Source organism: Desmodus rotundus, chromosome 4 (genome assembly GCF_022682495.2).
Source record: "Desmodus rotundus isolate HL8 chromosome 4, HLdesRot8A.1, whole genome shotgun sequence".
NCBI classification, from domain to species: domain Eukaryota; kingdom Metazoa; phylum Chordata; class Mammalia; order Chiroptera; family Phyllostomidae; genus Desmodus; species Desmodus rotundus.
In genome coordinates, this window is record NC_071390.1 from 85378613 (window position 1) to 85522791 (window position 144179).

At 37.7% G+C, this 144179-nt stretch overlaps 1 protein-coding gene across 2 annotated transcripts; it reads left to right on the forward strand.

Annotated features, from left to right (window-relative positions):
- The first annotated feature begins 3871 nt into the window (after positions 1-3871).
- MMRN1 (multimerin 1) lies at positions 3872-72192 on the forward strand. 2 transcript variants are annotated; one of them, XM_045183795.2, is made up of 10 exons: positions 4336-4435; positions 5478-5545; positions 9107-9930; positions 29324-29443; positions 34620-34726; positions 46378-46488; positions 47709-47882; positions 51696-53675; positions 69426-69572; positions 70704-72192. In XM_045183795.2, the coding sequence occupies exons 3-10, from the start codon at positions 9353-9355 to the stop codon at positions 71123-71125; spliced, it is 3639 nt and encodes a 1212-aa protein (XP_045039730.2). In that variant the 5' UTR covers positions 4336-4435; positions 5478-5545; positions 9107-9352; the 3' UTR covers positions 71126-72192. The 2 variants fall into 2 exon arrangements, with proteins under 2 accessions (XP_045039731.2, XP_045039730.2); XM_045183796.3 differs by lacking the exons at positions 4336-4435; positions 5478-5545 and adding an exon at positions 3872-3995.
- The last annotated feature ends 71987 nt before the right edge of the window (positions 72193-144179 follow it).

The window sequence follows — 144179 nt, forward strand, 5'->3', positions numbered from 1 at the left end:
TCACCCAACATATTGACTTTGAGATTTATTAATATCACTCTTATTCTCTTTTATTACAAAAACAGTGCTTCATTTATATCTTGGTGAACATCTGAGTTGTTTCTTTCTTAGGGCTCCTAGTAGGAATAAAGCTGTTATGAATAATCTTGTAGGAGCCTTTTTTATAAACATGCTTTTATATTTCGTGGGCAACTATATCAGTGTAAAATTCCTTTATCAGGGGTGAGATGTATGTTCAACTTCATATTACCACACAATTCTCCAAAATGATGGTACCTTTTTACACATCTATGGGGAATACCTGAGTTCTCATTGACACCTGGTGTTGTGAGTCTTTTTTAATTTTAGTACTTCTAATGGTTGTGAAGTGGTACGTAATTACAGGTGCTTTTTGACTTATGTCCTAATAAGCCCATTCTCAGTATTGAAAATGTCCTGTTGAGAATGCATTTAATATACCTAACATGCCAAACATCATGGCTGAGACTAGCCAACCGTAAATGTACTCAGAACACCTACATTATTATCCTACCGTTGAGCAAAATCTGCTAGCACACTGAATGCACTGCAGAGAATCAGTTGTTTGCCCATATCGTCCCGTGGCTGGCTGGGGCTAAGCTCGCTGCCGCTGCCCAGCAACTCAAGTAAACATCTACCCCATGCTGCTAGCCCAGGAAAAGATCAAAATTCAAAGTATGGTTTCTACTGGATGCAAATCAGATGCAAATCATACCATTGGAGAGTAAAAAACCATAAGTCAAACCATCAAAAATAAAACCCCAACCATCTCTAGTCGGGATGATCTACACAGTTTGAATTGCTTTGTTTTCTATGCTAAGCACCACATGTACATTGGTTCTTTGTGTATCATCTGTTGTTATGTGTCTGCTCAAGGCTTTTTCCAATTTATTTCATTTAATCTTTTGTCGATTTATAGGAATTCATTTTATATTCTGGATGAGTAATTTGTTCAAATATCTAAATTTTTACTCTTTTTCTTCAAGAGGAGGTTTTGCTGTTCATTTTATTAATTGTGGGCTCTGATGAGCTGAAGTTTTTCATTTGGAAAAAATTCATTATATCAATTATTTTTATGGTGCATGTTTTCTGTGTCTTATGAAAGAAATCTTTTCTACATCAAGATCACGAAGATATTATTTTACGTTTGTTTCTTGAAGGTCATAGGTTTTTGTATTGTTTATAATCTATCTTAAATTAATTTTGGTATTGGAATGCATTACAGGTGGAGATAGTCCTTTAATTTACATATTTATTTGTTTAGTATCTTTTATTAAAAAGTTGTTTTTTTTTAAATTATTGAGTTAACCTGGTGCTTTTGCCCAGAATCACTGTGCACTGATATCTGGGTTTACTATTTTCTTTTAGAGTTCTATTTTTAGAGAACACTTTCTTAGCCTTACATTATTAGGAACACCGATATTACACTGTTCTTATTACTGTAGATTAAGTCTTGAAATCATGTACTGTGAACCACTCAACTTAGTTCTTTTTGGAAATTGCTAGACTACTGTAGATCCATTGTAGTATCATGAACTGCATACCTTGATTTCTGAATGTAAACCAACCTTGAATTCTTGTAATAACCCCATGTGGGCCTGGCTAGAGTGGCTTAGTGGATTGAGCCCTGGCCTGAAAACCAAAGGGTCACCTGTTCAATTCCCAGTCTAGGGCACATGCCTGGGTTGTGGGCCAGGTACCCATAGGGGGTGCCTGAGAAGCAACCACACACTGATGTTTCTCTTCCTCTCTTTCTCCCTTCTTTCCTCTCTTTAAAAATAAATAAATAAAAATCTTAAAAAAAAACAGCCCACGTGGTCATGATATAGTAGCCTTTTACATAGTGCTATTATTTAGTTACAGTATTTTTGTTTTCATGTCCATGAAGGATATTAGCCTGTGGTTTTGTTTTTTCTGGAAGTATTTGGTTTTGTAATATTTGGTATTAGTATTTTTCTAGTCTCAAAAATTAAGTCAGGATGTATTGTCTTTTCTATTTTTGAAAAGAGTCCATGAAGACATGTGATATTGCTTCCTTAAATGTTTGATACAATTTACTAGTAAAGTCATTTGAGCCTGGAGCTTTCTTTGTTAGTAAGTTTTATTATAAACGTGGTTTTTAGATGTCTTTGTGTGTTTTTCTATCAATTTTAGTTTTTTTAAAGAATATATCCATTTCATTTAAATTGTCAAATATATTGGCATGTGGGTCTTCTGGAGACAAATTCAGGTTTTGTTTATTAAGATGTTTTTATATCCTCTTTACCTTGAAGGATATTTTTAGTAGATATAGAATTTTAAATTAACAAGTTATTTTTTTTCTTTGAGTACTTCAAAGATGTCATTTTGCTGTCTTCTTTTATTATTGTATTTCGTGGAAAGTCAGTCATAATTTTTGTACACTTTATGTAATGTGGCTTCTTTTTAATTGGGTGGTTTCAATATTTTCTCTTTATTTTTGTGTTTTAAGATTTCACCTATGCAATATACCCAAGCATAATTTTCTTCTTGGGTTTTTTTGAACTTTTTGAGTGTTTGATAAGTTTCATCAATCTGGAAAAATTTTTATCTACTGTCTTTAAAAATATGTCTTTTATCCTAATCTCCCTGTTTTCTCTTTTATTTTTCTTTGTTGTTTACTCCAATTATATGTACGTTAACTAAACCATTTGAAAGTGTCCCACAGATCTCAGACACTTTTCCTTTTGTGTACACATTTATCTTCTGTTTCCATTTGGATAATTTCTTTTGATCTGAAATCATATTAACTGATAATGTTTTAAAAATTTCCTGTGTGCTACTAAGCTTATCGAATATATTTTTATTTCTTATTTTTTATTTCTAGTATTTCCATTTGATATTTTATTATAGTTTTTGTCTCTGCTGAAATTCCCTTTGTATTCAAGACATGTTGCCCATGTTTACCCCACTCTACCATACTTATTTTATTTTACTTATTTTTAAAATTGTATCTTATTTATTATGCTATTAAAGTTGTCCCAGCTTTTCCCCTTTCCATCCAACAATTCCCACTCCCCTAGGCAGTCTCCCCACCATTGTTCATGTCCATGGGTCATGTGTATATGTTCTTTGGCTTCTCCATTTCCTATACTGTACTTTACATCCCCATGGCAATTCTGTAACTACCTATTTGTACTTCTTAATCCCATCACCTCTTGATACTTCTAATATTTGGACCTTTTCTAGATATTTTTCTATTGATGTTTTTTTGACTGTGAGTTACATTTTTAAAAGTTTCTTCATTTGTCTCATAATTTTTATTGTTTTTACTATATGAGAGGCATTATGTGTAAAAGATCTTTAGTAAATAACATTTACCTCAGAGAAGGGCCTACCTCTTCTCTGGTCAGGCCCCCACTGTGGGGACTGAGTCATACCAATCTGTGATAGAGCGAGGTCTCTTCTAAACTAAAGTTATTGTAGCCTTAATTAGTTTTAACTCAGCACAGTTGTTAAACACTTTGAGAGCATGATCAGGTTTTTCCCTTCAACTAGACTTAACATTTAGGCAAGGCAATCAATCCTCCAGAGAATTCTTTATTCTTTACAATAGGGGGAAAAAACTTTTTGATCTTTGAGTGGTATAAGGACTAAAATTAAGATGCAATGCTATGTGCTGCCTGACAAGAAATTGGGGGGGCCCGGATGGCCTTAACCACAAGTTCCCTTCCCCACTCTGCTCCAGAGGATAAGGTCCCCTAGACAAAGATTCTTCCTTATCAAGGGGACCAGGCACAGTTTCTGCTTATTCATGAGTAGTGGGTTTCAGTTCCCTTCCAGTCTGCAGAACTTTTTAAACAAGCCAATCACATAATCTGGTGGGAGCCAGTGATCGACCCACACTCCTGATATTAGGAAGCCTACCTCCTACAGGCCCTGGTTGTTCACTCTGTTCCTGAGTACAGCTGCTGTGTGGTGTGTGGTGTTCTACTGCCCCCCGCCCCCACCCCGAGGCTGTGAGTATATGCATCAACTGCTGTCCATCGCCTGCATCCGGTGTCGGGTTTCATGTGTTCAGTCATCCCTATAACCAAGGGTGGAATTTCCCCCTTAACGGGGGTGGGGGGCGAAGAGGAGATGAAAATCCTGTGGGAGATCTCGTGGCCAGTTCTTTTTTTCCCCTAAGATCCACCGTTGTATTTCTACACCATGGATAGTAGTACCTCTCCAGCCTCTTCCTTATTTCCAGTCTTCAAGGGACCTTGAATATTCATTGATGAAAGTCTGGCACACCTGAAAAGTAGTTTTTTCTTTTAGTTCTCTTGCTCTTTACCTGGCCTTTGGAGGGCTATGGCAGTGACTAAGTGGAGCCTTCTTAAGGATGAAATTTCTGGCATCTCTGACACTGCCCCAGGGAAGGGATGAAAGCCCAGATACCTTGTAACAACTTTGTAAGGTGGGAAAATCTAAGCTATTCATTCAACCTTTGCTGGTAGGGGTTGGGGTGGGACCACAGTTTTTTTGTGTTCTGTTTTTTGTTGTTTTATTTTTTAAGAGTTGTTAAGTGGGACTAGACCAGTTATTGGCAATTATTGCCTAAAAAGTTTTCTGTCTCTGTAAGCTGATCATTTTCTGGTCCTTGGCTTTTCTTTGGGGCTCTCAGTGTTTGTTCCGTTGATGTTTCTAGAATGCCAAATTTTCTAGTACCCAGTCTGGGAGACCAGAGGCAAAAAGAAAATCCAGAGAACTCAGTGCGGTGTTGTTCCTTGGGTCTGCTAGCCAGCCTGCTTTGTTTTCTCCACCTTTCAGAGTCTTCTTATATTTATCTTACATATGGTGTCCAGGATTTTTAGATGTAGCAAGAAGAATAAAAAAATGTATGTCTGTTCCCTAGCTCCTGTTGCAGAATCATAAATGACAATCTCTTCCTGGCCAGACATAAATTTTCATTAAGAAATTAAAATACCATTATTTCTAAAATGTTTAAAAGAAATTAGTTTCAAAAACTTTTAAAATTAACTCTTTTATTCCAAGTGTATTGTTCTACTTAAAGAAAAAATATAAAATAAGCAATAGTCTTGCGACCTACCAATATACACATTTTCTTATGAGGGATATTTGGTCGTTTTTTATCAGTGTGTTCTTTATATTCTTAATTATAAAGTTGAATTTTTAATATTAGGACAAAATAGGTGTTTCTGACAACCTATTTGACAAACTAACATGCTTCTCTCACTTAATATTAAGAATTATATTCATTATAGTTTCATAATTCCCTTTACTACCAGTCCACTCAGGCCCAAATTTTATTTTTAATTTTAATCTATTTGTATATCTTAGATTGTTCTGGAATTACTACTGCTTAGTTATCCTTTATTATATGGTTCTGAGTTTTTCCTTTATGATTCTCATCTGTCTGTGATGGTTTCAAAATAAACGATCTCATTTATTTTGAAAACAGATGAAATAGAACAATGGGCTTTTTAAATTTTGTTTAGAAAGGACTAACAAGAGGCAATCTGATCAAAAGAGTACCGTAGGAGACTTTTTAAACCGTATTCATGAGGTGAGTACATATTTATTTAGATTGCTTTTTTCTTCTGTGTGGGTGCATTTGTGGAAGTAGCGCATCTCCCCTAACTCCCTGGCAGATGCTGTTACTGTGTATAGAAGTGCATTCACAGTTTTATTTATTTATCTATTTAACAAACACTTACTGAATGCCTACCTAACACTGCTCTAGAGGCCGGCAATATAGCAGTCTTCCTTTCTCCTGGAGGTTCTGGTCTGGCAAGGGAGAGGGGTATGTTCTCTGCACCGCCCTGGCTGAGGTGGTGTCATCCATTACAATGTTGCCCAGGAACTGAAAGGGTGCCCAACAAAAGTTAAACACTGAAAAGTTTGGGCTAAAACCAAACTTATAAAAACACAAATTTTTCCCTTTAATTTCATGAATTCAGACTAATAACAATCAGATTATTAGCCATATCTCAATAAATATTTTGAGAGAGAACTGGGATCTATCAATTACCAGTATTACCCTAGGAAGTTATTTACCTTCTTTAAGCTTAATTTTCTAACAGTAAGAAGAGAGTGGATTACTTACTTAGCTTGATTGGGATAGTTAAAAAATATGCCAAATTTAACTCACCTAGCACACTGGCTCCCAAAATCACATGTAAATCTGTTTCTTTTCTTCCCCCCTGTCCTTTTACTGAGTGCTTATAAACCCCCTTGTCAACACATACATTTAACAAGTTTTTAATACTCTTCCACCAACATAAAATTGAAAAAAACTTAGAATTTTGTATTTTTTAAGATTTTATTTATTTATTTTTAGACAGAGGGAAAGGGTAGGAGAAAGAGAGGGAAAGAAACATCAATGTGTGGTTGGCTCTTGCACGCCCCCTACTGGGGACCTGACCTGAAACCCAGGCTTGTGCCCTCACTGGGAATCTAACCTGTGACCCTTTGGTTCACAGGCCAGTGCTCAATCCACTGAGCCACACCTGCCAGGGCTAGAGTAATAATTCTTAGAGCCACTAAATGACTTTAAATAATATGTAACACAATATGCAAACTCCTCAATCTAAGATTCTCTTTCAACTCACATATTTTATGTCAACTTAATAATCATTCCTGCTTTTTCTTGTGATTAGAAAATTGATTTGAATTTATCATAAGGGAAAAAGAAAATAAAAATGTTATCTCATCACCTAGGGAGAACCCATTTTGCAATATATATTCCATCCTGTTTATGCTACAATGAAAAATGACATAAAAACCTCTTGATATCATAATATGAGTTTCATAGTTTCTGTCTTATAAAATTAGTAAAGGTAAATAAGTGGCAACAGGGTGAAACACAATTAAATATAAACAATCTTGTAGGCGACGGGTATACAGCAGAATGATGGGGTGCAGGTATATAGAACTCTGATGGTGTAATTTAATCCAAAGATAGTATTTACAGTAGCTAGAAGAATGGATTAAGTGTTCTTCAGGCTGTAATCCCAGAAATATTATTTCTCTTAATTGTTATTTGATGATTATCAACGAGTTTCAGAAAGCGGAATGTAAGATTAGGCCTTGGAGCGCATCTGGAGTACTGACAGTTTATGTCTTCAATTAAGGGGTGATCCGTGCAGCTGAAACCATCAAATGAGCAGGGATTCTCTGGAGAGTTACAGCGCAAGATGGCTGAGTGGACTGATGATGCGATACAGTGCCTTTAACCTTTTGATCACAAGGTCTTTGTAAGCTAGTATGAGGGTAACCAAAAGTCTTTATTGGTCAATACCTTGTAAGAGGCAAAATGAATTACTTAGTTCAATTTAGTTTTTATTACCACTGAGAGCTGTTTGTGATCAGTTGCAGATCCACAGTGACCCTTTGCCAGTAAAGTTCACTTGTCCTCAACAGGACCAAGATATTTTTCTTTAAGACATATATGTGCCATTATTATGTTTGCTTTGTAAACTTTCTGGATAGTCTATTCATCTACTTTTACTAAATCTCAGGAAATGGACTTAAGATGTACACCATTAAATAGAAAAATTTGACTTGGGTTTTTCCCAATTACTATTCTGCTCTAAGTTAAAGGTAGTTGCCTGTGTCTTTTCCAGATAAAGAAACTGTAATGTCTTTTTCTCCGTACTAAAAACTACATTTGTGCTTTGAAAATTGTGCAGTTTATTTGCTCTTTTTAGTTACGAATTGCTGCCTGGATTGTCTTTCCTGGATGTTTTCACTCTCTTACTAACGAGAGGTTTGTGAATTGGTCTGTGGGATATCTGAGAAGCACATGCTTTGTTCTCCATATCAAATTCAATTGCAGTTGCTTCTGATTAATGTGTCTTAGTTTTAATAACCCTATATAACATACTCTAATGTGTCGACAATGTATTCATAGAAATGAATGGGGAAGATTAAGAAGAAAAAAAGGCCTATGACCAAGTAGTTAGCAATTCATAAAAAAATAAGGCCTTATTGCATATCCTGGTGTCCTGTAGGCAGGATTAGGAACAAAAGTTCAATACATGTCGGCGATAACGCATAACCAAACAGGTACTAGGTTTCACGTTTTCCAGTTCTGAACGCAAATGTTACGTGACTGAATATTTAGCAAGTGTCTAACACCTGGCACAGAGGTTGACAGGAAGATTAATTAGATATGGATTTAGTTTGCAGATAACATATAATAGAACATAAGCAAATTGAAAGCCAAGAATATTCTCACTTTCCTTCATAATCTTAGTACCCAAGACAGTGCCTTGATGAAGCCAACTTAGGGTTTAGAATTTTTTATGGATGAGAGAGTTCAAATGAAGTCTGAGAATCAGTGATTTGCTAAAGTAGTGAAATCAGAAATCCCATAAAGCATGTCTACTAGAAAAACAGCCTTAGAAAAGCATTTGATCAATTTAGTTTTCCATTACTGAGAGCTAGTACACTTTTGTACTGCAGTAAAAGCACAAAAGCATTATATATAATCCCATTTTAATGTATTTTCATGGGACTTCACATTTTTTTCATATATTCTTAGTGGTAAAAATACTAATTACCCCCAACCACTAGAAGATCAGAATTAGAAAACAGAAGAAGTAAAATTCTGATTATTCATTCCATTGATTAGTTATGGTAAAAGTTCTGAGAGCAAATTTAAAGTGAATTTCTTGTATACCTGTATAATTCAATTATTTATGCTCTTCCTTTTTATTACTTATGATCGAGATTAACTTTAAGTAGCACTATAGCTGAAGTATATTTATAAAAATAGGTTTTAATATTTTTTCAGTAATTCAGCCTGTGCTATGAGAAAGGGCAGCGACACTGCAAATGAGTTTTGTCTATGTGTGTGCATGCGTACAAGCACTTGAATACAATGTGGCTCTGTTAATGGGGCACAGTGGAAAAGAAGTGTCACAATTTATTTTTCTTAATTTCCTTGTGTAGCAGAACAAAATGTTAAACTCTTTCATTCAGTTCATCCAAACAAATTCCATACTCCCCATCATTGATATGAAGTTCCTCTTCCATGAGTGTACCCAGGAAAGCAAGATTTCTTCATGTTTTTCTCATGGGTTTTCCTGATAACAATCACCTGTGTTTTTCCATTTACCCTCAGCGTCGTCAGAGACCCTTCAGCACTTCCATAGATCCATCCTACCAGAGGTCACAGATCACAACAAACCTACAGAAACAGGAAATCGGGTTTCCTGAGTCCACTGCAAAACACAGAAACCTGTTTCCTTTACACATCTCATTGGCAGAGCTCTGTCTTAGCACATTCAGTGTGGAAGCAGCTGTTGAAAACGCTAGAAGGACTTAAACCCCCAATTTTACATGAGTTTTCTTGCTTCAAACTACTGAGATGAAGGGAGCAGGGCTATTTGTCCTGCTTTCTAGTATATGGAGTGGGGGCTTTGGGCTTAGTGACACTACACAGGCTTGGACTACATCTGAGGGTGAAAACTCCCAGAAGAATGGGACCTCTGCTTCAGCTCTTTTAAATGAAACACAAAGTCTCCAAATGCTTCCAACCACTCAGATCACCTCAGCTGAGCCGGCCACCAAGGCAAGAACCACCGAAGAGAGTCTTTTACAATCATCACTGTTTCCTTCAGAGACAAGTGCCTCTCCCGGTGTGAGAAGCCCACCCCTCACACCCACACAGAAGACGGAAAGGGTGTTGAAGCTACAAACTCTACCCTCCCAATCCAAATCTAGCATCAAATTCAGTCCGGGAGCACAGTCAGTGGTCCTTTCCAACTCCACGCTGAAATTTCTTCAGAGCTTTGCCAGAAAGTCAAATCAACAAGTGATTTCTCCAAACTCAGTTGGCAGTTTGGGAAATCGATCCCCTCGGGAAACGTATCTCAGCAGAGGTGATAGCAGCGAAAGCCAGAGAACCAACTATCAAAAGTCAAGCTTTGAAACAACTAGAGGAAAGTAAGAAACATTCTTTTCTTCTTTTTCTCCCTAACTATAAGATCTATAAGATTACAAGCTAACAGTTAAACTGTCTCACTCCCAGAAAAATGATTTTTATGTTCAAGGTGAAATTAAACCATATTCCAGTGAAGATAGGTTATTTTATCTAATGGGGAAGAGATGAACAAACAAAATGCAGCAATTCTATTTTTTATTTGTTATTATATTTTATTGATTTTGCTGCTACAGCTGTCACAATTTTTCCCTTTTGTGCCCCTCCACTCAGCCCCCCGCCCCTCAGGCAATTCCCCACCATAGTTCATGTCCATGGGTCATATGTGTAAGTTCTTTGGCTACTCCATTTCCTATACTGTACTTTACATCTCCTGGCTATTCCGTAACTACCTATTTGTACTTCTTAATCCCCTCACCTCCTCACCCATTCCTCTACATCCCCCTCCCATCTGGCCACCGCCAAAATGTTCTCCATATCCATGATTCTGTCTCTGTTCTTCTTATTTTCTTAGTTTGTTTTTTAGATTCACTTGTTGACAGGTATGTATTTATTGAAATTTTATTCTTCGTAGTTTTGATATTATTTTCTTAAATAAGTTCCTTCAACATTTCATATAATAATGGTTAGGTATGATGAACTCCTTTAGTTTTTTTCTTGTCTGGGGAGCTCATTACCTGCCCTTCTATTCTAAATGATAGCTTTGCTGGATACAGCAATCTTGGCTATAGGTCCCCGCTTTTCATGACTTTGAGTATTTCTTGCCAATCCCTTCTAGCCTGCAAAGTTGCTTTTGAGAAGCCAGCTGATAGTCTTATGGGGACTCCCCTGCAGGTAACTAACTTCTTTTCTCTTGCTGCTTTGAAGATTCTCTGTTTAACTTTTGGCATTTTAATTATGATGTGTCTTGGAGTGGGCCTCTTTACATCCATCTTGTTTGGGATCCTCTCTGATTCTTGGACTTGCATGTCTATTTCCTTCACGAATTTAGGGATGTTTTCTTTCATTATTTTTTTCAAATTGATTTTCAATATCCTGCTCATTCTCTTCTCCTTCTGGCACCCCAATGATGCAAATGTTGGAATGCTTGAAGTTGTCCCAGAGGCTCCTTACACTATCCTCATTTTTTGGGGATTCTTTTTTTCTTCTCGTTGTCCTGATTGGTTGTGTTTTGCATTCTTATGTTCCAAATCATAGATCTGATTCTCAAGTTTATTCACTCTACTGTTGTTTCCCTATAAATTGTTCATTATTTCAATTAGTGTATCCTTCACTTCTGACTAGATCTTTTTTATGCTGTTTTGGTCCTCACTAAGTTCCTTGAGCCTCCTTACAACCAATATTTTAAACTCTGCTCTTATAGATTGCTGATCTCCATTTTGTTTAGTTATTTTTCTGGAGTTTTGATCTGTTCTTTCATTTGGGCCATGTTTCTTTGTCTCCTCATTTTGGCAGATCCCTGTGTTTGTTTCTATGTATTAGGTAGAGCTACTACGACTCCCTGTCTTCCTAGAGTGGCCCAAGCGGGTTCTCGAGGTGTGCCCTTTGTTTGGGCTGAGTATACTCTCTTCTTGTAGTTGAGCCTTCATTGCTGTTGGCAGGTCTATGGGAGGGATTTACCCAGGCCAGTCAGTTGCAAGGATTGGTGTGACTATTGACCACCAACCTCTATCCTCTGTGGAGGATCAGCTGTGCAGAGGCAGGGTGGTGGTGCTCTGACATGTTCTGTAGCTGTCCACTTGGTACACGGGCCCTGGCATTTCCCACATGCTGCAGGCCAAGGTCAGCCCTCCTGTGTTTTGTGGGGGGTCACCCTGCCTGAGGTATTAAGCCATCTGAGATAACTGCTGCTTGTGCTGGGCTTGGAGATTCCCAGGTGAAGCCAAGCTGTGAATCTAGGCTGGCTACTGCTAGTGTCATGCCTTGGGCCACTTAGCAAAATGTACAGGAGTTGGGGGCTCACTGAGGCCAGCTGTTGATTGTTTGAAAGGATTTAGGAAGTTGTGAAGCTTGAGCCAAGACCAGCCGTTCATATGGAAAAGCAACTGTTTACAGCTGTAAATTGGGTGGGATTGAAACTCAGATATGGCACCTGCCTGCTAGCTCTTGGCTCTGCCCACATTTCTGTCTGGGAGAAAGCTGTCCCCCAGTTCCCACCTTGATGCCAGACATTTCTTGTGTGCCACTAGTGCCTTTCAAGCTGCTACCCCATGCTGGAGCTCAAAGGGAGTGAGTCTGAGTAAGTTTGTGTGTGGGATCTTTGAAAGGAACTGCTTGGGACTCCAGAAGTTTCTTCCAGTGTCTCAATCCCTGCTGGATTTTGCAGCCAGAAGATATGAGGATTTATTTTCCTGGCACTGGTACCCTGGGATTGGGGCCGGTATGTGGCTGGGACTCCTTGCTCCTGAGATATCCCTTCTGAATTTTCATCTACCACATATGGATGTGAGACCAGCCTGTTCTGTGTCTCTGCTCCTCCTACCAGTCTGGATGGATGTGGTTTCTTTAATTCCGTAGTTGTCAGACTTCCATTCAACTCATTTTCTGCCAGTTCTGAGTGATGTTTGTCCTATAATTTAGTTGTAATTTTGATGTGGTTGTGCGAGGAGGCAAGCTGTGTTTACCTTGCCACCATCTTAACTGGAAGTCAGCAATTCTATGTTAATTGAAGTTGTCAGAGTCACTTGCAGAGGTGCTTTTAGTTGGAATAGCTCCTAACAAAGAATGTAACAGCACAGTGACTGTTAGTGTAGTTAGTTCAACTCAAGGGTATGTTGATTTGCTGAGAACCACACCCACAACATGAAATAAAAAATATCAATGTAGTTGGGATGTAAACAGATATAAAAATTGAAACAACCTGGTGGTGTGGAAAATATACTGTTATCAAAATCAGGCCACGTAGTCCTGGGTTGGAATCCTGGCTCCAGTACTATCTAGATCCTCAACTTTGAGCAAGTCAATTGATCTTCCAGAACTTCAGTTTCTTCATATGGAAAATACAGATATGGTGTCAGGAGTACAAGTAAAAAAATATAACTTTGCAGGCTAATCATGCAAGGTTCAAATTAATGGACTATGCTTAGATGCGTTCCTCTCACAGAGAGGTGCTGGACAGACCCTACCTTACCAGTGCTGGGATGCTGACCTATGCCATCATCATGAATGTGAGGGATAGAAAAGCCAATTGTTCCAATTGATTGTGATTTAAAGTTAGAGCAATAAATTGAATTATTGAAGTGAACTTATAAAACAAAACTTAGAAGAGTATCATTAAAGACTTTCAAAAGGACAAAAAAAAGCCTGTGAAAAATGAAGGTCAATATTTTACTCTTTTAATATTCATCTAATTTATCTGTATATTTGGAACACTAAGAGTTTAGTGTTATGAAACTAAACTTTCAAATACCTTTTACCTATAATAAAATAATTTCACGATACCAAATAATGCTTTAGGAGTTTAAGTGAGTTAAGCCACTTATTAACTATAACACATAACTCCAGCTAATCATAGTGGCTCACACCTGCTATGTGAAAGACATTATGTCCAGGCTGCTGTCGGTCTAATGATGGAGAAACACTGTGAGAAAACGCAAGCTGATCGATTCATATTTATGTATTTTTCATTCATTGTATTTCAATGCTTATAGAAAATTTGAAAATATTTAAGTAAATCTGATTTTAACTAAAACATATAGTTGGTGGAATTTGGAAAAATCCCAATTTACGGTAGAACAAATGTTACAAATTATAAAATGTTCAACTTGGGATGAGTAGCTTTTGTCTATAATAGATGTTTTAACAGATATAAATTAAACTTTCTCATGTTTAGTGATGAGAGAATGTGATCTATTAAATAATACTGTTACTTGTGGAGAGCCATTTCTAAGTCACTTACATGATCATCTCTATTAACTATATTTTGTTAAACTCTATAATATAATTTTTTAAACCAATCATATAGAATTCTTAGGCACTCAGGAAATTATTAGAAAATTTTTAGAGCTGTTGTCTTCAATGGATTTTTCAATTGAACAGGAAATATAATCAAAAGATGATTCAGATTAAAATATCATTAAAATTTATTTAGCCTATAGAAAGTCACATATAGTTGTTTCATAATTAAAACTAATTGATAATTAAAATAATACTAGTTTTTTTATTTTTCTTGTCTTTCTTTTTTCTTTTAGTTTTTCTTGTTGCCACCCTTACAGATGTCCCCCATTTTATCCTCTTTTGCCCCCCTCCACGTCAGTTCCAGTCCCTCCACCCTCCGCAGCTGCCACAGCATAGTCGTCTGCTTCCACGGGCTATGCATATATGCGTATTGCTCTTTGGCTAATCTCTTCCAGGCTCCCCATCCCCTCCCCCTGAAGATCTGTCAGTCTGTTCCATGAATCCATGCCTTTGTTTTATCTAAACAATACTAGTATTAAGTAAATTCTAGTCATTTAATTCAAAAACCTCACTTTTAAAGTTTATGAAGTGAAACCTTATTTATTTGATTATTATTTACACATTGCCTGCTATATGCCTAACACTGTGCTAGTCTCTGGCGATACATAGAATTTTAAAAATAAGAATAATTCCTGTCTTCAAGGAATATGTCATATAAAGGTAAGCACCAACATATGAATCATATTTTAAAAAATGTAGTGTTAGGAGAAAACAAATTATTAAAGATGTAACCTACTGAACAATACTTTATTCCATGGATTTTTCCATGAGGTTCTTTCTTTCCTTCTTTCTTCCTTCCTCCCTTCTTCTTCTCCTTCTTCTCCTTCTTTTCCTCCTTCTCCTGCTCCTCTTTCTTCTTCTTCTTCTTCTTCTTCTTCTTCTTCTTTTCTCTCTCTCTCTCTCTCTCTCTCTCTCTCTTTCTTTCTTGACAGAAGGGGAGAGAGATATCAATGTGTGCTTGCTTCTCATGCACCCCCTAGTGGGGACCTGGCTCACAACCCAGGCATGTGCCCTGACTGGGAATCTAACCAGCAACCCTTTGGTTCATAGGCCTGCATTCAATCCATTGAGCTACACCAGCCAGGGCAGGCCTGAGGTTTTCTTTTGGTAATCATTTCCATGAGGTTCAAGTCTTCAAGACTTCTTGCTAATTAGACCATGCAATTAATAATAATATTATAGAGAACTTCAGTCTCTTTTATGGACACAGTGTTGATGCAAAGAAGCCTTTTAAGGTCAAAAGGCTTCATATTTTCATTTGATTAGCAAATAATAATAACAAAAGCAACCACTTTGCAGAATTTGTTCCTAGTTCTGTTCTGAAAAAAATATTTATGTATATATGTAATCTGACTGGAAATTGAACCAGAGACCCTTTGGTTCGCAGTCCCTTGTTCAATCCACTGAGCCACAACAGCCAGGTACTTCTTTACAGAGAGGTTAAGTAACTTAACTAAGGTCACTAAGTCCATTTCAGACAAAGATTCAAATCCAGGCTAGCTGGTTTAAGAGACATAGCTTGCAATCCCTATATTATACTCCTTTAGCAAGTACAGTATTTTAACCCAACTGGAAAAATAAGATGACTAGTTTATGCCCCTGCTTATGAGCCTTTAGAAGCCATTTTTTTTCTCCAGAATTAAGGCCAGATTCCTTACCCTGTTAGTCATACAATGTCATCCTTTTCTGGTTCCTGCTTACCTCCTCAGCCTCATCTTCCATGACTTTCTGGTCATTAAAATTTGTTGTTCTCTGGTCCACTATATGAAGTTTATTAGACCTACTTTTGTGCCCTCTTTGGTCTTCTCCCATCACCTACATTTTTTGTACCTTATAATAATAACTCCAGGAGCCTTCTCAGGCTGTTAGGTGACCCTTCTAACTATTCATATAGCTCTCTTTGAATTCTTCTATGACCGCACTACAAAAGTGTATTATAATGAACCTGTGATCTTCTTGAGTACAGGGACATATGTTCAATGCTAGTGCAGTCTCTGGCTTATAGGTATACAATATTTAACAAACTGAATGTAAAATTTATAGATCAATATGTGAATGTAAAGAGTAATCCTTCCAAAAGAAATATTTTTATTTCTCTAGGATAAAGCCTAGTTAATTTGAGTTAGCTTATTTGTGATAATTTGAGATTTAAAAAATAACGTTTTTTTTTTCCTGCTGCTCTTGAAATTTTATAGTGATTCTAAATAACAGTGATATAGTGATTCTAAGTAAATACTTTTTTCTATAGGTTTTTTTCTGGCATATTTTGGCTCATCTTGTATTCTTTCTCATCTTAGCACTGTAGTAACTCCTGGCTATACCATAGATGTGGTTTTCTGTCTAGCAGGGTTTTTGTCAGTAACCAAACACTTTGAAATAAGCATGATAAAAAAAAGAATTTAGGATTAATGCATTTATGCATTTAACAAGTATTTGCTGAGGACCTAATCTGTCTCCAGCACTGTGCTTGTGCTAAAGGTGAAACAATGAACAAAAACTCCAAGTGTTCTGCTCTCATGGAATCTACAGACCAGTGGGAAGGACATGGGGAGGAAAAACAGTAACAACAAATGCTGATGCTGAATGAAGCTCATGAGAGTATATAACAAGGTACACGGCCTACACTGGAGGGAAGTAAGCCTTCCTTGAGAGGATAATAGGTAAAATGAGGTATTGGTACACATCAGCTGCTAACTTAACTTCTCCCCCAACCCCAACCCTTGCACACACATGACTTGGATTTGAATCTTCACCATCTCAGTGAATGGATAGTTTCATAACTAGAAACCTTGGATATATTCTTGACATTTTTCTTTCCCTTCCAGCCTTGATCTGTTTCATCAGGAATTATTCGTGGTACCCTTTCCAATGTATTCCAGATTCCTCAGCTGTTCTCCACCGTCACTACACCATCCTATTCCTAGTCTCCATCATTTACCACTAGTCTCCTAATGTGTCCACATTTCTACTCTTACCTTCTGTAATACATGCTCCACTCCACCTAAGAGATCTTTTCATTATTTTATTAATGCATTTCATTGGGTGTAGGACTTGTCTAATTTTTTTAACCCTCACCTGAGGATATATTTATTGATTTGAGAGAGAGAGAGAGAGAGAGAGACATTGGTGTAAGAGAGAATCATGGATCAGTTGCCTCCAGTATGTACTGAGACTGGGGATAGAACTTTCAACCTAAGTATATGCTGTGACCAAAACTGACCTGCAGCCTTTTGATGTATAGGATGATGCTCCAACCAACTGAGCCACCTGGCCAGGGCCATACTTATCTATTGTGACAGGTGATATTACATGCTAATAAGAAAGGGAAGTATGACATCATTATTTCTTGGAATTTTTAGATTTACTTATCTCTTAGACTTAGGGATTCTTTTTACTATGTATCACTTTTTTGCATATTCAAAATGAAAATGTAAAGGAAATTGACTATACTGACTGAAAGATACCATTGATTTCAAGATATATTTTTGATTTCAAAGATGTGTGTCTTAAGATCTGTGGAATTTTGTGTTTTACTCACATACTCAAAATCACTCAGTAGCTTTCTATTACATTTAGAATAAAATGCTGAATCCTCACCATGGCCCACAGGTCTTGCTTGACATGAGCCCACTTACCTTTATGATCTCCTCTTCCATTACCATCCAAGCTCACTCTGGTTCACTTCCTCCAGCCACCCTAGCCTTCCATCTGGTTACTGACCAGGTCAAGTTAACACGCATCTCAAAGAAACTTTCTTTTCGCTCTTGCTAGAATGCTCTTCCTTCAGTGTTTAGAATGAGGTACTTCATTTCCTCATGAAATTGCAACTTGAATGTCCCTCCTCTGACTACTCGGTGTAAAGTTGCCGTCCTTATCTTATCCCCCTTATTTTTCTTCATGAAACTATTTGAAATTATTAGGTCTCTTTATGTAAACAGTTGTGTGTTTTATGTCTTTCAATAGCAGAACATACATTTCATGAAAATAAGAACCTTACTTTCCTTATATACTATTCTATCACTGCTTACAACATTGCCAGGCCACAGAAAGGGCTCATGTGGATGGATTTGGAGTTTAGAGTAGAGATCAACTGGAGATACAAATCTGGGCAATATAGAAATATGCATACTCCTGAGGAGGTGTTATTGTTTTGTGTTTCTTTTCCTTTTCCTTTTTAATAAAAGGGAGAAGTGAGATAGGGCAAAAACCAGAGGTAGTCCAAAGAGGTTTCCAATTTTTAATTTTATACACAGAATCTTCATAAATGTGGTAAAAAGTTGATGAAAAGGGCCAGAAGGAAAATAAAGGTTGGATAAGAAACAACATAAATATTTTATTTGCTGAGTTTAGTAATTTGGTTTCTGTTAGAATTTCATTTGTTTATTCTTTTTCTATAAGCTACCTGTTTTGCTGTATCTACAAGTAATGGCTTAAGTTAAATGAACTGTGACTTCTAATATAATATGCAAAATTGTAAGTTCTATAAGTCTTTATTAGACTATATGTAAATAGAAAAACTTTAAATATCAGACTTTTAAAATTAATGTTTGAAAATTATAAAAACCTTAAATTAATTCTGCTATCATACTATGCACTTTTCTGCTTATTTCTGTGAATTATGAGTAGATTTTAAATATTAAAAATCTGATCAATAAAATTTATTTGTTGTCTTAGTTCATTCAGGCTGCTGTAACAAAATAACACAGACTGGGTGGCTTGTGAACAACAGAAACTTATTTCTCACAGTCTGGAACCTGGAAGTCTGAGATCAGGTTGCCAGCATCGAGGGGTGACGGCCTTTGCCAGGTCCCAAGCTTCCCTAGCCTCATATGGTGGAAGAGGTGAGGGGAATCTCCAGGGCCTCTTTTATGAGGGCACTTAATCCCATCGTGCGGGCATGCTCTCATGACCCAGTCGTGCCCGAGCACCCACTTCTAAATACTATCACACTGGGCATTTACACTTCAACACATGAACTGGGTGGGGGCACAAATATTCAATCTATAGCAGGTGTAGTTTGCAAAGTTATTGTCAGGCCGACTGGCATCCAAAGGGAATTATTCTCACATGTTCTAAAATTCTGAAGAGAACCATACCATTAAAGAGTCTTTCTTTTTTATCTCCTTGGAAAATAAATGCATCCACTGTATTACTGCAGTGAAAACTAATACTACATAGAGTATATTATGTATCTCAATGTTTTTCAGTTTCCTTTTATTTTATTTCTTTGATATTTCTGCTCAATAAATTACTACTGAATATATAAGTACATATTGTATTATACAAGCTAGAATTTAACAAGTATTTAGTCCAGGTAATGACATGAGAAATTTTTGTATTTCCATACCTTATGTTTTTTTTAATATAAAAGTATTATTTAAAAATGTATAACTTAGGGGAAAATGCTGAAAAATTCAATTTTCAGGAAAAACTGGATTATGTACAGAATTAAGCATCACAGCCTCTTGTTAGCCTGACTTTCCTGAAACTTCATGGTCTGCACATTGGGAAGGCTCAACACCTGCTGGAGCAAACAATTCACTTTTATCCCTGAATATGTGGAAGTCACAGTGTGGGGGAAAGAAGCAACAGAGAGAGAGGAAGGGAGAGAGAAGGAAAAAGAGGGAGAGAGAGAGAGGGAAGAAGGAAGAAAGAAAACTAGGAAAAATAAGACAAATTTGTGAGAAAGATTGTATTGAAGTAACTTTAAAAATTATTACCTATAAAAATATATATGTTATACCTATCTAATTTAATGTACCTCTTAAAATGTACTATTATTGGCTTTAACTTGGAAAATAGGTTGGATCCCAAAAAGGAAACTTTATGCACACCCTGGGATGGGGATGCCTCAGCTCATTCTCCTACAGTTTCACACTGAGATATGGTACATGCACAGGAATTTGTGGTTCTGAGGCACTGTACAGTCATCTATCATCAAAAACACAATTATATTCATCATACTGTGCCTACTATGGAAGACTAATTAATGAGGGCTGACAAAAGACTTTAATTGCAAAAGCTGGTATATAAAAAGAGGTTTCTTCTTAAAACCTTAGTTAACCAGCAAACTAAAGTATCAAAATTTCCCATAGTCTGAGCTTTGCATGATTGCCTTTCAAAATGTTTCAAATATTTATTTACATGATTATTTTATAAAACTAATTAGTTTCAAATATTTATTTATGTGATTTAAAATAAACATAATGTAGAATTTTGAAAAAAGATGGCTGTATAAGCGTACCTAACACTAAAGTAAAATAAATTACAAACATGATTTTTTGTTTGCAAATAGTTAATTTTCTTATGGAGATTAATATTCATAAAAACTTATCTTTTAGACTATTAGCCAAAAATGAATATAAACAAATCTAATACTTTATTGATGTGTTATTTACATATCCAGATTCTTTTTACTAAATCTAAATACTTATTTCTGATGTTTATTATTTCATATTATATATATTTTCTTTGGACTACTTTCTCATTTATTACTAGTGAACTACATGTAAATTCTAGACTCTCAAATTAATGCTTTGATAAAGGTCTTTCCTTTTTAGTTAAATTGAAATTCTTATAAAATAAAGATTTTATAACATTTGGGAAATATTTATGTTTGTAACTTCTTAAGACTATAGAGATATTTTGAATATATTTCTTCTGAGAGGTAAGCTTCATCATATGAATTGAATATAAATGATTGTAACTATCTTCTCGAATCATTTTCTGGAAATTTTTATTGATGATACATACACACACACACAGTTTTGGTTAAGACAAATTTATCATGTTATAAAAGAAGTCAAAATGGAACCATCTCTCTGAGGTGAAAATTGGGGAGATATATACATAAATTCTCTTTATTAAAGATCCTACTGAACCCTCTGAATTTTTAAATATTACCAGCCTCCCAGGCTTTTACCTAACACTCAACTATGCCTCTCTGACTTAAAAAAGTATAAGCTCTCTATAAGAAATAACCATTTCTTTTCCTTGTACCTAAAAATAACTGCAGGCTACAAATCCAACAATCTATACATGCTTTAATAAACTGATAAATGCCTAAGGGAAAGGACTAAGTTTCCCATGGAATTTAATTTAAAGAGAAAAATACTTAATCCCTCATAGAATAATTAATTTATGTTGTCACTAATTTATCTTATGAGGAACACTATTTTGTAATCATAAGGCTATACAGGCTTGGAAATACATTAAACAACAACAAAACCCTACCTGACCATTACTAACAGCAAAATTATGAAACTTCAGTGTAGCACATAATTTTGTGCTAAACCCCATACACAGCAATTAAATTCCCACATATTCAATGATGGTGAGATAAACAAGATCTGAACTTCTCAAAGGTGGTCGTGTTTTTAATAAGCTTTTACTTCTTTTGTAAATCCAATTTCCAAGAGAAAATTATGTACCATTAACTAGTTTATGTTGGAATTTTGGTGGTTTACTGAGATTTCTAGTAAGTGTCCTCAGAACCTAGTATTTTTATGCCGTTGTGTCAATTCAAGCCACAGGTTATCTATCAAAGTTTAAATGTTCAGCCTTGTACCAACAGGACGACAAGCAGTTTATTAATCTCAGTTGTAAGGACTAGTATAAATGAACAGTGTAAGTTGGAGTATTGTCTTTTTATCTTAAGGAAAATATTTGTTGTGGCCATTACTTAAATGAAGTTTTTGTTGCTTTGGTGGGCCCTCTGCTGAGGATGAGAATGGACATCGCGGAGCCATAGTGAGATCAGGGTACATTTCATGTGGCAAATGACCCATTTATGAAATTTTCTTTTAAATTTAATCTTTTCACTACCTCCCTGGAAGATGGGGTTTCTAAAATGTGTCAATCAAAAGTAGAGTAGATTATGTATTTACAATCCCCCTCTTAGTTCATTCCCACAAGATTTCAAGCAGTATAAGTCAGATGAGAATCCTTTCTCTACCTTGTTTTGTGTGTTCTGCAAGCTCAAGTTTGTAAATAACCAAGAATTTCTGCTTTTCCCTAGAGCAGCAATTTTCAACTGGTGTGCTGCAAGAATTCTTAAAACACGCAATACCTGAGTACTCAGTCAGAGGCACCGATTTCTTTCCCCTTAGACTGTCAATAAAAAAAATGACAACAGCCGGCACAACAGTAGCTGTTCCTAGTTTTTTGGCAGATGACAAAAAATATTTTTTGTGTGCCGCAAAACTTTAGTAATTAGTTGATGTGTGCCATGAGATGAAAAAGGTTGAAAATCACTGCCCGAGGAGAAACCTTTCACCCATTGACTTGTCAAACCAAAGAATCAATACAAGCTTTTTCGGTACATGTGGCTGCACCGAAGCAACAGTGCTATTACCCTCAGAGAGACTCCCCGCTGCGGTCTGCTGCTGGAGGGCTGCCACCCCAGGAGACCTAACCACTGCAAAGCAACTGCTCGCCATCCACCGCAATCAGATTGGAAAACTACAAAGGATTTCTAGATTTAAGCACACTGCTCGTCTGGATCTTTACATTTGTCTTTATACTGCCTGTCGCCATTTTACCACGCCTGATTTTCTATTTTTAAACTTTTATCTTTGGATAATTTGATTTTAAAATTGTATTTACATGTTTAACATCCCTTAATGAGCTTACTGCATCATAGCATAAATCTAATTACAAGTCACACCAGCGGCTCTTTGGCTGCGGATAGTTCTCCCATTTTACACTGGATCAAAGGTCGCTGGGCCACGAGCAACCTGATGATGGGTTTTTTGCTTACTCTACTGTTTGAGGCTTGAGATGATTTTACTCCTCAGGATTTTAAAAGATCTCTGAAGATGACCCTGTTATTTATTCTCACAAACATTATCTATACATATGTAATGTATGTATGCCTGCCTGCCTGTTTATATATGTGCATCTATCTATTTCTTTTTCAAAACCCAGCACATGTAGGGAGGGTGCTACTGCTCATTTTCCTGCCTCACCTTTCACCCCCCATAGTCATTCAGCCAATGTCCATGTGACATACAGTGTAACTATGCTTCGCGCGAAGTTAGTCATTCACTGTCATTGGGATAATCAGTGCATTTGCACCAAGAATCTAATTATGTTTAAAAATATTTCTTTATGTAGTCTTCTTACCTTCAAATCTTTGTTATTTTTATCTCTTGCTTTTCCCAGTTGTTTCCATTACTTTTGCAAGTACCACCATGCTTTAACAAAATGTGCCAAAGGGTCTTTTCATGTCTTCATGGAACTGAATTGTTAAACTTTTAATTCAAAAGAACCTTGCACAATAAGAGATGGTGCCCAATTTTCCTGTCTTAGAGGGATGAATGACTCATTCAGCTTTATTTGTAGAAGAACATTGGGTTCTAACAAGCCTAACTATCCCAAAGCAGCTCATCTCTAGCTTTAGTGGCTCTGCCCTGGTGTGTTCGCTCTTTGGTCTTAAACACTCAGGTTGATTTTTGCATCATTTGAATTATTATTTTTACTTTTAAGCAGAGTGGTTTTCTTACATTCTACTGATTCAGAGACATACATTTCACACTGATGTGGACTTGTAGTGGTTTGATTTCAGTCACATAACTCTTCTTTTAGTACTATGTTCTGCAAATCACCTCTGCTCCCCAGGTTGTGGGGGTGGGAGGATCTGTCATAGATGAGAGGAAAAAATATAAATTAAATGTAACAAGATATGTATTCACAATGGAAAAATAATCATAGAACTAGAAAAGGAGAAGAAAAGCCCCATGTATATCCAATCATTCACTCAAACTATAGTTATTGAGGCCTTTCTCCAGCTCAGTATAGGATATTTCATGATGAAATACCTGGTATTGCAACCAGGAATGAGGCTGCTCCTTCTTTTCCTAAGGAGTGTCTATGTATTCTACTGTCTGCCTTGAGTTAGAGCAATAACTTAGATCACATATTACAAGCACAGTACAAAATTTTTCCATACTCCCAACACCACAAGGTTTCATCCATTTGTGTTTGATAATTTCCATTCTTATATGATTTATATTTAATATTTTTATGCAATAGCAAAAAAAAGTGCTCTGTGTTGGCACATATTTAATAGTTAACATTAATTCCCTCTTCATTCCCTACAGCTCTATGTGTAGCATTAATACGTATTTTCAATGTAAACGTTCTTAAGAGGAGGAATATCTGTAAATATATCCTTTTGCATGTCTTCCACCAAAATATCATTTAAAAACAGGTGCCCTGATAAAGGCTTTTTTGTCTGATCATGACATTCTTGTGGCAAATGATGTTGCTGCTCTTAAAATTTCTCAACTTCTTTGGAATGTGGTCAAATCATATTCCTACACCACCTTACATGTTGAAGAGAATGAACATTCATGAATAAATATAAACAAACTTTTTCAGAAATTGGTTTGAGAAAGTTATGGATACAATATGGTTTAATTGATAAAAAATTGGGATCAGAACAGCAAATCAGCTGAATCATAAGGCAGGATTTGTTATTCTTATATTTTAAACTGTTGTATTTGATACACACAAAGTAGATGCATTGTTAAATAGAATTTTACCATTTACAGATATACCACTAAACAACATATCATTAACTTTTTAGCTTTATTATTTAGTTTTATATAAAACAGCATCATACTGTATTTTCTCTGTAACTTGCTTGTATCACACAAGTTTGTTATAAGTTTGGGTTACTGGGTAATGCTACAGTTTATTCTTTTATACTGGTGAATAATACCCATTGCATAAGCATTACAGAATATCTTTCTCCATTCTACGGTAAATAAACACTTGAGTTACTTTCAGTTCTGTTAATGATGAATAATGCTTTCTGCTACATTCAGGTTCATGATTCCAGGTATACAAGTGCAATAGTAAGTATGTATCTAGAAGTGCAACCACGGGGTCGAAAGTATACGGATGTTTATTTTTACATGATATAAACAAATTGCTTTTCCAGAGTGGTTGTACCACTTTATACTTCCAGCAATAGTATATAAGAAATTCCAATTCTGCATATCCTCTGTCCAAATGAGATTGTCAAATTCTCAGTGTTTGCTTGTGTTGAGGTATATATAACACATTATTCTGTTGTGATCTTAATTTGCATTTCCTTGATACTAACAAAATCGACCTTATTTTTATGTTTTTTATGGCTATTGGTGTTTCCTTGTGTAAAATGCTTGTTCAAATAGGTCGTCCATTTTTCTGTTCTATTTTTTCTTATCTTTATCTTAATTACTGACAGGAATTTGGTACATATTTTCGTGTGTGCTAAATATCTTCTCCAGATATATGGCCTCTCTTTTCAAATTGCTCCTGGTGTCTTCACATAAACAAAAATGTCAACTTTACATATTCAAGTATTTTAGTTACTACTTAAAAAAGCAATTGATTTTTTTATATTAGACTTATATCTTAAAACCTTGCTGATTCAACTCATTACCTCCAATAGTTTTCGCTGTATATTATGATCTTCCTCATAAAGCTCATGTTTTCTGCAAGTAAATATAATTTTGCCTCTTAATTTTCAGTCTGCATGACTTCATGGCTCTTGTCTTATTACACTGACATTTATTTGCTATTGAATTTATTGGGATGACATTGGTTAATAAAATTACATATGATCCAGGTATACAATTGTATAATACATCATCTGTATATTGTATTGTGTGTTCACCACCCCAAGTCAAGTCTCCTTCCATCACCATTTAGCCCCCTTTACCCTCATCTACCTCCTCCCACTCCCCATTCCCTCTGGCAATCACCATATTGTGTGTGTATCCATGATTTCTTCTTAGAGCTTGACAGTTTTAGCTCTTACTTGCAAGTCTTTGATCCATTTTCGAGTTAATGTTTATATCTGGTATGGGATAGGGGTCCAACTTCATTTGTTTGCATGTAGCTATCCATTTGTCATGCCATTACTTGTTGAAAATAATTCTTTCCCCATTGAATATCTTGGCACCCTTGACAAAAGACAATTAACCATAAACATAAAGTTTTATTTCTGAACCCTAAATTCTATCCCATTGATTGCATCTTTATCCTTATGCAGATAAAATACAGTCTTCATTACCATAGCTTTGCAGTAAGATTTGAAATTAGACAATGCAAGTAGTGAGTCCTTTTTTTTCAATACTGCTTTGACTATTCTGAGTTCCTTTCATTTCCATATAAATTTTCAGAAAAATATTAAATTTTTTCAAAAAAAAGGGAGCTGGGATTTTGATCTGAATTATGTTGAAGCTGTAGATTAGTTTGGGAAGTATTGCCATCTTAACAATATTGTCTTCTAATTAATGAAAACTTTCTACTTATTTAGACTGCCTTTAAATTCTTTCAAAGATATTTAATAATTTTTTCATTTCTTGAGGTGAATAGTGAGGGCTCTTCAGTAAGAACTCTGCTCCTTGGCTGGTCAGAATTTTCCACTACTTAGTCATATCTGAGATCTCAGTTCAGCTCATGCAGCTCCCCCAAATGTTCTCTGCCAGCCTTGCAAAGGCTACTCTTTGCAAGCGCAGTATTCAGCCCAAGATGTAAGGAACACCAACGTTGTCTTTTCAAATGACCTGCCCCTTGTTTCACTTAACTTTCGCCACATATTCTTACCACCTCAGCAGGCCCAAACTCAGATCTCTGTTTTCTTCACCCAGCATTCTCTCTCTTCGGGGATCTACCCAAAGATGCAACTTGAAAATTGTTCCCAGGCAGAAGATTAGATTGAATACAGAGTTCAAATCCTGCATGTGTGTGTCCCTTCTCGCAATGATCACATCACTGCATTGCCTGTTGTCTAATCTCTGAACACTGGTGCTTTATATACCTTGTCCAGCTTTATAATCTTTACCAAAGGGAGGTAAATCTGGTACTTTCTTATGTCCAGAGCCAGAAATTTCCGGAATTTATGTTTTTAGTTTAGTCCACATAAAATTGTAAAATAAGCTTATTAAACTTGTATCAGACTAAGGCTGATTAAAAGTGCATTGACTTAGCATAACAGTCTCCAATTCCAGCCATGCTGTTGTACAATGTAGGAACTCCCTCCTTCTTTTGGCTGCTTAGTATGCCACTGTGTAAATGTACCGCAGATTTTTAAACCACTCATCTACTGATGGGCACTTAGGCTGTTTCCAGCACTTGGCTACTGCAAATAGCACTGCTATGAACATATGGGTGCTTAAGTTCTTTTGAATTAGTATGGGAGGTTTTTAGGTTCTATTCCCAGCAGTGGAATTGCTGGGTCAAAGGTGGTTCCATTTTTAATTTTTTGAGAAAAGTTTCACTGTTTTCCACAATGGCTGCGCCAGTCTGCATTCCCACCAACAGTGCACTAGGGTTCCCTTTTCTCCACAACCTCACCAGCACTTGTTTGTTGGTTTGTTAATGATGGCCATTCTGACAGGAGTGAATTGATAATTCACTGTGGTTTTAATTTGCATCTCTCTGATGTCTAGTGATGTTGAGCATCCTTTCATGTGTCTCTGGACTCTCTGTATGTCCTCCCTGAAGAAATGTCTATTCAGGTCTTTTGTCCATTTTTGAATTGGATTGTTTGTCTTTCTGGTGTTGAGTCATATGAGTTCTTTCCATATTTTGGAGATTAAATCCTCATCTGGTGTATCTGTGGCAAACACGTTCTCCCATATAGTCGGCTCTCTTTTCATTTTGATGATGGTTTCTTTAGCTGTGCAGAAGCTTTTTAATTTGATGTAGCCCCATTTGTTTATTTTTTCCTTTATTTCCCTTGCCCTGGGAGATTTATTGGCAAAAATATTGCTATGTGGGGTATCTGAAATTTTCCTGCCTATGTTTTCTGCTAGAGCTTTTATGGTATCACGACCTATTTTTAAGTCTTTTGTCTGCTTTGAGTTTATTTTGATGTATGGTGTAAGTTGGTGGTCTACATTCATTTTTTTTTTTTTTTGCATGTACTGATCCAGGTCTTCTAACACCATTTACTGAAGAGACTGTCTTTACTCCATTTTATGCTCATGCCCCCTTTGTCAAATATTAATTGGTCATAGAGACCTGGGTTTATTTCTGGGTTTTCTATTCTGTTCCGTTGATCTAAATAAGCCAGTCAATGAAAGACAAATACCATATGATCTCCCTTGTAAGAGGAATCTAATGAACAAAATAAACTAATGAGCAAAATAGAACCAGAAACATGGAAACACGGAATAGACTGACAGCTGTGAGAGGGGTGGGGGAGGGGGGATGGTGGAAAGAAGGGGAAGGGACTGGACAAAGAACGTGTACAAATGACCCCTGAACATGGACCACAGTGTGAGGTGTGACTGTGGGAGCGGGGTGGGGCTGGGTGGAGGAGGGCAAAGGGGGAAACATCAAGACAACTATAATATAATAAACCATAATAAAAAAGAAAAAGAAAAGTTAAATTAAAAATAAAAATAAAAGTGCATTGAATCTATGGATTAAATTTAGGAGAATTGATATCTTTACATTGGATTGTCCTATAAATGAACATAAGGAATTGGGTATTTTTTGGCTTTTCAATAAAGGTTAAAATTTTCATATATTATATCTTATAATTTTTGGTGGATTTAACGAGATAATGTTTTTGCTATTGTAAACATTTTTTTAAATTTCTTGTTCGTACATGGAACTGTAACTGATCTTAAAGATGTGGCTAAGTTTTTTATTAGTTATAAAAGTTTTTATATTATCTTACCTACATTGCTGAACTCTCTTATCCATTAAAATCATTTGTATGTAGACTATTTCATATTTTCTTTTTTCATCATCATATCATCTGCTGCTAAAAACACTTATTTTTTCCTCATTTTGGTCCTTATACCATTTATTTCTTTATTTCTCCCTTACTACATACAATGTGTTATTATATAGAAGTAATGAACTTACATCTGAATCATCAATCGCAGTCCTAATACTGGTATTTTCCATAGGGGCAATCTTGGATTTTGACTTAGTTTCAGCTAAACCACACAAGTTCTGATTTTATTTCTGAGTTATTCTTTTTTTTCAAATCCTCTTCCAAGGATTTTTTAAATTGATTTTAGAGAACCAGGAAAGGAGACAAAGAGAGAGAGAGATTGATCAGTTGCCTCCTGTACATTCCCCAATCAGGGATTGGACGCCTAACTTAGCAATGTGCCCTGACTGGGAATTGAACCCACAACCTTCTGGTGTATGGGAGAATGATCCAACAAACTGAGCTGCCCAGCCAGGGATGATTTATTTTTAATTTACTTTGATCTCGCAGTCTTTCTTTACTTTTCATGAGTACAGCAATGTAGTAACAAATGTGTTTTTTCTCATCTCTAGATATTTTTAAAGCTATTTTATCAATATTTCAAGGTATCTGATCTGTAGTACTCGCAGTAATAGATATAGTCCTGTGAAAAGAATTTTGATAAAAAGAATTCTTTGACAATTATTTTTTTGTAACAAAAATGTTCTCTTCCTTAGGAACTGGTGTGCTTATGTACATACCAGATTGTCTCCCACAGTGATACTGGACAACCGAGTTACTTATGTTCCAAGTGCGAGAGGGCCTTGTGGCTGGAACAGGGGCTTCTGTCCCCAGAGGTATGTCATGGTTTTTGAAAATGGTAATTTCTTATATCATAATCATGTATAGCCTGAAATATGTAGAGAAAGTTAATCATTCCAGATACATAGGTATAATAGGATCATCACATTAAACATTTACTTGAATAAGTAAAATATAGATACTAATAATATTTGCCTACTATGCATGTTTTTAGAATATGTGAAATAATGCAAGGATATGCTTATACTAGTACCTGGTATTTTGTAAGTCTTCAATAAATGTCAACTCTCGTGCTTGTTTCTATTTTTACTGCTACTATTACCTTTACTCAATAACTCTATCAACAATCATATCCTTTATTTCCTTTGAAATTCATACAGTTTTAAAGCTTTGTTCCTGATTTCCCTTTCATTCTACATTCAAATAAGACCACAACCTGGAAAGCCACCAATTGCAAATATGTATAGCAAAGCAGCTCAGTGGGGCCTTTCTTCTTGTGTCTATTCTAATGACCCATGTTATTTAGTTTTCATTTGAATTTTTTCTCTAAATCTATGTAATTGTCCTAAAATGTGAGGCTGAGTAACCGATAAATTCTCCGAATTCATACAGTCACAGTGGCTCAGCTGGGCATATTTCAGAAGAACCTGCAATAAAAACTAAAATTGTTATTCAGCTCATGATGGCTAATGTTATGCAAATTGTCATACAAATAACTCAGGCAATGAATCTGACACATTGGCAATCTGGAACATTGTGCAGTAAGAATACATAAAATCAAGGTGTTTCTTAGTCCCTGGAGGAATGGCTACTACATACAGTTCATGGTCCAGAGAGCTAAGCACATCTTAGGGATTTGGGAGAGCTGAGCTCCAGTTCTGCTTTCAGCATTTAATCCCTTTGTGACAATTTCCTTGTCGAAAGGAGATACAAAGAGTGCCTCGCTCATTCTTTAGTAATGAAAATATTACCGCAGACACCTGTATCATACCACCCTTCTGAGTTCAAGGTGAGCTTTTTTTTTTTACCTCTTTAAACAAACCAGAACTCTTATCTTTCTCCATCTTTGAAGGCATCTCTGCATTTGCTCACTATTTCAGTGTGTGTGCAGTGTTTGTCACTTTCTTATCCATTATGTCTGAGCCACACACAGCAGATTTCTGCTTGCCAAAACAGCAACATTAACGCCAGCAATAATGCAACTAACTGCCTGAGTTTGCCCTTGTAAGCTCCAAAGAGTCCTTTCCCCAACTGCCTTACTTTGTATTTATCTATAGCTACAGGACTGGAGATGATACTTCACTGGACAAAGTTATTTACTGAATATACTTTACTGAAATAAGTAGCAATAAATGATTAGCCTACTTTTAGAGATGGAATGAATCTTAGAGCTCATATTTTTAAGTATATTTTATCAAATATGCTATTACAGTGGTCCCATTTTCCCATCTTTCTCCCACTCTCCCCTACACACCCCACCCTCCAGCATCCCCCCACTTAGTTTATGTCCATGGGTCATACATGTAAGTTCTTTGCTTCTCCATTTCCTATAGTGTTCTTAACCTCCCCCTGTCTATTTTGTGCCTACCAATTATGCTTCTTATTCCCTGCACCTTTTCCCCCATTATCCCCCACCACCCTTCCCACTGGTAACCCTCCATGTGATCTCTATTTCTGTGATCTGTTCCTGTTCTGATTGTTTGCTTTGTTTGTTTTTTGTTTTTGTTTTTTAGGTTCATTTGTTGATAGTTGTGAGTTTGTTGTCATTTTACTGTTCATATTTTTTATCTTATCTTCTTTTTCTTATATAAATCCCTTTAACATTTCATATAATAAGGGCTTGGTGATGATGAACTCCTTTAACTTGACCTTATCTAGGAAGTACTTTATCTGCCTTTCCAGTCTAACTGATAGCCTTGCTGGATAAAGTAATCTTGGCTGTAGGTCCTTGCCTTTCATGACTTGGAATACTTCTTTCCAGTCCCTTCTTGCCTGTAAGGTTTCTTTGGCAAAATCAGCTGACAGTCTTATGGGAATTCCTTTGTAGGTAACTGTCTCCTTTTTTATTGCTGCTTTTAAGATTCTCTCCTTAGCTTTAATCTTGGCTAATGTAGTTATGATGTGCCTTGGTGTGTGCTTCCCTGGGTCCAACCTCTTTGGGACTCTTTGAGCTTCCTGGACTTCCTGGGAGTCCATTTCCTTCACCAGATATGGGAAGTTCTCCTTCATTATGTTTTCAAATAAGTTTTCAATTTCTTCCTCTTCTTCTTCTCCTCCTTCTGGCACCCTCATGATTTGGATGTTGGAACATTTAAAGTTGCCCTGGAGGTTGCTAAGCCTCTCCTCATTTTTTTGAATTCCTGTTTCTTCATTCTGTTCTGGTTAAATATTTATTTCTTCCTTCTGCTCTTCCTTCCTCAGTCATTTCTGTGAGCATCCTGATTACCAATGTTTTGAACTCTGCGACTGATAGGTTGTCTATCTCCTCATCGCTTGGTTCTTTTTCTGGAGTTTTGAACTGTTCTTTCATTTGAGCCGTATTTCTTTGTCTCCACACATCTATTATAGTTAAGGGGTGGAGCCTTAATTATTTGCCAGGGCATGGCAACCCACCTCACTGCATGTGGCACTGTATGTGGGGGAGGGATCAGAGAGGGTCAATGCCACTTGCTCAGCTCTCACCCCACTTTCTGTCACTTCCCTCACTTCACACAAGCAGATTGTGCCCTTTTAGATGCTGATTCCTGGGTGGTTAGGTTTGTGTATGTTCTAGGACACTGTGGGTTTCTCCAACAGACTCACCTATGAGGCTGGGAGTTTCTCCTGCTGCCACAATCCCCACAGGTTTTTACAGCCAGAGGTTTTGAGGATTTATTTCCCCACTCTGGACCCCTGGGTTGCATGGTTTGTCTCGCTCCCCAATAGTTCCTCCCAGCTTATTTGCATGTGAGTGTGGGACTGTCTGGTCCACCAGCCCCAGCCTTGCCATGTATACTCTCTGCCCAGCTGCCTATCTCTGCCCCTTCTGCCAGTCTGGATGAGTGTTTCTTCTTTAACTCCTTGGTTGTTGGACTTCCATGCAGTTTGATTTTCTGGAAGTTCTGGTTGTTTTTTGTTTTTAAATTGGTTGTTATCCTCCTTTATGTTGTGCAAGGAAGCGAAGCGTATCTAACTACACCTCTCTCTTGCCCAGAACTTTAGGGTTCATCTTAAAATTACAGAATAACTTCACACATTTTGAATTATCCCTCAAGTTACAAGCAGAAATTAAAATTTTAGTCTCCTAAAGCAAAGCCAAGTCTGTTATAAAGCATTTCCTCCACAGAATAAAGGTTCACTTGGGAAAGTGGCAACAGTGTCTCCACATGTATATGACAAACTCTAGATCACACAGGGGAGACTAACCACACCACATGGATTAAAACCCCAGCTTGATCTCTTAGATATGGAACCTTAAGCAAATATTTCATTTCTCTTTCCCTCAGGTTCCTCATTAGCAAATCAGGGTAATAATAGTTTCTTAAGAACTCATATTAGCATTAACAAAATAATGTGTACCAATTTCATAGACTCACTGGATAAATATCAGCTAAATATTGAAGTCATAAGGATAAAAATATTTGCATTTATGTACATAGAGCCTGCAATTGAGTATCATTCAATATTTATGAGGGGAGACCCCCCAAAATGGAATTCATTTATAAAAATGTATGTATTTATTCTTACATGTTTAAACTTCAGTTACCTTCAAAGTACTCTCCATTTGATGCAATACACCTGTCGAGACTTTTTTTTCACTGCTCAAAACAGTTTTCAAACTCATTGATTTTGATGCCTTTTAGTGCTTTTGCCATTTTTTTCCTCACCTCTTCTACATCAGTAAAACATCTCCCTTTGAGGACTTTTTTCATCAGGGTAACAATAACAAAAAAAGTTGGTTGGGGTGAGACTGGGTCAATAGGGAGGGTGGGGCATGGAGGTCATGCCGTTTTTGTTCAAAACCTGCTGAACACTCAGCGTGGCATGAGCAGATGTGCTCGTAAGTTACCCAGTATGAAATGGACAAATGCTTTGAAAGAGTCTTCAAAAAAATCACTGAGACTGGATGTGGCTTCTCACAATGCCAGTTGGTACACTGACACAGATGGGTTCCTAGACTAATCACCTAGTGGGGGAAGCCTGTACTACAAGGGGCCCACCCTCCAGGACATAGTTCCAGATTTTTATGTGTGTCCCCTTTTGTACATTGCTAAAAAAAAAGTTATAGTTTCTTGATTTCCCTTTCATGGTTTCTTCTCAGAAATATTTTCTCATGTTAGATCTCTCTCTCTACCCCCCCATCTCTCTCGGTCCCTTGGTCTTTTTCTCTCTTTCCCTCCCACCTTCTCTCTCAGAGAGAAATGCTATATGAAGGAAATAACATATGGTATGATTTAAAAACTTGAGAAATGAGAAAGTTCAGGTTGAAAGTCATAGTGGGAATGATTATTTCAGTTAGATCACTAATATACAGTTTCTTGTAAGTTGTTTGATACTGATCAGGAGTAAAAAGGATCCTTTTAACTACAACAACATAAGAAATAATGAGAATTGAAATAAATTATCCCCACAAACTGTTTAAAAATTGAAATTAAAATAAATTTTAACATTAGTTTAATTAAAACCATTATCAAGGGAAAAGTTATCATATTTTTAGAATTATACAAACAAAATATAACCAGAGACCTTGAAGTTAAGAACAATCTAACAATAACCAGGGGGGAGTGGGGCGGGGACAGTGGGAAGAGGGGATTACAGGAACTACTATAAAGGACACATGGACAAAACCAAGGGGGAGGGTGGAGATGGGTGAGGGAGGTGGATTCGGCTGGGGTGGGGTGGAGGGACGGGGAGAAAAGGCATACAACTGTAATTGAATAACAATAAAAAAATAAAATAAAATAAAAAAGAAATATAATGGTAGGGTATAAGTTAAAAATGTCAAATAGTATGACTTTTAGTATATTTTGCAATGTGTTTAAAGAAACAAAAGTTTGAAAATAATATTGATAAATACAATAATAATAGGAATGATAATAACAACAGACAACACGGAGTGCTTATTATTGAATATATTTCAGAAACCATCCCAAACACTTTACATTTATTATTCCAGCTGGTAATTTAATGTGAGACAAATAATCCATTTCCTCCAATTACTCTCCTCTCTAGATCTCAGAGGACATCAAATCCTGTCTACAGGATGCAACATAAAATCGTTACTTCATTGGAATGGAAGTGTTGTCCTGGATTTAGTGGAGCAAACTGTCAGCTAAAAGGTATCGTCTAATATTAATTTTGTTATAACAATTAGAAGCATAAAACTTCTGAAGAATATGTAACTGATTCCAGTAGCACTGCATTTTCCCCTTTGAGCCAGTTAATTAATATCTAAACAAACTATTAGGACTGTTACCTTTTCAGAGCTTCCTAACTTAGTAGGTAATAGTCATACCCCCAAATTTCATAAGCTGTTCTTTAATACTCCCCCTTCATTTTTATGTTAGTTTTATATGATAAATAAATGGAGATCTGATGAAATATCTTACTTTTTGCTTAAGTATATGCTGTAGAAGCATGTCTTAGTAAAATACCAGAAATCTTAATTTTTAAACAAATTATCATTTGACATGACCCTCTTTATTTTATTTTTTATTTTTTAAGATTTTGTTTATTTTTAAAATATATTTTATTGATTATGCTATTACAGTTATACCATTCCCCTCCCTTTAATCTCCTCTGCCCTGCACAACCTTTCCCACCTGAATTCCCCCCTTTTAGTTCATGTCCATGGGTCATACATATAAGTTCTTTGACTTCTACATTTCCTATACTATTCTCAACTTCCTCCTGTCTATTTTCTGCCTACCATTTATACTTGACATTCTCTGTACCTTTTCCTCTTCTCTCCCCCTGTCACTCCCCCACTGATAACCCTCCATGTGATCTCCATTTCTGTGATTTTGTTCCTGTTCTGATTGTTTGCTTTGTTTGTTTTTGCTTTAGGTTCAGTTGTTAATAACTGTGAGTTTGTTGTCATTTTACTGTTCATAGTTGTGATCTTCTTTTTCTTAGATAAATCCCTTTAACATTTCATATAAGGGCTTGGTGATGATGAACTCCTTTAACTTGACTTTGTCTGGGAAGCACTTTATCTTCCCTTCCATTCTAAATGATAGCTTTGCTGGGTAGAGTAATCTTGGATGTAGGTCCTTGCCTTTCATGACATGGAATACTTTTTCTAGCCCCTTCTTTGCCTGCAAGGTTTCTTTTGAGAAATCAGCTGATAGTCTAATGGGAACTCCTTTGTAGGTAACTGTCTCCTTTTGTCTTGCTGCTTTTAAGATTCTCTCCTTATCTTTAATGTTGAATTAGCTTAATGATGATGTGCCTTGGTGTGTTTCTCCTTGGGTCCAACTTCTTTGGGACTCTCTGAGCTTCCTGGACATGCATGTTCACTTCCTTTGCCAGACTGGGGAAGTTCTCCTTCATTATTTTTCCAAATAAGTTTCAATTTCTTGCTCTTCCTCTTCTCCTTCTGGCATCCCTATAATTCAGATGTTGGAACATTTAAAGATGTCTTGGAGGTCCGTAAGCCTCTCCTCATTTTATTTAATTCTTGTTCCTTCATTCTATTCTGGTTGAATGTTTCTTTCTTCCTTCTGGTCCAAACCATTGATTTGAGTCCCAGTTTCCTTCCCATCACTGTTGGTTCCCTGTACATTTTCCTTTATTTCACTTAGCATAGCCTTCATTTTCTCATCTAATTTTTGACCATATTCAACCATTTCTGTGAGCATCCTGATCACCAGTGTTTTGAACTGTTCATCGGATAGGTTGGCTATCTCTTTGTCACTTGGTTGTATTTTTTCTGGAACTTTGGTCTGTTCTTTCATTTAGGCCATTTTTTTTTTTTTTGTCTCCAGGCCTGTTACATCCTAAGGGGTGGAGCCTTAATTATTCACCAGGGTGGGGCAAACCACCTCACTGCATTGTGGCACCATGTGCGGGGGAAAGGTTTGAGAGGGGGCCATGGCATTTGCTCTGTTCTCTGATGGTTTTTAGTCACTTCCCCCACTACCCACAATCAAATTGGGCCCTTCTGGTGCTGATTCCCGGGTGGGTGGGCTTGTATACATTCTAGGACCCTGTGGATCTCTCCAACGAACTCTCCTGTGAGACTGGGAGTTTCTCCTATTGACACCTCAACTCCCACAGGGGTTTTCAGTCAGAGGTTTGAAACTTTATTTCCCTGCACTGGAACCCTGGGTTGTGTGGTCTGTCTCACTCCCCAGTTGTTCCTCCAGGTTTATCTGCACACGAATGTGGGACCATCCACTCTGCCAGCTGCTGCCTCGCCAGGTCCACCAGCCACCCCCTTGCCAGGAGTCCTCTCTGCCCGGCTGCCTGTCTCCACCCCTCCTACCTGTCTGGATGAATGTTTCTTTTTTAACTCCTTGGTTGTTCGACTTCCATACAGTTTGATTTTCTGTCAACATGACCCTTTTCATTAATGAACTATAGAAATGATCCCTGAATGTATAGTCTTCAACATGACCCTTTAAAAAAAATAATAAAAAACTACCCTCTATTTTTCTTCCAGTTCAATTTTTTGAAATAATATTGTGTCTATAAATGAAATTCAGTTTTAAAGAATACATACAAATATGGTATGAATTATTCTGTTTTTTTAAAAAATCCTAATGAAGCCATTTTTCAACTGAGATTTTAAGGATTTTCTGGTGACAAGGCTAATAAAATACACGGTAATCTGCTGTGACCTAATATCCATGTGACTAGTATTTTACTTATGGCTTTAAACAAGTTCCCTTTGAAAAGTAATATATGGCATCATCATCCATACTTTAAATGGATGAATATTGCAACAAAGACCATTAACAATAGTAGGGAATTTAATCAGCTGTTTAGGAGACTGCGATGAACAATTAATGTAATTGTGGAGAAACCATTATGATTCATATTTTGAAAAAAGGAAGTTGTAATACAAAAGCAATAGGAACCCTACAGTTTAGTAGGGGTTATATATGGTTCTTCCAGCTCAATTCAATGAGAATCTAAAAATAAATTTCATTGCAATGCTTTTTGCTCTATGTCTAGCCTGATTTTCAGAGATGTTTAAAAAAATTAATACATTTTCAGAGTGTAGCATGAATATGTACTTCATTTACAATCAGGTAAAATAAACATTTAAACAAAATATTATCTATACCAAAAATATTTGGAAACAATATAATTTAGCATATTCTTAAAAAATCCAAGTTTCATACTATGTTCATAGAACTTTGGACTTCCATGAGATGCACAGATGTACTCACAGTGGTAAAACATATTTATTTATAGTCTCTATTTGACAGATGGCTAAAAGTTCTGGGCAGGACTTTGAATTATATTTCTAAAGCCTAAAATTAGTTTTTATATTTCTCTTCTCATATGAAGAAAGATTTCTTAGAAATATTAATTCCACCGTACTTTCTAGAGATTCAAGTCTTTGTTCACAGCGTGGTGTCTAGGGATTTAGAGTCATTACTCATCCCAGTTCAGAGGGAGGCTGAATGCAGATACGTGGCAGGGAGCAAAGGCTATGGCAAAGGACGTTGTAGGCTCTAGGGGTGGAGACTGCTGCTGCTTCAGGTTTCATTTTTTTTATACTTACTATAGTTGACCCCTGAATAATGCAGGGGTTTGGGGAGCTAACACCTTGCATAGGTGAAAATCCATGTATAACTTTTGACACCCCCCTAACTGAACTGGAGTCATCCCTCTTGTATGCAGGGGATTAGTCCCAGGACTCCCACAGAGATACTCAAACGCACAGATGCTTAAGTCCCCTATGTGAAGCAGAATAATACAATGCATGCAGTGGGCCCTCTGTGCCAGTCAAACATACTGTTTTCCACCTGAGTTGGTTGGAGACAGAGGATACAGAGGGCCAGCTATATACTTATTGAAAAAAAGCCACTTATGAGTGGACCTGCACCGTCCTTCAAGCCCGTGTTGTATAGGTGCCAACTCTAAGCGATTATCATCTCTATGGTAGAATATCTACACCAAGGAAAAAAAACAAATAAGAATTTCATCATTATAAATGCACACACAAGAAGCAAGACTGGTGGACAGTTTTGAATGTCTGTTATGTCCTGTCATTTCCCTTTTCTCACAGTATTATGTGAAATATTTAAATTGAATTCAAATAGTTTAGTTTTGACTGTTTAATGACATCTTGTTTTCTAAGTGGCAGCAATCTGTGGATATCTTTAACACTAGATTTATAAACTGTTACCTTGAATCCCCATTAACAATTATGTCCCAGACTGTGACCTTTGTTACAATACTGTAATTAGAATTTCAGATTCATGTATTTTTCTGATTAATCTGCTGTGGAAAGCTGTTTTTTTTTTCTATTGGAATCATTTTCTGATGGCAAGTATGCCCATTATATGATATTGTTATGCAATTAATTCTAATATCATGGCAATTCCAGAAGAACCTAGTTGCGCCCTACAATATTCTGAGCAGCCTGCTCTTCAGTTTTATTGCAGTACAAGCTGTTGAATTTTTCATTAGTGTGACTGATGCAGTGGCAGAATCAAGAACTACTGTGTCCCTTTGTCCCTTCAACAATTCTTTATTTTCTCATCTATTCCAGGGTTTTTTTTTGTTTCATTTTATTTTTTTGTACAACTTTCCCTTCTGATTCTCACCCAATTACATGTCAAGTCCACCCCCCTCTTTTTATATACTTTATACATGTGCCAACACTCTTTTATTCTTATACAGGAGAAAAAATTGTCAGGTTTCCTTGGACAACACTCTCCAGGCTGTCTCAAATGACAGGCGGCCCCACGTATGGCAAGAATAATCAGTGTAGCCGTTCCGTCTTTAAATCTCTTCAGAGCCCTCAAGGGTGTGGAATAGCCTGGCTATGTAACTACCGTGATACTTACTTCAGTGCTGGTCCTTCGCATCAAGACACTAGTTTATTCCAGAAAATTGTAAAGTACTAAAAAATTTCACAAATTTCTGCTTTCCCAACAAGTTTCCTCCTCACAAACAAAATAAATTAACAAAATAAAAATAATGATTCCCTTTAAAATTATATTGCAGAAGGAAGGTATTTTTTAACTATACAAAGGTGATTAATAGATAGAAATAAATTGGAGCTGCTAGCAACTATACTCTTTTACGTCTCTAGTCGGTACCCCTCTGTCTTTTTCTTTCTCCCTCTGCCTCTGTATGTCCATCCTGAACCTGTTAGGAAGGAATGTGGTAATTCAAAGTCCATGAGACAAAAAAAAAAAAAAGATTCCATGGGACAACTCCTCCTGTGTCTTACTCTACAATGTGCTGTTTATAATATTACTGAACTTCCACATATGGCCTTTTTGCTGTAACTCGGGAAGTCAAAATTCTTTTAATAAGTTCTAGATGAGCTTATTTAAAATATTAGGCATACTTTCAAGAGGAAACCAATTTTTAAAAAGTCTTAGTGAATAGAACTTTGTTGAAAGGAGGAACATCAATCTAATGGCAATGCAATAGTTTTGATGTATTTACATTTGTTATACTTTTTGAAAGTCAGATAGTTTGTCTTCAGAAAGGAATCTAATTTGGTGATATGATATCTGAGATTTTTTTTTTTTTTTGGAAATGTTAGTAACAACACACTTTTTAAACCAATCTTTATAAAATTTGCAATAATGTGCTTGCCCAGTAGGTGTCTCTATACTGTTCTGAAGTAGAACAAGGAAATGTGGCTTTTTCCAATGTCACGAAGAACAGAAATTTAAGCTCAAATAATGCTAGGTTAGAGAGGAGAAAGAAAGACTTCTTTGCAAATCTCAAAAAAAAAAAACTATGGCACATTTACACAATGGAATTCTACGCAGCAGGGAGAAAGAAGGAGCTTATACCCTTCGCAACAGCATGGATGGAACTAGAGAGCATTATGCTAAGTGATATAAGCCAGGCGGTGTGGGACAAATACCATATGATCTCAGCTTTAACTGGAACCTAGTCAACAAAAGAAAAAAGCAAACAAAATATAATGAGAGACATTGAAGTTAAGAGCAATCTAACAATAGCCAGAGGGGAGTGGAGAGGGGATAGTGGGGAGAGGGGTTTCCTGGAACTACTATAAAGGACACATGGACAAAACCAAGGGGGAGGGTGGAGGTGCAGGAGGGAGGTGGGTTTGTCTGGGGTGGGATAGGGGAGGGGAGAAAATGTAGACAACTGTAATTGAACAGCAATTTAAAAAAAAGTAAAAAAAATAATAATAATCCAGTCAGCTTTAGTCAGATCCTCTATATAGGAAAAAGTAAAAAAAAAAGTGGTATTTTATAAAATTATGCTTATATAAAGTCTGTCACAGATATTCTAAATGCTGAAAAATGTAATCATGCAGTTTTTGGAATAATTGATCCCTAACATATGTTACGAGTGTATGAAAACATTTCATTTCACAAATGCTGTAAAATAATTCAATAAATTATGTAACAACTATTTTAACTAACACTTTTAAAATGGGGCTTCTCCAATAAGATCATTTTAAAATATTACTTAAATTAATATGGAATGAAAGTTATAATATTTAGAACAGAAAAAAGACCTCTACTTTTTATATTTTTGCCTATTTGATTCTTCCAAGTGGTGATTAATGTTCTTTAAGAAAGAACATTACCTCCTATAAACACATTGCTCAATAAAATCACAACATTTCATAAAAAAAACCCCTTAAGTCTCAAGAGTTTTTTACCTTAAGTCTTTGTTGCTCCAAACTGCCTTATTCAATTTAACTACTAAATCTCAGTCAACATATGTGTACTGAACTCTGCCATGCAAGCATTCGCTTAATATTGCAGGACCAGCTGGAAAGCTCTCATTAAGTTACACAGGAACATTTCTGGTTCTAAGGGAGAGACAGCAAACTTCTTCATTACTGAGTTGCCATTAATGACTTCCTCCATTTGTCTAAAAGGTCTGGGGAAAAAAGCATTCACGAATAACACCCATATAATTAGGAAGGAAGGAAGGAGGGAGGGAAGGAAGGAAGAAAATTCACCTAATATGTAAGCTGCAGCTCTTGACGTTTGCCAACCTTGCTTTCTTCTCTAAGGCTATAGCGCAAGGAAAAGAGTAATTGTATTGGGAGAAGAGAAAAAAGCGATCCAACTTTTTAAATATATTGAATTATTTAAAAATCTGAAGTTCATAAGTAAATGCCTTTTTGTCTCAGCTCCTATTTCTTAGACAGGACCAGAAATCTATGCCCCATGGGACAAAGCAAAGGTCTGTGCTTAAGTGCACGAAGGATAGATTGCCTCGAAAACCTAGGATCTGTGGCAGTCCTTGTGGTAGAGAATACATTTGGGAAGACAGAAAGTTTGCTAAACGAAAAAGTAAGGAGCGTCGATCATCCAGGAACTTTATCACAGGAGAATAACTGACTCCACTGTCAGAGATTCTATCAGCACTTGTCCACCAGCTAAATCCCAAGCAGTAAATTGGGATAAATGCAAGCATTGAACTGAGGTCGACAAACAGAGCTAGAAAAAGATAACATAAACTATTGAATTTGTTAAACAGACATTTCAAGTTTTTAACAGCCTCGGCAGGGACCCCATCCAATGATTTCCAGAGAAAAGAGGTTCATAGGACAATTGAATCCCAAAGATCTTTGTGTGATGTTTACCACTTTTTTAAACTTAGGAGTACAAGTTCCACACCTATTTCCTCCTAAAACAATTAATTTAAACATAAGTATAGCTAAGAGCAAAGGGAAAGTTTAAGGCATGCATTAAATCACATTAGTTTTGTCACTCAATATTTGAAGTATTTTTCTAATTATATTTTATTTATTTTTTCTGATTATATTTTCTTTTAAATCAGTCTTTTCAAAACTTTACAACATTATGGAGAATTTTTAATTTCATATATATTATATATCCACATAATGAGGGGTGAATCACCAAAATTTAGTATCCAAAAAACCCAGAGACTTTCACTCAATACTTTTATGTATTATTCTTTATCCCTTTCAATTTCATTTTTTCTTTCTAAAGAAAATCACTTGTCCTAGATTTAATTTTTTTCTAATCTTTTTAGCTTTTATTTCTGATCTGATTTTCTCTATTATGTCACTTTCTTTTCCCTTGTTTGTAAAGAAATAGCATTTTTCCAGCTCACAAAATGAAATTTATTTTAAATTCTTTTGACTCTAATGTCATAGAAAATTAGGTTTTAACTCTTCAGTTACCTCCTTTCTATTCTTTTGTTTTTTTAACTGTCTATTCTTGACACTTGACCTGGAGCCCAGGTTTGTTTTCACTTCTTGTGCATGCAGGGTCTTATCTCAACTGGGCGGCACAGAGAGAAGTGTGAGGATGAAGTGCCCCCGCCCAAATATGACCCTAGAAGGCTTATAACACCCCCGCCTACTCCTGGGTGAGTGTGTGGTGTGGTTCCCTGCTTTTCCAGTCTTTCTCAAATGGAGAAGGAAACTAAATGAAATACAGTGTCATAATCTCCATGTTCAATGTACAACATGCCATAGTTTATAAAGAGTGAGATAAAGAGAACTGTTTTCATTAGAATATAATAATGCATTATAAAAATGCCTTATGATTTATACTAAAGTTTAGCAAAGTATTGTGAACCTCTAGAAATAAACTCTACTTAAAATGCTTGTGATTTTTATTGAGGTCCCTCCACTTCATTCAGGGTCATGAGCACCTCACCCACCTGTCTCTCGATTATAAGGGTGGGGTAGCAAGGCTCAGGGGCTGTATTCAAACACTGAACAACTAATTCAGTTGTTATTTTGTATATCAAAAGTTGTTCCATGCTAACTAGTTTTAATAATTTATTATAAATTCTCAAATGATATCTATGGAGCACCATGCACTGAAAACAATTAGTATGTAATAACAAGTAAACTAAAGTAAGCACCAAATAATTTGATGATTCTGCTAAAACATTGCATGTTTCATAAACCCTGTGTAGAGCCTGTCACGGGCCCAGCCCAGCAAACTGTAAGTTCTGAAAATACTTACTTCTCAGATATTTTTACAATAGGAATTCCGGTAATCATCTATTCTACAAGACATATCCTTTATTATGCATCCACAATTAACTAGCAATAAGTTAATTTTATATTTATAAATAATTTATCAGTTATCACACTTTATTATTACATCTTAGCCTACAGGTGTGGCTTCATTTTAATATTTTAATAATTGGTAGGCCACATTAGTGCATACTGACTAAATATGACCTTGGAGGTGAGGTATGTAGAATGTTGCTAGATGCGAGTGACGAGTAATAACCTAGGTTTTTCATGGAAAGGGCATTTTATTTCTGTGACATTCAGAGTTGTCAGTGGGCTCTGTTTGATTGCTGGGAAGGTGCTCAAACTCTCTTCACACATTTCCAGGCTAAGCAGTACATACTCAGGGATCCTGTGTCATAACAAGAGAGAGAATGGAATTGTCTGTATGAGCAAGTAATCATGGAACTGTGAAAAGCACCTTCCACCCCAGCCTACTTCGCCACCTACTTATAAAGGCTCACTTCACTATGAAGAGAGTGGTAGGAGACTCAGGTTTTCTTTCAGTGGAGTTAAAATAAATCCTCTCTTTAACATATGCTCTTGTTAACAACAAGTGTGTCTGGCTGTTTAAAAATCTATGAAGATCAATTGCTGGATTACAATTTTAATATAAAAATATCTGATATTTTAATCAAAGAATTTACTTATTAGAACTAGAACATTTTGCAAGTTATTCTAAATTGGTACTTCTTAAGCAAGGTCGTACTTCAAAATCACCTGTAAAGTTTTAAAATTATATATATATATATATATTTTTTTTTCCTATTCCGCAGAACTGATCTGAATCAGAATCTTCAAGTAGGGAATGGAAAGAACATTTGACACTTTTAGTGTTTCAAAGTTCACTGGTGCTTCTGACTTCCATAACTGATGAAAAACCACTATTGTAAAGAAATGTTAAAAAAAATCCATAACATGGTGAAAGTTAATAAAAGAAAAGGAAATCTTCCTCGGAAACTTGTTTGTACGCCACAAAACAATACAGTCTTTGTTTTTATTATAATTGTGTGTTGCTTCCTAACAAAGAACCTGCTCTCTGTTAAGTGATGGTACAACTTTTAAAGCACCAGCTCCTTTTGTATTCATGTGATCTAGGTAAGAACATGAAAAGAACATTCGTTCATCCTGATAAACCCACCTGTTCCTTTGCTGAAATATGTACTAGTCCGTGCCACGAACACTCCTTCACTGCTGAGGGAAACAGGGAAGGTAGGGAGGTGGGAAGTCGCTAAGGAAGATTAATCTTTACCCCCTCGTCCAGTGGTTCTCACACTTTAGTGTACACTGGGATCACACGGAGAGCTTGTTCAACCACAGATGCTGCCCCGCTTCAGTTTTTCAAATGAGCAGGTGTGGGGGTGGAGCCTAGAAGTTGCATATTGAAAAGTTCCCAGGTGATGCTGATATGGCTGTTTGAAGGACCTTGGTTCCAGAACCATTGCTGTAAGTATCCTCTTGGGTAGGCAGATTTTAGCTGCCAGAAAAAATGCTTTATTACATTATCTAAGGAGGAATCTTGACTTTAAAAATGTGTACAGTTGTTTAGTGGATGTATTTGTAAGAGTTAACTCGAATTTGGATTATAAGAACTTTATTGCTAGGACTTAGCAGAAAATTAACGCTTTCTAGCACATACAGCAGCCCCCAAATAAGTACACTTTTTCCCAAGCTGCATATTGTCTTACTCAACCCAATAAATCTGTAGGACTATTTATAATACAGCAGGGAGAGGGGAGGCGGGAAGAAACAAAATCAAAACAAAAACCTTGGACACGAGTGGAAATTCACTGACTTAGCCCAATGCTCCGAAGAAAAGCAACACAAAATTCAATCTGACAACAGAGACTACCTCAAATTAGTGTCCAATATATTATACTTTCTATGGAGTGGAGGTGCTTTAGTATTATTGTCACAGCCACATATGCCTTAGAGAGCATGATTAGCATGTGCCAAAGGTGGTGTTTCATTGGTACATAATTTCACTTGGGAAGAAGTACAGATACCAAACACTTGTTTTCTAATGGCTGATATGCAGACTTCAAATAAAAAATTTGTTCATTAGAAGTCTACAAGTTATAGATACACATTACTTAATATGTTGAATACTTTTAACATCTTCCTTTACTTGTTTTCCCCAAAGAAAAATTATATTGCTATAAAAAATAGTATTTGATTCATGGGAAATGGGGAGCAATTTTTCAACAGAGAGATTTATTTTGTAAGACTTTCTATTTCTTTGAAATGTCACTGATTCTACAGGTTGATCCCCTTGAGGCATGTCCTATAAAAGTTTACTTTTACTTGTAGTTCTTAGGTTTTGAGCCCATGAATTTCTTAAAAGTCTGGGAGAAACCACTTACTTACGTGGCACTGTTACAGGAATCCATAGCTCTCCCTTACTTCCAGGCAGATGCCGGCTGAAAACTGCACTGTTAAACAAGCAGCCTTTGTGGCAGACAACTTACAAAACTGCTATGGCTTTTAACACCGCTGATTTTAAAGTCCCCTCCATTATGCAGCAGTTTATGCCTGTCAGTTTGCAGTTTCCCCAAACTACCAACCACTTTCGTCTGAAAGGAGACCTGAATACTATTTCAGAACACAATGAGAGGCCTGCGCTTCTGAGATCAATGCGGTCGCCGCTTGCCTTACGGCTGCTGGCGGGGCGGGCTTCCTCTGCAATCACCCGGGCACGCTTCAGTAGACGAGAAAATGAATGTCAGCCACATTATTGCGCAGGACTGAAAAAAACGAGGCAGTCTCAATATTTAACTCTCTCTCCTCTCTTTTGCTTCTGTCTAGCCCAGGAACAGCAGCGCTTGATACACACCCACCAGGCTGAGAGCCACGCGGCCGTTGGCGGAGGGACAGCTGAGCAGCAGCCACAACAGCAGCAAGACTGTTGTGACCCAGGTCACAGATTGTAATTACTATCATCCCCCACCCAATTCTTGTCAATGCTATTTACGACAACTTCCAAACAAGAAATCACTTGGCTGTCGAATGTTTGTTGATGATACATTAACATACCTCTGATATTGGTGCCACATGGTGAGAGAACCTCTGGCTGAGCTGCAGGTTCCCAGCCTGAAGAGACCCTGTGTAATTATTGAAGCTCTGTGTGCAGACACAGAATACAAATGCTGCTGCTAGGAAATCACAGGTTTCCAAAGTAAATTCAAACTTTTGTCTTCCAAAGAGTGCAATCATGCAAGACACTTGACACGGAAGGAATGCCTTGATTCTTTTAAGGGAGCTGGACAGCTTCCTTTCACTGGTTGATGGAGACCACTAAGGGACAATGTCACTGGCTAGAGAGAAGAATTGTGACTAAGAGCCAACAAGAATCTTCTGTTGTTACAAAACTGTCCTATTATATATGTTCTCATATTTCTAATCATAAATACCATTTCTTTTAGGCTTCATTTTGTCTATTAGAAACATAGGTTGGTTACTGATAAAGCATCTCTTCACTGTATTTGGCATAGTCATACAAAATCATGCAATCAAATTAAGAAATGTGATTTAAGGGGATCTCTTTAAGATGCAGGTGACTACAGCTTAGAAACTGTACTTGAATTTTTTAAAGGAAATTTAGTATCTTCATAAAACATCATAAAATCATCCTTGATTTATTAAGTACACTTCAAAAGGCATGACAAGTATCATTGTTATATAAAGTTATTTAAACTGAAATCTATCTCCTATTAGAGAATACCTCAGTAAAGGACAACGTTCCAAGAATATGAATACAGCTACATCCGTACGAATACACAGCTAAACATATTTAATGCAGGGGCGTTGGCTCTGAAAGCAGGCGCTGAGGCCTTAGCTCTGTAACCTTAAGCATGTTATTTTCATTTTAGTTATTTTTATTTTCCGACCCTGAATTTCTTCTTCTATTGAGAAGAAAAGATTTTAGAACTCTAAGCTATTATAAAACTTTCTTACAAATTTCTACCCCTAAATAGTATAAAATTCTGGTTGTCATTTGCTAAATGCATATAGCCTATACTTTGAAATATGTAGTACAAACATTATTTGTTTGAATTGCCTTTAAACCTATCACAATATTTGAAAGGTTTTAAATATGTCTTTTCACTGTTTCCAATTTTCTCTTCATCCACATACAGCAGTGGCAGAAAAAGTGAACGACCAGATGAACCGCCAGGCAACAAAACTGGCCCTTCTGCAGGAGAAGATTGACGACATTTCTTTGGCTATGACGGATGTAAGGGACACATATGCCTCCCTAGAAGAGAAAATCAATGAAAATAAAGGCAGGGAATTTCAAGCTTTTCTAAAAGGTAAAAGTAAAACCAAGTAAATCATTCATTCAGTTCAGACAAAAGACAAATAACTCATTTGTCTTTTCTGATATCACTTAGGTATCTTTGTTTTAGATTGGTGGTATATTAATTTGATACAGATTTTAAAAATAAGATATTTTTAAATAACTTGGTTTCTGAAATAATTTGAAAAAACTAAATATTTTTTACTATATAGTCAGATCTTTGACTAAATATTTCATCTGCTTTATTGATGTTATATACGTAGTTATAGCTTAACTGACTGGCATTCCTTTATAGTTAAAAGAAATCTATTAGCCATATTTAATTTATTTTTATTGTCATTTCCAGTTCAGGATTCAGATGAGATTAAGGGAGGATTAACACAATAGCTAGATTCATGGCTGTCTCAGTAATATTGATAAAGATACAATATCTAGCTCCTGGAGTATAATCAATAAAACATATTCTACAATATCTCAGGTCAGAGAAATAATAAATGTGATCACATTTCTTTATAAATGTGAATCAGTTTGCCTGAATTTTGTGCTTTTATTTTTTAACAGCTATTACTTTTTATTGTATTTTTTCCATTACCATTTACCCCCCTTACACCCTCTGCCACATCCACCCACGCCCTCCCCCTGCAGCCACCACACTGTTGTCGCTGTCCGCGAGCCCTTTTTATTTTTCCCTCTATCCCTCCCCTCCCCAACCCACCTCCTCCACAAGAGCTGTCAGTCTGCTCACTATCTATGAGTCCCCTTAAGAAAGGGAAAAAATAAACAAATGGGACTACATCAGAATAAAACTTTTTTGCACAGCGATGGAAACCATCAACAAAAAGACAACCCACTAAATGAATTTTGTGCTTTTAAAGCAGCAGGCTGTGTTCCTTTCTAGGGGTTCAGTGGGAAGATCTGTACCCTGCTAATTCAAGTTGTCAGAATTCGTTTTCTTGCAGTAGTAGGACTGAGGCTTGTTCCCAGCTTCTAGAAGCTGCTACATTTGTTGGCTCGTGGACTTCTTTCTGTATCTCCAGAGGCCTGAAACCACTGTTGAGTCCTTCTTCCATCTCTCAGGCCCACGTTTCTGCCTTCCCCTCCTCTTTTAGGGACACACAGGATTACATCGGGCTCACCTGTATAATCCAGACTAATCTCACTGTTCTTAACCTTAATCACATCTCGTAAGGCCTGTTTGCCAAGTATTGTAGATAACATATTCTCCAGTTCAGGGAATTAGGGTGCGGACATCTTGGACAGGCAGCTTAATTCTGCCCCCACAGAGGTTTGTAGATAGTGAGTAATTGCTGTGGTCTGTGCTAAGCATAGGGTACAATGGGTCTGACTGGTTGTTTCAACAAATCCAGTGTCAGGGGACCAGGGAAGACTTTTATGAAGAGAAACCATCTCAACTAATTAAAGATTAATCAGGAGGAATTAATTAGCCGACGTGGTTTCAGGTAAAGCACGGATATTCTAAGAAAGTATCTGGGCTACTAGGAACTTCGCAGTTCACTGGGTTTGTTGTTTGTTTTGAAGTTTCAGGATTATCGGTCCCTTTCACTTTGTTCTATAAACAATGAATACTGACTGTACAACTCCATTTCTGTCATTCACAATTTTTTTTTCTATTTTCACCTGTGGTTTACAGGTAAAAAACATAAAAAAGGTGGAATTTGCTATTTCCATATCATCTGCCAGTATAGAATCAACCATGATTGTTTTTAGTCATGTAAATAGTTGGTACTAGTAAGCCACGGAAAGAAAGACCCTGTCCCACATTTCTGGCACGTCCCCTGTGGCCAGAACTTACTGATGGCAAGCATGAGAGAGAAATACATTTCCCCCGAAGTGATAGCATGAGCAAGAAGTCAGAGAGACACAGCATATACCTGACTATAACCACGATAATGAAATTCGCTTAGCAAAATTTGGTTATCATAACCTGAGAGAATTAAGCCTGTCACCTGCTTCTTATAAACCTACTAACAAAAATCTGGCAGCAACACAGAAAAAAGTATACACTTATAAAGCAACAAAATTCCTCCCTCATTAGGATGCATTAATTGTGTACTGAGCACAATCCATTATGAGAATCAGAGGGCTTATAGTTAATGAATGTTGGTACAGGCAACAAAAACTAAACTCACTCTTCCAGGCACTGTGCTTGCCCAGCAAAACCACAACCTCTCCTCTTAGTCTAATTCTGAGGTGAGGAACACTGTCTTATTTGCTAGTAGCCCTAGAAAGTGTTCAAAATCAAATGCCCCCACTTCTTAAGAGGTATTTAAATGTTATGAAGAGGTCATAAATCACAGCCACAGAAGGGGCAGGTCAAGGTGTCTAATATCAAATATATCTGTTAAGTCAACACAGTATCACAATACACCGACACAGTATCATTTACAAACACAATATCATTTTTAGAAAGTGAAAGAAACACATAAGAACGAAATAGGGTTAAAATGATGTGCCCATTAAATTATTAACATAAATCACTTTTATGTATTTTTACAAAACCAGATCCTGGCACAGATGTTCCTTTTGTTATAAATTATAGATATGTTACCTGAGAAGCTTCGTACCCTGAAACAAGTTTTTAAGCTAATAATATTATTTATTTTCAGATAGTTCTGTGATTTTACCCTTTACCCAACATATTTTTTTTATTAAATAACAGCTGAAGGACCTCCTAATTTTCATTTTCACTGTTTACTATTTTCTTAGTTACTTTGATCAAGATTTTAGCCCTATACTCATCTTTCTTGAATTAGCTTCATAGTAGCCATAACTCATTTCATAACACACCATTCTTCAGACCTTGTTGTTTAAAATTCTCTGTATTGTGTTGCTGGCATCATCATTGCTTACATTTTAGGATGGACATATCTTCCATTTACATGTGCTTCATGTGTATTATAAACATGCCTCAAGGATATGTTTTATTTTTTCTCATTTTCTGTTTTTTGTAACATGTGTTTTATTTCATTCAGTTTTGTTTTGATTTTTTACATTATTAAATATTTATTTTCTATTCTAAACACTCCTGAATAGTGCAGGCCCTTTTTAATTTACTTTTTTTTAATGCTACTTTTAGAACTATCCACGGCTGCGATCAGTCCATGCTTTCTAATACTGGAGATACTACAATGTGTTCCATTAGTGGGGAGCGGCCTCTTCTCTTTGGGTCGAGAATTAATGTCATATTATAGTAATCAGGGTATATCTTGAATGTCTCTTTTGATTTGATTTAGTGATCTCTAAACCTATTATTATTATTATTTTATTATTATTATAAACTGTTGTTGAATATTGTGACTATTCACATTATTTCTCATTTGGGAATCCATAAAATTATTTCTCTGTAGTTAATTTATTAGTTTTAATAACCTCACAACACAAGCTCGGAAATTTAATTACTAGAAACCTAGCGACACAAGCATGGCCTAGCGTCAGGTACTATCTACTCAGGCAGAAAGCCCAAAGCCATTAACTTTCACACGAGACTTGGAATCACTATGTACAAAAGCCTGTTACCCGAGGACAGTAGTCATCTCCTGTCTTTTGTCCAAAGAAACTTGGTTTTATGCTTCTGGTATACTCCACACTGCAACTGATTTCCCCCTTCAGACTTATCCATTAAGAAAGTGATTGCCTTCTATGAACTGCATACATGTTTAAAAATTTCATTAGAGTAGTCAAAATGTATTTTTATTACTATGCACTATTAGTGTTTGGCTTCAAATGTATCTTTTTTAGAGACATCTAAAGTTTAAATCATTAAAATCATGTGTCATTTATTGTTTATCTTTATTACTTTCTCTAGATCTAAAATCCGACAGCATTAACAACCTGGTAAAGGACATAGTTAGACAACAATTTAAAATTTTCCAAAAGGGCATGCAAGAGACTGCAACACAGCTCTTCCAGAATGTGTCGAGACTATGGGAGGACCTTGAAGACACCAAACATGTCATTCGACAAGTAAATGAATCCGTGGTCTCAATATCAGTCCAGCAAAAGTCTATTTTAATGCAGGAAAATAGGCCCACTTTGACTGATATACTAGATATTAAAAATCACATTGTGAATCTAAGGCAAGAAATGGCTTTTACATGTGAGAAGCCTATCAAAGAACTAGAAGCAAAACAGACTCATTTAGAAGGTGCTCTAGAACAGGAGCACAGGAGGAATATTCTGTATTATGAGTCCTTTAATAAGATTCTTTCTAAACTGAAGGAAGTACATGGAGAATCAACAGAACAAGTATCACATCAGAGTGTTGCAGCTGCTGAATCAGTTAGTAATAATGTCACTGAGTACCTGTCTACTCTGCATGAGAATGTAAAGAAGCAAGATTTGATGATGCTCCGAATGTTTGATGATTTGCACATCCAAGAGAGCAAGATTAACAATCTCACCATGACTTTTGAAATGGAGAAAGAATTTTTCAGGGGTGAATGTGAAGACATGTTATCCAAATGCAGAAATGATTTTAAATTTCAAATTACGGACACCGAAGAGAATTTACAAGTTTTAAACCAAACATTGGCTGAAGTTCTCTTTCCCATGGCCTATAAAATTGATAAAATGAATGAGCAACTAAATGATTTCACTCATGATATGGAGATCCTTCAACCCTTGCTGGAGCAGGGAGCATCGTTTAGAAAGACAACGACATATGAACAACCAAAAGAAGCAACAGCTTTGAGGAAAAAAGTGGAAAACCTGACTAGTGCTGTCAACGGTCTAAATTTTCTTATCAAAGAGCTTACAAAAAGATATAATTTACTGAGAAATGAAGCACAGAGTCGTAGTGATGCCTTAGACAGACGTATCGATGAATATGCCTCAGAATCGGAAGATGGCCTAAATAAGACAATGACTATTATGAATAATGCCATTGATTTCATTCAAGACAATTACGTGTTAAAAGAGACTTTAAGTAAAATAAAGTGCAATCCCACGGCCAATGATAAATGTATCCAAAATATGGAAACTATTTTGACATTTATTCCTCAATTCCAACGTTTGAATGATTCCGTTCAGATTTTAGTCAATGACAATCAGAGATACAACTTTGTTTTGCAAGTTGCCAAGGCCCTTGCAGATATTCCTAAAGAAGAACAACTAAGTCAGTTCAATTTACAAAAGATTTATCAAATTGTCAATGAAACCACTTCCCAAATGAAACAATATCAGGAAAATATGAGTCATTTGGAGGAGAAAGTGTTCTTAGCCACAAAGATTTCCAAGCATTTTGAAATTCGGTTGCAAGACATTGAGTCAAAAGTGACCAAGGCACTCACCCCATACCATGTTCCACTGACACCAGGCAGTGTGGCCGCACGTGAGAAAGACCAGGCTCTTCAACTGCAGGTGTTAAATTCTAGATTTAAGCTACTGGACACAAAATCCACTCATCTTTCAATTAACTTCTCCTTACTTAACAAAACTGTCCATGAAGCTTTAAGTGTGTGTCATAAAGCTTGTACACGTGTATCAAAACTGAATGCCACCATACCTAAGTGGATAAACGGTTCCCTACCAGGTGTTCAGCTTCTGCAGAAAAATCTGACGGAATTTGTACAATCAGTCATTGAAATAAAAACTCAAATTGCTGTATCTAATTTAACTTGGTATATAAATCAATCATTGTCTAGGAGTCTCGCAAATGTTTTCAAGTCTCAGAAGCAAGTAAAGTCATTGCTGAAGAAACCCAATGCACTTAAGAAACCAACAGTGAATGTTACCACTACCCTAACTGGCCGAACCCAAAGAAACACAGACAACATTCTATCTCCTGGTAAGTTATCCGTGAAAAAATAAGTTTTAATCTCTCTTTCTATTTAAATGGTACTTAGTATATATGTATGGTTTGGCAAGACCATAAAATATAAAAGGCACTTACTTGAACATGGATAAATAGTTAAGTACTACAAAAAAGATCACTGAAATATTACTTGAATTATTCAAGGAATCCTATCCTATATAAATTAGTCCTCAACATAAAACAAGTGTTTATAGTATATCTATTTGTCCACATGTTTCTTAACATTTTTTCTGATAACACCTTTATAAAACAATCAAATTCACCTCTGTGGAAATTTTTCTCTGCATATGTAATTAAAGAAAGCTCCTTGTATATCTTACTCATTTTGGCATTACCTGGCAAACTGTTTGGTATACGATAAGAACTCAGTAATGTCTGTTGAATGACTGAAATATTGAATGTATAAGTAAGCAGTAATTGCATTTTGGTAGATTACAGAAGGCCATGGGTACCCAGCTAAGTATCTTAGTTTATTTGGGATGTCAAAGAAAATACCACAGGCTAGGTGGCTTATAGACAACAGAAATTTCTCACAGGAGGCCAGGAGGCTCAAGATCAAGGCACCAACCTGGTCATATTCCGGTGAGGGTCCTCTTATTGGTTCACAGCTGGTGACTTCTGTGCCCTCACATAGTGAGGGGGCGAGGGATCTCTGGGGGTCTCCTTCATCAGGGCACTAACCGCAGTCATGAGGGCTCCACCCTCCTGTACTAGGTACCTCCCAAGGCCCTGGCTCTGAATACCATCAACTCTGGGGGTTAGGATTTTAAAATATTAATTTTGGGGGGTTCTCATCGTAACACTAAGGCATTTAAATGTGATTTTGTAAAAAGTGATCTTTGAAAATTTGGGACATAGGGTTGGGGGCGGTGAGAATGGCCTCAGAAGCAAGAAGCTAGCAGTGGTGTATAGCCTGCCTGCAAACAATGGAGTAGAGATACCAGTCAGGACATTACTGCCAAAAGCAATAGGAGATGGATCAAAGGAAGAGGTAGTTGAAACAGTTGTGAGAAATGTTGTGGAAGTAAAACCAACAGAAACAGAGGGATGTAGAAAAATTAATGATCTGAGGCTCAACCAATCATGATTCTGGTCCTCATTGTTTTGGTAAGTTTCTGTGCGGCCTCAGTAAGTTCATCTCTCTGAAGAAACTGTGTCTTCCTTTCATGTAAAGGGAATGCAATAGATGTTTTACTGACTGTATTGGTAGAAATATGGTGTAGACTGCATTATTGCAAAACAAAAAAGGGAGCTGTTCACAGCCTCAATGCTTGGCACTTGGGGAAGGAGAGACCTAGAATATTCTCAGGTTTTGAATTTGAAAATGAGAGAGCGGCAGTACTGTTAACAGATGTTCGTAAACACTGGAGAAGGGGCATAAACTTAGGAAGAAGGGAAATTCAGTCCACTGCATATAAACTACTTAAGTCTCTGTAGGAAGGATTTATGAATACGTTTGGTATGTGAGTAATGTTAAATGACCTTTCTACAGTGCAAAGAGTAGCTGCTAATTCTACTAAAGCAAGTGGTGATGCTCTTCTCACGTACATCTGCTGTTAACTCATAGACCCGTTTGGGTAGATTTTTGTGTTTTGTTCTTTTTAACTATAAATGGGTGATCATTATCCTAACATAACTCGTATTTAATCTCTAAAAGTTTTGATAGTCCTTAACATCACAAAATATACAAAGTTGAATTGTCTGTTGACTATTTAAATTTTTGTATTTATTTATGACTACCTTCAAATTAATCTGACCCAGGAGAACTAACCTTGCCCCCTGGAATTACAGAACAAATCATTTAGACATATATGTTTCTAAGAGAAAGTTGGCACTTTAATATTGAGAAGTTCTTCTAATAATAATTTTAGGAAAAAGAATGAATTGCTCTTTTTCCGTGCTGTGTTAATCCTTGGTCTTCCTGTGGATGTTACAAAGGAGTTTCATTCAAATCTACAGCATGTGTAATCCTACGCCAGGCAAACTGCATCTTTTTCTTTCTTGAACCCAAAATATTTATGTCTATGCAGTTAAGGATAACATTTTGAATATTAATTCAAAATTAATTGAGTTAAAAGGTTTAATAGAACATAAGAACTTGTAGACTTATATAGTATCAAGAATGCATGTTAGGAGCTTATAATTATTGGGCCTAATGGGCTAATAATTCACTCAGTTCTGATTCTTTTTTATAATGATGCCTGGATAATATTGCTTCCTAATTCTTCATTTACTGTAAGTAGAAACTTTGTAGGTTAAAAATTAAAAATTAACAGTTCTTTATTTTTTATCTCAGTGAAGATAATAAAGGTGTCAGGGAGGTGAAGATGTATTGACCTACTTTCATGTTGGGGTAGATATTCACTTTATATAGGACCAGTAACATAATTTTAAGTGGGTGCACAGGTATGCATGTTAATTAAGCCACCTCTGCTTCTATAGGCCATAAAACTGATGGAATTCATTGGACAACTGAGCAGGTAAAGCCTATGCACAGGGCTGAAACGCGTGGACTCAGGCTAAGTTGTCCTATAAGTATAAGTTGGTTGTAAAATCAACTACTTCCTTTGACATCCTGTTTTACACCAGGGGTGGAATGCACTGAAACACTGGCTAAATTTGGCTGTATTTCCTTTGACTTTTGCTATTGTATTATAAGTACAATAGAGCCACATTGCTCTCCTATATAACAAACAACACAAGATAATTCATCATCATCTTACAAATCTCTCAATGTTATTCAGATTATAACCACCATCATTTGCAGAATAAATACAATTTGTAGGAAGAATAGTCATATAAACATGGTATTTTAAAAATTTAATCTTAATTTTAATACCTAATTTCCTTGGCAGCCTAATAATAGTAGTATTATAATAACATAATATTGGATACTATTTAGCACTTACTATATCCCAAGAACTGTATCAACGATACTCTATACATTATTTAATAATACCTGTGAGCTGACTATTATGATTCTTACTTTGAAGATGAGCAAACTAACCCCCAGACGGGTAGACTAAAGTATCCTGCCTACGGTCCTGCAACTAGGGCACGATTAAGCCTGACTGCTGTTCTGTCGGATTCAGGGCGCGGTCCTCAACCGCTGTACTCCAAGAGATTGCAGAGTATGTTCACCTGCCGTTCTCTTCCTTTTGCTTCAGTTTGATGCATTACATCTACTCAAGAGTCCGACCATATCTGAATATTCCATGCGGCCAGAGTAGATGCTCCCAGCCCTAGAGTTGCCTTTCTTGAGGATCCGAATATTGCCCACTGTCTCTGCCCTGATCAAGAGGAAGCGAGGCTGCTACTTCTCAGCTTGAATTTTCTAGATATGGCCACTAAGCAGTTGTTGTTGAAAGTCACCATCGATTATTCACCAGATCTCCTTTTGACTGGTGCAAAAGGGCCAAATTTAGAGTATTCATCCGTTTGAGGCATTCCTGCATTCAGCCATACTAATTATGATTCTTCCTAAGCCAATGCTGATAAGCTGTTCCAGTGGATTCACTGAATACTTTTTTCTAAACAATATTCCAGTAGACACCAAGAGGGTTTTACTCCATCTTTGAAGATTTGTTTGTATAGCAACTGTCATAACTGTCCCTGCAGAGAGAGTTTGGCTGCTTGCCTACCAGGAGGCGCTGAGTCCTGCTACAATGTAACGTCAGTCACTGTTGAGGACGCGCGTCTCCTGCTTGTGACGATTGACTTTTTATTTTAACTATCCCCCCAAAATACCAAGTGTGTTTGGTGCTCCTTGATAAATATTTTTTATTCATAATTATCACCTCGCCCTTCCTAAGAAAGATTACATTCTGTAAAAGATTTGGTCATGTACAAAATACAACTTTTTAAATTATAATTATTGTGAATATAAGCAGTTTAAAAGAGAAAAATAAGAACCTACTGGATATTTAACTGTTTTATATGATTTTGAAACCATTTCTAAATTTTTGTAACTCTACGTAAAGGCAGTTGGGATGACTAAAAACCACTGAATTCGGAATCAGGAAACCAAGTTCAAATCTTGCTTGGCAACATATTTATTTGTAATAAGTAATTTTTCTAAACCTTACTCTCCTCGTTTATAAAATAAGAATAACGCACCCATGTTACAAGTTTATTTTGAGGATCAAGGAAATAACCTGCATGCAGTATAAAAGTTCATTACTAATATCTGATGCAGTTTTCTTAGCTGTATTTAAAGTTTATATTTTATTTTTGTAATATTATCTATTACTCAGTATTTCATATATAATTTTTCCATACATCAACATCGTTTACAGACTCATGGTATTCCGTAGTTCCCTATCTTTATTTTTATCATTCATTGCTTTAAATTCAACATACCATTTACAAATGAGCTTATACTTATATAATGATAGATCAAAAAGAATAGGATACAAACTGTAAAGGTTTAACTGTATAAAGTGCATGTGCATTGACAAACATTGAAAATATCTACAAAAATTTGTAATATTTTTTCCCAAGATACTTTCTACTTTAATGCTTTTTCATACTATAAAAATCAATATTTTCAAATATACCTCAAGAAAACTAATAAATTGACTCTGTACAAAGTGGTTCACAGATAGTAAACCACTTAATTATTTAAGATAATTAAATTGTGAAGGATATCTGCTTGAATTTAGAATTTATGATGTGTTTTATAAGGTTTCCAAAGCCACACACAATTTTGGTGGCCTGATAGAAGCGCTCCTGGAACTCAGCATATAGATCTGCACACAGCTAAGCAAGGGACAATCGCAGGCAGAGTCTGGGGAAATCCACGTACAGGCTTCCTATGTACTTCCTTATGTCCTCAGGCCTGCTATATTGACCCTTTTTTTAACTCATCATCTTAAAGATAGTCTTTGTGTCAGAACTGACTAGCAAGCCTGTCTGCTGGGGATAGCCTCCCGGTTGTGTCAATAAAGCAAATCAGTGTTTAAGCAGATATTAAATGAACTACTTTTTGTTCATGATTCCCTAGGAGAAAAAAAGAGACTCCCCTAGTGTTTCATAAGATTCCCCTTCATGGGAAAGACAACAGTTGAAGAGAGAATGCTGACAAATTGACAACCTTTTCTGCACCTTGTCTTGCAATGATGTGGCTATGATATCTAAGGTGAACAGTCAGAAACCCATGCATTTGATGCTCACGTCTCAACCCAAATCTACATCACGTGTTCTGGTAGAAGGAAATGGGACAGAGCACTAGGTTCTGCTTATGTCGTCACTGCATGTGCTTGGGTTCTTTGTCTGACAAGGATCACAGGAGCTATTTCTCAACTGTTTCAGGTTTTTCCTTTTTTTTTGACAACAGGGACTTGAAACAAAATTTGATTATGAACTAGCCTGTAATGAAATACAATGAATAGATATCTTTCTACTGATCATTAAAAACATTATAAATTCAAACTTGCACATATTATTTTGTGCTATATTGATTATTAAACATGATATTTTGTGCTACATTGATTATTAAACATGAAAATGCAGGTGCAGGGATTATTGTCACATATTGGGAACTTGTTGCACAGCCATCTAAGTGAACAGGATACTTGCATCTTGACAAAAAAGTGTAGCATAAAAATAATAGCTGTGTTTTTATGCTACAATATTTTTAACGAACAAAACAGTGACAGAAGCTTAGGTATGTAAAACAGACTGACATCTGCCAGAAAGGAGGCCGGGGAAGGTGGGGACAGGGTGAAAGATGGTGAAGGCATTAACTGAAGAATATTTATGCGTTAACATGTGGACACGGACAGCAATATGGGAATTGGCTTGGGGTGGGGAAGGGTGAGGCTGGGTGGAGGAGGGGAAAGGGAGAAAAAGCAGGAACAACTGTAACAGCATAAACAATGACAATAAAATTCAAAAAACAATAGCTGTGCCATATGTTAACTGCATATGGAGTTTGAAAAACATACTTTAACAGTTTTTAATTGTCAATTTTTCTATACACAGCTTATTAATGATTTTGAAAAGAAATAAGTATTTTCCTATAAATTTAATTTGAATTATTCTAATCTATTTTGAATGTCATTTTAGGAGGACAATCATATGGCACTTTATTGTTATCACTGTTGATTGATCTAAACTCACATCTCTACAACTCCAAAAATAAATTGCCAATAAAATTATTACAGTGTTTGGAGAACTAAAGAAACCAGTGAAAGTTATTGTATGTCTTGTGTTAGAATGATATAGCAACCAAAATATATATCTAAATTTTCCAAAAAATAGGAAGTCATTTTTTATGGTTAATCAACACTCCTTTAAGAATTCTGTATATTCTAGATTTTATCATCTTAAATAATTGTTAAATTTTGAAATTAAGATTTAAGAGACATCAACAGTAGAATGGTGTTTTAAAACTCTAGATGTAATTAAGATAAGCCCGGGGAAAAGCATGCTGCAGAGACACCAGAAAAAGGAGCAGAGTCAGCAAACAGCAACCTTTACAGGGTGGTTGGGGAGAGGGAAGTCAGGAGAGAATATGGAGAGGAGACAAAGTTGTAGTGGGACGAGCATGGTTATGTGGACATTAGAATGTAAGTATTTTCTAGCACTACCAGTGTAAATGAGAAGTCATGAAAAATAATAACTCAAATAACTATGTGAGAAATAATAAGACATCAGCATTACCTGTCAAATATAAACTAAACTCAGTACCTTTGTTGCAAATTAAATATTCATAACACCATGTGTAATAGTAAGTTAAGAATTTTGCTTAAAAAAGATCTGTCTCAAGCCCTGGCTGTTATGGCTCAGTGGATTGAGTGCCGGCCTGTGAACCAAAAGATCGCTGGTTCAATTCACAGTCAGGGCACATGCCTGGGTTGAGGGCAAGGTCCCCCAGTTGGAGGTGGGCAAGAAGCAACCACACATGGATGTTTCTCTCCCTCTCTTTCTCCCTCCTTTCCCCTCTCTCTAAAAATAAATTAGTAAATAAAAGATTTTTTAAAAAGAAAAAGATCGGCCTCACAATGTTTGTAAAACATTTTCCTTGATTAAAGAAAGATACAGGAAAAGTACAAGATCATTTTTATTATGCAGTGTTATATCCGCTCAAAATATAATGCTTAAACTCATTTAAGCAGTTTTGTCTTAGAATCAAGATAAACTATCTTTAATATTATTCTTTTTGGAAAATCGTAACAATTCATAACTATTCAATTTAAGAGGTGTTAATTCTGTGCCACCTTGTATCAGGTAGTGTTCTAAATGCTTTGAGTGTATCATGATGTTAAAAAATCCCTGTCTTCCTGAATAAAAATATAAATTACATGGTATGTTCAAAGGAGATAAATGCTACACACAAAAGAAAAAATAGAGAAAAGTAAGGGAAATCAGAGTACTGTGGCATATTAGGAGCAGATTGCAGCATTATTAGATAAGATGATAGGATGGACGCCATTTGTTAGAAAACAAGTGAAATCTGCAAGAAACTGGGAAAAGAAAGGAATAGAAAGCAAGGCTCTGGCTCAGAAGCTTTGTAAGTTTGTTTTAGAAAAATTTGATAGTGGAGGATGTGTTGTGGAGCAATGTGACGTTTGGTTACATTTTATGTTTTTTATTTTTTGCCATGTGTTTATGAAGGCTATGTTATTATAAAACTATTTTGAATGTGAAAGAAAAGAAAGATGCCACAGACTATACAAAGTGTTGGATGAGTGTTATTGTTCATTGTTGTAAGAGTTTAGTGTCTTCTTAAGAACTGAGTGTTTGGGCAAATCTCATACAAGCTGCGGTCTTGAGCTGGGCAGTCTTTCATTCGACCATTTTCACACTGTGTTGAGGGTAGTATGTTTAAATTCATTCTGTTAGTAACAGTTAAAGCTTTTTTTATGCAAGAGCATGGCATAACTATGTATGTGCATTATTCAGACTGAACAGTGAGAAAATCATTACCTCAACTAGGTGACAGAGGTAGGAATAAAATCGAATCTGGAAATGTTAGTTAAATGTGAACATACTCTTAGTAGAAAACAAAAACTAATTGAAAATACACACTCAGAATAAAGAGTAACCCCAAAGATTAAATAAAGTATCAGCGATTGAGAAGTTAATCATTCTGTTATTAGAAATAGGAAGGTCAAGGAGGAAGCGCAGATGTACACAGGAAGAGAACCTTAGTCTGTGACACATTAAAGATTTATTATCTCTGCAGGCATGTTCAAAAGTCCATTAGTAATATGGATCTGGAATCAGATAAAAGTTGGAAATTTTGTATCCAGGGGTGATTACTTGTGGACACGGAAGTAAATTAGATAGCTAGAGAAAAAGAATAAATCTGAAGATATAAACATGAAGATTTCTTATATGGAAAGAGAGCAGGAGAAAGAGGGAGGGAAGGAAGGTGGGGGAGAGAGAGAGAGAGAGAGATCTCATTTAAAAATAAAGAGAAATCATGATTGGAACAAGGAAAATACATGTGTCCTGGAACTCAAACTCTTTTTTAAAAAAGTGGGGAAATCCCATAGAGATAAAAGGAGGACTTGTATAAACAAAATAACAGAGAAAAAATTGTGGAAATAAGAACTAGAACAGAATAGAACATAAGGTCCATCTCAGGGACTACTGAAAAATATGATTAGACAGTCAGTATGCCCGTCCACAAAGTGGTACGTATACTTCAGTGTGAGAAGGCAACTGGAGTTTCGGGAGGGGTTAAAAATGGTTTTTCTGGCTCCATGAGTAACATATATTCATTATGGAAAATATGGAATGTTCCTAAAATATAAAGAAAATAGGCTGGCATATAGTAAGCCCTCAAATAAAGTCAGTTTTTTATCTTATACATATTTATAATAATTATAATAATTACAATTTATCATAAGCATTTACTATGTGATTAATATTTTCATCCAAAATGTTTTTCCCCACATATTCTAATACTATGTACTAAGCTTATATTGCTTCATATAGTTAATATATTTGAGTTGCAAAACAATTTCTGTCCATGGTGCTGTTATTATTTCTACTTCACAGATGAGGAGACCGTGTAAGAAGGGTTGAATAACTTGTACAAAGCTGCAGAGTTCGTTAGTTTTGGCCCTGGGATTCAAACCCAGGCACTCTATCTCCCTCATGTCCTAGATGGTTATACTATCTCTTCACCACAGGAAAGAATGTGCCGACATTTTAATCTTGCATTCTACTTTTAACTTTTAGGACATTTTCAAAATTTTCTCTATTTTAGGTAAAGCTGCACTACTACAGAAATCTTTGTGCTTATCTCTAATTTTATTTTCCTTAAGATATATCCAAGAAGTAAAATAGAATGTACATTTTAAAGAAAATTATAAACACGGCCAAATTTCTCTTCAGAGACTATCAATGTGAACTACCTCGGGTAATCTATGAAGGTGTCTTGGGTATGATGTGTGTGTGTGTGTGTAAATGCATGCACACTTTGAATTCCCCTGAAAAGTTTGCCTGAAACACTTAAAAATACAAGATTTCAACATGCAGTGATGTTTACATTGTATAGTGTTAGGGAAATATATTTCAAAGCTATATGGACAGAGGTTGTTTAGGGTCAGGAAAAGTGATTTTGAAACTGCTACAATCATCTAGCCCCGATATAATGAGAATGTCAACTCTAAATGTTAATGGGATGAAATGGAAATCAAGGAGCAGGGGCATTACTTTGGGGACACTTTATTTATTAAAATAAATAAATAAATGCAAATTCTACAATCAAAAAAGTAAAGAGCCTGGCATATACCTTCAGTGATTTTGACATCCTCGGTAGGAAATCGAGGGACTTGAAAGAGATAAGTTTGTTTGTTTGTGGCGTAATTTACATAGTTAAATGTGCTGTTTTTGATGTAAATCTATGAGTTTTGATAATTGCCTAGTCATGTAATCATCACTACAATTAGGATATAGAACCCCCCAATTTCCTTCTGTGTCTTTGTAGCTGACCCCTTCCTCCACTCCCAGTCACTGGCAACCAGAGATCTATTTCCTTCCCTTCAGTTTTATCTTTTCCGGAATATTTTATAAATGAAACCATAAACTGTGTGTGTGGGCTTTTGAGTCTTGTTTTAACTTAGTATATATATGTCTGAGATTCATCCATGTTCTTGCGTGCATTCCTTTTCATTACTGAGTAGTAGTTCGTTGTATGGGCCTTCTGCAGATTGACCCTGTACCAGTTGAAGGACGTTTTGGTTGTTCCTAGTTTGGGGGGGTTATGCATAGAGCTGCTATAAACATTCAAATACAAGACTGTGTGAACATAAGTTTTCCTTTTTCTTGCATAAATATGTGGGAGTTGTGTAGCTCGATTGCAAGATAAGTACAGTTCAACTCCATGAGGAATTGCCAGCATCGCACATTTGCACTAGTAATATATGGGAACTTTAATTGTTTCACATCTTGTTAGCACTTGGCATTGTCAATAGTGTTCATTATGTCATTTTAATAGGTTTATAGTATCTTGTAATTTTATTTTGCATTTTTCTAATGACTAATTATGTTGGATATATTTTAATATATTTGCCAGTGTTTTTTATTCTTCTTCTGACTAAAGGTTGTGACTCTGAAGAAGATGGTGAAAACAGTTGATAATATCAAATACAAAAACATTGAATCTCCTCAGTCATGGCTTAAGATAAAAGAATAGTTTGATGAGAAGGGTAAATTTTTTGAGACAGGGCTAATACATTTGGTAAAGATTGCTGATTGATTGAATTTAAAAAGTTGGGAAAAAAATATCCCAGAAACTATTATCAAGAACAATAGATGAATATAATAAGAACAAAATTAAAACTGATAATTTGAAGAAAAAGTTGCAAAGACAGTTGGAAGTAATATTTTCATCCACCTGTACACCCACGAACAGAATATGAGTAACTAAATCAATGAATTTAAAATTTTAACATAAATATTGGCACTTCTAGAAGTTGCTGGATGGGTCCTATGAAGTATTTCTAGAGCACTAGGAGGATAAGCCATATTTAATAGACACAATTTTGATAAATGAGGAGACATAGTAGCACTGAAAATTAATGTAGTCACAGTATGACAGTCAAAATACTCCAGGATGAAAGACAAACGAAGTGTCAACCTTGGGCAGGCACATTCCCTAGTGCAGAATCCTGTAGAGGATTTATTTGTGTGACGCTCTCACCTGTGTGTGGCACAACTGACCCAGAGGCGATGGCAGGTCCCTCACTAACCCCCTGGAAACTCTTCTGCCACAAGTAGGGGTTATCTGCCCGCTGAGAAATTGTTGTTTAAATAAAGAAATAAAAAATATCTTGATGCTAAAACAACTAAACAATAAAATGTCAATTAATTATTAATTCAAATAAATAATAAATAAAAGTAAAATAACATATAAATCATATTATATATAACATTATTTATAATGTAAATAAAAATAAGAATGAAGTAGAAGCTATCAATACAATGTGCCTCTTCATTTTATTTATTAAATATCTATTGAGTAAATTCTGAATGGGCACTGAGAGAGAATGAGTGAATAGAGTGGTAAATTCAACAGTGTCTCTTCTCATGGGGCTTATACATTAAGCAAGTAAGTATAATGTGATAAGAATGGCAAATGTTAGCAAAGGCAGAAGGATTTGAAAATGTAGAGAGCTCTCCATTTCAAATTTAACATGGATGTTTATGAAATATGGAAGTAGGATTAATAGAAAAGTGTAATTTGAACACATTTATCAGGATCCAGAAAGCAAAACCCAGAACAAACTGAGACCCATAAACATTGCAAGACAATGGCAAAGTAACTCTAGCCGGGCTCAGAGCGGGAGATGAATACTAACAGGTCAGGTATACTACTGCCTGAGACAGCGGGATGTTGAGTTGGCAGAATTGCTCAACTAATTGCACTAATCTGCATTAAAGAAAAGAAATGGATTAGAAATAGTTTAAAAGCCTTGAAGCCCAAAGTAGAAAAGTTGTGGAAAGTATGCTTGAAATGAGTCCCGGTCTGTAGAAAAACGTGCCAGTGGCATCACGCCACCTGCATGCCGCGCAAACAGAAGAGAGGTAAAAATATCAGCTCGTGCCTTATCTCAAAGTTGGCTCGTTCCTGGTGATTGAGAAATCCTTATTTCACCATCGTTCTGCTTTTGGTTTAGAGTTTTAAAGAAGTCATAGCTATATTGGAAGGACTCTTTCAGCAATTTTCTTCCCGATAATCAAATCACTTTGATTATTTCATAAAATGAATAATAAATCTGTGTAATTTAGAATATTTGTAAAATTATAAATCCTCAGTACTTTTAGTCCTTTAATGTTTGAAGAAATATCATGAAATTTATAGATCATAACTAAATTGTTACTTTTAGCCTAAACTAGGCAGTAGAAATGGCTATGAAGACTCATTCTAAACTAAGGCACCACAAAAAACTATTGGAATTGCACAATAAACACTGCTTGTTGATTAAAAAAGAAAACCGTAATTTTTTGAGAAACTGTGAAGTGATAAAATATTGGATAAGAACGATGTGGTCATCTAGGCAATCTTTCATTCCTTTGTTTGTTCATCTGTAGAAGGACACTTTAGCGCTTCTGTATACAGGCACCGTGCTGTTCAGTGGGGACACCGAATTTATGCAATAGAAGACCTCAGCCCTTACCTCACAAAGCTCACACCTACTTGGAATTAAGAAGGACATTTATTAAGTGAACTTCCAAACATCAGACAATAATTAAGGGAATTACATGTAATTAAAACTTTTGACAGGGATAGTAAAGATGTCAAAAAGAAAATGATGTTCTATTGAAGTCTTTCGTTGTTAATTCAAAAACAAATTACCTATTGAGCAGAGATATGCACAGAAATTGATAAAGGTGCCTAACAATGTTTAAGTATTTTATAAATCAAGTAGAAAAATGAAAGTCAGATAAAATTTGTAAGATTTGTAGCTAATTGTATAGCAAAGTACAAATAGTTTCAGTTGATAAATCACTGCCAATCAATCTTTAGTTGTGTGTTATAAAGCTATGTACTTGACACTGATTCATAACATATTTGTATCGATGCCTTGGATGAACAGTTAAAACATATCTTTGAAAATGATATCAAAGCTGGGAGGGGTGGTTAAAACATTGCATACGAATCAAAACAAAGACCAGAGATGATAAGTCAAATGCAATAAGATACATTTAATTATCAGTAATAATTGTGAATTCTTGTTAAAATGAGTCAAATAAGTATGGGGTGTTAAACGCCATCAGTGATGTCAGAGCCCAGAAATCCTGTTATGACAGAGTGTGATACAGGTGCAACAGTGGACAATGAACACTTAACGCTCATGTGATGTTAACAGAAGTGTGAGGTCATTTCTCTATGACGACTGTTACCAAGGCTTGCTCTGATTAGACTCCATCCACAGCATGTCCGGTTCTGGGAACCATAGGCATAATTTTACGTACTGTAATGTAGGTTATTTTCGCAGGGACCTAGAGACCAGAGGTATCTCAAACATCAAGAAGGCCGAGAAAGGTGTAGAAAACACGTGCAGAAGCAGGTGCAGAGCAGTGGGTGAGGTACCCCAGGCAGATGCTCTGTAGGCACAATGACAGATGTCCGGCAAGGGGAACTGTGTGTGGTCTCAGCAAATGTGAGCTACCACAGCCGTTAGAGGAAGTGCAGGCCCTTATTAGACTCAAGGGGACCCCTACTCTAGACGAATGACCCTACAAGGAACTTAAATAAGTGGCACCCTCTGAAATGACTCAAAAAAAGAGAGAAAGGCAAGACCCTGTTTCTAGAGGTAATGGGACAGGAGGAGGAGAAGAATGGAATGCACGTCCTGGACACTAAGCAGAAGCCAATGGCCCTGATCATGTACACTCACAGTAGAGCTAACAGCAACACAGGAAAACACGTTTCTTAGAGTTCCCAAAATTCTCCTGCCTGGAACAAGAGAATTCTCCTGCCTAGGGACAGATTTTATCCTTGATCCATGGGCAGTGCAGAGTCTACAGGTGACAATAGCATTTTCCCACCTGGGAAAATAAGAATTACAGAGCTAATCAGGTTACATAAATAAGTCAACATTCCCTCAGCTCCTCTGAGCAGTTGATTCATTCCCAGTGAAACGTGTTGACTGAATACTATCCCATGAGATGATCACTGTGCTGGATTCCGAGAATGTGAAAGCAGATGTAGCCGGTGCTTTGACATAAAGAATTCATTGTAGGTAATGGAGAATCATTAAAGTTTTTAAAGCCAGCAAGCAACGGGCTAGATTTTAGAATGATAGCTAGCAGCAAATGGTAAGGTTTAATAACCTATTCACATAGTTGAGAAATAATGTTAAAGAAATGTAGGCCATAAAACATTTGTTAAAAGATATTACATATGTAATATTTTGATGTGTTCTTAGTTGGAAAAATAGTTTATGGCATATTGCAGAGAATATACCAATATAATTTAAATCACTTCTTAATTGTATAAGCTATATTTTCTTTGCCAAAAATTCTAAGAATAGAAGCATGAAGTGGTCACATTTTTATGTGAATTTGAATTATTTAAATATAAAGTCAAATGTATATAAAATATTTATAGACAGCACTTCCTGAGAAAAATGTTAAAAAAAAGGAAATAACCCTAAATTAAAAAATCATTGAAATGCGTGGACTGTAAACTGTTTGTTACCACAAGGTGGTGCCATAGGGATACCTGTGGCCAGTAATACCAGTATTGTAACCTTTTCCCTGCATTTACATAACTAGTATGTTTATAACCATATTTATAATTTGAGGCTTTCTAAATAAGTAAAGTTATTCTATGTCTAATGCATGGACTGGAAGTTACTGTTCTCAATATATCGGATGTCCACATTCTTAAACTGCTCTCCAATATTCCTTAGTGAAATGATACTGTACTTCATTTAACAAGTCCCCCATCAATGCTCATTCTATGTCTTAGAATATTGCACTAATGCAAATGATGTCATAAAGAACACCTGCGGATACGTAGGAAGTGTGTCTGGAGTCTCTATCTTACCAGAGGGGTTACAGTTTTTGTTGTTTGGATGGGCCACACTTCTCATATGTTACGGATATCAGTCATTAGATTGGTGCTCTGTTGTTTTGCTTTCACTTAGCTTTGAATTTTGATAATGGTTGCTTTTTTTGCAAATGAGTTTTAATTTTTCCAGTGACAAACTTCAGGATTTTACCTGTTACAACTTCTTGGTTTTATTTTGTTTTGTTTTGAAAAAGTTTGCCAAAATTTTACATCTCTATGAGGATATTTCTTTTATTTGATTATAGTGCAATCATATGAGGTTTTTTTACACTTAGTGTGTTTGTGCATGTAGAATTTATGTTTTTATGTAAATTATAAATTTGTAAATTCCAATTATGTATTGCACAATGTATTGAATAGGTATTTTGCTTCTCCAATGATTTGAAATATTATCTTTATCATGTACCAGTTTCAAACTTACATGATTCTGTGGACAGCTAACCAAAATATTAATATTCCCACACAAATAAATGCAATGCACCACAGAATTATTCCCACTTTGAAGAAGCAAGAGAGTTCGGAGAGTTAAGGGATTTTCAAGAAGTCCCGTGACTACAGTGAAGGCCTGGACCTGAGAATCCATTTTTCTTATATCTTAGTATTTTTTTCTCATTGTGCTGCAAACTATGATTTGAAATTACAGAAAATAGGTCACTTTTGTCCTCTTTCATCTTGATTTTTTTCAGTAACAGAAGAAGTGTGTAGTAGGTCCCCATGCCAGAACGGGGGCACGTGTATAAGTGGAAGGACCAGTTTTATCTGTGCCTGCCGACACCCTTTCACTGGTCACAACTGCACCGTCAGGCTCATGGAGGAAAACGCTTTAGCTCCAGGTAAGAAAGTGCAAACGCCCCTGAGTTCAATGTCACATACAAAAACAGTTTTGGAAATATTTATGAATGAATATTTAAGCCTGTTTAATCTGGACTCACGAGCATTAATACCTGTTACTTCTGAAACTTAACTGAACATTGCACATGATTTATAAGTAGAAACATCGTTTTGTCAAGTAAATTCGCATTGATGCACACTTGTTGAAATTTTCAATATTAGTGTAATAAAGAGAGGTTCCCCCCCACCCCGGGGAATCCTAAAACATAATATAAACTCTCCTTAAACAAGTTGTTAAACAATATACTTTTCACTCATAACAGATATGGTCATTTAAATTAAGCTTTCTTAAGTGCTTACTAGCAAAGCATCTCTTCACCTTTTGACTGGGTAAGGACTGTTAGAACATGCTCGAATTAATTGAGTAGACTAAGATGTCTTTTTTTGTCCATTTACTTTTGTAATTATTGGTTTCTATAAAGTTACTTCAAGAATGTGCCATTTCTGATTTTTTTTGTACAAGAAAATATATGCAACATTTAAAATGTATTCATTCTCTTTAGTGAGAACAAAAAACATATTCAAATCAGGCTTTTAATATGCCACAAAGTGAAAAGTAAAGTTTGTAGTCTATTTTTAAGTCTCAGCCTTTGTTAGTACATTTGGCATTAATTACATAGACAATTCCTTTTGTCTACTTCTCTTTTTGCATAGGACTTCATCTGGTTTCCGTTTAGCCTCTAGATACTCTTTGACGAGGTGTTGGAAAAATTGTTTCTACATCATGTCAGCTTCAATTCCTTCAAGGGGCTTTGAATTCCTTTATCTCTGGAGAGAACAAAGCAATATGCAAATTAACCTTTGAGATATTTTTATGAGGGAGGTAGAATGTCACTATTTTTCTTTCCTGATCTAAATGGAGAAACCGAGGCTCAGAGATGCTAAGTGATTCAGGTAACTCAGCCAAGAGGACAGGGAGGCACCCAGACACACCAACCCTTGTTAAATATGATGAAATACCTTTTGTTTCTTCTAACCCTTTCTGTACCTGAGATAAAATGTTACAGATATAAAAAAAGGCAAAGCAAAGTAAAATCATAAAAATTAACTTGTTCTATTTTTTCCTTTAACAGATTTTTCCAAAGGATCTTACAGATACGCACCAATGGTGGCATTTTTTGCATCTCATACATATGGAATGACTACGCCTGGTCCTATTCTATTTAATAATTTGGATGTCAATTATGGATCTTCCTATACTCCAAGTACTGGGAAATTCAGAATTCCATATCTTGGGGTATATGTCTTTAAGTATACTATTGAGTCATTTAGTGGTCATATCTCTGGGTTTTTAGTGGTCGATGGAAGAGACAAGCTGGCGTTTGAATCTGCAAATATTGACAGTGAGATACACTGTGATAGGGTTTTGACTGGGGATGCCTTATTGGCACTAAATTACGGGCAGGAAGTGTGGCTACGGCTTGTAAAAGGAACCATTCCAGCCAGATTCCCCCCAGCTACTACATTTAGTGGTTACTTGCTATACCGCACATGAATCGGTGTGAAAGAGTGTTTTCATCTACCATTCCATACATATCTGCTCTATGTTTAGTTTTTCTACACAAAGTGAAAATCTGCTTTTTGAATCTGACTGAGGCTATAAATTTGCTTATTTCATAAAGTCATTTGGAAACTTTCTGGATAATCTGAATATGAAGGAGTTCTTGCTCCTAAGGAGATTCAGTGGCTCAGAAAACAAAGGGCATGTGTTGGCATAACTACTACTGTTTTCTATTAGGAAGTCATTTCAATGTAAAGTAATACAAAGTGGTAATCGCCCAGCGCCGCCAGTCACAGCAGCCTTTCCAATAAAACATCAACTCGTGTTATTCTTCACACATGTAGGTATTGACATGTATTGCTTAAACTCACAAATTTAAATAAATTACTCAAAGACTAAGAAGCATTTTTTATTTTTATATTTATTATTTACTGTTGAGGTAATCAAGTTTATATATTAAAATTTTTATTTGTAATCAAAATTAAGAAAGAGAACTATTGTTCTCTTGCTGTAACTAGAGGATAAAGTAATAATTGACAGATATTTGAACATTTATACCCATGTTTAAGGTTATATAAGTGAATCTTTCACTTACCTCCTTTATACAATACCTACAGGGAAAAAGTAAACCTTCCCCTCAGGCTGTCCTTCTGGACCTGCCTGGATTTTTACCCAGGGTACAAAATACTCCAAAGTGATGCTACGATGTATGGGATGCTCACCATTCCCTGATTCTCTTCTAAGAAACTTACTTGTGCTGTCTCATCGATTCCTCACAGATTCATAAGGTGGTATTATTGTTATCATTTTTATAGCTGAAGAAACTGAGACACAGAGAGATTAATAAATGGACCAATTTCCACAATTACTGTGGATGGAGGCAGAATTTAGAATGAGGTCATATCTTGTCCAGCACACACATCCACCCGATCCTTGTATTGCCTCCTACAGACACACCACCATTTATTTACTAATCCCTAGCAAAGGTCATTGAGATTGTCTCCAATGTTTTATTATGACAATATTGTTGTAGTGAACACCCTTAAAAATACTTTCCTATATATTTACAAAATATTTTCAAAGAATAAATTTCTATAGATAATAATAAAAAATAACTGATTTTTTTGGTATACAAGCATTTTTATGAATTAATTTGTTTAATGCTCAATAATCCTATGAATTACATATTAAGCTTATGAAATATATACTACATATTATCATCTGCTTTCTACAGATAGGAAATCAGCATATATAGGCTAAGTAATTTTCCTAATATAGCAGCAAATTATGGGAAATTTCTTGAACAAAGGATAAATATTTTTTTATTTTGGTAAGTACTATTAAATTGCCCTCAATTTTTTTCTACCCATCCATAGTTCTATTTTGTTCATGTAAAATAGTGCTCTTTATCCCCTACATGTTCTCATCAAAACTCACAATTTTTAAATGCCACCAGTCTTGAAGGTGAAAATGGAATTTACATATAAACAGAAGCTTGAAAATTTTTCAAATTTGCTGCAACTTGAATGCGTATATCCGAAGACTTGTGCAGAAATGTTCATAGAAGCCTTATCTGTAACAGCCAGAATGAGGTGCCACTGGCAGGTCCAGCAGCCCCGAGGCTGTGAACTCAGGCTTATTCATAGAGTAGAGGACTGCCAACAATAAAGAGGAATGGACACCCTACAACAGGGGGGGAACTCGTTTAGGAGAAGGTTTCAAGCTGCAACCTGACCAACCTTAGCCACCCCTACGGGAAGTGTGCAGTGAGCATCTTTAAAAAAATTCATATGTAATTGACATAAAACATTGTATTGGTTTTAGTAATAAAACTTTAGTAATAAAATTACTAAAACTAATACAATGATAACATTATCATGATAATTTGATACAAGTACATATTGTGAAATGATTACCACAGTAAGTTAACAACCATCACCTTACATAATTACAGTTTTTTCTTGTGATGAGAACTTTTAAAATCTATTTTCTTTTCAAATGTAAAATTCAGTATTGGTATCTGTAGTATTACCCATTAGAATGTTCCAGGCTGAGTCAAAATAGCTAGGCTTTAATACCCCAGCCTCACCCCGCAACCTCATGCAGCCAAGAAAGTTCTAAGCTAGATGCTGACAAGTGGAGGCTGGATGACTGACAATTTCTATAGGGAACTGTTCCATGCCTGGGAAATGTAGCCCAGCTCCCACTCAGAAAAGCCAGTGGGTGCAAGGTTGGCAGGCAGGACCCACACCAACAGACAGGGTCTCCCGTGGGGAATCAGGCCTGCATTGTACCTAGGCTGCTACGAGACTTGCTTTTGCTAAAACTCCCTCACCCTGAACTGAGGCAGCAAATGTTTCCCGAGTATCTTTAACTCCCTAAAGTCTGTGCTAAACCTCCCAAGTATGGAGTGTAACCAGTTCAACCACTTTCCCCCTTGAGCTGTAACATCCTTCTCTTTGAAGTAATTACCAACATCCTGTCCTTTGTTGTCTGTAAAAGGTAATCACCTACAGTGAACCTGTGCATAGTAAATGAGGACCATCCTAGATGTAATGTGCCCAGAAAAGCAATAAAAGCCTGTCCAGGCAGGGGTCGGGTCTCTCTCTGGGGCTCTCCTTAGCCCTCTCGCCCTCTCTCACTTAGAGAGTGGCCATGCCGTCCCTTTTTCTCCACAGGATTTCTGTAGTCCGTGTGTATTTGTCTATTGCTGCCACAACACAGGATCCTGCTGGCCGGGATCCGCTTCAAATTTCTATTTTGTTACATGAAAATGTGCTCTTTTCAAAATATTTGGCAAGTCTTGATAGTTTATTTAGTTCCTGCTTAAAACTGCATCACAATCTAAACTGTTTTGCATCTTCTTTCTTCAAGGACTCATAGACTAAATAGAATTTTTGTCTTATAAAAATACATTTCAACATAGATTCCAGGGAGTTCAATGTCCTGCTCATTCTTTAACATTAGCAGAGTAGAAGGAAGTAAATAGTTTGACAGAGTTTGTCTTTGCCATGCACAATTTAGCTAATTGGTTTTGTAATTAGATGAAAACATATAGTATTTAATGATGCTTTGGTGTTTAAATTTTAATCACTAATATTTTTACTTTTATAAATATTTTTAGAAATACACAAATGACAAATTACCATTAATAGCTAAAAAGCATTGTAACAATTTTTAAGTTGTTATGGTACTGTTTGGCTATTTTTTAAAAAATCCAGCCAACATAAACGTGAGGTAATTAGTTTAGCAATGTATTTCTAATTGTCGTGATCAATCTTACCCATGAATGAAAAATATAGAACTGGGATTTTCTAGCTGTTTTTCCTGTAGAGACAGCAAATTTTTATGAATATTATTTTGTAGATTGAATTCCAGAGCTCTTCTCTCTCACCAGACCTTCCTGTCCAGCAAGCTCCTGAAGTACATACACTAAGGCCCTAATTATGACGACAATCTCACATCCATTCACTCATCTGTTATTTAATGATTACCTATTTTGTGGCATGCAGGCGAAATCCCACGTAAAAATAACTTTAAGTTATTTTTCAAGTAAATCATTACAGTCAGGGGCTGCATTTGGAATACATTATTCAGAGATGCGAGGGTATTTACTACCACCAAAGTGATGAATAGCTCAGTAAGAATGGGAATGAATCTTTAATAACTGGCCCCTCTTTTTCTGCACCTCTGACCAAACTTTCATTACCTCCAGGAAGTGAGAAGTTCACATTCAAAGTGAAGTGTACCTGTATTGCTCATCTGTACACTTTGCACCAGTCAAAAGTCTCATTTTGGAAGAATGGACTAATATTATTTGGGGCTTATGAAATTATTAAATGAAGCCATATTGATATTTGGTTGACTGGCCTATTTAATCCTCTTAGAGAAAGTTTTTTGTTGGTCATCTGTTTCAAAATATAAATTTACTTAAATGAATTTCTAATTTGTAGTTCAGTTACATTATGTATACAGTATATATGTAATATACATTATTATAGATAATAAAAATACATCATTATATATACATTCAGTTAGTTATATACATATATAACAAAGTTTTTATTTATCTAACATATATAATATAAGCATTTAATACATAAAAATTATATATAATGTGATATAAAAACTTAAGGTTTTTTATGCACTTTTAATTCAAGTATGAAGAAAATGGGTAGAGAACTTTGGTACCTTTTTTAAAAACATTGTTATGGTTGTTAATTTTTTCACATTAGAAACTAGTCAAATAATATTTTTACCTTTATTAATGGCAATTTTTAATGTAATAATTTATCTTATTAGTCAAAACTTTGCCTATCCTCAGTCCTTGCAAGGCACCTGTGAGAAATGTTGAAGCAGAAACGACAGGCCTGCCCTTCTTAGGCTGTGCATTTGGTTGGGCTGACCTCCCCTGTTAACGGTAGAGATGTGTGCCGCCCCAGGGATTCGAACCCAGGGTTTCATCAGTGAGCCGAGGAGCGATATGAAACACTTTTATCTCAGCTCAGTGAGACTCTTCAACAAGTTATAGTGTGTTTGTGCTTAGAGAAAACAATCACAAAGTCATGTTCATTTCTCTGGGGTGACATCTTAAATAAGCAATCCCAAACTCTGGAAAAAGTCAAATTTGGGAGTTTTTATTACATTTATTCATGGATTGCTTTATAAATGATCAAAGCCCAGGCTTTAGTCAAACATTTTACAGATACCAAGTGTTGAATGTCGTAACATTTAGAATATTTTAAAATGTTATTTTCATAGTGTAAAAAATATCAGTCCAGAGCAGATCCTGGTTGTAGCATGGTTTCCTATTAGTAGTCAGATTCAAACAGATACTTACATAGATCCGACTGAAGGTCACGGTTGAAAGGTGCTGCTTGACACAGCATGGAAGTCAGTGGGTTTCTTCAGTGTATTTTCAGTGCCTTTGAAATCCAAAAATTTGAATTCAAACACCCGTTTCAATTTTCTATTTTTCAGATTCAAATAAACATCAGTTCCACTCAGGTTAAGAGTGAAAGCACCAAATGACACAACCAAAGGGTGCATATTATCATAAACACTACGCTACTTTGCTTACTCTAGCAACTAAGAAGAAATGGACTCCCTAGATTCTTTTCACAAGAATGCAGACAATTACAGATGGCTTCCAAAGTTTTCTGTAGTTTACTTCTCATTTACCTTGCTGTCACTCTCATTCTCTGCAAGGCATTAATTGTGCAAAATATTAAAATGTATAAAGAGAACCACACATCTATTTCTTTGTCTATATGACATATGTGAATTAGGAATGACAGTAATTGGCCAGAAAACACATGTAGGAAAAAATGATTTATTTCCACTACCTCTAGCCATTTCGAAAATGATTTGATGTGGCTAGATGGATAATATAACGTATAAGAAGAATATTAAAATTTCACAAAGATAGTTCCTACTCATACACCAAATATATGCCAAAACTATGTGCTCCTTTTTATCCTAATTTCACAGATATATTTATATGCCCTAGTTTTCATGAGTTGTGAGAAGGTAATCTGCTGTCGACAAAGACTATGCTACAGAGAGGCCACCCATATTCTGAACCCCCTTATTGATTCCCCACTGTACGTTATTTCTCATTGTTCCATTGCAGATTTGCTCTTTAATGAACATGTTTAGATCTCTTCAATCCTACTGAGGAGGAAGATAAAAGTACAGAAATTATTCTGTAAATGAAATTGATGTATTTATTGTTTTCAGAACTTATGCTTTTATTTATTTGGTAGCAGCATGATCTCTGTTGTTTCTATTAAGGCCTCAGTCCTTATGCTGACTTCCCCTTCGTATTCTCTTCTTTTACTGTTGTTCAATTACAGTTGCCCCCATTTCCTCCCCATTACTCTCCCCCTCTCTACCCACCCCCACCTCCCACATTCAATCCCCCTCCCCCCACATTGTCTTTGACCATGTGTCCTTTATACATGTTCCTTGGTGACCCTTCCCTTTTTTTCTCCTGTTATCTCCCTCCCCCCTCCCCTCTGGTCACTGTCAGTTTGTTCTTTATTTCCATGTCTCTGGTTCTATTTTGCTGGCTTGTTAGTTTGGGTGATTAGGTTCCACTTAGAGAAATTTAAAAGACCTTCCAGAGATTGCATGTCTTTTCAATGTGACTTTAGTTGCCCTTCCGGAATCCTGACACTACATTTTTGAATCATGATTTTATTTCATAATCTCTAATTCTGTTTCACGTAAATGGTCAGCACACTGACTGGTCATCAGTGGGTTTTCGCCTGTCATAGGGCTCTATATTAACAGCAAACAGTGAATGGAATTAACAGCACACAATGAACTTTACTGCACACAATTAATGGAAACGATAAACAAAGACTATCACTGCATTTCTGTATCATTTCGGCTTGTTTCTTCCCACATGGTATACTCCAAGTAGAACATATTTGAGGAAACGACATCATTATGAACAGTGCACCTATATACCCTAAAGGCATTCTTGAATGTCACAAAAGAAAAACATTCTTATATTTAAGAAAGAGACTGTAGCTGTCACTGGAGCAATACTGATAACTGAAAACTGATTCTGTAATCGATTTTAGACAATGGAAAGTCTCAGATGCCTATAGAGCCCCTTAGAACTCCAGGAGGCGAGGTACCAATTGCCCAGACAAAGTTCTTTCTACTGAAGCTAGTGGAACATCACTGAGATCCGTGAATGCCAGAAACATGCAAGAAATGGGAAAAAATTAAATGCCTTAAGTTCATTCATTAATCATAAAATTTTAAAAAGTTTTCTAGTAGAACTTATTTTACTCAACTTAGTGGAGACATATTTTAATTTATAATCACCAACCCAAAACTATTCCTTATTTCTCATTTTTGAATGTAAAAAATTAAAAGGTGACATCTATATTTGACTAATGTTATTATCTTTGTTAGAGGTTTTAAGCCTTTGCTGAAGACATCAAAATTTCTTTTTTTATGTTTTTTAAAATTTTATTTATTTATTTATTTGTTTGTTTGTTTGTTTTTATTCAGTTACAATTGTCTACATGTTCTCCCCATCCCTCCACCCCACCCCAGCCAGTCCCACCTCCCTCCCCCACCTCTACCCTCCCCCTTGATTTTGTCCTTGTGTCCTTTATAGTAGCTCCTGTAGACCCCTCTCCCCACTATCTCCTCCCCACTCCCCCCTGGCTATTGTTACATTGTTCTTAATTTCAATGTCTCTGGTTATATTTTTGTTTGCTTAAAATATTCTCATTCTAGCTGTAACAAACAGCTGCTATGTACCCTAGCTAAATACTTAATACACTGACATGGTTTAGCCAACAAGATAGTCTTCAGACCTTCACACCAAAATTATCTTGACAAGAGACCTTGTGAAAGACCATTTGCTATAGGGCCAGTCACTGCCTCGGGGAGCAGCCCCTCTTAACAGTAAATAATTACACAGAATGTTATCTGCCATTCTCTTTTTGAAGTGCACATAGCCACGAGTTACTAATTTCCCTATGTCACTGCAGTTTAAAAGTCATAATATCATTTTCCCCTACACTTGTAAAATCAAAAGAAACACAGACTTTAGGAAGAAAACTCGTGAATATTTTCTTTCCCTGTTGCTTCTGGCAGCCATCTGGCAGGAAAAGCATGGCAAAGGCAAGATGAACAAGAAGAAGAAAGAGCAAAACAGAAATCAGGTGGGGAAGGGGAAGGTGAGTGGGGGAGGAGGAGAATGCTAACTGGAGGAGGAGGGCAGGGAGAAGGAGAAAGAAAAAACTCCAGTCAAACTAGTCAGTGTTGACAGAGAGAATATGGCCAGACACAGGATGAAACAGTGTGGAAGAACAAAAATCGTCTGAGATGTTAGATAGGGATGGCATTTAATCAACTTCCCTCTAGCCTAGATGATGTAAAACACTAGCAGAGTAAATCTACGGTAGGGAAATTCTTACTGTCCCTACTCATTCCAGCTGCCATTTTGAAAATCATGAACATGACTTAACAGAATTTTAGGACATGCATTGTGCTTTGCGGAATGCCATTCTCTGGCAAATGTTAACATTAGCTTCACAAACCAGGAAGGAAAGGGACAAGCATTTCTTCATAATTCCAAAAATTGTGGCTACGTGTTCTCATTTTATTTCCCCCCTTGTTCATGAAATTTGACAATTTGTCTAACAAGAAAAAATCTTACCGTTCTCAGAAATTTTCTTTTAGTGGAATCCCAAGATTATTTTCTGGTATAAAATGATTATCAATGTGGTTGTTCACCATACTTCTCAAAGTCCCAAAAGGCAGCTTTATACATTAAAACAAAACGCATAAATGGGTAAAATGGGCACATTTTTAGTAAGTGGAGCTTAAGCTCCAGTAATGGAATTGCCAAGTTTCTACACTGGCATTGCAGCTAAATGAATGTGGGAAGTTAGTGGATGTATTTAATGCTTAATATGTTTTTTGAGCTCTAAACACAAGGAAAATGCAACAGATTTCTAAAATTTTTCTTCAAGTAGTGGACTTGAAATGAATTCAAATTACCCTTATTGTAAAATATGTTCTGTATCAATATTGATCAGAAAATAATTTGTAATAATATATGCTTCTCTCTCAAAATCTCTTAAAAGGTGTGGGGAAATAAATTTCCACCTGTTGGGGAGGATCTTCCTTCTACTGGATTCTTCTGGCTAGGACTAATAATAAATGAGCATGAGATGCATTAACAGGAGAAAGTGACCAAATACTGAGGTACTCCGAGAATGTGGGACCCGAGGCCAGAGGCAGTATATGCCATCTTGAGCTAAGGAGAAAGCGAGGGTAGAAGATTTGGACTTCGAAGGGCAGGAGGCAATTTGCATGGAGATAGGAAAACAAATGTTTGGTAAATAAATATTTGCTGGGCCATCTTTACAATGAGATGCAGAGAAAACTTTGATTAAAGGGCTTTGCTAGGTTCCTGCCTATCACACTTAGTTCCTATTAAACTGTAGTTATTTATCACAATATCTCCCTTTCTGGAGCAGGCCATCTATCTAAGATTTTTTAGCCAGTTTGGGAAAGCTAGGGCAGGGGGAGGTGAAAAGTTCTTTCTGGATCTTTTGTTTCTTAAAATAACCAACTTAAAATAATCGATATCTTAAAAGGTGTCTTTGGGGTAGCAAACATGCCTCCCCTCAGACCTAAAGTAAAAGTTCATTGATTTCCATTGCATCTCTCGGAAAAGAGGAGAATAACATCATACGTATGAAACTGTGGGGTGGCTTTGGGAGAAAAGACTCTATAAAATCTCAGAACACCTATCAGAGGCACTTCTTCTGGTTTGTCCTTCCTATAATCCAAGATGAAAATGCAAAATTTTCAGAATGAATAGCAAGATATTCTGTATGTTACACTAAGGGCAATTCTGTCCCCGGCCACCGTCCCCCCGCCCCCGCCACTTTATATCTTACTTTGACCTCTAGATTCACGTTCCCTGTGTTCCTCCACAACTCCCCACATTCCTCAGGAGCTTCTCAAACTGCTGTCATTTAGCCAACAACCAAGACTATTTCATGTGGGGACCAATGTTGTGCAGTACCTGAGAACTAGCCAAGACCTAATTGCTTCTCTCCAGAGCCCATTGGCAGGAAGCTTCTTCCTTCATTTCTCCCCCATATTCACTCCTTTCTGTGAAAACAAGCCTCAAGGCAGGATTCGCCTTTCATTAACCAACAGTTTGATTCTCTACCTGAGCCTCTGAATGTCAGCTGGGAAATGTCTAGCTTTGTAAGTGAAAGGAAAAGCTTTAGTCTTTTAAGTTTCATATTTCTGCTTCTCTTTCTGTGTCTCCCTTCTTTTCCCTTTCACTTGCCCTTCCCCTCATCCTTGTTTTCCTTCTCCCTCGCCTCCTCTTATTCCTCTTTTCTTTTTCTTTCTGTTTCTAGCTGTATTTTCTCTACTTCCTTCTGAGTTCATCTTCCTTTACTTTCATTTTGTCTCTTTTGCTCTCTTGCCCTTCTTTCCCCTTCTCACCCTCAATTTCTTACACACATTTCCATGAACCATCATTTAAAGAATGTACTGATTATAAAATCCTATGGTTCCATTTTCTTTCATTTTTAGCCTATATTTTCTAACATGAAATAATAATTAAAAACACTCTCTGGGGTGTACTATATTTTCAGTGACATTTGTTTTCATTGTATATGGTATTGAATCTGGACTAAATTGTATTTTTTTAAAAAATGTTATTGCTAATATGCTGCTCAGTAGGATTCTAAAATTATCTGAAGAAATTAAATTGCTATCTAAGTAGTACATTTCAAAGAAATAATTTAACATCATTATTTAAAAATTGCACCCAGCTTAAACCTACATGACATTTTACTTGTTAGGTGAAATACCTCTCATGTCCAAAGAAGCATCGAATGACCAAAAAATAAATTTTAAATTGACTGCATCTATAAAAAACAATAGCTATCTTTATAATCAAGTAACATAAAAATAATGCACAACTAAATAAAATTATTTGCAATAATGAATTAAGAAATACTTGGAGTAAATTATCCACTATATAAAGGTAATGAAACAGTAAAAAATAAAGTGACCAAAGCTATGAGAGCCTTTTGAATGTCCAGACCTGACATTATTGAAAACCAGTACATCTTAACTGATGAAGACTAAGTAAGATGAATGCTTGATTGTCTCAGATGAAATCACATGTGCTGGCAGAACATCTGTTACAAACTCCCTTCTCGGCATTTTATTGCAAATTTACAACCTATTGCAATTAAAACAACATGATTAAAATTATAGACATTTTGAATAAAGAATAAGTTGTAGACCTCTAAATAATCAAATCTATTTTGCAAATGACTGAAATTTTTAAAAAGAAAAGATTTCTGAAATCCTATATATTGTTTTTTTAATTGTTGTTCACTTACAGTTGTCCCCATTTTTCCTCCATTACTCTCCCTATTGCATCGTGTTATAGTGAAACACTGGCATGCAGTATCCATATTCTGGCACAGCTACTGCAGTGGGGGGGGAAAGAATTTCAGACCCATAATACTCACTTATTTCTTATACTTATTAAGGATTTTTTCACAAGAACTTAGCACTGGTTTTTCTTGTTATTTGCAGTATTAGCAAGGTCCAGCCAAATGACCAACATAGAGCAGACATTTATTTAGTGTTTGTTTACTAATGCTTGAACTGAAGCCTGACGGAGGTGTTCGTAAGGACGTATGTGTTAGGTATGTGCGATTATGCACACATCATATTGCCTGAGAAAGTAACTAACATTTCTTCAATGACTGACCTCAAAGAATGATGCCATAAATAATTGCATAATTTATACATGCAGGTATGTGGAATAGTAAGAGTAATAGTGAATGTTCATTAACACCATCTCCCCCATATAACTGGGGTTTCCTGTAACCACCTACCTATTCAGTGTAACAATTAAATTAAATCTATAGAACTTGTTTAACACCCAATAGAAAGCTACAAGAATCACTTATAAACTATAGTTTGACTACTTGACTGTTGCTGAAATTCTGATTCCATTATTTATTTACCTTAAATCAATTTTTCTCACCAGAATTAATTACAGGTTTAGGTGTCAGGTCAGTCGGGTTTTAACAGACTTGTTAATAAAGCCTGGAGTCAGTGGGTCACACCCAAGGTTTCACAGGTATTGTACAATGATAGGCAGTCCGTGAAGGTGGGGAATCTTACTGTCATGCACCCCTCCATTCTTTTAATGTGATTTCTGTTAAAAGTGTTTTTGTAAAAGATAAACTGTTGACTAACATGTAACCCGTAGATAAACAGCATATTTGTGTAAGAGTTCAAGGACGAACGTCAAAGGAAGCTAAATACAGCAACCTGACATTCTGGCTCCAGCAGACTGACTTTCAACCATAAAAACCAGACCTCTGCTGGAGCAGTTTTGAGATCATAATCAGAATGACTCTGCTGACATACACATAGAGAACTTTCAACCCCCCACCCCCTGACTTCTTTGCTCTGCTTTCCCCCTCCCTCCTAACAAAACCTCCGCCTTCACTGTGCTGTTAAGATGGGTTTTAGGATGGGCGTCCTCCATGTTCTCAGGCTTCCCAAACTTGAATAAACCGTCTTTCCTTCCATCAGCACCTGCCTCTCAAGTATGGGCTTTTGAAGCAAAAAGCAACTGGACCTGAGTTTGGTATCATAATGGGCATGAGCCAACTGAGTTCAAATTCCAGTCACAAGTTATTTGACATTTTCTTTTCTGTGCTTCATTTTATTTATCTATAAATACATATAAAGTTTTTCTTACTTAGTATCAGAATTCTTTTTCTTATTTTCCAATATACCATTTTGTTGCATTTTTTATTGTTGTTCAAGTACAGTTGTTTCCATTTTCCCACTACCACTTTCCCCCACCCTACCCACCCTCACCTCCCACCCTCAATCCTTTCCCCCTTTGGCTTTGTCTGTGTGTCCTTTACACATGTTCCTTGATGACTTCTCGACTTCTTTCCTTCATTATCTCTCTCCTCCCCACCTCTGGTTACTGTCAGTTTGTTCTTTATTTCCATGTCTCTGGTTCTATTTTGCTTCCCTGTTTGTTTTGTTGATTAGGTTCCACTTATAAGTGAGATCATATGGTATTTGCCTTTCACTGCCTGGCTTATTTCACTTAGCATAATGCTCTCCAGTTCCATCCATGCTGTCACAAAGGGTAGAAGCTCCTTTCTTTCTGCTTATAGTTTCCATTGTGTAAATGTACCATAGTTTTTTTAATCCACTCATTCTTATTAGACTAAATATGACAATGCATATAAAACATTAAATGCAAAGTTTAAGACTTAGCAGATATTCAATAATTGGCTAGCATTTTTATGCTAGCAATAAAAATTGCTTTAATTTTATTAAAGCAATTTTTATTGCTTTACTTGCTCAATCATTTTGAATGTCATGGCTGCGCAGTACACATGCTCACTCAATGGCATCTATCATCCTCACTGACTAGTACAGTAAAGTCATCATTGTTCATGTATGCGCATTCCAGTCTACTCTCCTTGGTTGCCAGGTTATATCAGTGTTATGCAAATTGTTCTTATTATATTAAAAATGGCTGGATTTTTTCTGGACAGACCTAATATTCAGCTTGAAATGATGGCAGGTGTCTGCCTCAAAGCCCACTTCCTTTGAAACACCTCAGAGAAAATCACCCTGCCACCTTCTGCCAGCTCATTTCAAGGTTCCAGGAATCTCTTCTCCCATCCAAAGCACCATCCATTTCATCCTTCAGAGTCTGTGCATGCAGGTGTCCTACTGCATGTATGTTTTCCTCTTTGTCTGGCAGCTGGTGGTCTGCTAAGCCCTGTCCCACACGTTAGTGTGGTGGGTTTGAGGCTCTGCTTGGGCTGGAGCTGGTGGAATGGCCAAGATGGCAGGAACTGCCATTGTCAGGAGTCTCTGCTGGAGGAGGGCACGGGTGGCAGTCGGGCAGCCACCCACTGCAGTCTCCAGGTGTCAGACCACTGACATTCAGGGGAGAGGCACAGGGCCTGCCGCTGACAGGCTCAAGCTGGAGGCAGGTGGGTGACCACCAGAGATGGAGCATCCCCCTGGAGGAGCGCATGGTGGTTGGCCACCGCTGATGGCTTCCAGTGTGAAAGAGGAGTGCAGGGCTTGCTGCCAACACCTTCCAAAACCCCTCCTGGCCCAAGCCTCCTCCCCTCCCTTCTTACTAGCCTAGAGCCCACAGCACTCCTGGCTGGGCAGGTTCTGGAGCCCTCCAGGAGAGACACAGAGAATGCTCCCAATGGCTCAGTCCCCCCAGTCACGCTGGTTCAAGAGCCTGGGCTCCTAACCGCTGTCCAACCAGCCCAGTAGAGGAGAGCAAAACCGTGTGTTTTCTGCATGTTGCACTTTGAAAAGCCACCCCTATAATCCCCTGTGGCAGAAATAGATGAGAAGGTGTGTCTCTCCCATCCTGTCACCTCCCTGTCTCCAAGCATCAGTCCTTTGCATTTCTTCTTTTCTGCTGAGTCATTCCTGTATCCTCCCAGTTCCCCTGGCAATACATGTCTTTGGCACTTTTCCACCCTTCCCCATTTCAAGGGGGGTTCCCCCATTACAGTTTGACCAGTGGTCACATGGTCTGGACCCCTGGCAGGTTAAAGATAACATTTTGACCTGAATTATGTTTCAGTTTCTGAGCCATAAACTGAAACTATCTTCTGGCCCCTTTCCCATTGAGACCAGACAGAGGGATGCCAAAGCAGACCTCAGAGCTTTCTTTAAGACCTGAAGAAATGACTTATTACCCTTATCCCACCTTCAAGCAATTGGCCCCCAACACAACTCTGAAACCCTAACCTATGGTCTGGTGCTGTTGCTCAAAATAATCTGTACCCTGCATGCCATGGGGGAGTCCATCAAGTACGAGCTTGCCTGCACTCCAGGTCAGCCAATTCTCTAACAAACCTTTCTATACTGAAAACTCCTGTTCATGCATTTCTTTAAGCCAGTGCATACAGACAGACTCAAATATTGGAGTTCAGAAACAATAGACGAAAAGATATCTCATTGCCAGAATAAACTTGCACAGAACCAACTGATTGAAAAACTGAGAGAAAAAAATAGATAAAAAGATAGTCTTACGTGCTGGGTTGTGTACTTCAAAAATGGAACATATCCCTACCCTGAGTTAGCACATTAGTGTTTGGGGAAAGACAGAGTAAATGAGGGCATGTAAATAAGAAAATACAACAGGAAATTATCTGTTGAACTTCAGTTGCTACATTATTGACTTTCCTTTATGTTATAAGGACACAAAAACTTGCTGGGGTGTGAAGTGTTAACTACAAAAGGATATGAATAAAGCCATTACCAAGATAAAAGAGAATTTCTCACATAAATCAATTTTTAAAATCTATTTTATCCTAACTATTGCCTTTTGAAAATCACTTTTAACATAGTATTCATAGATGCTTCAGGTATTGTATTAACCATACACGTGAAAATAACAGATCACGTGAAACAGGCAGAAGTTAAAGCTATAGAACTTCATAAGCTGTTCTAATGCATCAAAATTGCATGAAAATGAAGGAAATCATTTTATATTTCTAAAAAAAAGTTTGATTCAGTAATGCTTCCCTAAAACTTGAATGATCTATCTAAAGTAAGAATTTTCAAACGTTTGATTAAAAATAGTTTTCCTCCACCTAGCGCACCGGAAAGGACACTAAAGAAAAAGCAGATTAACTAAAAGATTACATAACAGGACGGCATGAGGGCTGGTCACTTGCTGCCGTGTATACACTTAACACAAAGGTTTGTACGGAAGGACACAGGGTTTTATTAACAGAGTTCCCAATTGGGGGCGCTGGGAGCTTTCTTGCTCTGAATCCTTACGTAGAACCTCCCTAGCTCCCGAAAAGCTTGCACACCAAAACCACGCCCAGAAGTTCTCCATTATTGCTTCTCTGTTCTTTTAGAGCTTAAGCCAGCCACACAAACAGGTCTCCATCCTCTCTGGGGTGTACCTCCGTGGGTTTTCGGTGACCGTCATCTCCCAGCAGCGCGCGCTCTCTCTCTCCTCCCTTTGGGTCTGGGGTGCACTGCCAGGTCACTCTAGACCAGGGGTGTCCAACCTTTTGCTGTCTCTGGGCCACACTGGAAGAAGAAGAGTTGTCTTGGGCCGCACATTGAAAACACAAACACTAACAAAAACTGATGAGCAATATTAAGCAAACTTGTGATTTTGCGTTGGGCCACATTCATAGCCAACCTGGGCCGCTTGTGGCCCGCAGGCTGCTGGCTGGACACCCCTGCAAGGCTGTGCAGGGAAGCGACATCTGCGGTGAGATCCACGTAGGATGAGATCTCCGGCAGTGAGAATGGAAACAGTTCAGGACCCACGACCCGGCTGCACCAGTCTGTAGCATCCCAGAGGCTGGAGCCCAGCAAGGTGCACAGCCCATTATAGGTCCGTGCTTCTGAGGAGCTGGCTTCCAACCGTGCGGCACTAAGCCCTGAGAAGACACAGCGTCTGCCGCTCCCACAGGCAGTGATATCAGTAACCGCCATCGCAGGGCTCGCGCTGGAAGAACCCGCGGGCGTCAGGCAGTTTGCGCCCCAGCCGCACTGGAGCCGTCCCTGGCCGCTGGCCTTGGGGGGACCGGCAGCCGCTGAGGCCTTTCTTGTGGAGGGGGCACCGGCTTGCCCAACCACGTCCCCTGAGCCTGCCATTCAGAGTCTCCTCCCCTCCCCTCTTGGTCCGTATCCATAGAGGCAATTCTTCTAATTCCCTAAAATCTGAGTACTCTTGTGGACGAAGTAGGCATTCTCGACTGTTTCCATCTTCCAGATGTTTCCAGAGATAGAACTTTAAAATATATATATAATAAATCTTAAAAACGTTGTGAAATCTGAAATGAGATACCTTATAATGTATATAAAAAAGTGCCCCAGTCCCACTTCCACAGTCCCAGTTCCACAGCCTATGGGGGACCAATTTCTGGGCCAATGGGATAGTGTATGAGACTCTAGCTAACCTAAGAAAAAGCTTTAAAACCTTCCCCTCTATTTGCCCTTTCAAAGTTCTCTCGGGATGTTGTTGTCCATAGACTATTATTACATATTGATCAATAGCCTGTGGCTGATGCCTGTCCTGACAATGCTTATATAGGTAACCTAAGGTAGGGACAGCTTCCGCCCTTTTGAATAATATCTGTGGAATATGAGGGGTCCCCAACTACTTTTTCCTCTGGCAGCTCCGCACATGCAACACCGCCCTGCTCTGCGGCTCCTACAAATACACATGCACTTAAAGTTGCCAAAAGCCCTGCGGGACAGTGAGGTGTGGCAAACTACTACAGACCTATGAGTTAACCATGTTCTTCTCTCGGCCTTGTTTTATTTTGAACCAAAACTGGGGACGGTGAAACAAAGGAAAGACTTAGGGTGGAGGAAGTCACAGGAGCCAGCCTAAGTGAGCTGCTTTGCTCCTTAGAAAAAGTATGAGTAGGAAAGGAGTGAGCCAAGGCAGGACTGAAATATACAAGAAATAGAGGCGGGAGGAACCAGGTGATCTGATCCAAGTGCCTTTATTTGATGCTGCAGAGGCGGGCTGAGATGGGTTGACTTCAGGACTGGGGGAAAGCAAGAGTGGGGCTTTTAAAAGAAAATGTGTGGGGTTTGTGAGGGGTAGGGGAGGGGCTGGTCTCTTGTTCTTCTGGGCAGTGCCTCAGGGTTCCAGGATGTAAGCCAGGACAATGGGTTAGGTAAAGGGCACACTGTTCCCAGGTGCAGGAGGGTCAATCTGGGAGGGTCAGTCTGGCCACCGGCTATTGTGCCTGGTGCCAGGTGTCAGGCTACCAAGGGAGTCGGGACAACTGAGTCATAGGCAGTCCACAAGGTTGGAAACTGGCCTGACTGGGTCATTAGCAGTTTGGTGGGTTGGGTAACTGGCCTGACCCTTTCACCTTCATTCACCTGGAAGTTAGAAAGAGGGAGTAAGCCCGGCTGCCACTGCTCCACTGGCTGCAAGTCTCCTAGGGACCCATAAATTTAGAGGAAACATCAGGCTTATACCCGAGAAGGGGCAGGAAGAGTGTAAGACGTTTACCTGGCAGACAACACTGCCCTTTGGGGGAGAGATGCAGCCGGTTCATGATTTAAACTTACTGTTCCCTGGCCGTGGGTTACAGGCAGAAACGGCTAAGGGGTTTGAGTAGTAGGTCAAAGAGACGCTGTTTTGTGAGACGGGCTCCCGAAGGCCATTACACCCTTGGTCATCAGCTCTCTTATGTGTCTCAGTTCCTTCTCTGGTCATCCACAACAGCAGGTGGCGGTCAGAGTGCTGGGTGACCAACCCTTGTTTTGTACGTCCCTGGGTGAGCCAAAGTTACACTGCACTGATGGGAGTTCCCTATGAAGCCCCTACACGTCTCAGGGATCGACCCCAGACACCTCCACAAGGCCCACACTCACGCAGGGACTCCAAGAGCTCGTACCAGAGGGAGGATGTGCCTCTTCAGTGTTCAGAGCCCAGGTGGACTCAGGCACTCATTTCAGATCTTGTCCTTGTTTCTGCCTCCATACACAGACCCAGCATATCTGAATACCGCTCCTCTACAGCACTGCTGGGCCTCCTTTAACCCGGAAGGTGAACGGGCAGTGAAACATTGCTGGTGAGGCCCTTACTCACTGTGCTCTGCGTGACTGCTGTCAAAGGGTGGAATCCAAGTCACCCAAGTCACTATCAAGTCAGAGCACTAAAACATCATTGGTGGGGAGAGATACCTGAGTCAAAAGGCCCCATTCGCTGCCTCAGTTCTTGGCTCACTTGTAAGAGAATAATTCGAGTGAGAGACAAACACTTATGGTGTAAATGAGGGAGCAAGTTTATTTATGAAACACACACAAGCACAAACTGCAGGCAGGCACCCGGCTAGTCTAAATGTCCCATGTATAGAAGAAATAAAGTTGTTAGTAAGTTTGTTAGTATGTTTATTCTATACACTTGAGCTGAGGCTATAAGTGGGTACTTTGCTAATCTAGGTACACCAGCTATTGGGGTTTAGGGGTTATATACCTCAGCTGGCTTCTAGGTTCCCTCTCCTTCTGCCTTGGGAATAATGTAGTTACAAAGGCTTTCTTTGTCGGTTAGTAAAGGCTGCTTGTCTTAGTGCAATTGTAACAGAGGCTTCCCCCTTTCCCAGCCTAGGCCCCCTCCTCCTTCTGTGCAAGTCCCACCTGTGATGTTCAGGGCACCCTGCAGTCTCAGTGAGGTTGTTGCAGAGGCCCCTTTTCCCAGCACAGTCTCAAGGACTCTCCCCTCCTCCTGTGTTGTTTTGCTTGCAATCTCTCCAAACCCAGCTCAGGGTTGCTGAGTTAGCTGGTGGGGCGTGTCTTCCTTTTGCTTCCCGCCTCCTGTATGAAGTTCTTTGTTAGAGTGTAATGACGAGGGCCCTGCCTGTATATCCTCTCTGGCCACTCATTCCTAGCTGCCCTTAACATTTCAAAGTGGATGATACACTGGGGGAATTGTGTGAGGTCCCAAGGTGCCTACTTTGAAGGGGACTGAGGCGTCATTGTCATATATACAATAGGACAATGTTTCTTGTATCTTGTATCTTCTTCAACAAATGCCTCTATTTTTCATATTATATGGCTGGATATTTTGGTCTTTAATCCTGGTCTTCTGGCACAGAGCTTTTAAAACTCTTTTAAGTTCCTAAATGGTGAAGATTTGAGGAATGTCTTTGGTTTTTCATATGCCACTTTTAACCCTGCCTGAATGTGTGTTAATTAGGTGACTGGTAGCTGGAGCCCCTACCTAGCCCAGGATGGGGGCTAGTTGCCAAAAGAACCAGCCATGTGATTGGAGGGTTGAAAAATCGCATCCCCACCTGCTGGGCCTCTAGGGAAGGAAGAAGGGGGTTGAGAATTAAGCTAATCACTAATGGTCAAAGATTAAAAAATAGTGCCTAGCAAATGGAACCTTCATAAAAACCTTTAATGAAGGAATTTGAAGAATTTCTGGGTTACTTGTTAGATGTAGCAGTATGAATCTCAGTCCACAAATTCAGGTGTCAAATAATTTTCCTTTCTCCTAATAATGGTTCCTCCCCTCCCCCCAAGCAAAACTTGATTCCTGAATTTAAGATCCCATACAGGGCACACGGTACCTTGGGACATGTAATTCAGTCACTCCACTCAACCCTCTTCCATCATTTCTTCCCTTGTGCACCTTTTTCTTTCTCTCTTGGACAGCAGCTCCCCCAGGCAGATGCCTTCCTAAATCATTGGGAATAAAAATGTTTCACTTAGTCCTGGCTGGTGTAGCTCAATGGATTGAGGGCCAGCCTGTGAACCAAAGGGTCGCAGGTTCAATGTCCAGTCAGGGCACATGCCTGTGTTGTGGGCCAGGTCCCAAGCAGGGGGCGCCCAAGAGGCAACCATACATTGATATTTCTCTCCCTCTCTTTCTCCCTCCCCTCCCCTCTGTCTAAAAATAAAATTTTAAAAAAATCTTTAAAAAAATGTCTTCACTTAATTTGGTCTAGTCACTTGATTTGTCATGGAATAAGAGACAATACAAAGAGTAGATATATCAGAACAAGTGAACTATTTTGAAATTGTTCCAAAATACCCACTTGCATACCATAATAAGCTATCATGGCTCTTAATCCACACAATGGATTGCACAGTCAATTCTCTGAAAAAATAAGATAAAAAGGATGCATCAGTGCATAGTTGCTTTTATATTGAGGAGAGCTTAACTGCTTTATACCAAAAAAAATCACTGTAAAGAAATTTTTAAAGATATTTTTATTGTTGACACTGTTATGGATGGACAACCCATACCATAAGCCCACCCCTTCCTGGGGACCTGAGGTGCCCAACGCTAGTCAGACTGTGGCAAGCCACAGGGAGGGGGGGTACCCCTCTGCAGTTGAGGCCCAGAGCCTGGATGCTCAGCTTATGGTGCTGCCTGGACCAGAGGCAGCATGAACCCTGATGGACACCGTGAGCAGCAGGGCACCACCTCTCCCAGTGGGAGCACTGCTTGGGCCCAACAAGGGAGCGTTGGCTCCGAGATGGCAGAGCTGCCTCGATGCAGCCCCAGGCCCTGAGGAAGTGAAGCTGGGCAGCCATGGGACGCAGCAGAGTCAGGGGACTCCCCTGCACCAGCCATAGGGTGATGGGGGAGGTTCTTACACTGAGCACACTGAAAGCTAGAAAAATGAATAGATAGGATCAGAGTGAACCAAAAGCTAGAAAGATACTGGCAATTGGATAATGGAAAAGGCCCTTTCCCCCTGCCCTTCCAGTACCTAATTTTGGGGGGACCACAGGAAGGCAGGCACATGTGCCATAGAAGTCAGAATGATGGCAACAGGAGTTTCTAGACCAAACAGGCCTGTCAGTCTAGCCTGGGGAAACAAGGGATTGGATGGAAAGTGGACCCACCCAAAGTGTGTGAAAGTTTAGGGAGTTAATTTGTCATAGTGAGAAAGCAACTTGTCCATTCCACACTCAAAACAGATATAGTCCAGGGGAAAAAAGAAATGGGCTCTGCTCTTGCTTGTCACTCATTGTTCGGGACCTGCTCTTGGAGGGTGCACCAACCTGTCATCTACATGGGCCATGTAGCCTTAGTAGCTTCATGGCCCACGGCCTCCAGGAGGGAGTCTCTCTCTCTCTCTTTCTCTCTCTGACCTGGTGAAGCATTCAGTGATGTGTTCATGTGCTTTCTTATCCAGAAGCATGTGACCTTGTGCCCTTAGCAACAGCTAACCCGTGTTGCCCCAGCTTCACACGCAGCCTCCAGAAGGGAGCCTGAAGCTGGACGGCAGCTAGGAACAAGCTAAGCTACCTCCATGACCACTTACTAGTCACCCGCGGGCTCCAAAGGATGATACTTCAAAATGTAGCAGGAATCTGGGCACTGCCTTTTACTTTGGTCTTGCTGAGGATGGCCAGGCTTGGTCTGGGTTTGCAGAGGAGAAGAGCTATGAGATGGGGCACCTCCCTTTCTTCCCAATTGTGCAGCATCGCAGTAAAACCTCTTTCCTTTGGCATCAGCAACTACTTCATGAGTTTGGCTTTTGTGGCAGCAGGGAGACAAACCTCCTTTTTTTGTTTAGTAACCACACTATTACAGATGTCCCCCACCCCCCTTTTGCCCACCTTCACCCATCCTCTGTCCCCCCTTTCCCTTGCCCTTCACCGCACTATTGTCTGTGTCCATGGGCTATGCATATATATTCTTTAGAGAATTTTAAATTATTAATTTTATAATTAAAAATTCTTAAAATGTTGAAAACTGAAGGAGAATAAGATGTTAACTATTTCATTGTATTTCATAGTCTTCGGCCTTCTGGAAATCCTGAATGCCATTAGGTATCAAAAGGGCAGTCAGCTCTTCACTTACACACAGGTTTCTCTTGTCTGGGAGGAAACAAATCAGGAATTATATGTTGAATTTAGGCAATGTGCCAATCATCCAATTAACGTACATTAACAACAGAATTGTAAAGAGACGAGTATTTCATGGAGGGCAGTCTGGGGATTACCCCGCCACTGCGGATTTTATTGGATGCGGAGGGGGGTGGCGTACATAAGAAGAAGCTAATCCTCAGGCACATATACTATCCTTAATATTGAGGTAAATATATTTCCCTGTTACTTTCATCCATGAGTTCAGTTCCGTCGTGGAGAGTCAGACAGAAAAGACTGTCTATGGACTTGCTGCTGTTTGTCGATGCCTCCCTTACAGTGTCACAGCCAGAAGGGAAGGCTGAGGGCCACATGGGGGGATGCTGAGGTCCCCTCACAGGAATTGTCAGGGGTGTCAGGTGCTTGGCAGTGAGCACGCCATGCCCAGCCCTCAACGCTTGCAGCTCCCCCACAAGTGTCCTGCAAGGAGGATTTGAGGCAACAGTGTAGCCTCTTTCCCTACCATCATAGCAGCTGAGATCTAAGGTGAACCTAAAGTCGTTTCATATTATTTAAGACATTCTATTATCTAAAGTGAAACACTGAAGTTAATCAGTGGTGAAGCTTAGCAAATATAATCCAACTCCATCAATTATGCAGCTACTCACATAAGAAGTATAAAATGATTTGTTATGGGCTGAATCGTGGCCCACCCAACAAAATTATATGTTGAAATCCTAACCCCTGGTACCTCAGAATGTGACTGTATTTGAAAACCAGGTACTTAAAATGTGGTTAAGTTAAAATGCAGGTCTTTAGAACAAGCTTTAAGGCACCGACGGGTAAGAGGAGCACAGTCACAGAGGACACAGCAAGGGGACAGCCACCTGGAAGGCAAAAGGGAGGCCTTTGAGGAAACCAAATCTGCCAGCATCTGGATCTTAGACGTCTTGCTTCCAGATAATATAAATTCCTGTGGTTTAATCCACTCAGCCTGTAGAATTTCTTATGGCTGCCCTATATATGATTATTTATGTGCATATTTGTATGTATTTATGTGTATATGTATGTATACATATGTGCCAATTATATACAATATCTTAGTTAATGTATAATATACAATATATTTGATATTAATATATATGTTAATATAAATTGATAACATTATATCTATATCCTTATTATCTCTACCTATAATTGTTCCAAGAGGGTGAATTTCCTTGGAAGAGATGATATTAAGGTTGATATTACTTATTTATATTGGCAAGCAATTTTTTATATCTGTATATATTGGAAAACACTAACTATGGATTTTAAAAAATAGCATGCAGAGATCATTCCTCGTGGACAGTTTGTGGGGAATGTGCAATTCTACTTTCTTCCCCAGCAATTTGCCTTCTCTAGCCAAGAGCATTTTTAAAAGTGCTGATAACACACTTACACAATTGCCTCCAACATAAAAACCCTAATGAGAACTTTCTATCTGTGTTTTGATCTTTGCGCAGCGTGCTGGCTGCCTCTTTCTGAGTACTATGCAATCACTTGCTCATGTATGCTGATAACAGTATGCTGTCGCCTTCCCATTGTTGGGCCTGTCCATTGAATTTGACATAATTGGTCATGGGCCCTCACATTCTTATACAGCATATGTTATTGCCTTAAATATAGCTTTTGTTTGCTCATGCAATATATAGTACCTTCTTGGTAGTATTGCCAAGCATTTGCCTATTCATTTTAAACATACCGTTAAGACCCACAGAATATAATTCTTGAATAAAGGTGGCTCCAGAATTGTTGACTCAAAGGTATATTTTAGTTGACGTTGTTCTGTTGATGATGTGTGAGTTTATTTTTCATCTCTCAAACAAGCAATTTAAAAATTAAGTACCTGAGTGTCATTTGGAAACTGAAATTGTGAATGTCCATTTATCATATGAATAGTGCCTTATAATTCTCACCTTTGGGTGAATTTACAGAATTTATTGATTTTACAGCTGCAAGGGCCTTTTTTTTTAGATTTTTATTTATTTATGTTTAGAGAGGGGAAGCGAGGGAGAAAGAGAGAGAGAGAAACATCAATGTGTGGTTGCTTCTCGTGCTCCCTCTACAGGGGACCTGGCCCTAAACCCAGGCATGTGCCCTGACTGGGAATTGAACAGGCTACCCTTTGGTTCGCAGGCCAGAGCTCAAACCCCTGAGCCACACCAGCCAGGGCAGAACATTTTGATTCAGATATTTAGTGACAGCAGGAAAGTTCACTGGATCCTACTACAGTTCAGGTTAAAAACACTTTGGTAGTTTACTTCTTTTAAATGTTCACAAAAGTGACACATTTAAAAATATTTTATTTATTTATTTTAGAGAGAGAGTAAGGCAAAAAGAAAAAGAGAGAGATAAATATCAATGTGTGAGAGATACATCTATCAGTTGCCCCAACCACAGACGGGCCTGCAACCCAGGCATGTGCCCTGACCAGAAATTGAACCAACTCCTTTTTGCTTTGTGAGACGATGCCCAACCAACTGAGCAACACAAATCAGGGCATAAAAGTGACATATTGACACTATAACATTATATTAAGGCATTTTTATATAGTAACAATTTAAAACTCGGAGTGAATTTACCAGGTAGACATTGTTATCCTTATTGTACCTAAAAAGTTACTGAGAGACTAAAAAAATGTTAGGTTATTCATTAACTAAACTAGATGACAGAGTGGGGGTGTGAACCATGTCTGATGCCCAAACCCACTCTCTTACATACTATGCTCCGCTAACACATGTCTCTCACTAAAATAATTGTGAATTAATTCTAACTTGGTTCCGCACCTGAAAATTTATTATTTTAAGATTGATGTTCTTCAATAAAGCAGGTGTTTCAAAATAGTTATGTAAATTCCTTTAGCTGGTTGATTATGTGATTAAAATCAAGCATTAAAATTATTGGTAAAGCCTATTGTAATAAAAAATTAGACATTATGTTCGATATTAAAATTAATAATTGGGCCATGTAAAAAATAACTTTAATAAAGTGAAATGATAACTTATATAATGGAAGAAATAGTCTCATATTCAGAACATATAAAGAACTACCAATCAATAAGGATAATAAAGATTAAAAGGGAACTAGGCATAAGTCTTCCATAGAAACTTGATAAAAGAGGACATTCGAGTGGACAATGAACATTTTAAAATGTGTAAAACACAAGGACATACAAAATAGAAGCATAATAAAACAAATGTGCATGCCACTGAATTATTAAAAATAAAATGATTAAAATAACAAGTATAGGTCAGGATGTAGAGGAATTAAATTAAATTTTTTTTCTGAGCATAAAGTCAGGAAGCAAGAATCTAACATGATATTTGTCAAAGCTCATCTTTCAGAAAAGGTGTAGTGGGGCTGAACATGTTTATTTGGAAAAGCTTACTCAATACATGTTCACATATGTACATGTGAACATATAATTGCATCAGGCTCGATGCAGTTATTTTCAAGACATACCAGTATTACCCTTACCTATACAGCTTTGAGTGACTGTGGAATAATCAACTTTCATTTGAATGTCCTCTTATATTTCATGTTTTCTCACTTAATGTGACACTTGGAAAATTTGCAGCAATGACTGACAGTGTTCTCTGTGGTACAACTTAGTCATCTAATATAGTGTTTTTCAACTTTTTTCTCCCCTTGCCTAGGACACTTGTGTGCGGAGTGTAAACACATAAAATGCAATAGAGGGCACTGATCCGGCTGTAAACGTGGTTTGCGGAGCATGAAAACCCTGGGAGCCTTCCCAGCTCCCTCAGCGAGGAGCATCTTGGCCACACAATGCTTAATTCTGTCTCTCCAAGTGACTGGGAGGAAATAATATTTACTAACACACTGGAATGCTGATCTATGCCACTGTTTTCCAACATTATTTCTTTAGAAGAAAATTTTCCAGAACTGTCAGGAAAATTGTCTGCAAATCCCTGTTGATAAACACTTACTGAAGACACTAAACTCTTAATCTAATAAAACATTTTAAATCATGATTTAGCACTATAAATGAGAATCTATAAATCTCTATAACTTAAAAATAATTTTTAGGGTTATCATTGAATAAAATCACATGATTTATTATTTCTTTTTGAATTTTTGATTCTCAGTCTCTGTGGTTCATAAATCTCCAGTTTGGCTACACATAACCAGTTTCAGAAGACAGAAAAAAGCATAGTCCTGCTTGTAATTTTATGTGGAATTTTTGTAGCAAGGAGGTTGGCACTTGGCTTCAGCCTTGTCTGTTATTAGGTATGTGCCTGAGCAGGTCACTTCCACTCCACCTGTTTTTCCCTCAGCAAAGATGAGAGTTATGTGAAGTGATCTCTGAGGACTTGTGTAGGCCAAATGATGCCCTTCTTCCCCAGACATGACTCCCGGTACCTGTGCAAGTTACCTAATATGGCAGATGTGATTAAGGTAAAGGTTCTGAGAGAGGGAAGATTACCCTGGTTTACCTGAAGGGCCCTAAGAGCAATCACAATGTCTTCATAAGAGGAATACAGAAGGGTATGTGATATAGAAGAGCAAGAAGGCAATGTGACCATGGATGGATGCAGCCACAAGCCAAGGAATCCCAGAGTCACAAGAAGCTAGAAGAGGCAAGATATGGATTCTTCCCTAGAGCCTCTAGAGGGATCATGGCCCTCTGACACTGTATTTGGACCCAGTGATACTGATTTCAGACTTCTGATCTCCAGAGAAAATACAATTTGTTTTTTAAAGCCTTCAAGTTTATGATAACTCATGACAACAGCCATAACAAGCAAATACAGGACCCCTGCAGCTTTACGACTGTATGGCTGACAGAAACAAATGAAGGTGTTAAACTCAGTAGGCACTCAGAATAACTTGCTTTTACAAACTAAATTTCTAAATTACAACTGGGTGTTAACAGCTCTGGGCTTCGATGTCTCAAACTCTAGTGAAGATATTGGCTATGTATAAATTTTAAAATTTATATAAATGTTTTTACTTGAAAAATAAAACCCGTCATTTGTTACTGGAATGCAACTGACCTAATGTCTACATTATGATACTTACACTAAAGTCCCCTATGACATGGGCCCTTCCTGACCTTTGTCATTTCCCATCTCACAGCTCATCCTGTGGCCTGCTCCCATTCCCCATTTACTGAGGGACCAGTTGGTTGTTTGGATATCCAACTCATTCAACAAATATTTTTTCAGGAACTCATTCCTTCTCTGTTTTCCATTATTGTCTATAATTGTTTACCTCCTTTTCACTCCAGTCTGCATGGTTCTGGCTACCTAGTTGCATCTACCACTCTGATAAAACTATTTTTTTCAAGGCCACTAAGATCCTCCATCCTGCCAAAACCAAAGGGCACATTTCTGTCCTCTTCTTAACTTTACCACTGAGCAGCAGTGGACATATCAGATTCCTTTTCTCCATCATACAACAATTTACTCTTTTGACTCCCACATCACCGTGCTCTCCTGTTGGTCTTCTTCTGACCCCCTTTTACTTCTGAACTCTAATTTATGGAATTACTCAGAATTCAAACACAGTCCTCCTCTTTTCTGTCCTTACACACCCAGCCTAGCAGATCCTACCCATGCCTCTGACTTTATATGCCTTCTGATTCCTGATAGCTGCCTGACTGATTTATCTGAACTTCAGATTCTCAAATTCAATTGCGAGATTCAAAGCTCCTCTTGAGTACCTAATGACATCTGAAACTGAAATTGTGCAGAAAGGACTCTATTTTTCTACTCGCACACCCCCTTCCCTAGGTGTTCTTTCTCCAGCATTCCTATATTAATAAATGGTGACACCACCTACCGAGTTGCTCCAACCCGAAGTCTGAGGGCTCTCTTTAATACACTCTTTCCTGCAGCCACCAGGTTGGATCCACTATCCAACTTGGTACATTCTGGCTCAAGTATATTTTATAATGTCTCTCCATTTCCATGGCTACTGCTGCCTTTAGCCTGGGCTACCTCCTAGGTGGTCTTCTTGAACTCAGTATTGCCTGTGTTCAATTCATCCTCCACATGGCCACCAGGTTGACCTTTAGATAAATTTACTTACCTACTTAAACTTTCTAATTTATTCTAAATGTTATCTATAAATAAAACCCATGCCTTATATAACCTCTTCCTGTCTATCCTAACTCTTCTCAAACTTTCCATTACAGTCAGTATGAATACTCAGGCCTTCCCTCACTTTCTCTAAAACATCAAGTTTTTCCTGCTTCAAGGTCTTTAATTGACATTTCTTTGTGCACGGAACATTCCGCCAACCCCACCCTCTGCTATGTTGCTTGCATGACTTTTTATTCTTGTTTAACTTACATTTATCCTCTTTAGAGTAATAGAGAAATCCTTTCTGACCTCCTCCGGTGGGTTCCTATCAGGCACACTCTTTCCTTTCTAGTGCTTTTCAGACCTGGTTTTGTGATATTATCAATGCGTTTATGACTTGCCTGTTTCCCTTATTACCTGTGAGTCCTACAAGGAATAAAACCTCGTAAGTCTTCGGTAATATTTTGTTTTCATTATGTCTTGCTTTTCATTTTTATTAAAGTTTTACATATACAGAAAAATTTTAATTTAATCTTTATTGTATATTTTCCTATGACCAGGTAGTCCTTTTATATTCCTGTCCCCCTGCCCCCAGCAATCACCACACTGTAGTCAGTGTCCATGAGTCCTTTTTCCTTTCTGCTCAACACCTCCACCCCCTAGCCACCCTCCCATTAGCTGTCATCTACTCTCAGAAATTTTTAAAAGACAAGTAAATGCATAAGTTTAGTAACAGTGAAAAAGCAGTTCCTCAGCCCCCTCTACCACATTTCTTTTTTCCCACAGGCACTTTTAGTCAGTTAAAATTGATTACTGTGGCACTTAACTCCATAGTCTCAAGAACGTGTTTGCACTCCTACTTCCTGATACTTCAGTTTTAGGAATTATTTGATCACTGGTTACTGTGCAAGATGAGTATTTAACTTTCTTCACCTGTGCCCACAGACACATACCCACCCCACCATCAAACCTCCAGTGACAGCTATGTCATGTGTCTGATTAGATTAATATTTCATTTCTTTTTTTTTCACTATGATCATTATACAAACGCTAGTCACAGATGAATTTTCTCTGGAATGAAAAATCATCTTTGTTTGCTTGCTTCGTTTTCTCTATATTCATCAGTAATTCAGCCAAAACCCTTTGCCAATTGTATAAATGTTTTCCTAACTTATCAGATTCATGAATCATTCTGTCAGTTTCACGGGGGTTTCTTCTTCCCCCTCCAATCTAGTTCCATTGCTCTCTCGGCCAGAATCCCGGATGTCATTCAGGGGCTCCTTTCACTCTCATGGTCAGAATTGCCTTCACGTCTTTCCCAACAATCTCTTCCATGTTTTCGACTATTCTTTTAGTCACTTGTTTTAAAAGATCACCTTCTGCAGCGTTCTTAGAAAGAGTACGGGAACATAATTCTTTTCTATTCTGCATGACTAAAATATCTTTTTTCTATCCCCACCCTTATTTGAGTACAGGTTGATTTAAAATTGTCAATTTAAAATAATTTTCTTTCAGCAATCTTAGAAAATTATATACAACCTTGTTAGCTTTCAATGTGACTATGGAGAAATTCAACGTTGTTTTGACCCTTCATCCTTTGTTAATATCCCTCCTTTCTGTTCCCCCCCCCTGGAATCTTATAAAAGTTTCTCCTTGTCTGTAGTCTTCTGAAGAGTCATTATGTGTCTAGGCATGGGTTTACATGCATCCTGTAATTTAGGCGCTCCATGAAAGGAAGAATGAAGGTGGGAGCAGGTAGGTATATCTGTTTTCGAGTTGGCAAAATTGAGGTAATTTCTGGTAAATTAATTTTTCTAGTAAAGCAAGCACTTTTTATTGAGGCCCACAATAATTTTTGGAAAGTTTCCAGGCCTATTATGGAGAACAGAAAAGAATTGTTATTAGGCAAGCTTATTTTTATCACTAAATAAGAAAATGGGACTCTTCAGGCCTCAAGTTTATCCAAGGGCCCAAAGTTTCAGAACTTGTTGCTAGTATGAGATCATAACAGGTTACCAGTATTTTCATATTTCATAAGGATGTGATAGATAGCTATTCAGGGTGTGTAAAGTTGGTAATCAAAAATCAGTTTTGAACATTTAGCCTAGTACCTCTCCCCATGTCATCCCCATTTGAGTTTTAAAGGTTTGAAGATGAATGAACAGGAAAGAAAAAGTTTCTTTGAGAAAAGCTGGTGGAGCGCTACAGCATTTTCTCCGCCCTTCCCCTTTTCTCTCAAAGGACTAGAAAGTATCAGGTTATTGTCCTGTTCCCATGAGTCTGCTGGGGGAGTAGTCAAGAGGACTGCTCCAAGTGTTTGGCCTGTATCAGCGAGAACTTGGGGAGATCCTGAGTCAGGTCTAAAAAGTGAGAAATTTCACAATCCAAAAAGTGAGGAATTATGGATAGCTAGTTCTCTGATCTCAGAATAAGTAGAGATGGTTCTATCAAAAAACCAAAAAATACATCCAGATATAACCATTAAAAGTTCCTTTATATAATTTCACACATGTGGAATCTAATGAACAAAATGAACTATGAAGCAGAATAGAGACACTCATAGATGGATAGCAGGTTGACAGCTGTCAGAGGAGGGAGGCGGGTAGCTGGGTGGGGGACAGTGGAGGGATTGAGGGGAAAAAGAGAAATAAAACTCATGGGCATGGATAACAGAGTAAGGATTGCCAGGGTGGGGGAGAGGTGTGTGCAGGGGGGGCAAATGGTGGTGGATGGAGACTTGACTTGGGGGGTGAACACACACTACAGTGTGCAAATGATGTGTTGTAGGATTGTGCACCTGAAACCTATATAATTTTGTTAACCAGTGTCACTCCAATACATTCAATAAAAAATTTGTTCAGGTTGGATCTCATTTCTTTTCAACCTGATCTCCATCTTTCTCTCTTCTTTTTTTTTCCTTCTAACATGATTGTACATTCTGGCATCACAAGATGCTCTAGGCTTCATTTGCATTTTTCCTGTCATGGCCCTGGAATCCCAGCTTCTACAAGGGGTTCTGGTGTCTTTAATGGAAGAATGTACTTGAAAACCAAGATCTGGATGCTTGTTGTCTTCTTTAATAATGAGCTAGTCACTGCTTCTAGACACTCTCAGTATTTGGAGCTAGGATGTATGTGTATGTATAGTATGTGTATGAACTATATGTATGTACCCTGGAGAGATGACCAGTGTTTCAGCTCCAGCAGAGGCAACACAGTATTCAGTCTTCAGTGGAAATTGTGCTTCCTACAGACAAAAGTCTTCATACCTGGTCCCTGATTGGTCAGAATAGAGCTGTTCTGATTGGTCAGAGCTGTGCAGCTTCAATTGACTAGAGAAAGCTTGTCCTACTGGTTGAAATAGGACTCCAGGACTTCCTCGTAAGGGCTGGGCTCATGGCAGAAGCACAGTTTAGTGCAGAGGCTTTGCTGATAAGTGCGGTTTTGCATGAGTCTCCTTATGCAGAAATGGCTGCTATGCTCTGCTTTTGTTGTTGTTGTTGTTAAATTGAGCCCACTTAGCCACCAGGAGCCCTTCTTAGTCCTCATGGTTCACACCTTATACTACAAATACTATTTCCATGGGTTACAAGCTCTTTGTGATCACTTCTGGTCACTCTATTCTTACTGTTGTACACTCTACTGTGAGCCCACTGGCCTCATTTCCATATCTTACATACCCCTATTCAACTGCAAATGTAGTTATTTTTCTACAGGTGGCTTCCACGTGTTCTTAACTTTGCTAGCTGAACTCAAATGTCACCTCTTCTAAGAGGGGGAGGCCTTCCGTGACCATGAGAAAAAGTGGCAATCTCCACATCTCTACTAGATCATCCTGGTGACTTCATTTTTTACACTCAACAGTAACTGAAATTACCTGTTTATATAGGTTCACTTGCCTATACTCTGTTTCCCCAGTTGGAATGTCAGTATCATGAGGGAAGGGATCCTTTCCTTTCGAGCTACATCAGCAGAGCATGGAATGTCCCCTGACACATGATGCAGATGTGGAGAATGACTCCTAGAGTGACTGACAGTCAACAATGAGAGTTTGTTCCATCAAGATTGGACACCATGAATTTGCCACAGTCCCAATTTATGCGGTTGTGAGAGTTCAGCATCTCCCATATGGGAAAAATAGGTGGAGTTATGTTGATCTAGGGTTGTCATTTTGCCAAATGGATGTAATAAAAAGATCATTGCACATGGATATTATGACCGTTGATAAGAAAGAAGCTGGGCGGAAGAGGAACAGGCACAGCATGGAGGAAAATGCGGACACAAGCTTTCCAGAGTTACTCACCAGAGCAGTGTTCTGCTGGAGGGGCGAGGGGAAAGAGAGTGGGAGGGCAGAAGGACTTAGACTTCTCCAAGGTTACCTATTCTATATTAAATAATTTCCTTTATGGCTTAACCATAACATAGGAGGGCAGCAAGTAATGCCATTTTTAATTTCGTGGCCCCCACTAAGTTTTGGAAAGATTGATGCTCGCAGAAGTTAGATGTCCTGGACCCCACCAGAGTAAACATTGGTCAGCTTCTGAATTTTTAATTAGAACGTAAGTATCTTGGTAGGACACCTTGATACATTTTCATGCAAACAGTCACAATAAATTCAATTTTTGTTTTCCTCCAGGCCGTTTGGAGATTTATTTTGTTAGAATGCTCCAGTTAGATCAGTGAATTCAGTCCTTGCCTTTTCCTGTTGTAATTAATGATGTTTTATCTGGTAATTTCCCAACAATGAGTTTTGAAGTCACATGTGCTTAGTTGAAGATATAACAGGCAAGTGATCTGTGAGGTTATTAGTGAAAAAGTAGAGAAAAACGGAGAAAGGGACCAATAATCGGTCTCTGACCTCTCCTGATGGACATAAAACATATTTAAAAGAACCAAACTGTACAGAATGTCCAAAACCTAACAGAACAGTTGAATAAGACATAGATTGTTTTTCTTTTGAATTACATGATCTTTTTTGAGCCACCAAAGTACAATTTACTTCCCCAGAAGTAATTTACTAAATGTATTCTAAAGGAATCCCTGAGTCCATGTATCACTAAAAATGAGAAATGTTTTCCTTTCTTGAAGTAATAGACCTGACAAATTATGTACAAATAGGAAAACAAGAAATGTCATTAAATACTCTACGGAACTGGTTGAAGTAGTGGTTTTCAAGCTGTGTTCTGATGTGAGAGGACACTTGGAAAAAGGCAGATACAAATAGATCAGTTCCATTTTTATCTGTTTTATATATTGGGTTTCTCCATGAGATTAAATTAAATTTATTTTTTTGTATTTTATTTTACTTTTTTTACTGTTGTTCTATTACAGTTGTCCCAATTTTTCCCTTTGCTCTCCCCTGCCCAGACCACCCCCCTGTCCCCCATTCCCACAGTCAATCCCCATCCTGTTGTCCATGTCCATGGGTCATTTATACTTGTTCTATAACTAGGCCTTTCCCCTTCTTTCCTCCTTTATCTCCCTCCCCCCTTCTCTCTTGTCACTGTCAGTTTGTTCCTTATTTCCATGTCTCTGGTCCTATTTGCTCTTTTGTTTGTTCTGTTCATTAGGTTCCTCTTATAGGTTAGATCATATGGTATTCGTCTTTTGCCACCTGGCTTATTTCACTTAGCATAATACTCTCCAGTTCCATCCATGCTATCCCAGAAGGTAGGAGCTCCTTCTTTCTTTCTGTTGTGTAGTATTCCATTGTGTAAATGCACCACAATTTTTTTATCCACTCATTTACTGATGGGTACTTAGGCTATTTCCAGCACTTGGCTGTTGTAAATAATGCAGCTATGAACATGGGGGTGCATAAGTTCTTTTGATTTGGTTTTTCAGGATTCTTAGAGCGTAATCCCAGCAGTGAAATCACTGGGTCAAAAGGCAGTTCCATCTGTGCTTTTTGAAGACATTTCATAGTGTTATCCATAGTGGCTACACCAGTCTGCATTCCCTCCAACAGTGAACTAGGGTTCCCTTTTGTCTGCATCCTTGTCAGCACTTGCTGTTTGTTGATTTGTTTATGATGGCCATTCTGACCAGTGTGAAGTGGTATCTCATTGTGGTTTTAATTTGCATCTCTCTGATGGCTGGTGATGCTGAGCATCCTTTCATATGTCTCTGGGCCCTCTGTATGTCCTTGGAGAAGTGTCTGTTCAGGTCCTTTTCCCATTTTTTAACTGGATTGTTTGTCTTCCTGTCATTGAGTTGTATGTATGCTTCATATATTTTGGAGATCAAACCCCTGCCCAAAGGTATCGTTAGTAAATATGTTTTCCCATATGGGGGGGTTCTCTTTTCATTTTGCTGATGTTTTCTTTAGCCATGCAGAAGCTTTTTAATTTGATGTAGTACCATTTGTTTATTCTTTCCTTTGTTTCCCTTGCCTTACAGGATGTATCAGCAAAAATATTGCTGTGTGGGATATCTGAAATTTACTGCCTATGTTTTCCTCTAGGACTTTTATGGTGTTGCGGCTTATGCTTAAGTCTTTTATCCATATTGAGTTTATTCTGGTGTGTGGTGTAAATTGGTGGTCTAGTTTCATTTTTTTGCATGTATCATTCCAGATCTCCCAGTGCCATTTGTTGAAGAGGCTATTTTTATTCCATTTTATGCTTCTGCCTCCTTTGTCAAATAGTAGTAGAGACATGGGTTTATTTCTGAGCTCTCTATTGTGTTCCATTGATCTGTGTCTCTTCTTATGCCAGTACCAGACTGTTTTGATTACAGTGGCCTTGTAGTATAATTTGATATCAGATATTACGATCCTTCCTACTTTGTTCTTTTTCAAGATAGCTCAGGCTATCCGGAGTCATTTTTGGTTCCATATAAATTTTTGAAATTTTTGTTCTAAATCTGGGAAGTATCTCCTTTATGTTTTAATAGGTATTGTGTTGAATCTATAGATTGCTTTGGGTATTATGGGAATTTTAATGATGTTAATTCTTCCAATACATGAGCATAGTATATTCTCCCATTTGTTTGTATCTGTCTTAATTTCTTTCTTCAGTGTTCCATAGTTTTCCAAGTATAGGTCTTTTACCTCCTTGGTTAAGTTTATTCCTAGGTACTTTATTTTTCTTGCGAATATAGTAAGTGGGATTTTTTTATAGTTTCTGTTTCTGATATTTCATTGTTGGTGTATAAAAAATGTCTTCAATATCTGAATGTTAACTTTGTATCCCACTATTTTGCCACATCCACTTATTTGGTTGAGTAGTTTTTTGGTGGAGCCTATATAGTTTTCTATGTATAAGGTTTTCATGCCATCCGTGAATAATGACAGTTTTACTTCCTCCTTTCTGATTTGGATGCATTTTATTTCTTTTTCTTTTCTGATCACTGTGGCTAGAACTTCCAGTATTATGTTGAACAGAAGTGGTGAAAGTGGACTCCCTTGTCTTGTTCCTAATCTTAGCAGGAAAGATTTTAATTTTTGCCCATTGAGTATGATGTTGGCTGTAGGTTTGTCATATAAGGCCTTAGTATACAGAGGTATCCTCCCTCTATTCCCACTTTGCTGAGTGTTTTTATCATAAATGGGTACTGTACATTATCAATGGTTTTTCAGCACCTATTGATACAATCATGTGATTTTTGCCTTTCCTTTTGTTTATGCTGTGTATCGTGTGTATTGATTTGTGAATATTATACCATCCTTTTTTCTCTGGGATGAATCCTACTTGATCATGGTAATATGATCTTTTTAATGTATTGCTGGATCCAGTTTCCCAATATTTTGTTGAGGATTTTAGTGTCTATGTTCACCAGCACTATTGACCTGTAGTTTTCTATCTTTGTTGTGTCTTTACCGGGACTTGAGATTAGGATAATACTAGCCTCATAAAAAGGGTTAGGGTGTCTTCCCTCTGCTTAAATGTTTTGGGAAATTTTGATAAGGATAGGAGTTAGCTCTTCCCTAAATATTTGGTAAAATTCTCCTGTGGAGCCATCTGGTCCAGGGCTTTTGTGTGCCAGGAGTTTCTTGATTACTTATTTAATTTCACTAATTGTTATCTGTATATTTAGGCTTTCTGCTTCTTCATTCAGTTTTGGAAGATTACATATTTCTAGGAATTTGTCCATTTTGCTCAGGTTGTCAAACTTCTTGGCATATAGTTGTTCATAGTGGTTTCTGACAATCATTTGTATTTCTTTGATATCAGTTATAATTTCCCCTCTTTTGTTTCTGATTTTATTTACTTGGGTCCTCTCTTTTTCTTGATGAGTCTGGTTAAAGGCTTGTTGATTTTGTTTATTTTTTCAAAGAACCAGCTCCTGGTTTTGTTGATCATTTGAATTGTTCTTTTAGTCTCTATGTAATTTAATTCTTCTCTGATCTTGAATATTTCCTTCCTTCTACTCGCTCTGGGATTTGTTTGTTATTATTCCTCCAGTTCCTGTAGATGTCAGGTTAGGTAGTTTATTTAAGATTTTTCTATCTTTTTAAGGTAGGTCTGTATGCTATGAATTTCCCTCTCAGTACTGCTTTAAATGTGTCCTATAGATTTGTGGCTGTTGTGTGTACATTTTCATTTGTTTTCAGGTACTTTTTGATTTCTCCCTTGATCTCATTATTAACCCATTCATTATTTAATAGGATGTTATTCAGTATCCATGAATTGGAATGTTTTTGAGTTTTTTCCTTGTGGTTGGTTTTTAGTTCAAGCTATGATCCTTGAAGATGCTTGATATGATTTCAATTTTCTTGAATTTGTTGGTGCTTGTTTTGTGACCTACCACATGGTCTATCTTTGAAAATGTTTCATGTACATTTGAAAAGAATATATATTTTGCTTCTGAGGGGTGACAGTTTCTGTAAAAATCAATTAAGTCCATTTGCTCTAGAGTGTTGTTCAGTGCCATAATATCCTTGTTGATTTTTTGTTTGGACAATCCATTCATTGTTGACAATGGGGTGTAAAATCCCCTACTATGAGTGTGTTGCTGTTGATATCTTTCTTGAAGTCCTCCAAGATTTTCCTTATATATTTGGGTGCTCCTATGTTGGGAACATATATGTTTACAAGGGTTATATCTTCTTGATGGACTGTTCCTTATGTAATATATAGTATCCTCCTTTGTCTCATTTTATGGCCTTTGTTTTGAAATCTATTTTGTCTGATATAAGTATTAGTACCCCAGCTTTTTTTTTCAGATCTGTTTGCTTGGAAACTTTTTCCATTTCTTCACTTTCAGCCTGTGGAAATCTTTCGGTGGGTCTCTTGTAAACTGCATATATGCGGGTCCTGTTTTCTTATCCATCTAATTACCCTATGTTTTTTGATGGGAACATTTAATCATTCACATTTAAGGTTATTATTGATAGGCACTTACTTATCATCATTTTTTTTGTTTTGTTTTGTACTTGTACTTCTCTCTCTTTCTCTTCTTCTCATCTTCTTAGAGCAGTCCCTTTAGCATCTCTTACAATGCTGGTTTGGTGGATATGTATGTGTTCTTGTAGCCTTATTTTTTTTTTGTCTGGGTAGCTCGTTATTCCACCTTCCATTTTCAATGAGAGCCTTGCTGGGTAGAGTAGTCTTGGTTGCAGTCTTTTGCTTTTCATTACTTGAAATATTTCTTGTCATTCCCTTCTGGCTTGTAGTATTTCTGTTAACTAATCAGCTGCTAGCCTTATCAGGGCTCCCTTGTATGTTACTTCCTGTTTCTCCCTTGCTGCTTTTAAGATTCTCTCTTTGTCTTAGAATTTTGTCATTTTAATTATGATGTGTCTTGAAGTGGGTCTCTTTGGATTCATGTCAATTGGGATTCTCTGTGCTTCAAAGGTTTGTGTGACTTTCTCTCATCAAATTTGGCAAGTTTTCCATCAGTACTTTTTCAAACAGGTTTTCTATGTCTTGCAGTCTTCTTCTTCTCTTCTTGGTATTCCTATGATATGGATATTATTATGTTTCATGTTGTCCTGCAGCTCTGTTAAACTCTTCATATTTTTGAGTCTTTTTTGTTTTGTTGCTCTGTCTGGAAATTTTTTCTACCTTGTCCTCCAACTCGCTGATTTAATCCTCTGCTTCATCTAGCCTTGTTTTAATTCCTTCTACTGTGTTCTTAGGTTCAGAAATTGTATTCTTCATTTCCTGCTGGCTCTTATTGATAGCTCCCATGTTCTATTTCATGCTGATGTAGTTTGTAGTAAATTCCTTGTAGTTTACCTTTAGTTCTTTACAGTTCCCCCCAAGATCATTAAGCTTCCTTGTAACCATTATTTTAAACTCAATGTCTGATAGTTTACATGCCTCTATTTCATTTAGCACTCTTTCTGGGGATTTCTCCTTTCTTTTAAATTGAGGCTTGTTTCTTTGTCTCCCCATTTTTAGGGGAGACTCTTTTTATTTGTTTGTCTCTCTTAGATTGATCTGCTTTGATTCCCTATCTTCACGGTGTTACCTTCTATGGTAGGAGACCTGTGGGATTCAGTGGTCCAATCTCCACGATCTCCTGAACTTGATGCTCTTGGGATGCCCTTTATGCTTTTTATGTTTGCTCTCTGGTTGTAATTGGGTTTTGATTATTGTTGGGTTGTTCTTTGGTGGATCCTTCCTTCTGGCTCACTGAGAGTCATTCTGCCCACCATATCTTGTATGCTATTGTACAGGTACAGTGTTTTGTTTGTTTGTTTTGTTTTTTCTGGATCTGCCTCTGGTGATGACAGATGGAGCCCCCATTCTGGCCTTAGGCAGCCTGTTCAAGACTACCAGGGATCTACCATCTATGGCTGACTCCTTCACTTGTTAATCTATTTACTCTGTAATCAGCAGTCAGGCTTAAGCACCACAGGATGGGGCAGATTAATTTCTGTGGGCAGGGCTATTGCTTCTCTCAGGCTGATACTACTTGGAGGGGAGTGGACTGCCCGAGCAAGTTGGCTGTTGAAGTATGGTGAATGAGTCTGCACCAGGATCCTGGTGGCTCCTCACTCTGTTCTCTGCCAAAGCCACCATCCCCAGTATCTCCTCAAGTGTCTCTGTTCTAGTCTGCCCCTCCTTTGCCAGAGCCCAGGGTAAGTTGGCTGAAAATGAAATTTTATGCATTGTCCCTTCAACAGGCTCTCTGAGTCTCCAGCTGTCTGTCCCTGGCAGAGAGAAACCTTGTTGCTTTTCACAGCTGGATGTTATCTGGGTTCTTTTCAGGCTCTGGTTCTGTAAGCTAGGGATCCTAGGTTGGGGTTTAGACCCCACACTTCCCAGGGGGGACCCCCTGGCTGCTGAAATGTTCCTCCAGCCCTTCAGCTGCCACCTGTGGGAGCTCAGCCAGCCCTCTTGTGTCTCCTCTGCACTCGGTACCAGTCACGTTGTGGTGAAGCTATTTCTCCTGTCTGTCCATGGTTATAAGGCTTCTCTCCTGCTATTGTTTAGTTGTTTATTGCAGATGATTTCTCTAAAATTTATTTGTAATTCCAGTTTGGTCCTGGTAGGAGGTTAGTGTAGCTTCTACTTACTCCTCTGCCATCTTGGATCTCTATTCCCATGAAGTTAAATTTAAAACCAGGATTCTGTGCTAAAAGAAATTAGAAAACCAAGGGTCTTCTTAGGATAGAGGATAATAGAACATCTTTAAAATATATCATGCGGCTATGTTTAAACACTATATAATATCATAAACATAGTATTTTAAAGTTGTATAGCTATCATTTAAAAATGTCTTATATATCTAATTTGGTGATTTTAAAATAGAAAGTAAAGTAAGAAAAGAAAGAGAGGGAAGAACAACTAGGATTTAGTATATTCACAATGTTGTGTAACTCCCACCTGTTCCCAATTCCAAAATATTTTCATCATCTCAAAAGAAAACCCCTTACTGATTAAGCAGTCACACCCCATTCTCCTCTCCTCTCAGCCCTTGCAATCATCGGTTTGCTTTCTGACTTCATGGATTTATTGATTCTGGATATTCCATATAAATGGAATTGTTCAGTATGTGAGTTTTTTTTCTGACTTATTTGTGACATTTAGCACAATAATGCTTTCTAGGTTCATCCATATTTTATTTTATTTTATTTTTAAATTTATTTTTAGAGAGAGGAGAAGAAAGGGAGACAGAAAGGGAGAGAAACATCAATGTGCAGTTGCCTCTTGGGCATCCCCAACTGGGACCTGGCCCACAAGCCAGGCATGTGCCCTGACCAGGAATCAAACTGGCGACCCTTTGGTTCACAGGCCAGCACTCAGTCCACTGAGCCACACCAGCCAGGGTGATTCATCAATGTTGTACCATGTGTCAGTACCACATTCCTTTCTATTACTAAAACTATTGCATTGTGCATATATACCACATTGTGTTATTCATTTTTCTGTTGTTGGCTATATAAATAGTGCTGTCCTAAACAATCATATACAACTATTTTCTTGAGTAATTGTTTTCAGTTTTCCAAGGTGTACATCTAAAATGGAATTGCTGGATCAGAGGGTAATTCTATTTTTAATTTTTTGAGGAACTGCCAAACTGTCGCACCATTTTACATTCCCCCTTGAAAAGTATGAAGGTTCCCCTTTCTCCATATTCTCATCAACACTTGATGTTTTCCATTTGGCTGTCTTTTAATCAAACATTTGTGTGATTAAATATAATTATTGGTTTTATAGGGGAATCACTGTTCAAAAAAGGATTTATTTTTTCATATAATTGCTTTGCTGTCTTCCCCAAATTGAATTTCTTACTCCTCTTCACTCAATGCATATGAAAGAATAGTTTCTGGTTTTATTAAGGCATAAATGTAGAACACCATGTTTCACTATGGGGACCTGCTTTTTTTAAATGAAACACCAGCATTCATTAAGAGCCCAGGTAACATTCCTAGTTGTTTTTATCACTTACCACGTTACTCCCATAATGCCATATGTTTTCTTTTCTACTAAATGCTTTTGATGTAGAGTATTTAGGTCAGTTTTAGTGAACATTAGGAGAGAAAATGGAAGAGAAACATAATGATGAGATTAGAAAACATTTTGAAAAAATTACAGTTTAAACAGTTATATCCATACTATTGGCTGTTTCACATGTGTACACAAAATTATTTCATAATCCCCCAAAATGTAAGTCTCAAAACAACAAAAACATGGGTATTTTTGCCCATCTTCTGACATTTTACCATTATTTTATATGATTTCACTGATATAATTTTGCTTTTTGTTGGTATAATTTTATTTGTCTGTTCTGTGGCTACTTTACACCTTGAATGTTGTTTAGGTGACTCTAATGTGGCTGCATATTCATTTAACACATTTCTGTTCAAGCAATGATCAGTCACACGCCACCTGCCAAGCAGTGTAACCGATTGCCAAGTGGACAATTTTGACAGGCTGTTCCCAGGAGATTCCCATGCCGTGTTTTGTAACAGGCGGTTGCCCAGAAGAATCAGAGTCTAGAAATGTAAACCCAAGAGCAAGAATGAAAAAAAGAGAGAATAAAGGATGAAATTCACTAAGCACAGGATAAAAACTTTAAAAATTAGGAGTAATTGCTCTAAGATTATAAAAACATGAGAATAGGAGAGAAACATTGTAAAGTGTTTAGCCTCGGAGTTAGAATGAGAAACTGAAAAAGGCAGATAGCGTGATGGATAATGCAAGTTAAATAGACAACAAACAAACTCAGAAAATCACAAAGGAGAAAACACATAGTATTTGGCAATTTTTGCCAGACGAGTTGGAAGGTAGAGGATGAAAAGCCCAATGTAGCAGAAATAACCAAGGAAATACAAGTTGCACACAAACAAAGCAGTAATTGCTAAAAGCTGTAGTTCATTGATAGAACAAATGCCTTCTCCATATGAAGCATGGGGTTTGTATCTTATCATAAGAGCTCAATCAATATTTGTTAATTTTATAAGAAAGAAAGGCATAATACATCTACATATGTAAAAATTTAAAAAGTATTTTTTCTTCTAACCTGTGCAAATGTGTTATTATGTATTTACTGACATTTCCTCAATGTGTCCTTCTTTGAGAGGTAATGAGCCTTCAGTGTATGATATACTCACCAGGAAGTAGCACCAGGTAAGCAATAGAGACATGACCAAAGGAAAAATTGGTTCTTTGAAACTCCTCTTAAGGGCTTTTACACTGGACTTTGCAAGCCTGGTGTGGGCACCCAAAGCTTTACTACCACTTGACTCTGAATGATCTGGCAGGTGGGAGGAACACAGACACACTCTATTTCCTCCTGGTACGCTGAACAGCTTGGCAAACCCACAAGCAAAGAAACTAGGGCTGTTGCTTTGAATCCTGTTCAAGAGGAAGACAAAGGCACCTTTGTGTTTGCTTTTGCCCAAGGGAGAGTCTCGTGGGCACAGGATCTGTTACAGAAAACCTGCCTGGAAGGAAAGCATATTTGAAACCAGACTCTGGGTAATTGGAGATGCAAGCTTTTGTGATGCTACAACCTACAGGGAACAGCCTTGATTTTATAGGTAAATATCTGCTCTCTGTAAACTGTACAATAATATCTTCTTTGGGTGAACACACTAAAACTGGCTTTGTGGTAGGAAATTATTCGTGTTAAACTTGTTTACCTAATTTTTATGAGTTGCAGAATAGAACAAGATAAAGTCACAAAGGCAAAGTCCACACAGAAAAACAACATGACTGAGTAGTTCTTTGAAGGGAGGATGGAAAATATGAGTTGCACTGAAGTAGGAGGGTGGCAAATGCAGAAGAATCAGCAGAAGTTTGTGTAAGGAGCACCGGATAGCTATTAAACACTGCCTTGTGGGGGGAAGTGTTATAAAAATTGTAAAGAGTATATCCATCCTTTCATTCTAAAAATCCCATCACTAATTCTTTATAATTTAAATATTACTTTATATGTACTGCACGTGTTCACTTTTTATGAGCCAGTTTAAATAAAACCTGCCCCAAATGACGTCATAACAAATTTGTGTAGCAGTTATAGAGCTGCAGTGTGACTAGCTGTCCACACGAAGTAAATTTGATCCTAATATAGCTATTAAGAGATACCTTCAAAACAAGGTCTTTATGACATCAGTTTAAGGTATAGCAGAGCTAACACAGATCAGATTCAGATTATCATTCGGTAAAGACACTCCGTGCCGGCCGGTTCACCGTACACCAGTTTCGTGTATGTGAATATGAGTTTAGCTCTTGAGCTCAAATTATCTCTTTTAAGGTCAACGGAACATTGATAATCATTGATGAAGCACTATGGAATGAACAAGTTATAGTCAACTAGGCAGAATAAGAGTTTGAAAACTAATTCAAATAATATGCGAGTATAATTGCAATGCAGTTCTTGCTAATTGCTGATAGCTTCTCCCTTAGGCATCGAAGACACCTCCAATTGACTAGCGGTTCTGTAAGGACCCTCTTGTCCTTCATCTTCTGTTCCTTTATTTCATGATCATTTATAGCCTACATAGGGTTTTGCTGAAACATATCTGACTTATCATTTCCTTTGATCATAATTGATAAGAAAATTTCAAAATTTCTCAGCAGATGAGAAAACATGGACCTTCAGCCAGGCCAGCCTGGGTTTGGATCTTAGTTCTGTGGTCTTGGATGAGTGACATACTTCTCTAACCCTTGTGCTCCTCAGAGAAAATGGGACATGCTACCACTTATTGTCATGTGAGGATCCGAGACCCCTTACTCAGGGACCCATGCAGAGTGGGCACTTGGTAAATGGCAGATTTTGTTTGCTTGTTTTATCCCTCCAGTTAGTCCAGGTTCAGTCTCAAAATTGCAATATTTTCTCTCCCATATTTTACAATCTAATTTTATTGCTCCATTTCTTTAATAACTTACTTGACACAGACATCAATGCAAGAATGGAATTCTGGCGGTAACGGTCTCTTAGGTGTGTACATACAATAGGCATATTCTGTTAAACATTTCTTCTATAGAATGTCCTCTACTGTAACTCAGCGGGGGTTTCATCAGTGCTCACAACTCATGTGAGAAATAAAATTTTCTAGGATGAATGGGGCTTAAATATACTATTAATAAAACTATTCTTCACAAACGTGTGGTGTGTCTTCGTTAGTCAGAGGGAGATGAGGTCAAAAACCTTTTCCTTTGCTAAATTCTGAATTATCAATATTTCATTGTTTAATTATTTAAAACTACTATATATAACATAGAAATATATATATATACATATATTTTTTTCACAATTCTATCCACTGTATCACCTGGAGTTTCATCATCCCTTGAAATCTATTAAGATAAATTTGAACCCCATTTATACTTTTGTATCATCTGCTAATATGTATGAAAGATTTATTTAATAATATTTGATGAGATTTAAGACCATTCAAATGGTCAGTTCTGGTTCTGGGCTCCTACACACTCATGAATCTCAAGTTTATATTTTAATCACTAAAATCACACCACTCCTGCAGGACACACGCCTGAAAGTAAACGTGAAGACTGCGGCGGGAGTGGTGGAGTTGAGGGAGATTCACACTGAAGCAACACCAACGACTTCCGGTCAAACACTAGCAACCATGTTTCCTAAAACCCTTTTGGCTGCCATGCACATTGGGGATTCTCATCAGCTCTTTGGTCCACACAGTGACCATACATAAACTACTTCACTCACTCCTTGTCATTCCCACATCATTTGCTCTGCTCATTTCTTTCTTAATTGAGTCATTCAAATTGTTTTTTAAAGGAGACCTTTCATGCCATATATCATAGTATAATATTACCTAAAGCCCTCAGTCAGAAAAAGTAATTAAATTCCCTTAGAAAGGTTTGGTTTAGCCTTCTCAGGTAAAGGTTCGGTTGAACCAGTTTGTCTTTAGAGGACACTCAAATGTGCCACCAAGATCCCCCTTCAGGACTGTAGGGTAAACAGAAGTAGTCCGACTTCCTCACCCAGGTGTCTGGGCAATGAAGGGAAGCAGTGTCCCATAACTTTGAGAATGGGCTCGATAAGTAGGGTTCTCATAGCCTTGAGACTGGGTCTGATAAATGGTTCCCATAACACTGAGTGGGCTTGTATGTGCAGAATCTCGCTATGTTATGTGATGTATCCTGGCTTCCTGCTGGCTTTGTCTGTATTTAGTGTATAAGGGGATAGGGGCTCCCCGCTGGGGGACATGCGGCTTGTAGTGTGTGTGGATCACCCACCCTCGAATAAAGGCATGCCAAGCAACCCCATGGCTCTGTGTATTTTCTTTCATTTGCCCAAGGCCAGAGTGGATCTGCCAGGCCTTGTCAGGCCTTGACAGGCTGCAAGACAAGGATGAGAGGACTTCTTCCCCAGGTGTTGGTAATGTTTTCTCTGTGAGCCTCAGAACTGTCTTAGGTCACAGGTGGCAAACACAAGGCCTGCCAAGCCGAATCTGGCCCTCCACCTTGTTTTATCCTGCCCGGCACCTTGTTTCTACCCAGAGGCAGCGCTGAGCTCCTTGCCCTTAGTTAAGGAGTAGTTACATTTATACAGTCCTAAAGTTACATTTGGCCCTTTGAAGGCAACCGTGAAGCTGATGTGGCCCCCCAGTGAAAATGAGTTTGACACCCCTGGCTTAGATGAAGAAAGTCTCCTGGACCAGGGTCATGCTCCCATTGCGGGGGCAGCTCAGAGGTCATGAAAGCTCTACGTGGAGGTGTAAATGTCTTGGCTCTCACTTAACCTCAGGAAACTTTGTGAGACCATCACAGCCTGAGGGCTCCCTGTGGGACTAGCTGACAGAGCTGAGGTCTTTGCTGTGACTATGTTGTAGCTCAGCCTCTCCATCTGCCCAATCCGGCTTCCCACCTTTTCTTCCCATAGTTGTTAACCCACTGCCCGCTCTCTAATAAACTTTCTGAATGACATTTTCAGTCTCCTTAAAGTCTCCTTCTCAACCAACCCAACCTGCACACACACCCTTATTATTTAAGAATATGTAATAAATAAGATAAAGATGTTTGAGAGAATTGGAGAAAATATGAGCGTGAAGAAGCCTACAAAATAATTTAGGATAAAAGAAGTATAAATAGAAATAACTGAGTTGAACACTTAGAATGAAAACTTTGGTTGCAACATCTTGGCAATATCAGTCTGGTAATAAGAGAAGAAGAAATTGATCGAGATGAAATGGTACGGAAGGAAATGACCCAAACAGAAAAGCCTCATTACACTACAGGAATATTTCTCTACAGCAGTTAAATGGCATAAGTAGGATTTAAATTACCTTTGTGCTCCCAGCAGTTTTGAAGTACACAGGGTTGGATTTCTATGATTTTTTTGGCTCATTGATTACAAATCCAAAGATTCTTACTTCTTAAAGATTCATATAGACACGGACACCATGTGATCTCACCTATAAGTGGAACCTAAGCAACAAAACAAACAAACAAGCAAAATACAACCAGAGACATTGAAATAAAGAACAAACTGACAGTAACCAGAGGGGAGGGGGAAGGGAGATAACGGGGGAAAGAAGGGAAGGGTCATCAAGGAACATGTATAAAGGACCCACGGACAAAGCCAAAGGGGGGAAGGATGGAGAGTGGGGGGTGGGGGGGGTGGGGTAGGGGAAAGTGGTGGTGGGAAATTGGAGACAACTATATTTTAACATTAATACAAAAATGATAAAAAATAAAAATCCATATACATTTTTACTAAAAAAAGATTCATATAGAAGCAGAGAATAAATGGTTTAACAACCTATTTGAAAAATGATTCCCAAAGGACATTAGCTGTGAAAACAGTTCAAAGATATCTCTTTGGTTTTGGTCATGGTGGGTTCACATCTGGCATTTGGTCAATCACTCATTAAATATTAACTAGCATTATTTATGCAATTTCGATGCTCTTTTACTCTTTTAATACAGGAAAACAAAATGGAAGGGATCTTCTAAGGTTAGTTAGGTTCTTTAGCACTAATCTACAGATTGCTTATCCAGTTTAAATACAGTGTTTTATCATTTCCCTTTCCCATAAGCCTGAAATAGGAACAGTGAATGAAGTGCAAAGAAAGGATCTTTACTTGTAAGCATAGAATTTCCTTCCAAATGAAGAAACTTTGTCCAGCTAATTGGTATTAATATAAAGAAAAAAATCACTACACTATTTAGCATTTCCTGAGTCTGCATTTTCAGTTTTTAAAAATATATAGAATAAAAATAGAAAGATAATAATTTCCAAATAAGATATTCTAATTCTAAGGAATTTTATATGCAAATATAGCTCTTAAATGTGCCAAGAATTTAAGAACCATTCAGTGACCACGCAAGGATTTGGAAATAGTGTTAAGTTTTGGAATAGAAGCATGACTCAACAAAGTCACATAATTTTTTTCAATGCGCATCTTAGCCTGTATTATATGCCCTGCATTGTGTACACAGGATTTTGAAAGTAAACAGAACTTCCTGCCTACTCAGCAGTTCGCCTTCTAGCGAGGACACTAATGAAAACAGCAACTAAATTAGAGTGAAAAAAGAACTCTCATAGACCTACACACAGCGTAGAAAGTACGAAAGACCTAATTTATCCCGAGGACTGGAGCACAATCAGGAAACACTTGCCTGTAGAACCCAGAAGGAGTTAGTTATGCACAGGGGTGAAGTATCATGTGGGAATAAGACCTAAACAGGAAGAAGGAAGAACATATTCAAAGCTGGAAGTTGGGAGGGATTCTGGCAAGAGAATGACAGTTTGTCTACATCATCGGACAAAAATGGGTGCGTGTGTGTGTGTATTCAGTTGAGGCTGAACATGCATCTAGTGAGACATTAATGAAGGGTCTTTTATGTGCTTTAAAAAAATTAACTTTAACCTAAAGTCCATGGAAACTCAATGAAATTTATTCCAAGAATGTTCCTCAGGAAAATAGAAGCGGCCAGAGCTCTACGAGATTGATGAGGTTAATCTGTCCGTACCTACGGCCCGGGGGCCGTCTCGGGGATTATACCGCTGCCACTTTACAGGGGCCCTGGTTACAAGCAGCAACTGCATAGAAGAGCAGACCTTCCTAGACAGGCTGCACCAGAGGATCTCCCATGAGAATCGGCTGAATATCTGCTTTAATCGGGGGAAAGGGGTCTCTGGAGCTGGTTACTTTTACAAAGTTCTTTAGGTGCCTCAAATGGGCAGTAAAGGTTGCAGCTGCACACTTTCCCTAACTCATGGAAGGCAATGAGTCAAAACAGAACTTTGGGAGCTTTATAAAGAATGAAAGAAAATTGAATTCTAATGTCCCAGTATTTGAGATATACACAGCACCCCAGAGTCTAACACTTAGTAGGTGTAAAATAGGGGGTATAATAAATGAAATAGATTTATTACATAACTCATGAGGTTTAACTCATAAGCCTCATTTTAAAAGGAGGTTTATGAGTTAAAGTAGAACAATGGATAAAGTCAGGGCTGAGGACTATCATTGCCCCAGAACAATGCACACTGCTCTCCAAACACTCTCTGCTTTTCTGCATCTACGTGCCTTTGCTATCTAGAGTAATGTCCCCCAAACTACTCACGTGGAAACGTCCTACTCATGCTTCAAGGCTGTTTTCCCATCACCACCTTCGTGTCCAGGAAAGAACGGATTGGGCTCCCCAGCCTCCTCCTGCGCCCAGCACAGTTTTATTACACAGTTTGATAAAGCACCACCCACGTGCATGCGCTGTCCTTGCTGGCCTGCGCACTCCATGAAGAGTAACGCACCTCAAGTTGCCCCGGGCTGCCCAACATCTAGTGTTTGTTGAATAGTTTTGAGTATGGCCATAGGAGAAAGAAAGTTGTGGATTATACAGGTCCGGCAGAAGTAATACCTGCTTGAGCATGGCTGGTCGGGTAATAATATGGGTGTAATAATTTAGAGTTTTAATTTCAACATTTCACCTAAAATGTCATATGGTGTGCTTGAGTGTGATACATACTTAAATGGTTATGATTTTTAATAAAGAGGGTGTTATTTGTGCCGGACCCTGTATATTTAACGATGTATAATCAGAAAGGTGGCTGAGCAGAAAGTAGAGGGGATAAAAGTCGTTCTGAGAAGTATTTTGCCTGACTTAGAGAACAGACAGGAACAGAGCTGGAAGGAAGAGAACATTATGCAGTGTGGGCAAGGAGGGAAATCATCGCTTGTTTCTACCTGTGGTGGATTGGGGCTGTTGCTGGATTAAGGGGGAAAGGATAGACAAGGTCCCACCATCTTGGTTTTCATTTGCAAGAAGATTGTGTGAAACATGGAAGTGAACAAGTCCTCAGGGAAATTCTCAAAACTGTTTGTGACCTAAACAATTACTCGGTGGACCTTGGACTAGTTCAACTACTACTGTCTACAATTTTGTGGCTTTACAGTGAGAAAAATAGCTTCTAAATTTTATTATTTATTTATTTATTTATTTAATACTTGAGACTTTTGGGAGCACAGGTAGGCAAAGGAACACTGAAGAAAATTCCCTATAGTACTTTGGACAGGTAAAACAAAGCACAAACTAAAGCAAAACCTAAACTACTAGGTGTGGGAAACACTTACCTTTGCGTGTCTGAAAGCATGTGTCCAGACTCAGTTGCTGATTATACCCATGTAGTCAGGCACCTACGTCTCATCCATACCTATTGCTGTGGATAGTTTGACAGGCTTGTATTAGGCATTCGGCCTTTGACTTTTTTTGTAACTTATTTCTGGAGCTACAATTATCAAACCAAATCTATTCTTTATGCTGACTTAGCATACATTGTGTTATGTGGGGAAAGAAGTTAGAATATTCTGTCCTCATTAGGAAATTACTATCACCCCCCTTTGAATATAACTTATTTTGGAGATAGCCAAAAACTGTACGTAATATAATAGAGATTAATAAGCTTCTGGGTTATTACAATAATTGCTAAAAATGGAAGACATATAGATTAGATGTATGAAATTTAAGGTATACAGAAACACTATGTAGGATATAATCAAACCTGTCTTCAGATTTAATTTTCTACAAAGTTACTGTGAAGTCCTTTAATTAAGGATTAAGTAAAACTGAATAGAGGGCCAGCTTCTTATTTTGTTCCTCTTCCCTCTTGAACTGCTTTTAAAATAAAGTTCAGATGTCAAAGCCACTGTTAAGATAAAATACAGGGTTTGATCTGACTTCACCATCAATACGCTGGTCAGCCGTGGAGTCAGCCTTCAACCTCCTTGACGTTCACGTTCACTGTGCGAAAAAGGACTTCATTATGAGGCTAATAACATCATGTCTGCAGAGCATTTGAAGCGCTTTTATTTTCGGAATGATAAGCAAATGTGAGGTGTTATCATCATTATCATTGCCCTCAGAGGGAACTTGGCCTTCATAGCTCGGTGGGGTAAAGAAGAAAACCTGGCGGTTGGTGTTCAAGTAACAGACACAAATAAGTAAGTAACTAAGTAAATACATAAATAGAGAGAAAAATTGTCATTTCATTGATACACCAGTGATGACAGCTAGTTCAAGCAAGAACAAATAGGTAAATAATACTAAATAAACTATCAGGGCAAACATACATATTTTCTCTCTCTCCTTCTCTCTCACACACACACCGTCTCAATTTTTTAAATTAACTCCTCTGTAATTTACTTATCCTCTACGTACAATAAAAAGATAAGTAAAATCACTCTAAATGTATCCCTGACTGCTTTTCTTAATGCATGTATTAATGGAATTTCCCATGTTTAATGTTGCATATTAATGAAAAAGATAGCAGACCACTTTCATTAGGTTAGCCCAAAACACAGCTATTTGGTCCCAAGAAGTCACATCTGTAATCTCCCATTTGAAATGGATGGTAATATTGAAAGGAAAAATTTAACAGTCTATGGTTGTTGGTATTCTTACTGTAGTGAAATAAAAGTGTCACATTTTTAACATAGTTTAGCATTTGCAATTTTTAGCTCAACTGAGGGGAAAAAGGAAAGCTACCTTATATATTTAATATTGCTCATCGATATGTAATTCACACTAAATGACACATAGAAATAAATGGACAAACAGCAGGAAAGAAATTTATCATCACTATACAGCCATTTGTCTTCTGATAGCACCAGTGAAGCTAAAGTCAGATACAATTAAATGTACTAAAGCTATAACAGTGACTTTTGAACTGCTTGAATTAACAAAATCAATCCTCGTAAATTAAGCTACCAGTGATCCACGATACAATTAAGTTCCATAATCAAAAAAAGCTACAGTGCATGCAACGTCACTTGTGCTACTTCTAACACTGAATTTTAAGCACTGCTGTCTCAGTCCTCCTGCAGGGTTGTGTAAAACGCCGTCTGGCACACGAGGCACCGACAGTATGATACACGGTTTCTTTTCCATTCTTCAATTTAGGCTGACATCTGGTGGTCTAGGAAAATGACAAGTAATGCTTCTAAATGTAAACCAATTCACAAATGTGGCCTTCTCTCAGTCTTCCTTTTGTCTTTCTGAAGTGCTTGAAATTGGGACCAAACCAGTTAATTACATGGAAATTCACATAGAATAACAATTTAAACATCAGAACAATAGGGGTGACGAAAGTGACCTTCATGTGATGAATTATATACATGTAAGTATATTGAATTCTGTAGCAACTAAAAGGCATCCATAGAAAGCACCACATATTGGCCAATTAGACCCACTCCGAAGGGGTACTATTTAATGGCACCACACTGGGGATCATAACGGGAATGTGGTACTTGTGAGATTTCCTTCTTTCTTTCTTCTTGTCAGGCTAGTTGGGGGAGGGGAAAGGCAAAGAATGAGAGCTACTGTGTAGAGTCAGAAATTGCTGTCTAAACAGGCATAAGGTAGTGCTCAAAAGCATTTATCTTTTACCTTTGATTTGGGAGGAAGGGGCACTTCCAGCGCTCACTGACGGTCCAGATGGCAAAACACATCAGGCCGGAAGCAGGAGCAATTCAACTCTCCCCATGCCTACATTAAAAAAATACGTCCAATTAATTTACTGTGGTATATTCCTCTAATTGCCAACTCAGGGAGGAGCAGTGCCATACACTCTCATCCGTATGACTTTCATACCATTTATAAAATTTACCCAACGTGGAAAAAGAAAAAAAAAGTGCCTCTGATTTTTCTCATATTCAGCACTTAGCTATTTCATTCATACAAAGAATCTTAATAAATAGGCTTTTTGTGTGTGTGTTCAAATTGTGATTACTATTTGTGTGTGTGTCTCTTGCAGTGACTATAAATAGTAGAAGAAATAAATGTCATGTTTGATTTTGTTCTGTCTTCATATTCACAAAAGGTTCTAGATTGACAGATTGATGGGCAAAGCTCCCTGTTATGAAAAACAACAAAATAAAAGAAAACGTAAAAACAATAAGACTTGAACCTTTTCCAAGAGAGACCATTGTGAATGTTTGGCTTGGCCTCTGTTTCCACTTAACCTTGTGATTCTGAAAAGGTTACTGGAAGGAGTGACAATTACATGGGTGCCTTTGAAACACGGCCAGGTCCTCCAGGAGGCAGCCTCGAACTGCCAGTGCCTAATCTCACAAAGGTCGCTGAGAAGTTCAAATAAAATTGCTTTCAGTTCCCATAAAACTCACCTGAGTTGAAATGAGTAAGCTAAAGATAAAATGTTTCCATGTGCTGTTAATAGTCGTTCTCTCCTTTTAAGAGTGAATTTTAGTTCTAATCAGAAGCCGTTAGAGATCACAGAAATGGATGGTAGTTTTCAATAAACTCATAACTATGAAATAAACTTTTAAAGAACAAGAACAAAGAAATATTCTGTAGGAAAAAATTCTACAACCACCATTAACAGGAAAGGCAATGTGGTTCTAATAGATTTCATGTGACTCATATTTATAAAGTTTTGTGCAGAGAGACAGCCTGTATTTTTGGAGTGCTCAGAGTCTTGGTATCTCTCACCAATATCTTACACTGACTGCTAATGAGGGAGATCTCAAAATGAGACATCAGCTGTTTTAACATTGGACTCTGTGGCCTCCTTGCATGTAAATATTTTCTGAGGTGTCACTTTTAGAATTTTGTTTTGTTTTTATCATCCTAATTTTCATTAAGAAAACATTTTTTTCATAACTGTAATGTTCATTTTTTCTAGCTCCGGTCCAGGTGTAAAAATGATGCCATGTTCAGAATAAGTAAAACTATTTCTTTGAAAACATAATGTAGTATCAATACTCTTATCTTTTCAAAGATACTTTTCTGTGTTCGGCAGAGTCCCAAAGAGACCTCGCATACATGTCCTCGGGTAAGTCGTCTACTCTGAGACCACCATTGCCCAGTAACCCACAGGAAGTGTCTCATCTGTTCTACCAACACCACTCCCCGCCACCACCTCTGCTGTCACCTCTGTCACCACTGTGTCCTGCTGCTGCTGGCCTGTCTGGTTCCCACAAACACCACACACACCAGCACTGGACCCCCCCATGAGAGACCAGGTCTGCTGTTACCTGCTGAAGATGGCAGGTTTTGTTGTGGGAGCACATGGCAAAAACCCTCTCCTAGTTTCAGATTTACATTCCTCTTCTCCTTTCCTCCCTCCCTCCCTCTGTTCTTTTTTTTTTTTTTTTAACCAGGAAAAGCATTGCTATTTACATAGAATAGAAATATAATTACTGTGTAATTTTATGATATGGTCCCAAGCTTTTAAAAATACAGAGCACTCTTAGAAGAAAACAGGGTTCTGTGAAATGTTATGGACCAGAATCAAGAATGGACCTTTTCCTTCCTAGTGGAGTGGAGCTAGATCATTTGTAGAAGAACAGATTCCTTAATCGGTGCTATTTTTCTTGGTGATGCCATAATAATCCTATTCTAGAATCTATTCCTTAGAACCACACAGACCTATTTTTTAATCTTATAGACATCTGACAACATAATAAAATAAATGAGGCGAAACTTAAAGATTAAATAACACTGTTATGTTTATGAATATGAATTACACCAGTGTCTGTATTTTTCAAGAACTGCATGAAGCATGATGTAGGTGTTACCATTTGGACTAGTGGACGAGAGAGGAGAAAGAGAGTAACTGAGTCTAGTACACGTTTGGTTTTTTCAGTCTGTCCCTTCCAATTGTCATGAGGTGGTGAGGACAACCTAACGGTTTTTTTCAATAGAACTGTTATCGAAGTGGCTTTATTTCAATATAAGATATAGAAATCTTGGTGATGTTACAGGTATATCACTTTAATGTAGATAAAAATAAAAAGAGAGCTAATAAAGTAGAATAGGCTTTTAAATTTATTGTGAATAATACATTTTAAGTTTGATTTATGCAAAAAAGGGAAATGTGTTTAAACATTAAAAACATCTATAGTTTATAGTCATTAATATTTAAATGCCCTTATTTTAAAATAATAATCATTGTTTCATTTTAAAATAAAACTTGACCCCTTAACAAATGAAATTCAGGCTGGTGTTAATTCATAAGTATTAGGGTCCATGCTGAAGCTGAGAGCACTTTCTGAACCTCGAGCAGTTGAACCTACGGTGTGCTTCCTGGTTTAAGATACAAAGACCCTGATTTGGGTCAGGGCTCCTGCGTCAACCTGTCTGACCGTCCTACACACAAGGTGCCTCATCTGAGCAAGCAGGATCCATGTCCAGATGGTTAGCTTGAGTAGGCAGTGAGATGAGATGCCTCTCTTGTCAGGCAGCCAAGATTCTCGGGGTGGTCCAATATTTTTGTTCAAAAAAAGTAATGGCTGAATAAAGGCAGCTGTCATGGCTGCTGAAATTTCCCTGGTACACAAGTGATTGCTCTCCTTTGTCGAGAGGCTGAGTTTTTGTTGTTATTGTGGTTTTATTTTTTTACCTGCATAGTCACAGCGAGGATCAAAGTGGTTGGCATTTGTTCATATCCTCTGAGAGCCAGTGCTTTTCCTGCCCAGCTGTCTCAGCTCCAGAAGCCATTATGCATGAGGTTAGAGAAGCCAAGTCGCTGTTTCCTCGATTCATTCCTGAAAAGTTTTCCTTCTGTCTGCTTTCTTTCCTAGATGTCCAAATGGCCTCGTTATCGGAGCCAGGACACAGAACGTGAGTCAGCAAAAGGCAGATTGAGGTTTTCCAAACGCAGCTATGGAATAGCAGTGATTAAGCTGGTCTTAAACATTTAAGTGGTCCAGTGGGAAGAACATATTTTTTCCCTTTTCACAAATGTAACCTGGAAGTTTCATCATTAGAATCACTCTTTGGTTAATGGCATTATCTCTGCTAAAGCAAAGTATGCACCCATGCTAGAGACTGGAGATAGAATTCGACTAAGGAATTGTGTAACCCTTACTATATAATGAGATCATGCTTCAGTAGAAATACACAAAGAACTGATCAATGGAAAGGGATGAATCTGACTGGGAAAGAGAAGGGAGTTGTAAAACCAAGACCTGAGAAATGGGCGTAATTGGCAGATGGACAGAGTAGCAAGGTGTTTCAGAAAAAGTACGATCTGTGAACAGAATGGGAAACAGAACGGGAACGAGAGGCAAAGCCAGAACCTGGAGGGGTGTATGCGATTACACGAATACTTTAATCTATATCCTACAATTTTGAGAAACTGCTGATTATTTTAAGTAAGTTATTAGTATGATCAGATTTTCAACAACTTGGAAGATAAACTTGAATCCTGAAGGCTGGAAAGGCAGTTGACATTGATGCAAAGAACTAGTCATGGTGGACAAATAGAAATGAGAATGGAGAGCCACAAATGATAGGTTTTAGGGAGGAGTACACATATGTTTGAGGTGAGGCTTTCCTTTTGAAGGGCATCAGTGACTATGGTATGAGGGATATGTGCATTGGATCAGTCGTTGTCAAATTCCAGAAACTGAAGAAATACAGCACCTGGATAAGTAAGTCCAAGGGGCAAAATAGGGATCTAGGACTTGCTCAGGGAAGGGAAGGGGCACCTGACTTGAGCCTGCAGGAAAGGCACCATAAGAGGGTGTCACATTCGCAGCCTGAAGAGACCCTGCTGTGTGCAGAGAGGCCCAAGGGCGAAGAATACCTACGCCCCAGTTGCTCGACTGCACTGCTGTGCTAAGAATTCCTCTGATAATAGTAGCTGACACTTTTATTATTTTATGTCTAATTATCAACTCTTTCAACTGACAATTCTCCTTACTTTGGCCCTTTTGCAACAATATAAGAAAATGAAAACAATTCTTATCAAGGCCATTTTTTCCCCAAAATTGAATATGCTGCATGGGTCTGGGGGGATTTCTAAACACAGCATCAATGTACTTAAGAAATTTTTTTCATGACAATTTAATCAATGAATAATTTTAATTATTATTTTCTCTCAAAATTACACAGATAAATTGATGAAGATACAAAATGCACATAAAACATAAGATTTGGAATTAATTTAATGTAAGAGGTCAGTTCTCAAGGTTGCACATTTATTCTTCTCTCCTGCAGAGAACATTTCAGTGAAACATTTCAAATAATTTCCACAAATATATTTACCAAACAATGTTACTTTGGTTTTGAGCTGAAAGTGCAAATATTTAAATGTATTCATGGCTAATCAAATCAAAAGAGTGAAACTGGTAAATAATGTGCTACTTTGTCTTATTCTAGTGTCTCTAATGGGACTCGAGGAACAGTTTCCCATCCCTTTGCTCAGAACCAAATGCACTCGTGGTGCCCCTGGTAGGGAGAGAGAAGATGACTTTCAGATTGAGGTGGTTGGTGCATTGCGGTGAAAGCTTTGTCCCTTTAATGCAGTGAGGCTAGCTCAGCCCACAGCATCGCACTATTTGAAGTTTTGTTTAGTTTAAACTAAAATATACACTTTTCTTACTATGACACTTGACTTCCATTTCAGCAATGCTATCGCACTGTAACATAGTAACACCCCTGACAGTGTTTGCACATAATGAGATGTAAGGCTTCTTTCATTCCCCAAACCAGGCCTCCAGTTAGGACCTCATTAATTCTCAGTCTACTTCAGATAATAACCTCCTGACTGATAACGACCTTTGCCTTTAATCTCTCCTGACATGAATTCATCTTTTTGTCTGATTAATCTTCCTTTAGTACCGTTCTGCTCTTGCCACTACTTTCGCAAAAAGCCTCAATAACTCTTAACTCTCCATTTCAAAAAATATTTTAAATTGTTTAGGCCAATTATTTATAGCATTGGGTTCTTGCACCAAAAAATATGCTAATCTCCAGAAAGTTATGGACTCCTTCCTAATAAAATTGCAATTATGTTTACATTTACACAAAATTTCTATAAGATGTCCAGCTAATTCGAAGGCACTCTGAAACTCCTCACAGCAGGAACACCTGTCTCTCATTCACTAAATAAGTATTAGTGGGATTTTACAATATGTCAGTCACTGTTTTAGGTGCTGAGGATAAAGTAATAAAGAAAATGAATAACAACTCCTACCCTTACTGGCTTAAATCCTAGTGTGAGGAGGTGGACAAAAAAAGAAGGTAGGTAAGTAAAATATATCATATGTGAGACAGTGATGACTGCCAAGGAGAAAATAAAAATCATAGAAATAAGACAAAAAATGCTAAGGACGGTTGAGACATTAAATTGATTAACCAAGGAAGCCCATGTTGAGAAATCGTTTTTGAACAAATACCTGAGGGAAGTGAGTGAACTAGCCATATGAGTATTTGGGAAGAGTTTCTAGGCAGCGGGACTGGCACGTGCAATGGCCTTGAGGTGATCCTGTTTGGCAAGCTTGCAGAATCAAGAAGGCCGTTAGAGTAGTAGTGGAGACAACGAGGAGGTGAGTCAGAGAGTAACCTGCCATCGGATAAGTAGGGCCTCAGCCAAAAGAGACCTTCTGAAAACCCAGCACTCTACCAGTGAGTACTGCAAGACCAGCGAAGTTGAATGGTTTTCCTAACCTTCTGCGGCCAGCCAGATTTTTTGTATGCATTACTGCTAGTCCGGGGAACTGTCAAATCATGATCGTGATGGACATTCTTTGGTAGAATAAGTCCACAGGTCCTGACTGCTTTATAAATACACTCTTAAGAAGTAAAGTATAAATTATGAAAATGAGTTCAAATACACCTTTAATAATTTCATATTTTTAATGCCGTCAGCATAAGGAAACTGAAATGTGGAATTTCATTCTCTATAAATACAGCAATAATCTCCCACATTGCATTTTGTAGCAATACTTTTTCTTTGATATCATTTAAATCTGGTGTTTTAATTTTTTCTTGCAGTTGGAAATATTTTTGTAGACAGCATTCAAATGTGTTCAAAATATATTGTATATTATTTTTCACAATTATTTTTATTGTTTTATATTTTGATCTAAAATAATATATTGTATGAACTATTTTCAATCCTAAAAGTTAAATATTGTTCTTTTTGAGCTACACTTTGTGCACAGATTATTATGAATAAACTAAGGATTTTACTGACTTTAAATGTAAGTAGAAATTATTCTTTGTTTTGGAAACAAAAGTTTTTGTGTGTATAAAAATTATTCATTATCTTTTCTTTTTTATTAAATTTATCAGAGTAACACTGGATAACAGGATCATGCAGGTGTCAGGTGTACATTTGTATGATGCATGGATCTGTATATTGCAGTGTACGTCCTCCACCTGAAGTCATATCCTCATCCACATACAAACTTTAATAGATGCCTCCTGAGAACACAGCAGTCATGGATTTATTTTTAACAATATAGTGAGATTTATTTGAATAAATAAGAATTGTATTTTTATTGTTATACTATTACAATCATCCCAATTTCTCCCCCTTTGCCCTCCTCCACCCAGCCCACCCGCTAATCCCACAGTAACTCCCCACACCACTGTCCATGCCCATGGGTCATTCATATATGTTCTTTGACTAGATCCTTCCCTCTCTTTCCACTGTTATCCACCTCCACCCTACCCTCTGGCCGCTGTCAGTCTGTTCCCTATTTCCATGTCTCTGGGTCTGGTTTGTCCATTAGATTATTTTGTTCGTTAGATTCCTCTTATAAGTGAGATCATATGGTACTTTTCTTTCACCAACTGGCTGATTTCACTTGGCATAATGTGCTCCAAATCCATTCATGCTGTCACAGATGGTAGGAGCTTCTTTTTTCTTTCTGCTGCATAATATTCCATTATGTAAATGTACCACAGTTTTTTGATCTACTCATATACTGATGGGCACTTAGGCTGTTTCTAGCACCTGGCTATTGTAAATAGCACTGCTATGAACACTGGGGTGCATAAGTTCTTTTGAATTGGTGTTTCAGGGTTCTTAGGGTACATTCCAGCAGTGGAATCATGGGGTCAAAAAGCAGTTCCATTTTTAAAATTTTTAGAAATTCCATACTGTTTTCCATGGTGACTGTACCAGTCTGCATTCACCCCAACAATGCACTAGGGTTCCCTTTTCTCCACATCCTTGCCAATACTTGTTGTTTGTTGATTTGTTCATGATAAACATTCTGACTGGTGTGAGGTGATATCTCACTGTGGTTTTAATTTGCATCTGTCTTATGGCTAGTGATGTTGAGCATCCTTTCATATGTCTCTGGGCCCTCTGTATGTCCTCCTTGGAGAAGTGTCTATTCAGGTCCTTTGCCCATTTTTTAATTGGATTGTTTGTCTTCCAGGCATTTAGTTGTGTGAGTTCTTTATATATTTTGGAAATTAAATCCTCATCTGGTATATCTGTGGCAAATATGTTCTTCCATTCAGTCAGTTCCTTTTCAGTTTTATGATGGTTTCTTTAGCTATGTGAAGCTTTTTAACTTGATGTAGTCCCACTTGTTTATTTTTTTCCTTGCCCTGGGAGATTTATTGGCAAAATATTGCTATGTGGGATATCTAAAATTTTACTGCCCATGTTTGCTCTAGGACTTTTATGGTATCATGACTTATATTTAAGTCTTTTGTTCAATTTGAGTTTATTCTGATATATGGTGTAAGTTGGTGACCTAGTTTCACCTTTTGGCGTGTACCAGTGCAGTTCTTCCACCGTCATTTATTGAAGAGACTATTTTTACTCCATTGTATGCTTGTGCCCTCTTTGTCAAATATTAATTAACCATAGAGACATGGGTTTATTTCTGAGCTCTCAATTCTGTTCCATTGACCTCTGTGTCTGTTCTTATGCCAATACCAGACTGTTTTGATTACAGTGATCATTTAGTATAGTTTTCCACCAGGTATTGTAATCCCTCCAACTTTATTCTTCTTTCTCAAGATTGCTGAGGCTATTTGGGGTCTTTTTTGGTTCCATAGAAATTTTTAGAGTAGTTGTTTCAGATCAGTGAAATATGTGCTTGGTATCTTAATAGGGAATGCATTGAATCTATAGATTACTTTGGGTGGTATGGACATTTTAATGATGCTAATTCTTCCAATCCATGAGCACAATGTATGCTTCCATTTATTTATACCTTCCTAAATTTATTTTTTCAGTGTTCTATAGTTTTCCAAGTATAGGTCTTTCACAGCCTTGGTTAAATTTATTCCTAGGTACTTAATTTTTCTAATTACTATAGCAAATGGGATATTTTTCCTAGTTTCTCTTTCTGATAGTTCATTGTTGGCGTACAAAAATGCCTTTGATTTCTGAATATCGACTTTGTATCTGCTACTTTGCCAAATTCACTTATTAGGTTGAGTAGTTTTTTGATGGAGTCTATAGGGTTTTCTATGTTCATCATCTGTCATATGCAAATAATTACTTCTACTTTCTCTTCCCCAGTTCAGGTGCCTTTTATTTCTTTTTCTTGTCTGATTGCTGTGGCTGGAAATTCCAGTACTATGTTGAATAAGAGTGGCATAAGCTGACACCCTTGTCTTGCTCTTGATCTTAAGGGAAAATATTTTAGTTTTTGCCCATTGAGTATATTATTGGTAGTAGGTTTCTCACATGTGGCCTTTATTATGTTTAGGTATGCTCCCTGTATTCCCATTTTTCTGAGTGTTTTTATTGTAAATGGGTGCTGTACTTTATCAAATGCTTTTTCAGCAGCTATTGATATGATAGCTGCTGATACGTGGTATTTGTGGTATCATGTGGTATTTGTCCTTCATTTTATTTATGTGTGCATTATGTTTATTGACTTGTGAATATGGTACCATCCTTGTATCCTGGGGGTAAATTCCACTTGGTCATGGTGTTTGATTTTTTTAATGTACTGCCAGATGCAGTTTGCCAATATTTTTTGGAGGATTTTAGCATCTATGTTCATCAGTGATATTGGTCTGTAGTTTTCTATCTTCATTGTGTCTTTACTTGGATTTGAAATTAGGATAATACTGGCCTTGTAAAAAGAGTTTGGGAGTCTTTTCTATTCTTGATTTTTTAGGAATAGTTTGAGAAGAATAGGAGCTAGTTCTCCTTTGAATGTTGGGTAAAATTCACCTGTTAAGCCTTCCTGTCCAGGGCTTTTGTGTGCCAGGAGTTTTTGATTACTGCTTTGCTTATGCTAGTTGTTATCATTCTGTTCAGGCTTTCTACTTCTTTTTTATTCAGTTTTACAAGATTGTATGTTTATAGAAATTTATCCACTTTACCTAGGTCTTCCAATTTCTTGGCATATAATTGTTCATAGTAATTTTTTACAATGCTTTCTTTCTGTGGTATCGGTTGTTACTTTCCTTTCTGATTTTATTTATTTGGGCCTTGTCTCTTTATTTTCTTCGATGAGTCTGGTTAAAGGTTTGTCAATTTTATTTATCTTTACAAAGAACCAGCTCCTGGACTCATTGGTCCTTTGAATTGTGTTGTTTTATTTTTGTCTGTATGTCATTTCATTCTGCTGTAACCTTGATTATTTCTTTCTTTCTATTCACTCTGGGCCTTGTTTGCTGATATTTCTCTAGTTCTTTTAGATGTAGGCTTAGGATGTTTATTTGTGATTTTTCTATCTTCTTCAGGTATGCCTTTCTTGCTCTGAATTTCCCTCTCAGTACTGCATTCACTATGCCAGGTAGGTTTTGGGGTGTTGTGTGTTTATTTGTTTCCAGATACTTTTTTAAAATATATTTATTGATTATGCTATTACAGTTGTCCCATTCCCCCCCCCTCACTCCACTCCATCCTGCCCACCCCCCCCCCACATTCCCCCCCTATAGTTCATGTCCATGGGTCATACTTATAAGTTCTTTGGCTTCTACATCTCCCACACTATTCTTACCCTCCCCCTGTCTATTTTCCACCTATCATCTATGCTACTTATTCTCTGTACCTTTCCCCCCCTCCCCCTCCCACTCCCCTATTGACAACCCTCCATGTGATCTCCATCTCTATGGTTCTGCTCCTGTTCTAGTTGTTTGCCTAGTTTGCTCTTGTTTTTGTTTTAGGTGTGGTCGTTAATAACTGTGAGTTTGCTGTCATTTTTACTGTTCCTATTTTTGATCTTCTTTTTCTAGGTAACTCCCTTTAACATTTCATATAATAAGGGCTTGGTGATGATGAACTCCTTTAACTTGACCTTATCTGAGAAGCACTTTATCTTCCCTTCCATTTTAAATGATACCTTTGCTGGATACAGTAATCTTGGATGTAGGTCCTTGCCTTTCATGACTTGGAATACTTCTTGCCAGCCCCTTCTTGCCTGTAAGGTCTCTTTGGAGAAATCAGCTGACAGTCTTATGGGAAGTCCTTTGTAGGTACCTGTCTCCTTTTCTCTTGTTGCTTCTAAGATTGTCTTCTTCTGTTTCATCTTGGCTAATGTAATTATGATGTGCTTTGGTGTGTTCCTCCTTGGGTCCAGCTTCTTTGGGACTCTCTGAGCTTCCTGGACTTCCTGGAAGTCTATTTCCTTTGCCAGACTGGGGAAGTTCTCCTTCATTATTTGTTCAAATAAGTTTTCAATTTTTTGTTCTTCCTTTTCTCCTTCTGGCACCCCTATAATTCGGATGTTGGAACATTTCAAGATGTCCTGGAGGTTCCTAAGCCTCTCCTCATTTTTCCAAATTCTTGTTTCTTCATTCTTTTCTGGTTGGATGTTTCTTTCTTCCTTCTGGCCCACACCGTTGATTTGAGTCCCAGTTTCCTTTGCATCACTATTGGTTCCCTGTACATTTTCCTTTGTTTCTGTTGGCATAGCCTTCATTTTTTCATCTGGTTTTTGAACAAATTCAACCAATTCTGTGAGCGTCTTGATAACCAGTATTTTGAACTGTGCATCCGATAGGTTGGCTATCTCTTCCTCGCTTAGTTGTATTTTTTCTGGAGCTTTGAAGTGTTCTGTCATTTGGGACTTTCTTTTTTTTGTCTTGGCAGTGTCTGTTACTTAAAGGGGCGGAGCCTTAGGTGTTCCCCGGGGCAGGGTAACTCTGGTCGCTGCTCTGTGATGCTGTATGTGGGGGAGGGGCCAAGAGGGAGCAATGGCGCCTGCTCCACTCTCCACAGGATCTCAGTCTTTCACTCCGCTATCCACAATCAAACCGGGCCCCTCTGGTGCTGGTTCCTGAGTGGGTGGCCTTGTGCACGCCCCAGGCCCCTGTGGGTCTCTCCAAGGACCTCTCCTGTGAGGCTGGGAGTCTCTCCTGCTGCTGCCCCAACCCCCACGGGTGTTTTCAATCAGAGGTTTGAGGCTTTATTTCCCCCTGCTGGAGCCCTGGGTTGTGTGGTCTGTTTTGTTCCCCGCTGTTTGTCCCGGTTTATCTATGCGCGAATGTGGGGCCATGTGGCGCCACCCGCAGCTCTGCCTGCCCCATTCTCCGCCACTCTGAGTCTGGCCCTCTCGGCCTATCTGCGTGAATGTGGGGCCGCAGTGTCTGCTAGTGGTCAGACTGCCTGCCCCATTTGTCCCACACTCCGCCAGTCTCGGTCCCGCCACGGCCACTCGAGTCCTCTCCACCCCGGCTGCCTGTCTCCGCCCCTCCTACCGGTCTGGATGAATATTTATTTTTTATTTCCTTGGTGTCGGACTTCCTTGCCGTTTGATTTTCTGTCAGTTCTGGTTGTGCGAGGAGGCGCAGTGTGTCTACCTGCGCCACCGTCTTGGTTCTCCTCCAGATACTTTCTGATTTCTTCCTTGATCTCACTGTTAATACATTCATTATTTAATAACATGTTATCCCATCTCCATGTATTTGAATGTTTTTGAGTTTTTTTCTTGATGTGATTTCTAGTTTCAAGCCATGTGGTCTGAGAAGATGCTTGATATGGTTTCAAATTTCTTGAGTTTATTGAGGCTAGTTGTATGCCCTACCATGTGGTCTATTTTTGAAAATGATCCATATGCATTTGAAAAGAATGTATATTTTGCTTCTCTGGGGTGAAATGCTCTGTAAATATCAATTAAGTCCATTTTCCCTGGAGTGTCATTCAAGGTCACAGTATGTTTGTTGACTTTTTGTTTGGACAATCAAACCATTGTTGACAGTGGGGTGTTAAAATCCCCTACAATGACTGTACTGCTGTCTATCTCCTTAAAGTCCTCCACAATTTTCCCTATGTATTTAGGTGCTCCTATGTTGGGTGCATATATTTTCACAAGGGTTATTTCCTCTTGTTGGACTATTCCTTGAAGTATTATATAGTGACCTTCTTTGTCTCTTTTTATGGGCTTTGTTTTGAAGCCTATTTTGTCTGATGTAAGTATTGCTACTCCATGTTTTTTTCCATGTCCATTTGCTTGGAATATTTTTTCCATCCCTTCACTTTTAGCTTGTGTAGTTCTTTTGTTCTGAGGTTGATCGTATTATCTTATCCATTCAGCTACCCTATGTCTTTTGATTGAAGCATTTAATTCATTTATACTTAAGGTTATTATTGATAGGTATTTATTCATTGCCATTTTTCCCTTTGTACCTGTGTTCCTCTCTCTCTCTCTCTCTTTCTTCATCTTTTTAAAGCACTCCCTTCAGCATGTCTTGCAATGCTAGTTTGGTGGAGATGTACTCATTTAGGTTTTATTTTTTGGGGTTTTTTGAGGGGGGGGGAAGTTCTTCATTTAACCTTCTTTTTTAAAATGAGAACCTTGATTGGTAGTGTAGTCTTGGTTTCAGGTCCTTGCTTTTCATTACTTGGAATATTTTGTGCTGTTCCCTTCTGGCTTGTAGTCTTTCTTTTGAGAAATCAGCTGATAACCTTATGGGAGCTCCCTTGTATGTTACTAGTTCTTTCTCCCATGCTGCCTTTAACATTCTCTTTGTCATTAATTTTTGCCATTTTAATTATGATGTGTCCTGAAGTGAGCCTCTTTGGGTTCATCTTTTTAGGACACTCTTTGCTTTTTGAACTTGTGTGATTTTTTTCCTTCGCCAAATGAGGGAAGTTTTCTGTCATTATTTTTTCAAACAGGTAGTCTATCCTTTGCTCCTTTTCTTCTCCTTTTGGAATCCCTATGATGCTAATATTGTTACATTCCATGTTGTTCTGCAGCTTCCTTAAACTATCTTTGTTCTTTTGGAGTCTTTTTTCTTTTTGTTGCTCTGACTGTTTTTATGACCTTTGTCTTCCCACTCACTGATTCAATACTCTGTTTCATCTAGCCTGCTTTTAATCCCTTCTAGTGTATTCTTCATTTCCAATATTGTATTCTTCATTTCCTCCTGGTTCTTATTCACAGTTTCAATGTCCTTTTTCGTGCTGATATAGTTACCACTAAGTTCCTTATAGTTCTCACGGAGTTCCTTTAGCATCTTTATAACCATTATTTTGAACACTGTCTGATAAATTGCTTGCCTCTCTTATATTTAGCACTTTTTATATAGCAAGAAGGCCAAGATTTTTCCCATTACATATAGCTTTTAAGTAAAAATTAATTTAATTAAAAAAAATTAAAAATCACCTGTGACTATAGATGCTTACCTTTCTGGAACATTATAATTTATTTTTAAGAAATATGAAAATCATTAATAATGTATATTATCATAGTTAACTACTCTACAACACAAAATTTCATAGGGAGCCAAAGTAACCTAAACAATGAAAAAAAAATAGAAATAAAACCCAGAAATTCATAATCTCAGAGGTATAGAACTTCCAATAATATTCTGCATGTGGATGGTCAACTGTACTTACTCGGAGCACTTCTTGAATATTGAAAATGAGATTAAAAGTGAGTCACATTGTCTTACAGAGAAAACTGAAAAAGACCCTGTAGTTTTGGACATTAGCAAGTTTTTCTCTGGCAGTAAGGCTTGACTGCTTCTTCTTTCCCAAAATAGAGTGCCACAGAGCATGCCTCCAACCGCCCCAAACGACTGTCCCAAGAAGTAGCACAGCTCGATCCTAGAAACGCCAACCCTGTATAAATTACTCAGTGGAAGACTTACAACTGTGTTTTTGCTTTTTAGTCCCACATCACCCCTTACCTCAGTGTTTTTTAGGGTTTACCACAACTTATGGTTTGTTGCAAATGGCATAGATAGCCTGCCAGTGTGACTTCCTCATTCCTCAGTTATGCGTCCTCTGCTGCCAATAGGTTTTACACATTGTTTCAGTTTTGACTTTCAGGCTTTCCAACATCCTCACAAAGAAGGTGAAAATCAATAGTTATATTTGTAATTCTCTTATTTGTGCTTTTCTTTTTTTTCTTTTTTATTTTTTAATATATTTATTGATTATGCTATTACAGTTGTCCCATTTCCCACCCCCTCCCTCCCAAATTCCCCCCCTATAGTTCATGTCCATGGGTCATACTTATAAGTTCTTTGGCTTCTACACTTCCTACACTATTCTTACCCTACCCCTGTCTATTTTCCACCTATCATCTATGCTACTTATTCTCTGTACCTTCCCCCCCCTCTCCCTCTGTCAATAGGGTTTCCCCCTATTGACAACCCTCCATGTGATCTCTATTTCTGTGGTTCTGTTCCTGTTCTAGTTGTTTGCCTAGTTTGCTCTTGTTTTTATTTTAGGTGTGGTCGCTAATAACTGTGAGTTTGCTGTCCTTTTTACTGTTCATATTTTTTATCTTCTTTTTCTTAGGTAAGTCCCTTTAACATTTCATATAATAAGGGCTTGGTGATGATGAACTTCTTTAACTTGACCTTATCTGAGAAGCACTTTATCTTTCCTTCCATTCTAAAGGATAGCTTTGCTGGATACAGTAATCTTGGATGTAGGTCCTTGCGTTTAATCTTGGGTAATGAAATTATGATGTGCCTTGGTGTGTTCCTCCATGGGTCCAGCTTCTTTGGGACTCTCTGAGCTTCCTGGACTTCCTGGAAGTCTATTTCCTTTGCCAGACTGGGGAAGTTCTCCTTCATTATTTGTTCAAATAAGTTTTCAATTTTTTGTTCTTCCTCTTCTCCTTCTGGCACCCCTATAATTTGGATGTTGGAACGTTTCAAGATGTCCTGGAGGTTCCTAAGCCTCTCCTCATTTTTCCAAATTCTTGTTTCTTCATTCTTTTCTGGTTGGATGTTTCTTTCTTCCTTCTGGCCCACACCGTTGATTTGAGTCCCAGTTTCCTTTGCATCACTATTGGTTCCCTGTACATTTTCCTTTGTTTCTGTTGGCATAGCCTTCATTTTTTCATCTGGTTTTCGAAAAGATTCAACCAATTCTGTGAGCATCTTGATAACCAGTGTTTTGAACCGTGCATCCGATAAGTTGTCTATCTCTTCCTCACTTAATTGTATTTTTTCTGGAGCTTTGAAGTGTTCTGTCATTTGGGACTTTTTTTTTTTTTTTTTGGTCTTGGCGTATCTGTTACTTAAAGGGGCGGAGCCTTAGGTGTTCCCTGGGGCAGGGTAACTCTGGTCGCTGCTCTGTGATGCTGTATGTGGGGGAGGGGCCGAGAGGGAGCAATGGCTCCCACTTCACTCTCCTCCGGATTTTAATCTTTCACTCCACTATCCACAATCAAACTGGGCCCCTCTGGTGCTGGTTCCCAAGTGGCTGGGTCTGTGCACACTCTAGGCCCCTGTGGGTCTCTCCAACAACCTCTCCTGTGAGGCTGTGAGTCTCTCCTGCTGCCGCCCCAACCCCCACAGTCACTTTCAATCAGAGGTTTGAGTCTTTATTTCCCGGCGGCGCTAGAGCCCTGGGTTGCGTGGTCTGCTTCACTCCCCACCGTTTGTCCAGTTTATCTATGCGCGAATATGGGGCTGCTCTGCCTGCCCCTTTCTCCACCACTCTGAGTCAGGCCCTCTAGGTTTATCTGCACGAATGTGGGGTCGCAGGGTCTGCTAGTGGTCAGACTGCCTGCCCCGTTCGTCCCACACTCCGCCAGTCTCGGCCCATGGCCACGCCAGTCCTCTCCACCCCAGTGCCCATCTTCGCCCCTCCTACCGGTCTGGATGAATGTTTATTTTTTATTTCCTTGGTGTCAGACTTCCTTGCCATTCGATTTTCTGTCAGTGCTGGTTGTGCGAGGAGGCGCAGTGTGTCTACCTACGCTGCCATCTTGGTTCTGTTATTTGTGCTTTTCCATCTGAGTTGTCACCCCTTAAGTTCCTCATGCCTCTGTATGTTACACAGTTCATATTTTGTTGGGTTCTTCAGCTCTTAGACCCCTTCGGAATGACCCCTATCTGATCCAGCTGTGAGGTACCCCCTGCTGCACTTCCTCCTCTCAAGACACTTTTACATCTCGCAGCACTACCTTTCCATCTGGCAAATGGCCCTTTATGATTTAGAGTTATCAAGGATGGCATGCTCCATTGTTCTGAATATTTTATTTAATATATGTCTATTTCCCACATATATTAAAAATCATTGCCTATCTCTTCAAAACCAGTTTTGGCATGTAATGTATTTTTTGAGGAAACAAAAGCACGAAACCTGAATAGGTTGGATGTCTGTTAAAGGTGTCGGCCAGTAAGGAATGAACACACTGACGAACAGTGTTCTGTCTGCTACACTCTGACTCATTGGCCACCATTGTGGCTATGAGTAAATTCAGTATGTTTCTGTAAAATAAACTTCATTATCCTCTCTTAAAAACTTTAATCTAATGTTCAAAAACTAAATATAGCTGTAACTAACAAGGATAGATATCCAACACCATTAAGAAAATATGTAAGTGAAGTGAAAATGAAAAAATGAATTAAAATATCAGGAATGGATTGTCAAATAATTTCCATTGTTATCCAGACTGCTAGATGCCAGGCATTAGGTTGCTGTGGGGTTTTCCCCCTTAAAAGATGTTAGAGAAAATGCTTTGGAATTAAGCTCCCCGTTCATTAGTTCCGTCGTTCTAGCCACAGCAATGAAGAAATGCTTGTTACCTTACTAAGGGCAGTATGAATGCCTCAGGCTTGAGTTCCACTTCTTTGCCACTTGCTAACTTTTCACTTTAGTCCTATTATTTAATGTTCCCATTACCTATTTCTTCAAGGGAAGAACTGGGGGATTTGCTATTCTAGTTCTAAATCTCTGTGATGACATGACTTCACCACATTGGTTTTTCTATTTCTTCTCCCCATGCCTAATTCTTTTAACATCTCTAGTTTCTTTCCAACCTATAAATTGTCTTTGTTATTATTCTTCAAATTTATACAATTTTATGATCTTAAATTAAAAAGAGCATATCACTGTGTGCATCCTCATGTGTAGAGGAAACCCACTTTCAACAGGTGTGCCAGTGATTGCTGCATAGTTCATAAGGGGTAAATAATAGGTGATGGTCACCTGATTCACCTGCCTATTTTACATATTTAGAGAGAGAGGCTCAGGTTGATGAACTAACCAATGAAAGTTTTTATCTAATTGGTAGAGCATAGAGAGTAGATTCCCTGGCCCACTACATACTTTTCTTACATTTTTTGCTACACACTTTCCCTTCTTTAAAAAATTTCCTTCAATTTGTTAAGGTTGTTATGTGTGGGTTTTCTTTTCTTTTCTTTTTTTTTTTTTTTTGCTTGTTTTAAACATGCACTCTACTTTCAGACTCATGGTCAACTCACTATGAACTATGACCCTAAGTCATTTTCCTACCAGATTTATGAAATATTTTTGTTTTTCCTCCCTAGTATTCAGCTCCACCACTGCCTTTATTGAACTACATTCTGTAGCTGATTATTTAATTTTCCAATGTGATTTCTTCCAATTGTTTTTTACCTTAATCATTCTGAGACTCAGTTTCCTCATCTGCAAAATAAGCAACTTTGGGTAGATAACTCCTGAGGCACTTTTTATCTCAAAAAATCATTTTCCAAGTTGTTGCTAAATTAGTATTTGTCTCCTTAATGCCACCTTCGGATTTAAAGAATATGTTTTGTATTTTATCAGTTGGACATTTGATGACAAAATACACCAGTCCCAGGCGCCGGATCCGCCCTTTCCGGACGCCGTTTGTCGCAATCCCCTGACTGGACACCAATGCATGGATCGCGTCCTGTTTCCCATTTATTTTTTCTGTAAGGGTTTTCAGTTTGGGGAATGTTTGTGCATGTTTACAAAATTTCTGGGTGGGTTTATTTTATTAGGGGATTTTTACTTTTAAAAATCTTGCTTCTTCAAACTGAACCTCTTCAAAGTCATTTTATATATTATTTTCCAAAACTTTAAAAAGATGAAAATGTTAGATCAGTTTAATTCAGATTAATATTCCATTAATTCTAGGAATGCCAAATTTATCTAGCATTTTAGACTGAAAGACAAATGGACTATAATTATTGGCAGAGATTTACAAAGCCTCATTTAGCTTTATTTTGCCTCCTAGGGACCTTAGTGGAATTAACCAAATGAGACGTTTAAGCTCCATATTTTTTAACAAATTAATATAAAATTTTGAACAGTAAAATATTGTGTCATTTCCAATGATTGCAGTCAGTCCTGCTATAAACGGCAACAGCAAACTCGGCTGCAGTTCTTTCAAGACATTTGCTTAATTAGTTCAAATCTGTTTTGCTCCTTCTGTAAAATGCCTTTGAATATTATGTGCTTTTCCACGTCCAGGATTTGGTTTCTATTGTCTCTAGAAAGAAATTATGATTTTAACTTTGCCAGCAGAGGGCACATCCACATATCCTTCTTTGTGTCTTTTAATCTACAAAAAAGACAGTAAAAGAAAAGCCATATTTGAGGTTTTATAATATACCACCTTACTTAAATAATGTCTAATTTAAGGAAGAAAACAACACTGTAAGATTTTCTCTTAAAATATAATACCTGGATGAAATTCAAGAGATACATACTACTGTCACTGAAGCAGAACATGGGAGTAATATATCAATTTTTGCTCTGCAGCATTTCTTTGACAATTTTACCACTCATTTTGTCCTGACCATATTTTACTGTGGATTTTCTGCTTTTGGTGTTCAATTCTAGACATCAAATTCACAAATTAAAAAAGTCAAATAATATTTACTTGTAAAATTTGCCAAAATTCAGGTAACTAATAATCTATATTCTATCTTAAAGTTAATACAAGCACATATGCTGGAATTTAATTAGAAAGTTATTAAATGTTTCTGAGAGAAAAACATTTTTAAAGAAAATGAGTTGGAGTGAGGCAATAAAATTCATCTGTTGACCATTTTGGCTAATGGCTTAAGAACAGACAGGAACATTTTAATCTTCTTCCTGCTTCCAGTGAACAGATAGAATAGTAGCTAAGTAAACACAGAGGAGCATCCGTAATTTCAACATTATGCATGTGCATCTGTAATTATACAACTCATATATGTTGTTCCTACTCACATGAAAAGTTTATCATTTTAAAAAGGAAAAGTAACACCGAGAAGCAGAATTGGGAGACTCGTGCTGATAACTATCTCTAGCAGCACATATTTTAAGTGTTTTGTATAAGTCATTGTACAGCCTGACTTGCACCAAAAGCAGCCCAAAGAACTCACACATGTAAGTTCAAACACTGTATCAACTGTTAAAAATATCCTAATGCATTAGGTCAAGATGATTAATAATCTTTACTGGTTATTTCAAATTTTAGCACATGTGGAACAAAAGCCGCCATGATATTTGCTCTAGAGATGTACAAATCTGGACCCTTTGGACTTAAAAATGTTATTTTTATTTTAAATACAGAAAAATAGTAATAAAACTGTAAGTAAAGAGTTCAGTTCAAGGCTTAGAGTGGATTTTAAAAATACACTAGTAAAAGAAAATTAAAAATGATTGTGGTAGGAGGAGACTCAAGGTTCTGGACAAAAAGAAGCAAAAGCACTCAGGGTATGGGGCTATTTTTGTTCATAAGGAGTTATTTTTTCCCGAATAGTCTTTTCCAGTAAAGCCCAGTCCCAACTGCAGCCCCACTGTGCTGTGTGTGACAATAAACATTTTGTCATGTCTGAAAATCTCAAGCAATTAAAAATTTTGACAGTTCTAAAATTGGCATTTGTGTGTAATATGAGTTAAAATCTATTTATATAATTATAAGTAATAATTATTAATTATTGATTTCTAAAGAAAGTGCTCTGCTTTTATCTTTCTCTCTGTTTTTGTTAATACAGAGAATCTATACAGTCTTAAAGCATTAAATCTGTATGACATCTAGGAAGTTCAATGCTAGGTTGAGAAAAAGAGGAGAGGGAGACTGGGAGAACACAGGGTAACCAGGAAGGTGCGCACCTCACAGGGGAGCACACTGTACACGCGACAAGTGCGTGTGTCCTGCACTGTTTCCTACTTAGCTGACAAACATCAGGCTCAGAACAATGTTTCTCTGGCACCATAGTTTGCATTTTCTCCCTTTGTCCTCCTCTCTTTCTTCTTTTTCTTTCTTCATTTGCTCAATAGGGTTATAGTACCATAGTTTGCTGAACTTATAGCTAATACCTTAGGTATATTTTATTTTACTGTAAAACCTTACCAGTGTCATTGAAAATTAATACGATAATTCTATGGCATGCACTGAGCAATAAGGCCTAAAGGAGGAGATATAGGATTAGGACTCAGGGCTCCTAATTTTTTAAAATCTATATTAAGAAACTGTACAAAACAATTACCCTTTAACATCTCTGTTTATTTCATTTCCCAAAACAAAAGAACAAAACAACAGTAGAAAAACCAGGTTCATCTTCCCACAACTTAGTTTAAATTGGTTGTGTGATACAAATTTTTAAAAATTGATACTACTCTGGCTTATACAGACACTTTCAAAAGCGCAGCAGTTGACTTCCCCTCAGGAATAAGGAAGTAGAAACTTGTGGTTCCTTAAGGTACGTACGTGCAGGGGTTTTCCGCTGATTCATCCTGAAATAAGGAAAAAAAATGGAAGGTAAGCATTGATTACTGCACTAATTAAATGAA

Bases quoted from the DNA above. Each gene is read 5' to 3' on its own strand.
- MMRN1 (XM_045183796.3), top strand. From the start codon at position 9,353: ATGAAGGGAGCAGGGCTATTTGTCCTGCTTTCTAGTATATGGAGTGGG. The intron at 9,931-29,323 runs GTAAGAAACATT...TCTCTTCCTTAG, and splicing joins TTTGAAACAACTAGAGGAAA to GAACTGGTGTGCTTATGTAC. The intron at 69,573-70,703 runs GTAAGAAAGTGC...TTCCTTTAACAG, and splicing joins GGAAAACGCTTTAGCTCCAG to ATTTTTCCAAAGGATCTTAC.